At 40.8% G+C, this 144179-nt stretch overlaps 2 protein-coding genes across 2 annotated transcripts; both read left to right on the top strand.

Moving 5' to 3' along the window:
• Positions 1–9873: 9873 nt before the first annotated feature.
• Positions 9874–59607, top strand: LOC129832783 (nuclear GTPase SLIP-GC-like). Its single transcript, XM_055896781.1, has 25 exons — positions 9874–9939; positions 10102–10117; positions 10494–10580; positions 11937–12030; positions 12126–12342; positions 15208–15435; positions 15641–15841; positions 17123–17383; positions 17783–17876; positions 19592–19713; positions 19813–19986; positions 26036–26205; positions 26705–26822; positions 27974–28082; positions 29850–29977; positions 31568–31652; positions 36231–36382; positions 36487–36563; positions 36744–36949; positions 37167–37417; positions 39256–39375; positions 39585–39735; positions 57017–57058; positions 58179–58457; positions 59073–59607. The coding sequence occupies exons 1-25, from the start codon at positions 9874–9876 to the stop codon at positions 59087–59089; spliced, it is 3465 nt and encodes a 1154-aa protein (XP_055752756.1). The 3' UTR covers positions 59090–59607.
• A 19999-nt stretch (positions 59608–79606) lies between these two features.
• Positions 79607–118712, top strand: LOC129832784 (nuclear GTPase SLIP-GC-like). The gene is made up of 21 exons (XM_055896782.1): positions 79607–79630; positions 80339–80354; positions 82692–82785; positions 82881–83103; positions 84540–84767; positions 84934–85134; positions 85430–85690; positions 86290–86383; positions 87464–87585; positions 88673–88846; positions 91801–91967; positions 92072–92189; positions 94871–94979; positions 95225–95352; positions 96259–96343; positions 101944–102092; positions 102197–102273; positions 102448–102653; positions 103982–104232; positions 118182–118301; positions 118557–118712. The coding sequence occupies exons 1-21, from the start codon at positions 79607–79609 to the stop codon at positions 118710–118712; spliced, it is 3003 nt and encodes a 1000-aa protein (XP_055752757.1).
• The last annotated feature ends 25467 nt before the right edge of the window (positions 118713–144179 follow it).

The following is a 144179-nucleotide window of genomic DNA, read 5'->3' on the forward strand; positions in this document are numbered from 1 at the left end:
AAGGAGAGAGATGGAAGGAACAGTGAAATTGGTATAGTGATTTGATATATTTGGTATAGTGATTTGATATTTATTTGACTTTAGTCTTGAATTTTTCTTTCACACAAGGTTCTATTGCTATGAAGTAGATAGACCAATACGATTTGATTTATGAAGTAGGCCTACTTTCTTGCCAGCAGATCTTCTCATTATAATCTGTCTAGACTTGTTCAGCAACGTACGTTTCTTCTGTTCTGTTCTTTTCATAGGAAGTACATCCACCCATTTCATAACAAGTAGTCCTACCTTCACGCATCCATAAGATACAGTATCTATCCATCACAAATTGATACTAAAATGCGCTGTAGCCTAGAACAATTTGAAACAAATAAACCCAACCAAATAATGTTGAATTCAGTTGTGACAGAGAACTAGCCTAAACTGGTGCTTCCTACACAGTAGGTGCTCCATTATTCCAACATGATTGTAAAAAGAGTGTTTTGGCCAACTGTATTTTGCTTTGACACAGTTTAAAGGTGAGGTGTGACTGATTAGTACGTACATTAGGAGTGACTCTTTACTTGCACCCTTCACCATGTTTCTTTGTTACTATATTTCTTACAGTAGATACTGTATGTTTGCAACTGTTGTTTCCATTTCACAAGAATGGACAAAAATTTTGATCCAAAGATGCTCTTTAATATATCATGAAAAGTTTGTTATTACATTGTGTGTGTAAAAACTACTTTCACTTCTACATCCTCCTAACTTCAAATCAAATCAAATCACATTTTATTGGTAACATACACATGGTTAGTAGATGTTAATGCGAGTGTAGCGAAATGCTTGTGCTTCTAGTTTTGACCATGCAGTAATATCTAACAAGTAATCTAACAATTTCACAACAACTACCTTATACTCACAAGTGTAAAGGAATGAATAAGAATATATACATATAAATATATGGATGAGTGATGGCCGAACTGCATAGGCAAGATGCAGTAGATGGTATAGAGTACAGTATATACATATGAGATGAGTAATGTAGGGTATGTAAACATTATAAAAAGTGTCATTGTTTAAAGTGACTAGTGATACATTTTTTACATTTAATTTTTAACTATTAAAGTGGCTAGAGATTTGAGTCAGTATGTTGCCCGCAGCCACTCAATGCTAGTGATGGCTGTTTAACAGTCTGATGGCCTTGAGATAGAAGCTGTTTTTCAGAATCTCAGTCCCAGCTTTGATGCACCTGTACTGACCTCGCCTTCTGGATGATAACGGGGTGAACAGGCAGTGGCTCGGGTGGTTGTTGTCCTTGATGATCTTTTTTGGCCTTCCTGTGACATCGGGTGGTGTAGGTGTCCTGGAGGGCAGGTAGTTTGCCCCTGGTGATGTGTTGTGCAGACCTCACTACCCTCTGGAGAGCCTTACGGTTGTGGGCGATGCAGTTGCCGTACCATGTGGTGATACAGCCCGACAGGATGCTCTTGATTGTGCATCTGTAAAATTTTGTGAGTGTTTTTGGTGACAAGCCAAATTTCTTCAGCCTCCTGAGGTTGAAGAGGCGCTGTTGTGCCTTCTTCACCACGCTGTCTGTGTGGGTGGACCGTTTCAGTTTGTCCGTGATGTGTACGCCGAGGAACTTAAAACTTTCCACCTTCTCCACTACTGTCCCGTCGATGTGGATAGGGGGCTGCTCCCTCTGCTGTTTCCTGAAGTCTTTGTTTTGTTGACGTTGAGTGTGTGTCACGTTCGTTGTATGGATGAGACCAAGGCGCAGCGGGAGATGAATACATCTTCTCATTTAATGAAACGAAGAACACTTAAACAAACTTACAAAACAACAAAACGAACGTGAAGCTATATATGAAAAGTGCAGACACAGGCAACTAACACATAGACAATCACCCACAACCCACAATGACAAAACAGGCTGCGTAAATATGGTTCCAAATCAGAGACAACGACTAACACCTGCCTCTGATTGAGAACCATATCAGGCCAAACACAGAAACAGACAAACTAGACATACAACATAGAATGCCCACTCAGATCACACCCTGACCAAACAAAACATAGAAACATACAAAGCAAACTATGGTCAGGGCGGGACAGTCTGAGGTTATTTTCCTGACACCACACTCCGGGGGCCCTCACCTCCTCCCTGTAGGCCGTCTCGTCGTTGTTGGTAATCAAGCCTAGCACTGTAGTGTCATCTGCAAACTTGATGATTGAGTTGGAGGCGTGCGTGGCCACGCAGTCATGGGTGAGCAGGGAGTACAGGAGAGGGCTGAGAACACAGCCTTGTGGGGCCCCAGCGTTGAGGATCAGCGGGGTGGAGATGTTGTTTCCTACCCTGACCACCTGGGGGCGGCCCGTCAGAAAGTCCAGGACCCAGTTGCACAGGGCAGTGTCGAGACCCGGGGTCTCGAGCTTAATGACGAGTTTGGAGGGTACTATGGTGTTAAATGCTGAGCTGTAGTCGATGAACAGCATTCTCACATAGGTATTCCTCTTGTCCAGATCGGTTAGGGCAGTGTGCAGTGTGATCGCAAATGCGTCGTCTGTGGACCTATTGGGGCGGTAAGCAAATTGGAGTGGGTCTAGGGTGTCAGGTAGGGTGAAGGATCCTTGACTAGTCTCTCAAAGCACTTCATGATGACGGAAGTGAGTGCTACGGGGCGATAGTTGTTTAGCTCAGTTACCTTAGCTTTCTTGGGAACAGGAACAATGGTGGCCCTCTTGAAGCATGTGGGAACAGCAGACTGGGATAAGGATGATTGAATATGTCCGTAAACACACCAGCCAGCTGGTCTGCGCATGCTCTGAGGACGCGGCTAGGGATGCCGTCTGGACCAGTAGCCTTGTGAGGGTAAACACGTTTAAATGTTTTACGCACATTGGCTGCGGTGAAGGAGAGTCCGCAGGTTTTGGTAGTGGGCCGTGTCAGTGGCACTGTATTGTCCTCAAAGCGAGCAAAGAAGTTGTTTAGTTTGTCTGGGAGCAAGACATCGGGGTCCGCGACGGTTTTCTTTTTGTAGTCTGTGATTGACTGTAGACCCTGCCACATACCTCTCGTGTCTGAGCCGTTGAATTGCGACTCTACTTTGTCTCTATACTGACGCTTAGCTTATTTGATTGCCTTGCGGAGTGAATAGATATACTGTTTGTATTCGGTCATGTTTCCGGTCATCTTGCCCTGATTAAAAGCAGTGGTTCGTGCGTTCAATTTTGCGCGAATGCTGCCATCAATCCACGGTTTCTGGTTCGGGAAGATTTTAATAGTTGCTGTGGGTACAACATCACCGATGCACTTGCTAATAAACTCGCTCACCGAATCAGCGTATACATCAATGTTATTGTCTGACACTATCCGGAACATATCCCAGTCCACGTGATCAAAGCAGTCTTGAAGAGTGGAATCAGATTGGTTGGACCAGCGTTGAACAGACCTGAGCACGGGTGTTTCCTGTTTTAGTTTCTGTCTATTAGCTGGGAGCAACAAAATGGAGTCGTGGTCAGATTTTCTGAAAGGAGAGTGAGGGAGGGCTTTGTATGCATCGCGGAAGTTAGAGTAACTGTCACGATCATCTTCGGGTGAATGAGTGGACCAAGGCGCAGCGTGATACAAATACATCTTCTTTTTATTAAAATGAAGATGAACACGAAACGAACACTTTTACAAAACTAACAAAACAATAAACGACCGTGAAGCTACAAACGAAAGTGCACACACAAGCTACTAACGTTAAACATAGACAATTACCCACGAAAACTCAATGAATATGGCTGCCTAAATATAGCTCTCAATCAGAGACAAATGAATAACAGCTGCCTCTAATTGAGAACCAATCTAGGCAGCCATAGACATACAAACACCTAAACAAGACACTGCCCCATTAAACATACAAAACCCCTAGACAATCCAAAAACACATACATTCCCCATGTCACACCCTGACCTAACTAAAATAAGAAAGAAAACAAAGACAACTAAGGCCAGGGCGTGACAGTAACAATGATCCAAAATTTTGCCAGCCCGGGTCGCACATTCAATATGCTGTTAAAATTTAGGGAGCCTTGTTTTCAGATTAGCCTTGTTAAAATCCCCAGCTACAATAAATGCAGCCTCGGGATATGTCGTTTCCAGTTTGCATAGAGTCCAATTAAGTTCTTTCAGGGCCGTCGTGGTGACTGCTTGGGGGGGGATATCCACGACTGTGATTATAATCGAAGAGAATTCTCTTGGTGGATAATGCGGTCAGCATTTGATTGTAAGGAATTCTAGGTCAGGTGAACAAAAGGACTTGAGTTCCTTTATGTTGTTATGATCACACCATGACTCGTTAATCATAAGGCATACACCCCCGCACTTCTTACCAGAGAGATGTTTGTTTCTGTTGGTGCGATGCGTTAAGAAATCAGGTGGCTGTACCGATGCTGATAACGTATCCCGAGTGAGCCATGTTTCCGTGAAACAAGAATGTTACAATCTCTTATGTCTCTCTGGAAGGCAACCCTTGCTCGGATTTCGTCTACCTTGTTGTCAAGAGACTGGACATTGGCGAGTAGTATACTCGGGAGCGGTGTGTAATGTGCACGTCTACGTAGCCTGACCAGAAGACCGCTCCGTCTGCCCCTTCTACGGCGCCGTTGTTTTGGGTCGCCTGCTGGGATCCAATCTGTTTGGTGGACCAAACAGAAGATCCTCTTCGGGAAAGTCGTATTCCTGGTCGTAAGTTGACGTTGCTCTTATATCCAATAGTTCCTCCCGACTGTATGTAATAAAACGTAAGATTTCCTGGGGTAAGAGTGTAAGAAATAATACATAAAAAACAAAATAGTGCATCGTTTCCTAAGAACGCGAAGCGAGGCGTCCATCTCTGTCGGCGCCGGGTGTATTCTCACGTCCACTTGTTTCTGGTCTATCTTCTCTTGTATTTCAACATTTGACACTTTCCATTTCTCTGTGGACTTTAAACTTACATTTGAGAACGTGGCTTATAAAATTTCTTCACAAATGTCCACATTTGCCTGTCAGAACTTCTTAGTAACCATGTATTTAGAATAAATACACTAATTACATATGATCATGGATGTAGAATAGCAAATATATACTTGTACTTTTTGTCTACTGTCATTTTTTTTGCTATGCAAGTAGAAACCTGCAAAATAACTTGCAATTTTGACAACACTTGTTATTCTTAGATTTAACAACACTCAACACTCGGGGGGGATCCCGGATCCGGGAGAGAGAAGCGGTAGAGGTTTTAAATTAAGACCAAAATGCTCATTTTCGTTTTCATGAATTTTTACAATTATTGCTAATTTTGACTTTGCAGTTGGCCTTTCTAGAGGAAACCGCTCAGTTTTGCCTAATCTTAACCTTAAATTAGACCAAAAAGACCATTTTCGTTTTCATGAATTTTTACAATATCGTCAATTTTGACTTTACAGTTGGCCCTTCAAGCAAAAATCGCTCAGTTATGCCTCCAGGGCAAAACTCATGCCAGTAAACGTTAACCTGCGTCAGAACATGACAAAGAACAGCCACACCTACAGTATACCCATACGGCTGTACTCCTTTCAACACCACATACTCCTGTTGTTCAGTGTGTTTTCTTGCTAGAGGACTGTGTCAGTAGCACAGAATATACATTTGCTGAACCTTGCCTTTATGTGGTAAGTATCAACATATTTTTGTTTAAACGTTTCACACATTTCACGATCAACTCTCAGTTCATCAGTGTGGACTCATTTAAAAAGGACTCATTTTGAAAGAAACTGCTTAGAAATGCCTGAAATACCTTTAGGACTGCTTTCAGAGTAAAAAAACGAATCAGTCATTTTTAAGAGATATGCAACTTTATGTAATGTGAGTATAAAAATATATATTTGTTTTATATACCGGTAAGTAGCAACATTAATTAAATTATCTTTGTTTAGGGTTAAGCTTGGGCTAAATTGATTCAGATTTGGATTAATACCTTACAAGGTGAAAATTAAATGCATAAATTCCTGCAAATTAGATAAGCAAAATTGAGTAATGTAAGAGATTTGCAAACATTGGTTGCATTCGTAAATTAATTCTAGAGTGTCAGAGTGCGCTCTGGGTGTTTGTAAATTTAGAGCGTTGTCAGATTGTCTGTTTGTAAATTCAGAGCATTTTGCTCTCTGAGTGTTGGAATAGGGTTGATCCGAGTGTTTTGACCTCATAACGGCAGTCAAGCACACAAGCTAACTGGCTAAAGTTGGCTAGCTTGTTAGCTACTTATAGACACAAATAAGAACATTTTACTGGCCCTTGTAGAGCTGCTAGGGTGTTTTCATGTTATAAAGAGGGTTCGTGACTGCAACTGTGTTACTGGCAACAATTTAATTCAGTTTTATAGCAGATGTTTACTTATACCTGTCATAACAACGAAGTTTAGGTCATTCGTAAATTCTTCAATTATTCTGCGCTCTGGCACTCAAACCAGTAGATTGCCAGTGTGAATTTACAAACGGCCACTTTATGTAACGTGACTATAAACATAATTTTGTGTTTCAAAGTGGCTGTATGAATTAGGGTTTAACTTGGATAAAATTTAATGCAGATTTTGATTAATATCTTGTTAAGTGATAATTCAATGCTAAAGTTATTGCAAATGAGATATGGAAAAGTGATGAATGTTTTACAGATATTACAAAGCTGTTCTACTATAGAAATACATATCCTCTGTACTGGTGCGTTGGTGAAACATACAATATATATATAAATTGTTTATGGCCAAATTACCTTTAAGTAACGTCGAACCAAACATCGAGTTGATATCATTTGATATCAGTGGATTTCAGGTGATTCGGGGATCTTTATTTTTTTCACATTTGCTAAATTACTGTTTTTTCCAGGCCCATACTTTCAGGGTGAGGAATCAACAAAAAAATAAATACTGAAGTTCCCCTTAAAACAATTTCATATGTTAGCTTAGTAGCTTTTGTAGTACTCAATGGTACCGATATTTGCATTTTCACTTTTCATGTCGAAATACTCCTAAAGTATCAAATCATTTATTTATATATTATGCTAATATAGGTACCATTGGCTTGTATTGGATTTGTGACACAAATACTACAAACATAGCATTTGAAACAGGGGGCAGGTAAGCAAAACCAAAGCATGGGTTGCTGTCATACCTTTTCCATAAACTGCTTACAGGGTAAGGAAACCAATATGTCAATTTGTCATTTGGGTGAAGTATCCTTTAGCATTAAGGGGGATTCTAAAACAAATAAAAGCACATCTATGTAGAAACAGCACCATCTAGTGGTCAGAACCTGGTAATATCAGCATGTAGGATAGGACACCAACTTACCAACTTCAATGACTCATTTCTCTGAACAGTGGGAAAAAAACATCACAACATTTCTGAGAACACATAGTGGTTTCCAGGAAATGGGTCTCCCTAGTGAGGGAGGTGATTCTTGTGTGTCTCTAGCTGAGACATGTGCAGAGATATGTGATGTAGTGTGTCCTCTGCAGGTTGGCCCAATACCCCTAGTATTAGCGAGTGCAACAATATTAGCCGGCTAGTTATTCGGTTTCAAAACAACACTATAAGTCAGTTTGCCCAAATACTTATGACTTCTTGAAATGGATGGACTAGATACATAATTTGCTTTCATTTCCTAACTGTATAACGTATTATGTGAAGGCTTGCAAATTTGACCAATCAAAGCAGTATTACAATATGACCGCACAAAACTGTCCAATCATCGCACTACAAAAAGAGGCCTCATAATTGTAAGCACACGCTGACTACTTCCTGCTGACCCCTTGCCTGGTCCCCCTCGCAAAAAAAAGGACAACTAAATGTAATTTTTCTGAGACCTATGACACATAGACTACTGTTGAATGTCTGAAAGTCTAAGGAGTTTGATAAAACATTGTGCAAACACATCCATAAATCGATTACTGATTTAGAGGATTAACCAATCTTCTTTTATTGTTTTCTTCAGTATTTTACAAAATAATGGGCCAGGATTTTTAGATTTTTTTGGCGAAGAAAAGAAAATACCCTTGAAAGAAGGGGTTTGGAAGAGATGGAGGATGCAGAGTAAATCTGTTTTTTCCTAGAAGGGCTAGAGCTTTTGTCAAAAATATGCTTTTCTTAGCAGGTTAGGAGGAGTAGGTTAAGGTTAGGAAAAGGGTTAGGGCAGGGGTGAAACTAATTTCATGGAGGGCCTCCGTGGAGGGAGTTTTATACGTGGGGTATTAGGAAAATTATCTGCAACAAGACTGATCACGTTAAGATCTGACATCTCTCTCTCTCTCTCTCTCTCTCTCTCTCTCTCTCTCTCTCTCTCTCTCTCTCTCTCTCATTTTAACAGTATAAGACAAATGATCCTTCATGTGTTGTCATGTCAAATAATCCTGCATGTTCAATAATATGAGAAGATAAGCAGTAGAATCATGATTTGTTTTTAAAGAAAATCTAAGTAGAATGCAGGTCTAGAATGCAAATCTATTGGTGTAAAATCTCTGATAGACTTGCATTCAGATGAACAGTTTACTCATGTGAGAATAAATATGTCTCTGTGCGTCTAACTACTATTTGAAATTTGATGTGAGAAATTTGATGTGAAAATAACATCCTACAATAACAAAATGGTTGGGATTCACAAGAACATGAGCATTTGATTTTCTCTTGAAAATGAAGATTAAATACTGAATGCCATGTGCTTTTGTTGTTTTAATAAATCATCATGTTAATCTTTATAGTTCCACTTGCACCTTTTGGAATAAAATGTATGTGATATCGCCTACCACAAATATGTGAACTGTACTATGCTTCTCTCCCTTCATAGTAAAGTCTCATGGCATCATTTGATTTCGTCAGAGACAAATTAACTGAGTGGAACCACAGGGACTTGATTCAGAGGTTTGAAGGTGAAGACATTTGTGATGTATTATTATACATTGTATAATACATTGTGTAATAATACAATTATTTATTGACTGATTTGATTAAAATAATGTATGTATTGTGCATTGTATTATTATAAATGAAAGTAAAGATATCACCTCAATTGTAAACATGTATGTTTATTTGTTAATTTGATACAGTCATTCTTATTGTCTGATATTAATATGCCTAAAATGCATGTTTCCTGATTTTCAGATGAAGAAATTGATGAAGAAGGTTTCCTCTCCCTTGAGGAGACTGACCTCATGAAGTTGATCCCAAAAGCAGGACCAAGGTGTAGATTTAGAAAAAAACACAACAAATATCTGAAGGTACTTTACAATTTATCAGTACTGCATCAGTAGTGCAGAATAAACAGTTTGCATTTAGTTCTCAGCTGTGACATTGTACTCTGACATGTCCACTGTACTGGCATATATTTTCAGTTTACAAATGTCTTAGAATAACAGGAGATTTTGTGTTCCATTTTGTGTTACACATGTAGGATCTTAATTTGAGTCAGTTTGCAACAGCAGGAAAGTAATCCTGTCGCAACAAGAAATGTGAATTATTGTGTGATTTATAAATAATGGGCATTTTTGTAGGGGTTGACACATTTTCTAAAGGGAAAATCAAATGTGAAATTTCAAAGTGGAAATTACAAACTTCAGAAGCTTTTTTAAACCTCAAATGCACTACACGTTTTAAATGCCCTGCATTGCAGAATGGAATGCCTGACTGAAATACGGAACAAATCGACCTTTGTTGTAAATTAGTGGTGTTGGAATTTTTTAAATAAAATGCGGGCCATGATTGTTTGGTTGCGGGACGTGGGACAAAAGGCCAACATGCGGGACTGTCCGGCATAATCCGGGACATGTGGTCACCCTAACTGAGAGTCATCTAATGTTTTTTAACTGTAGAAACGGCAGCAACACAATGATGATATGAACATTCAAGAGGCCACGTCGTTGTCAGCCACCATTAAGGTCTCCAAGAGTTCCTCAGGAAATGTACCATCTTTACCGTCCTATATACCCATTTACTGTACATGAAACTGTACTGTACTGTACACTAGCCCTAAAGTACAATAATTACCTAAACCAAATGCAATTATGATAAGTTTTGTGGAATGATTCCTTTAATAACCTGTTGATTATCTATATGTTTTTCAGAGTGAACCCTCAACCAGTAAGAAACCCTCTCTTCAAGTGAATTTTTCAGGTGAAAAGCACAGATGTTTTAGATTTACACATACAGAAAAACAACACAAAAATACCAGTTTTAGAAGATGACAATGCGAAACATCTTAAGTGATATATATATATATATATATATATATTTAAATCACTTAGTAAATCATAAGTCGTACTATTGAATTATATATACTACCCCTTTGTACCGTTTATCATAAGCATGCAGTAAGTAGACAATTTTAAATGCTTTTTCACCGACTGATGCAACTCATTTGCATAACATCATTGGCTATAACGAGATTGGAAGATCTGTTACTGCTGCTGGATAGTTTGTGTATTCATTAATAAAATATGTTTCCAATTGTTTCCAGGCAAAAGAAAATCTGATGAGACCGATGCAAACAAACAAACAAAGAAACATCAACGTGGTGCCGCAGTCAGATTAACTGAAACACTTGGTAGGTGGATGATGGTGTTGATATGAACCACAATCATTTGAACCCTTTACAGTTGTGGGAATTGACCTCCATGCATAGGGCTAAATTGAAATGTTCTTACAGAAGAAATATGGTAGCAATTAAAAGGGAACAGTTTGGAGATGATGGGAAAGGTATAGACTAAAGGTGATAACATCACAGTTCACCTGACACATGACTGAATCCAAACATTACACTGATAGATTTTTGGTCCATTTTATATGTACTGTACTTTTTGCTGCATTTATTGATAATGAAATATAAAATATAATCTGGATACATTTAGTAACATGACAAGAATAATTTGGGGTAGGGACAACATAAGACAAAAAACATTACAAGGGTTTGAGTGAGAGGACTAACTGGTGTCTCCATTAAACTTCTCCGGGATCGGTGTCCCTTCCACGGGACGGTTGAGCTAATGTAGGCTAATGCGATTAGCATGAGGTTTTAAGTAACAAGAACATTTCCCAGGACATAGACATATCTGATATTGGCAAGCTTAAATTCTTGTTAATCTAACTGCACTGTCCAATTTACAGTTGCTATTGCAGTGAACGAATACCATGCTATTGTTTGAGGAGAGAGCACAATTTTGAACATGAAAAGTTATTCATAGACAAATTAGGCACATTTGGGCAGTCTTGATTCAGAATTTTGAACAGAAATGCAATGGTTCATTGCAAAGTCTTAAACTTTGCACATACACTGATGCCATCTAGTGGCCAAAATATCAAGTGCACCTGGGCTGGAATAATACATTATGGCCTTTCTCTTGCATTTCAAAGATGTTGTAACAAAAAAGTACAAAAGAATAGTTGTTTTTTTCTTTGTATTATCTTTTACCAGATCTATTGTGTTACATTCTCCTACATTCCTTTCACATTTCCATAAACGTCAAAGTGTTTCCTTTCAAATGGTACCAAGAATATGTATATCCTTGCTTCAGGGCCAGAGCGACAGGCAGTTAGATTTGGGTATGTCATTTTAGGCGAAAATTGAAAATAAGGGGTAATCCTTAATCCTACAGTTGACTGTAATTTTTCAGATGTTGTCAGACCTCAAAAGTGGTGTTATAGAGTCCAGTGCTCTACTCTTGTAGCCATCTCTCTAACAGTAATAAATGTATGGTTATTTCAGTGGAGTACTCCTTTAACTCAACACATAATGTAAAAACATCAGCACACAGTAACATTTTATCTCAGTTTTTGATATAGTAGATCTGAATGCCACTGTGCATTCCTCTCATTATTTCCCTGTAATATCCTTTCCACCTTTATAAACATGTTGACACAACAAGATTATAGCTGGTTGGTGACCTGTGTTTAACTCTGACAGAAACGGAAACCAAGACAGAGGTGAAGAAGATCATGCAACGTATCAAAAGCAAACTTGATGATCTGCCTTCTACCAAACTCATTGACTTCCTCAGGTAAGCATTTTTAAATGTGGAGAGAAAACACATGGAGAAAGACTCATACAGGCCACTAAATTGCTTTAATTGTTTTCGTCTTTCATTTCTAACAGAGGTAAAATCCAAACTTTGGAGAAAGACAAAAAAGAGATAGTGGGTGTTTTTGGGAAGACTGGAGCTGGTAAGAGCTTCTTGATTAACACCATCTTGGGTGAGAAGAAACTGCTGCCCTCTGGAAACCAAGGGGCGTGCACCTCGGTCATGATTCAGGTGGAGACCAATATGACAGACTCTAAATACATCGCGGAGATTGAGTTTATCACAGAGAAGGTAATAGCACCTGTTTTATCACAATGTTTTGAAAGTGGTGTCATGATAAATAGTACAATTAATGGAAGGCTTCTTTGAAACATATCAAGGTAACTAAAACTTAGATCTGAATCAAAGTCCGTCATTGACCCAATATACACCTTGTATTAAAAGAAACAACAATATAAGAAACACCAATACAATGTACCTTAACATCACTGCACATCACGGCACATATTTGGGGGGAGGGGGTTCCTGGTAGAAGCGCTGGTCCCTTACAGTTTTATTCCAGGTTGCACATCAAAATATTTCAGGGCATATCCGATGGTTTGCTGTGCCATTCAGTCATGAAAATGTCTTAAATTCAAGGGAAAAGTGAGATCCGAACACAGTGCAGACACAATCCGTCCAAATTGCAAGCGTTTTAGTACCAGGTGTAATTGCAAGTAATACCAGGTGTAATTGCAAGCGTTTTAATACCAGGTGTAATTGCAAGTAATACCAGGTGTAATTGCAAGCGTTTTAATACCAGGTGTAAATGTAAATAAATGCAAGGCCAGAGTTCAGAATGTAATCCTATCCCAGCTGTTTGGATAGGGATAATGCAAGGTGTAAATTGGGTCAGAGTGTACAGTTTCTTATATGTGTTTTGGATGCTCAATTGAGTGTGTTCCAGGTGTTATACAATATATACTGTAGATAGATTAGTAGTAGGTCACAAATAGACACTACACTTTCACTTCCACACCTCATCCCTAGGGGCAGTAGCAACCGTGTCCAGGTGATGTGCCAGGCTTTTCGATTGACTCATGGGCATGCCAATCTAATTAGCATAATAAAAAACACATCAACATCTGTCTGTTTAAGCTAAAGATATCTGGTTTTGTGCATGGGCTGCGTCTCAATCCACCACATCCGCCGATGTCGACCTTCCGCATCTTCGGTGGAAGGAGGCAGAGCTACATCAGTGTTTTTCAGACCAGAAGACATTCTGAAAATAAGACATCTAGCATTTATGCTAAAAACTCGGGGGTGTTCTCTGGTTTGCTCTACGACCACCACAAGATTCACGGGACTCATCTGAAGTCAGGAGAGCGAAGGTGCCAACTTCGGTCTGTAGAGTCGAAAGGGTTTAGGCTACAAATTAATATGACCCCACCATCGAAAGCTGAGACTATCATGAACACATACAACATATACAACGACACCCACAAGCTTTACAAGACTTGTCTGAAGGTAACCCGGTACTGGTTTAAAAAATTTATGGAAGTAAGTTTTGTTGCAAATATATTTCATATATATATACCAGTCAAAAGTTTCAGAACACCAACTCAGTCATTGATTTTTCTAAAATGTTAATATTTTCTACATTGTAGAATAATAGTGAACACATCAAAACTATGAAATAACACATATGGAATCATGTAGTAACCAAAAGAGTGTTAAACAAATCAAAATATATTTCAGATTTGAGATTCTTCAAATAGCCACACTTTGCCTTGATGACAGCTTTGCACACTCTTGACATTCTCTCAACCAGCTTCATGAGGTAGTTGAAATGCATTTTAATTAACAGGTGTGCCTTCTTAGAAGTTAATAATGTGGAACTTCTTTCCTTCTTAATGCATTTGAGCCAATCAGTTGTGTTGTGACAAGGTATGGGGAGGTATACAGAAGATAGCCCTATTTAGTTAAGAGACTAAGTCCATATTATGGCAAGAACAGCTCAAATAAGCAAGAGAAACGACAGTCCATCAGTACTTTAAGACATGAAGGTCAGTCAATACGGAAAAAGTGCAGTTGCAAAAACCATCAAGCGCTATAATGAAACTGTCTCTCATGAGGAACGCCATAGGAAAGGAAGACCCAGAGTTACCTCTGCTGCAGAGGATAGGTTCATTGGAGTTACCAGCCTCAGGAATTGCAGCCCAAATAAATGCTTCACAGAGTTCAAGTAACAGACACATCTCAACATCTGTTCAGAGGAGACTGTGTAAATCTGGCCGTCACGGTCGAATTGCTGCAAAGAAACCAGTACAAAAGGACACCAATAATAAGAAGAGACTTGCTTGGGCCAAGAAACACGAGCAATGGACATTAGACAGGTGGAATTTTGTCCTTTGGTCTGGAGTCCAGATTAGATTTTTTGGGTCTTTGTGAGACTCGATGTGGGTGAACGAATGATCTCCGAATGTGTATTTCCCACCGTAAAGCATGGAGGAGATGTTATGGTGTGCGGGTGCATTGCTGGGGACACTGTCTGTGATTTATTTAAAATTCAAGGCACTCTTAAGCAGCATGGCTACCACAGCATTCTGCAATGATATGCCATCCCATCTGGTGTGGGCTTTGTGGGACTATCATTTGTTTTTCAACAGGGCAAAGACCCATCTCCAGGCTGTGTAAGGGCTATTTTACCAACAAGGAGAGTGAAGGAGTACTGCATCAGATGATCTGGCCTCCACAACCCCCTGACGTCAACCAAATTGAGATGGTTTGGGATGAGTCAGACCGCAGAGTGAAGGAAAACAGCCAACAGCATATGTGGGAACTCTTCAAGACTGTTTGAAACTCATTCCAGATGAAGCTGGTTGAGAGAATGCCAAGAGTGTGCAAAGCTGTCATCAAGGCAAAGGATGGCTATTTGAAGAATCTCAAATATATATATATATATATATATATATATATATATATGTGTCCTAAAATTCAACATCAAATAGCTAATTGACCTATGGTATGACCATCTAACAACAATTCCATATGGCCTTGGACCCCTAGACATTGCAGTGCTAGTGTAGCGTTAGAAGTAGGCTGGCTAGGTTGTTTCGTAACACAAAGAGATACAGTATGTATTACACATTTGTTGTGGTTTGACATTTTTATTAGGAATGGAAAGAGGAGCTATGGTCCATCTTCAGAGACAGATCTTATGAGGATGGAAATGATGAAGACCAGGAAAGGGATGATGATGATGATGACGATGATGAAAAGATATCAGCTTTGTATGGAAAAGATGGACGTGGGGCAACCTTAGAAGAATTAATGGACAGGAAGCACTTCAGAGAAATTCCAGAGTTTCGTTTATCAGTGAAGAAAATATTTCTATGTGATACAGTAAGTGACATTGTCATGCTAGTTCACTTCCGTGAAGATTTTGTGCTTTTGTAAAAAAAAATATTTTGGTTAAAAAAACATTTTAGGTCGGCAACCAGACTGATTACAAATCTGTTAGGTTCTTTGATCTTTGTCAATGCGTTATTTTAAGAAAAATCCTTATTTTTTCATCATTGCATGTAATGATTCTTTATTACAATTGCAGGCTGAAGAACTCTCTGAACAGATAACTTGTTACACACGGAGTGACACACAGAGTGATACATTTAAAAGACAGTATTGGCCGCTTGTGAAGTGTATAACCATCAAGGTGCCAAACTCCAAAGACCTGCTGGAGCATGTTGTGCTGGTTGATCTTCCAGGCAATGGAGACAGCAACAAGAGCAGAGATGAGATGTGGAAATCGGTAATTATTGATAATTCTTATTGATGATGATCCCATGATCTGTTTAGAATTGTATTCATGCAGCTTCTAATTTGGTTGATGTTAGATCAACGTCATAGGTTAGTATCAATATCATAGGTACAGGTCCAAATGGCTGGCTATATCTATGTACTTTAGTTTATTTATACTTATGTACAATTGATTAATAAATACATATTATATAATCATAGCTGCGGGAAGTAATCGCCCGCGATGAAGACGTCTATGTCGGTCCCTAATACAGGCCTAGTAAAGGCCCAGTGCACTACTTTGGTGAATTATTTTTCTTTAAATACTTTGCAAATGCAACTTGTTTCAAAGTGAAAGCTGAAATGGTCTTTTCATTTCTTACCCATTTTAGTAGACACTTATACAGAGCAACTTTCAGTAGTGAGTGCATACATTTTCATACTGGTCCCCTGTGGGAATCAAATCCACAACCCTAGCATTGTAAGCACCATGCTCTTCCAAATCAAATTTTATTTGTCACATACACATGGTTAGCAGATGTTAATGCGAGTGTAGCAATGCTTCTAGTTCCGACAATTCAGTAATAACCAATGAGTAAATCTAACCTAACAATTCCACAACTACTACCTTATACACACATGTATGTAGGCCTATAAAAGCTATGTATGTAGGCCTATAAAAGCTATGTATGTAGGCCTATAAAAGCTATGTATGTAGGCCTATAAAAGCTATGTATGTAGGCCTATAAAAGCTATGTATGTAGGCCTATTAAAGCTACGTATGTAGGCCTATTAAAGCTATGTATGTAGGCCTATAAAAGCTATGTATGTAGGCCTATTAAAGCTATGTATGTAGGCCTATTAAAGCTATGTATGTAGGCCTATTAAAGCTATGTATGTAGGCCTATTAAAGCTACGTATGTAGGCCTATTAAAGCTATGTATGTAGGCCTATAAAAGCTATGTATGTAGGCCTATTAAAGCTATGTATGTAGGCCTATTAAAGCTATGTATGTAGGCCTATTAAAGCTATGTATGTAGGCCTATAAGAGCTATGTATGTAGGCCTATAAGAGCTATGTATGTAGGCCTATAAGAGCTATGTATGTAGGCCTATTAGAGCTATGTATGTAGGCCTATTAGAGCTATGTATGTAGGCCTATAAAAGCTATGTATGTAGGCCTATTTAAAGCTATGTATGTAGGCCTATAAAAGCTATGTATGCTATGAATAATATATTGTGTATATTATACCATTAATGTTGGGATGTTTTAAGTTAATGTTACACTTCTTCAGTTTGTTGGAAACTGCTCTGCTGTATGGATTGTAAGCGACATTGCAAGAGCAACTTCAGAAAAGGAATCATGGGAGATTTTAGACAGCACCGTTAGCCTCATCGGGCCTGGTGGAGAATGTCGAAGCATCAGTTTCATCTGCACCAAGACAGACGACATTGAGGAGAATCAAAAGGCAAATGCACGTACCTGGATTTTGCGCAGAAATGAAACAACCAAGAGGCAAGTGAGGGACAAATTCAACAAACAAAAAGAAGTCAAGGTAAGTCCCAACTGACATAAAGTAATCTTTTGTGACTTGTCAACATGCTCATACTGTATGTTGTAGTGGTGAAGATGAAGAATTTCATGGAATTAAATGAAAGCAAGATTACATTGTACACTAAAGCTTTTCATTAGACATTTGTGTTGTCTAATATACAAAACAAACAATTGAGTAATAGGTGCTTATTTGTATTTATGATAAGGTAAGAAAGTTGTTCTTATCTGGTATTTATCAGTCATATCAAAATCTTCAAAATGTATTGAATTATTTTTTTTAAATGGTTGAAGCACAACTGTTTGCATGAGCATAATGAATTTCGATTTTTTTACACCTTACAAAATGTCAGTGTGTGGACATGATTTAATTGGCTGTCATTGTCTCATAAACACCTTTCAGAAACACTTCAGTGGGGGAAAGGATTTCCTTCAGGTGTTTACTGTGAGTTCCAAGGAATACCAAAAGGAAAAGCATTTGCAACAAGAAGAGACAGGTACGATAACTGAACCTGGTTTTTTTTATTCTCCGACATTCACTATTAGAAAAAAGGTGCTTAGTAGAACCGTACAGGGTTCTCCGGTTTATCCCCACAGGGCAATTATTTTTGGTGCTTGGGAACCGTTTGCAGAGGGTTCTGTCTAGAACCCTCTATGTATGGTTCTTCAAAGAACCCCTGTATATGGTTCTACCTAGAACCCTCTATGAAGGGTTTTGCCTAGAACTGTCTATGGAAGGTTCTACTGAGAACCCTTATCTTTGGAGGGTTCTTGCTAGAACCGTCTATGAATAGTTCCACCTGCCTTATTAGCCTTTAAATGTTATTATTTATGACAATACATTCCACATATCACAAAGCCTTTCTTTGAGGGCCTAGTTATACCCTAACACAGTGGTGTTTGGAATATCCTGGTTTACAGGCCACATCAGGCCTTCAAGTCACATTATGCTGGCTTGCAAAGTAATGTGTAATTCCTATTAGAATCCAGCCAGAGAAAAGGATATCCAACAAGTGGAATTGTCACCTGCAACCTGCATTCAGAATGACTGCCAGGGTAGAGAAGATTGAATACTGAGACTCCATCTATCATCTAAACTGGAGCAACCATCTCAGTAATGGGCGCAATACATCCAACAGATTGGATAAGTTTAGAAAACAGTATGTTATTTAACTTTGTGTAGCACACAATTTATCAACCAATCAATGTACATGCAGAAAAAAACACATATTACTGTAAAACAAACATTTCTGAAAATCTCCCTGCAATAGAGCATGCTGGGAAATATTATATATGGTTCTATGTAGAACCCTTCTTGCCTTCCAAATAATCCTTTTTTTTCCCAGAGAATCATCTAAGAACCCTTTCTTCTAAAAACTGCTCTTAGGATGTTAAAGGTTCAAGGTAGAACCACTTGCCTTACAAAGAACCCTTGTCTTCCAAAGAGGGTTATTATGCTCAACCGGTTCCTGGTAGACCCCTATCCCTCTGCAAAGAACCCTTTTGTAAAACTTTTTTCTAAGCCTTCAGAGACAGATTACATCTAATTGTGTCCTGTATTTAGATGCCTATGCTCTCTTTGAGATGATTTGTGTGTTTTGTAATGCAAACTGCTTGACATAGCAACAAACTTCACCCAAGCAGAATACCTATTTCAATATGACCTGTGGAGCCAAGCAGAATACCTATTTCAATATGACCTGTGGAGCCAAGCAGAATACCTATTTCAATATGACCTGTGGAGCCAAGCAGAATACCTATTTCAATATGACCTGTAGTATCTGTCAAATTGAAACATGCAATATGTCCTGGTCAAGAACAACTCTAAGTGTAACCTGGACAATATGTCAATAATAGTAAATAATGCAGGTTCTTGTTTTATATAAAATATCGTGGGTAGTGTGTATGCATACAACATGCTAAGCTATCCTCATGTCCTCTTAAAAATGTCACTCTATTGTAAGAAGACTCATCTAGGCAAAGAATATATTGCACTTTTGACTCATACTAAGTACTGATTCCTAACTTGAGATCTGCAAACATAACTACCGTAGGCTTGTGGCCTTAATCAATCATTTTGTTAATCAAACTGAAACAGAAATAGGAAAACAAAATAATCAAGACTTGAATCCAGGGTCAATAATAGCATGAAAAGAACACTGACACCAACCAAAGGTAGAAATAAATATTTTGTTTTTAACTGATGTTTCAGAAATACCCAAACTTCAGGAATTTCTCAGAAATCTCAATGATCGTAGTACAAAGACTTCAGATTATGTTTCTGGAGCCTATGGGATCCTCTCTCTGATAGAAGGAGCCAAAAGCAGTGACATGGTATTGTACTTCCAGCAGAACAAAGTATTTCTCTCAGAAAACATATTCCTTACATGTGAATCAGTGTTTTATATTGATTATGTTGAGTTTGAATTTCAGACAGACAGCAAAGAAGAGGTGTGCCAGGTTCTGGAACAGAGACTCAAGGATAAGATCAAGTCCATTGGTCAAACTATGGATGAGGCTTATGAGACTTTTGAACGATGCCTCTCAGAAGGAGTTCGACAGTCAGAAGAATCATGCGAAAAATTAATGAACAAAGTGATAGCACCTGTAAGCTATAAAAAAAGTATATACATTTTTAAATAGGAGCTTTTCCATTGACACCCTATATCAACGCTAGCCATTTTGTGGTAGCGCCAGGGAAGCTGAAAATCAAAACACTCAAACAGGGCCCCAAAGCGACTTGATAACTTTTTGTAACTCACATTGGTGTGAGATAGATTCAGAGTGAAGTACAGTGCATTAAGAAAGTAATCAGACCCGTTCCCTTTTTCCACATTTTAGAAAATGTATTAAATAAAAATTTTCCTCATCAATCTACACACAATACCCCATAATGACAAAGCAAAAACAGGTTTTTAACATTGTTGCAAATTTAAAAAAAATCTAATGTAAATACCTAATTTACATAAGTATTCAAACCATTTGCTATGACATTCGAAATTAAGCTCAGGTGTATCCTGTTTCCATTGATCATCCTTGAGATGTTTCTACAACATGATTGGAGTCCACCTGTGGTAAATTCAATTGATTGGACATGATTTGGAAAGGCCCAAACCTGTCTATATAAGGTCCCACAGTTGACAGTGCATGTCAGAGCAAAAACCAAGGTCGAAGGATTTGTCCGAACAGCTCCAAGAACGGATTGTGTCGAGGAACAGATCTGCGGAAGGGTACCAAGAAATGTCTGCAGTATTGAAGGTCCGCAAGAACACAGTGGCCTCCATTATTCTTAAATGGAAGTTTGGAACCACCAAGACGCTTCCTAGAGCTGGCTGCCCAGCCAACCTGAGCAATCGGGGGAGAAGGGCCTTGGTCAGGGAGGTGACCAAGATCCCGATGGTCACTCTGTTCCTCTGGGGAGATGGGAGAACCTTCCAGAAGGACAACCATCGCTGCAGCACTTCACCAATCAGTCCTTTATGGTAGAGTGGCCAAACCGAAGCCATCCTCAGTAAAATGCACATGACAGCCTGCTTGGAGTTTGCCATAAGGAACCTAAAGGACTCTCAGACCATGAGAAACAAGATTCTCTGGTCTGATGAAACCAAGATTGAACTCTTTGGCCTGAATGTCAAGCATCACATATGGAGGAAGCCAGGCACCATCCCTACGGTGAAGCATGGTGGTGCCAGCATCATGCTGGGGGGATGTTTTTCAGCAGCAGGGACTGGGAGACTAGTCAGGATCGAGGGAAAGATGAACGAAGCAAAGTACAGAGAGATCCTTGATGAAAACCTGCTCCAGAGCACTCAGGACGTCATACTGGGGCTTCTGTTCACCTTCCATCAGGACAACGACCCTAAGCACACAGCCAAGACAACGCAGGATTGGCTTCAGAACAAATCTCTGAATGTGCTTGAGTGGCTCAGCCAGAGCCCGGAATTGAACCCAATCGAACTTCTCCGGTGAGACCTGAGAATAGCTGTGCAGCGCCGCTCCCAATTCAACCTGACAGAGCTTGAGAGGGTCTGCAGAGAAACTCCCCAAAACAGTTATGCCAAGCTTGTAGCGTCATAGCTTGAAGACGCAAGGCTGTAATCATTGCCAAAGGTGTTTCAACAAAGTAAAGTAAAGGGTCTGAATACTTACAGTACCAGTCCAAAGTTTGGACACACCTGCTCACTCAAGGGTTTTTCTTTATTTGTACTATTTTCAACACTATAGAATAATAGTTAAGACATCAACACTATGAAATAACAGATATGGAATCATGTAGTAACCAAAAAAGTGTTAAACAATCAAAATATAAGTAGCCACCCTTTGCCTTTGCACACTTTTGCATTCTCTCAATCAGCTTCATGATGTAGTCACCTGGAATGCATTTCAATTAACAGGTGTGTTTTGTTAAAAGTTACATTTCTTTCCTTCTTAATGCGTTTGAGCCAATTAGTTGTGTTGTGACAAGGTAGAGGAAATTACCAAGTCCATATTATGGCAAGAACAGCTCAAATAAGCAAAGAAAAACGACAGTCCGTCATTACTTTAAGAGATGAAGTTCAGTCAATCTGGAAAATTTCAAGGAAGACCCAGAGTTACCTCTGCTGCAGAGGATAAATTCATTACAGTTACCAGCCTCAGATGTTGCAGCCCAAATAAACACTTCACAGAGTTCAAGTAACAGCAACATCTCAACATCAACTGTTCAGAGGAGACTGTGTGAATCAGGCCTTCATGGTCGAATTGCTGCATAGAAACCACTACTAAAGGACACCAATATTAAGAAGAGACGTGCTTGGGCCAAGAAACACGAGGAATGGACATTAGATGGTGGAAATCTGTCCTTTAGTCTGATGAGTCAAAATGTGAGATTTTTTGGTTCCAACCGCCGTGTCGTTGTGAGACACAGAGTAGGTGAATGGATAATCTCTGCATGTGTGGTTCCCACCGAGAAGCATGGAGGAGGAGGTGTGATGGTGTGGGGGTGCTTTGCTGGTGACAATGTCTGTGATTTATTTAGAATTCAAGGCACACTTAACCAGCCTGGCTACCGCAGCATTCTGCAGTGATATGCCATCCCATCTGGTTTGCGCTTAGTGGGACTATCAACAGGACGATGATGCAACACACCTCCGGGCTGTGCAAGGGCTATTTGACCAAGAATGAGAGTGATGGAGTGCTGCTTCAGATGACCTGGCCTCCATAATCACCCAACCTCAACCCAATTGAGATGGTTTGGGTTGGGTTGGACCGTAGAGTGAAGGAAAAGCAGCCAAAAAGTGCTCAGCATACAGTTGGTTGGAGGTTTACATACACCTTAACCAAATACAATAAAACTTAGTTTTTCACAATTCCTGACATTTAATCCAAGTAAAAATTCTCTGTCTTAGGTCAGTTACGATCACCATGTTATATTAAGAATGTGAAATGTCAGAATAATACCGGAGAGAATGATTTATTTCAGCTTTTATTTTTTTCATCACATTCCCAGTGGGTCAGAAGTTTACATACACTCAATTGGTATTTGGTAGGATTGCCTTTAAATTGTTTAACTTGGGTCAAACTTTTCGGGTAGCCTTCCACAAGCTTCCCAAAATAAGTTGGGTGAATTTTGGCCCATTCCTCCTGACAGAGCTGGTGTAACTGAGTCAGGTTTGTAGGCCTCCTTGCTCGCACACGCTTTTTAAGTTCTGTCCACATATTTTCTATAGAATTGAGGTCAGGGCTTTGTGATGGCCACTCCAATACCTGGACTTTGTTGTCCTTATTAAGCTATTTTGCCACAACTTTGGAATTATGCTTGGGGTCATTGTCCATTTGGAAGACCCATTTGCAACCAAGCTTTAACTTCCTGATTGATGTCTTGAGATGTTGCTTCAATATATCCACATAATTGTCCTTCCTCAGGATGTCATCTATTTTGTGAAGTGCACCAGTCCCTCTTGCAGCAAAGCACCCCCACAACATGATGCTGCCACCCCTGTGCTTCACGGTTTTTCCTCCAAACATAACAATGGTCATTATGGCCAAACAGTTGTATTTTTGTTTCATCAGACCAGAGGAAATTTCTCCAAAAAGTATGATATTTGTTCCCATGTGCAGTCTGGCTTTTTTATGGCAGTTTTGGAGCAGTGGCTTCTTACTTTCTGGGCGGCCTTTCAGGTTATGTCGATATAGGACTCGTTTTGCTGAGGATATAGATACTTTTGTACCTGTTTCCTCCAGCATTTTCACAAGGTACTTTGCTGTTGTTCTGGGATTGATTTGCACTTTTCGCACCAAAGTACATTCATTTCTAGGAGACAGAACACGTCTCCTTCCTGAGCGCTATGACGGCTGCGTGGTCCCATGGTGGTTATACTTGCGTACTATTGTTTGTACAGATGAACGTGGTACCGTCAGGCTTTTGGAAATTGCTCCCAAGGATGAACCAGACTTGTGGAGGTCTTCAATTGTTTTTCTGCGGTCTAGGCTGATTTCTTTTGATTTCCCATGATGTCAAGCAAAGAGGCCTTGCGTTTGCAGGTAGGCCTTAAAATACATCCACAGGTACACCTCCAATTGACTCAAATTATGTAAATTAGCCTATCAGTAGCTTCTAAAGCCATGACATAATTTTCCGGAATTTTTTAAGCTGTTTAATGGCACAGTCAACTTAGTGTATTTAAACTTCCAATCCACTGGAATTGTGATACAGTGAATTATAAGTGAAATAATCTGTCTGTAAACAATTGTTGGAAAAATTACTTGTGTCATGCTCAAAGTAGATGTCCTAACCGACTTGCCAAAACTATAGTTTGTTTTAACTAGACATTTGTGGAGTGGTTGAAAAACGAGATTTAATGACTCCAACCTAAGTGTATGTAAACTTCCGACTTCAACTGTATGTGGGAACTCCTTCAGGACTGTTATAAAAGCATTCCAGGTGAATCCTGAGAGAATGCCAAGAGTTTTAGAAGCTGTCATCAAGGCAAGGGTTGGCTACTTTGAAGAATCTAAAATATCAAATATATTTTGATTTGTTTAACACTTCTTTGGTTACTACATTATTCTACTGCATGTGTTATTTCATAGTTTTGATGTCTTCACTATTATTCTACAATGTAGAAAATAGTAAAAATAAAGAAAATCATTTGAATGAGTAGGTGTGTCAAAACTTTGACTGGTACTGTATGTAAATGTCATATTTCCGTTTTTTTTTTTTTTAATTGCCACATTTCTAAATAGCTGTTTTTGCTCTGTCAATATAGACCATTGTGTGTAGATTGATGAGGGGGGAAAAACTATTTAATCCATTTTAGAATAAGGCTTTAACGTAACAAAATGTTGAAAAAGTTAAAGGGGTCTGAATACTTTCCGAATGCACTGTAAATGGGAGAGTAATCTCTCGTGGGCAGACGCACGTAACATAGCCGTTATTGGCAGCATCTGTCAACAGAGTGTGGGATGCGACATCTAAAGAGGAACTTTGTTCCAGTAATCAGATTTTTTGTCACTGGTCATTTGGACTAATCATGATTTCCAAGGTGCTCGCATCTTTCACATTTGGGAAGGGGAGGGGACATTTGGCCCATGGACTTGCCCGTAACTTGCAAAGGAAGGGGGTTGGAGCTATCACTCTGCTTCCACTGGTTCAATCTACAAACTGTGCAGGCTCCGAGCAAAGACCAACACACAAGAACATTTTGGCCATGAGGCCCTCTTTGCCGACGATTGTACCTCAACGGATCTACCTCAATGCCTCTGAGCTCCGGAATGTCGACCAAGTCACATACCTGGGGAACAGCATCTCTGAGGATGGCTCACTCAACCAAGAAATAACAAGCAGAATCCTGCTTAAGCCAATCATTGGGAAGACTGAGGAACAGAATACTTAACCATCACACCATCCCTCTTTCCACAAAACTGAAAATCTATACTATGGTAGTGATCACAACCCTGCTGTATGTCTGTGAAACTTGGACCCTGAACAGTCACCACATCAAACAGATGGAAACATTCCATACACAATCTCTGAGATCTATTATGGGTATGCAGTGGTAAGACAAGGTCCCCAACCTGGAGGTAATGCAGAGGGCAAACAGCATAAAGACACAGCTCCGATCGACTGGCCACACCATCAGGATGCCCCAACACCAAAAGATTTTATTTGGCGAGCTGCAGCAGGGGCATTGAAAGATAAGTCAGCCCAAACAGTTTTCCAAAGACAACCAGCAACAGGCAACTTCAAAAGGGAAAGAAACAATCAGCTACCTGAAGCCAGAGAAAAGTGTCATTACTGCACAACAGGGTCAACATCACCAACAGAAGAACTTGTCTGTCCCTCATGTCTCAGAGTCTGCATTTCAAAAGTTGGACTCCTGGGCCACTCAAGAACCCACAATAAACCAAAGTGACGTGCACAAGATGTCATTATCCTAACCGATGGACTCCCAGGGAGAGAGAGAAATGGGAGAGTGGTACGTTCCTATAAACATGAAATGATCGTGTGTTGAGTCTCTCGATTTTCACATTTCTCTGGCGATAGCATGAATTGGCTTCCACAGATATAGGCTTGCACAATAGTGGAAAAGCAGCTATTGATAGATACTTATCCATTATAGATGTTGAATGCTGTGCTCTTAAAAACATTGAACATATTTAAAAAATGTATTCCCAGGGAGGGAAAAAAGGCAGTGGATATCATAAAGTAGTGAAGACTTTGTGCAAGAATGGCGGCGTTTACAAACCAAAAGGGAAAAAGCAAAGGAGAAGGGAAATAAACCTTAATGAGAGTTTAGCCTCATGTATGATCAAGCTCATTGATGAAGAGTTTAAGACATATTTCCCGTAAGTAATTTAATCATTATTAGGAGAAAAATGTAAAATCAATAATTAATACTGGAATTGAATCAACTTGGAATTCAATTAAATCTGGTAACCATATGTCACGCCCTGACCAGAGTTTGCTTTGTATGTTTTATGTTTTGGTTGGTCAGGGTGTGATCTGTGTGGGCATTCTATGTTGTTTGTCTGGTTTGTCTATTTCTATGTTTGGCCTGATATGGTTCTCAATCAGAGACAGGTGTTTTGCATTGTCTCTGATTGGGAACCATATTTAGGTAGCCTGTTTTGTATTGTGGGTTGTGGGTTATTGTCTATGTCTATACGTTGGTTGCTTGTGTCTGCACTTTTGTTATATAGCGTCACGTTCGTTTTTTGTTGTTTTGTAGTTTGTTTAAGTGTTCTTTGTTTATTACATTAAGTATTTATTCTAAGGAGGAGGATTACGAGGAGGATTACGACGTTCGTGACACCATACTTCTGATTTGGACATATTGTGTTTCAGAAATGAGGGCAAACGTGGCCCAATCAGGGAGCAGATTGAGACATTCACCCTTGACACGAACAGCTTGGTTGGGGAGCACCCAGAAGTGTCACTGCATCTGATATTCCTCAAGACAGAGGTAGGTTTTCTTTTTAATATCTGGAAAAGCAACATTGACATACACAACCGATTTTCCCTGTGCTTAGCTGTACTCCATTTCTTTTTGTCCTAAAAACTCCCTAGTTCTTTCCGATGACAAGCATACCCATAACATAATGCAGCCACCACCATGCTTGAAAAGATCAAGTGGTACTCAGTTATGTGCTATGTTGGATTTGCCCCAAACATAACGCCTTGTATTCAGAACAAAATGTTAATTTCTTTTCCACATGTTTTGCAGTATTACTTAAGTGCCTTGTTGCAAACAAGATGCATGTCTTTGAATATTTGTATTCCTTTTTTTCACTCTGTCATGTGGAGTAACTACAATGTTGGTGATCCATCCTCAATTTTCTCATATAACAACTATTCAACTGTAAATGTTTTAAAATCACAATTGGCCTCATGGTGAAATCCTGAGCAGTTTTCTTCCTCTCTAGGAAGGACATCTGTATATTTGTAGTGCCTGGGTGTATTGATACACCATCCAAAGCCTAATTAATAACACCATGCTCAAAGGGATAGTCAGCGTCTGTTTTTTGTTAGACCTCTGGATGCTGTTTGCCATTGTGCCCTTAGATTCATTACTGTGTATTGTATCAAAAGGTGGGTTGGACCTCTCTGTATGTAAGAAGAGATCAGCATTCCCTTTTGTTTATTTACAAAGCATTCATGCAGAATATTCCAGCATATCTGATTTCACTCATTAAGGTTAAAACAATAAAATACAGCACAGGAACACAAGATTGGACAGCACTAGATATACCAAAAGTAGTTTCAGAACTAGGAAAAAACTACTTAGATTTTCATGCTCAGCAGAAGTGGAATATACTACAAAATGAGCTCAGGCTTGAACGCCTTGTGCCTTTAAATGTATTTAAAGCATTGTTTGAGGAAATGCTTAAGGAGGAATATACTTGTTTCTGATGTCTGCTTGTGTGCTTGTTGCTAAATGTATTTTTAAAATCTATTTAAACAGGGCACACTTGCGAAAGAGAAAGTTTTTTAAATGTGTTTTCCCTGAATAAATATAGGTAAAGGAAACCACCTAAATGCAATTTTGTAATTTGGGTGAATTATCCATTCAACTTAAATGAGGGGTCTTCTTGATGATGTTTCTCTATCTGAAAGGAAACTGAATTGAAGGCAAAACTAATCTGTGACCTCCGTGAGAAAAAGAAAAAAATCTACTCCACTCTAACCGAGTCAATCAAGGACTCCATGCTTCAATGCTATATAAGTAAGTCTTGAAATGAACATGTATTATCTGAGATAAAGTGTTGTGACCTAGTCATGAAAATGATAATGATATTTGTGAAGTAACACGTTTTCAAACATACTGTACAGTGCATTCGGAAAGTATTCAGACCCCTTCCCTTTTCCACATTTTGTTACATTACAGCCTTATTCTAAAATGGATGAAATAAAAACATGTCCCTCATCAATCTACACACGATAGCCCATGATGATAAATAAAAAACAGAAAAACCTTATTTACATAATTATTCAGACCCTTTGCTACCAGACACGAAATTGAGCTTAGGTTCATCCTGTTTCCGTTGATCATCATAGGAGATGTTTTTACAACTTGATTGGAGTCCACCTGTGGTAAATTCAATTGATTGGACATGATTTGGAAAGGGACTATATATAAAGTCCCATAGATGACATGGCATGTCAGAGCAAAAACCAAGACATGAGGTCGAGGGAATGGTCCGAAGAGCTCAGACAGGATTGTGTCAAGGCACAGATCTGGGAAAGGGTACCAAAAAATGTCTGCAGCATTGATGGTCCTCAAGAACAGTGTCCTTCATTATTCTTAAATTTAAGAAGTTTGGAACCACCAAGACGCTTCCTAGAGCTGGTTGCCCAGCTAAACTGAGCTATCGTGGTAGAAGGGCCTTGGTCAGGGAGGTGACAAAGAACCCACTCTAGTCACTCTACAACTTCTACAACCCACTCTGGTCACTCTACAAGAGCTCCAGAGTTCCTCTGTGGAGATGGGAGAAACTTCCAGAAGGACAACCATCTCTGCAGCACTCCACCAGTCAGGCCTTTATGGTATAGTTGCCAGACGGAAGCCACTCCTCAGTAAAAGGAACATGACAGCCTGCTTGGAGTTTGCCAAAAGGCACCTAAAGGACTCTCAGACCATGAGAAACAAGATTCTTTGGTCTGATGAAACCAAGATTGAACTCTTTGGCTTGATGCCAAAGCATCACGTCTGGAGGAAACCAGGCACCATCCCTACGGTGAAGCACGGTGGTGGCAGCATCATGCTGTGGGGATGTTTTTCAGCGGCAGGGACTGGGAGACTAGTCAGGATTGAGGGAAAGATGTACAGAGAGATCCTTGATGAAAACCTGCTCCAGAACGCTCAGGACATCAGACTGGGGTGAAGGTTCACCTTCCAACAGGACAACGACCCTAAGCACACAGCCAAGACAATGCAGGAGTGGTTTGGGGATACGTCTCTGAATGTCCTTGAGTGGCCCAGCCAGAGCTCGGACTTTAACCCAATCGAACATCTCTGGAGAGACCTGAAAATAGCTGCGCAGCGACGCTCCCAATCCAACCTGACAGAGCTTGAGAGGATCTGCAGAGAAGAATGGGAGAAACTCCCCAAATAGAGGTGTGCCAAGCTTGTAGCGTGTGCCAAGACGCCTCGTGGCTGTAATCGCTGCCAAAGGTGCTTCAACAAATTACTGAGTAAAGGGTCTGAATACTTATGATAATGTGATATTTAAGTTTCTTCATTTTTAATATATTTGCAAAAATACCTAAAATCCTGTTTTTGCTTTGTCATTATGGGGTATTGTGTGTAGATTGATGAGGGGGGAGGGGAAACAATGTCATCCGTTTTAGAATAAGGCTTTATCGTGACAAAATGTGGAAAAAGTCAAGGGGTCTGAATACTTTCTGAATGCATTGTATGTAGAATGTGCAGTGTGAATAGCAGATGAAGTCGTACAATGGTTATGGAAACAATATGATGACTGTGTTTTAGGGGCATCAGAGCAGACAGGAAAAGATTCTCTGAAAAGGATGAAAGATGAGCTACATCATCACATGAAGAATAACAACCCTTTCCAGAAGGCCAAGGAAGATATGCTGGGTGGTTTAATCAACCTAAAGGTTTGACACATTCAGGGCCGGATAGCATATGATAGCAAAATATGTAGAATGGCTGGAAATTTGCATTGAAACTGTTAAATGTTCTCTCAGCTTCATGGCAAAATGTGTAGAATAGCAGGAAATTATCACAAATATATATAATCCACATGGAAAAATGTGATCAACAGCATGACCTGAGCTATAAAACAACACGTTTTCCTCTGTCCCATGGCAACAAGTGTAGATTTGCAGGAAATTAGCTTTAAAACTGCAACATTTTCTCTTAGCCTCATAACAAAGTGTAAAATAGCATTATAAAACTACACACAGTTGAAATGCAGTATGCAGTAAGTTAGCTAGTTAGTTAGTTGCAAGCCCTGGACACATTATACAGTATAGTTAGAAACACGTATTAAAGTGTCACTCCACAATGATACAAGACTACAAAATACAGATTTGTTTTTATCACATTGTGGACCACTCAAATTTCATTTTGAGACACTAAAAACAATCATAGTCAAACGTGGTACAGGCATAATCTACAATGAATTGAATAATCTATACACGTATGCATGAAAAAAGTAAAGTGGATTAAAGGACAATTAGGCACTGAAAAGTAAACGTATTTGTTGGAGGATAGGGTGGCAGACTATGTCTCAGGCATTTACATTATTGTTACCTGATAAAATGTCACATAATGTATTATTTTCATCAAGACTGTTAAAATTTTCATTTTGGTTGGACAGCTGACAAAAAAGATCATCCATAAGGCATGACGTTCAGTTTCAATGGAATGATTGTTGCAGAAAGTATATACACATTAATCTAGGGGAGTGTTTTGTATCGACCAGTCTCAATAGCGAGATGGGCCACTCCATATCTACATTTTTCAAGAGTTTCGATATTGATTGGATAAAACAGTACATACATAGGGTTCTGTCCCAAAAGTGCATTTAAAAAGACAGTAGGTGCGCAGTTTGTTACTTTCAGGTTTGTTTATCAGTCGGTACCACTTTAGTTCAATGCTCTCTAAAATAATTCAAAAGCATTATGGTCATTTCTAGAATACAGTCTGTCTGTATCAGAGTCGTACAGATGGAGTTAAAAAAGGATTTGACATGGTATATAAATATTTTCTTTGCAATAGCAACATTGCAAGCCCTTAATAATATACTTTACATAGATGTTCATTTGGCATGGTGCAAAAATGCATAGCCACTGGTGATGCCATATAGGTTTTCAGCCCATATCACCTTGAATAGCAGCATTTGGCATGTATGTTACCGTTCAAATTAAATTCATTTGGGTAATGTCTGTACATGTAACAACCCTATTGTCATGTTGCTTTCACACAGCAGGTTAGGGGTGCATTTTCAGATGGGTTAAGTTTAGTAATCTTCTTGGGATCTGCATGTTTCCACAGGCCACCATAGCAATTATGATCACACTTGCTGAATTCAAATATTTGCGGCTTGAAAGCAAACCAAAATACCCTCAAGAAGAACCTAGTTTATGAACACCCAGTGCACAGCATTTAGACTTGGTTGTGGTAAAGCACAATCTTCATGTAGTGTGAGAGTGGACTAAATAATAATGTCTGTACTACATTAGGATCACATCATGATGCAGCTGAAGTGTAAACTACAAGAATCAATGGATCTCTCACTGAAGACCCCCAACAGCTCGTTCCTCCCAGGTAAATGAAACGGAACAAACGCTTTACCTATTCTAATATAGTTGAAATCAAGTCAAGTACTTGTCAGAACAAGTCTGGAAACCATGTCCTCTTTATCTTGAGCTGCATTTAGCTCGTGTCATAAGTAAATGTGTATACCCTACTTACATTTCAGATCAGAACCACAATATTTGAAGGAAGAAGCATCATTTGTTTTTTCAGCAAAACTTATTTTGGTGTACAGCTGAGGGGTGGGGCTCGGGAAATGTAACCCATATGTAGCCCAGAGCACTCTCAATGAAAGGATTGACAATCCATGACATCAATTTAATGGTTTTAAAGTAACAGTCCAGTTTTTCCAGATTTCTATGAAACATGACCTGTAATCAATGACAATAGGAGTGAAATATTTTTTACTTAATTTAAAAAAAATGAATATGTTAAAAGCAGCTTTTCTGTGTTGGAATGGGCATATACTGGTCATTAAACATATTCATGTCACGCCCTGTCCTTAGAGAGCCTTTTATTCTCAAATTGGGTTAGGTCGGGGTGTGACTAGGGTGGGCACTCTAGTTTTGTTATTTCTATGTTGGCCTGGTATGGTTCCCAATCAGAGGCAGCTGTCTATCGTTGTCTCTGATTGGGGATCATATTTAGGCAGCCTTTTCCCACTGGGTTTTTGTGGGATCTTGTTTGTTTGTGTGTAGTTGCCAGTGAGCACTGCATTTGACTTCACGTTTCATTTTGTTCTGTATTGTTTTGGTGAGTTTTATTTAATTAAACATGTGGAACTCTTCGCACGCTGCGCCTTGGTCCGTTAATTTTACAAACGATCGTGACAATTCATGCCAATAGGCACCCTGAATGACCTACTTGTCACGGCCGTCGAATGAAGTAGACCAAAGCGCAGCGGGGTGAGCGTACATACTCCTTTTTATTAGGATGCCGCCGTCAAAACAATAAACAATACAAAAACAACCGTGAGCTTAAGGCTATAGTGCCACAAACAAAGACAACTTCCCATGCTGAAAGGAGGGAAAAGGGCTATCTAAGTATGGTTCCCAATCAGAGACCACGATAGACAGCTGTCCCTGATTGAGAACCATACCCGGCCAAAACATAGAAATACAAAATCATAGAAAACAAAAACATAGAATGTCCACCCCAAATCACACCCTGACCAAACCAAATAGAGACATAAAAAGGTTGTCTAAGGTCAGGGCGTGACAGTACCACCCCCAAAAGGTTTGGACTCCTTCCGCAAAACCTGAACTTATAGGGGAGGGTCTGGGTGGGCATCTATCCGCTGTGGCGGCTCAGGTGCGGGACGCAGACCCCGCTCCACCACTGGCTCACCCCATCTTGGTGGCACCTCTGGTGCGGGGACCCTCGTCGCCGACCCCGGACTGGGGACCCTCGTTGCGGGTCCCGGACTGGGCACCCTCGCTGCGGGTCCCGGACTGGGCACCCTCGCTGCGGGCCCCGGACTGGGCAGCCTCGCTGCGGGCCCCGGACTGGGCAGCCTCGCTGCGGGCCCCGGACTGGGCAGCCTCGTTGCGGGCCCCGGACTGGGCAGCCTCGTTGCGGGCCCCGGACTGGGCAGCCTCGTTGCGGGCCCCGGACTGGGCAGCCTCGTTGCGGGCCCCGGACTGGGCAGCCTCGTTGCGGGCCCCGGACTGGGCAGCCTCGTTGCGGGCCCCGGACTGGGCAGCCTCGTTGCGGGCCCCGGACTGGAGACTGTCGCTGGAGGCTCCGGACTGGAGACTGTCGCTGGAGGCTCCGGACTGGAGGCCGTCGCTGGAAACTCCGGACTAGAGACCATAGTTGGAGGCTTCGTGCCATGACTCCTCAATGGAGGCTTCTTGCCATGATTCATCATTGGAGGCTTCGTGCCATGGATGATCACTGGAGGCTTTGTGCCATGGATCATCACTGGAGTGAGGAGACGTATGGGCAGTCTGGTACGTGGATCTACCACAGGGCTCACCAGGCTGGGGAGACATACAGGAGGCCTGGTTCTGGCAGCAGGCACAGGACTCACCAGGCTGGGGAGACATACAGGAGGTTTTGTCCTTGGCAGAGGCACCGGATACACTGGGCCGTGGAGGCGCACTGGAGGTCTCGAGCTTAGCGCCTGCACAACCCGTCCTGGCTGGGTGGTTATCTTTGCCCTGCAAATCTGTGCCCATTGCCTGAAAAATATGAACTTAGTTTGGCCACTTTTCAGCATATTACAAATCTTCGATGTACTTGTTACTGTGTATACAAGAACCAGAGCGCATGACTTGAAAACCCCCCACAATTTAAATGAAACCCCCCCCACACAAACCCCCCTAAAATGGTTTCCTCTCTGTTTAGCTTTTGCACTACAGTTAGGCTAGGCAGTATGCTTGTATTTGGGGTGATGATCTGCGAGGTGATAACATTTGACCTGCTTTGTGATTTGTCAAAAATTGTAAACGACTTATCAAGTCCATGGGGGGTAGAAATGGGGGAAGGTATCATGGGGGATATGATGCAGGAAATATTACTATGATGGGGGATTTATCAATCAATGAGAGGCAACACAGGAGAAGTTTATAAGATAAATACAAATAAAAGCCCTGGAAAGGGGGGTCTGGCAACCCATAGTTACAATCTGATGCCGCATTCAAAACAACTGGGAACTTGGAAATCTTTGAGTTCCGACTTCAGTGCGTTCAAGACAACTGGGAACTCTGAAAAAAACTAGCTCCGACTCTGAAAAATAGTTTTGAATGGTCATCCAACTCCGATTTCGAACTAGGGCCTCTTTCTAGAGCTCTGACTGTCCTACCTGAAGATCACTGACGTCATGATTTGACCTTGTATTTTTCAGAGTTCCCAGTTGTCTTGAAGCACCATAACTCAGTCAAATGAACTGTCCCTTAACCTTGTTTTGTTATAACATCTTTGGTCTGACGGACATTTACGTGACAACCAGAACGCAATGTATGATGTCAACAAACATGAAGCCACACATAGCTGGCAAATAGCTTAGCCTTAGCATGATCAGTACAACCTTCAAAAAAGTATTAAATTGTCAATTAAAATCTATGCAAGAATCTAAATGCATTATTTGTTAATACATGTTCCATGCATACCGTATGCTACCGTAGAAACGAAAACACAATATGAAGAAAATGAGGCACTTACTTTGATAGGAACGCACACATCTGTAAGGATAACAACAATGTAAGGAAAATAACAATGAAGACAATGCGGGCGCCAGACCAAAAAAATGTGCTGGGGGGAAAAGTTTGTGCAAGGCCTGTTCTGACTAGAGATGCACAAATGTACTTGATCTCCGGAAACACTGGGGAAGTGCTTGGGTTCTCATCGAAGAGAGAAGTTTGTAAGGTTCAGTAAAGCCTCAAACATAAATTGTCCGCCACAGTGAAATGGGCTACTTCTACGTGAATTAATAAGGAGGCGGAACACACAAACTGTTGTTAGAAAAGAAAACTTTATAGAAAATAATTTGAAATGTACAAGTTGAAAGATAGCCAATAGATAATTAGCAGGCAGCGTGCCTTGGTTTGAGGGCAGCACAGGTTAACTGTCCTGTTGCATAACAATCACATGTTGGAACAGTGGGTGCATTCTGACATCACATGCATTTAAAAAAACTCACGCTGGGGCAACCATTAGAGATATTTGGAACTCACACGTGAAAAGGTAAAATAATATGTAAAAGATTTCTTTAAACAGCCACTACAAACATCAGCTAACTTTAGCCACCACAAGCTAACAATCAATAGAAGTGATGGAGCCATTTGAACATATTTTGTTGTCTTAAATGGCCATAACACCTTTAAGTAACATCAAACCATCACAGCACAGTTGAACAATATATGGCACATAGAAATCCAATATGGATGGTGTTAAGAGATAGATGGGAGGGGTTGAGTGGAGCTGAAGGGTGGGACTAATAACAACAGGATAATACATGTGAAATATACTGTGTCTGTAAAATGTATATAGGTTCAGAACTTTTGTGAAATAGCACAGTTAAATGTATATGGCAAATAGAAATCAAACTGGATGGACATCAGAAATAGATGGGAGAGGTGGAGGTTTGATATAACTATTGTAAAATAGATTGTGTCCGTGAAATGTATATAATATGTATAAGCTGGAAGTAGAAGACTTAGTGTTGTTTATTAGTTTACTCCAATTAGGGGAGAGGTGGTAGGGTTAGGGGAAATAATAAAGGAAAATCTATGTTAAAAAGACGTGTGTGTGTGTGTGTATATATATATATATGTATATGTGTATATGTGTATATGTGTATATGTGTATATATATATATATATATATGTATATGTATATGTATATGTATATGTATATGTATGTGTATGTGTATGTGTATGTGTCTGTGTATGTGTATGTGTATATGTGTGTGCAAAAAAAAAATATATATATATATATATATATATATATATATATATATATAACCAAATACAGAGTTGATTTTTAGTTAAATTCAGGTGATTTGGCCACTATCTAACGTCAAGTTCTAAAATCCTGAACTTCCCCCTTAAAAGATGATGCTTGTCCTGAATCCTTTCTCTTATGCAGATGATGTCACTGTGGAGTATAACAAGATAAAGATGTACTATGAGAAACTGATGGGTTGCTCTAGTACAGTACAATTCACTCCAAGACTGGATTTGCACATAAAAACTACTACATTTGAATCACAGTCTGGGAATAGAAGGAAGCGCGTGCAGGTATGTTTGTGGGGAGTTGATTAACCACATCTCATCCACAATTCAGTCTGAGAGTATTTGATCCCATGTGCTAGAGTTGCCTGGTCTTCCTTTTTCTGTTACAGGTGTCAACAGGTGTAACAATGTTAAATCCTGAGATTGTCAAAGATCTTACAACACATAACCACAATCCTACTTATAGGTAACTATTGATCACTGAAACGTCCACTGCTTTATCATGGCCTTTTCCTATGGTCATGTTTACCACTAATCAGTTCCACACAGAATCTACAAAGACATTATTAAGTCAGGAGTGCTTGACTCTTTTGATATATAAAATGAGTTTACATATGTCACCTCTGCCCTTCGTCTGCATTCGCAGGCTCCAATGCCCCAAGGCAGGTCTTTTCCAGTGCAGTTCCACTGGACTGGTGTTTCTGATGGAAGGGAAGGGAGATGTGGTTTACAAGGTGACTCAATGGGACAGCAGACTCCTGGGCTCCAGGATACCAGCAGGACCCCTATTCAGCATTGACTGTCCTGAGCAGTCTGTCCGCCAACTGCATCTCCCACACTGCATGTGTGATGGTAAGTGATGCCTCACTGTATGTGTGATGGTAAGTGATGCATCACTGTATGTGTGATGGTAAGTGATGCATCATTTCTAATAATACAATAATAAAATGGGTATGACATGACACTACCACTGAATAATACATTCAATAATAATACATACTTTGGATGAGACTTACAGTCAATTAAAGCATTATTTACAGTCAATGAAAGCATTGTTCTTATTCTGCAGAGAAGGATGACAATTTGTCCGTGGCCCATGTTACTGATGGCAACATGGAGATTGTTCAGTCACTCAAGACGACTGCTACACACGTGATTGTAAACATCACACACCTCTCCCTCTTTGGCCTCGTCAGGGATGTGTTCTCCTTCCTCCCGGTCCGAAGCCAGGTGCTGCTGTTCCTCCGACCACAAGGGAACAGACACCAGAAGCGCAAACTGAGTGTTATGTTGTTGCCCAATAATGTGCCACTTTGTGAGGTAATATTTACAGTATCAATGAATTCATTCTGCACACTGCAAGAGCTGTTTTGTAGACTGAAAGAGTCAAGCTGCAGGGCCTTCAGAAAGTACTCACACACCTTTTATACTTTCTGTTGTTACAGCCTAAATGGAAAATGTATTAAATGTAGATTTAGTGTCACTGGCCTACACACAATACCCCATAATGTCAAAGTAGAATGATGTATTATTATTAGTTATTGTTTTTACAAATGAATTATCAACGAAAAGCTGAGATGTCTTGAGTCAGTAAGTATTCAAGCCCTTTGTTATGGTAAGCCTAAATAAGTTCAGGAGTAAAGATATGCTAAACAAGTCACATAATAAGTTGCATAAACTCGCTCTGTGTTAAACATGATTTTGAATGACTACATTATCTCTGTACCCCACACGCATATAATTATCTGTAATTAATTGTCATCGGCAAGAACTAGGAAGAAACGGAATAGAGCGAAGCACAGGCAAAATCCTACAGGAAAACCAGGTTCAGTCTGCTTTCCAACAGACACTGGGAGACAAATGGACTTTTCAGCAGGACAATAATCTAAAACACAAAGCCAAATATACACTGGTTGCTTACCAAGACAACATTGAATGTTCCTCAGTTGCCTAGTTACAGATTTGACTTAAATCAGCTTAAATCTATGGCAAGACTTGAAAATGACTGTCTAGCAATAATCAACAACCATGTTGACAGAGATGGAATAATGTATTTAAGAATAAGGCGTCACTGCAGTACCTGGTTGGAATCCAGGCTGCATCACGTTGGGAGTCCCATAGGGCGGCGCACAATTGGCCCAGCGTCGTCCGTGTTTGGTCAGGGTAGTGTGGTGGTGTATTTCTTTAATATCAAATGAGGAGAGACAAACTCATCACACAAGTCAGAGTTATACTTAAACTAAATATTCAATAATAAGAGCTTTGCAATAGCAATGACTTTTAAAATAGCAATGACTTTCAACGATTCACCATTTCTAATGAACCGTTGAGAGTGTCAAGACAAAAGTACAAAGGTCTTTTATAGCCAAGCTACACCCCTTTCAACCTACATGACGAACAACAAATACATAGAATGTGTCACAAGGTTAAGACTCCAAACTGGAACCATCTCTCCCTGGTATGGTATATAGCAGAAACATTAACTCATGTTCTCTGGAATGCTCTTTAGGTTTTAACACCCAAAGACATTGTAAATCTCCTCTGTCAGTGTTATCTCATAGAGGCCCATCCTCAGTAGAACACACACACAATAGTTAACAGAATACTCTATTCTGTAGAATAAAACAACCATTATAATGCAATACAAGCATTATAACACAATCTTGCAATTTCCATGACAGTAGGCCGTCATTGTAAATAAGAATTTGTTCTTAACTGACCTGCTTAGTTAAATATTAAAATAATAATGTGCAAATATTGTACAATCCAGGTGTGCAAAGCTCTTAGAAACTTACCCAGAAAGACTCAGAGCTGTAATCACAGCCAAAGGTGATTCTAACATGTTAATACTTATGTAAATACTTATGTACTTATGTAAATTTGATATTTAATTTAATATTTAAATATTAAATATTAATTTAATTTTCAATACATTTGCAAAGATTTCTAAAAACATGTTTTTACTTTTTCATTGTCGGGTATTGTGTGTAGTTGGGTGAGAAAAGGAAAATAATTTGTAATTCAAGCTTTAACACAATGAAATGTGGAATAAATCAAAGGGTATGAATACTTTTTGAAGGCACTGTAGCCATTACTTGATTTCTGTTAGTGTGAAGGTTTCAGTTTACCGTGAAGTAATGCACCTTTATTCTTTGAAGGTGGAACATCAACAGAAGGGGAGTACTTTCATTAAAACCAGCTCCAACTGCACATTGACTCCTAGAGGAAAATATGGTCTCTGCTGTGAGCGGGTGGCAAATTCTACCATACAGCCAAAAGTAAGCATGGCCATCACATACAACCATACTTTCCTATATAATTATTCCTTTGTAATGTGCTATTGCTGGTTTGATGTGTGGTTTCTATGTGCATGTGCCTGACACCATGAAGTTCCCACAGGAAAAAACATGTGCTATATGGCCCCTCAATTCTAGCTCTCTGTTACTGTCTATATTTGGCTAATAATCTTTTTAATGTTGTGTTTCAGAGTGGGCAGTTTGACTATGACTATAGCCCAAACTTCCACCCCACATTTCAGGTGTTTTTAGACTGCATGTCGGGTGCAGAGAACATCAGACTGAGTCTTTTAGACAGAGGAAGTAACGACCAAAGAGTATGGGAGTATCTAGTTCCAACAGGTTAGATCAAATGCCAGTTTGTTATGAACCTGTACACCCCTCACCCCCTACTTATTTAAACTGTATTCAACACACTGTACACCCCTCACCCCCTACTTATTTAAACTGTATTCAACACACTGTACACCAATCACCCCTACTTATTTAAACTGTATTCAACACACTGTACACACCTCACGCCCTACTTATTTAAACTGTATTCAACACACTGTACACCCCTCACCCCCTACTTATTTAAACTGTATAAAACACACTGTACACCCCTCACCCCCTACTTATTTAAACTGTATTCAACACACTGTACACCCCTCACTTCCTACTTATTGAAACTGTATTCAACACACTGTACACCCCTCACCCCCTACTTATTTAAACTGTACTCAACACACTGTACACCCCTCACCCCTACTTATTTAAACTGTACTCAACACACTGTACACCCCTCACCCCCTACTTATTTAAACGGTATTCAACACTGTACACCCCTCACCTCCTACTTATTTAAACTGTATTCAACACACTGTACACCCCTCACCTCCTACTTATTTAAACTGTATTCAACACACTGTACACCCCTCACCCCCTACTTCTTTAAACTGTATTCAACACACTGTACACCCCTCACCCCCTACTTATTTAAACTGTATTCAACACACTGTACACCCCTCACCCCCTACTTATTTAAACTGTATTCAACACACTGTACACCCCTCACCCCCTACTTATTTAAACTGTATTCAACACACTGTACACCCCTCACCCCCTACTTATTTAAACTGTATTCAACACACTGTACACCCCTCACCCCCTACTTATTTAAACTGTATTCAACACACTGTACACCCCTCACCCCCTACTTATTTAAACTGTATTCAACACACTGTACACCCCTCACTTCCTACTTATTGAAACTGTATTCAACACACTGTACACCCCTCACCCCTACTTATTTAAACTGTATTCAACACACTGTACACCCCTCACCCCTACTTATTTAAACTGTATTCAACACACTGTACACCCCTCACTTCCTACTTATTGAAACTGTATTCAACACACTGTACACCCCTCACCCCCTACTTATTTAAACTGTATTCAACACACTGTACACCCCTCACCCCCTACTTATTTAAACTGTATTCAACACACTGTACACCCCTCACCCCTACTTATTTAAACTGTACTCAACAAACTGTACACCCCTCACCCCCTACTTATTTAAACTGTATTCAACACACTGTACACCCCTCACCCCCTACTTATTTAAACTGTATTCAACACACTGTACACCCCTCACCCCCTACTTATTTAAACTGTATTCAACACACTGTACACCCCTTCACCCCCTACTTATTTAAACTGTATTCAACACACTGTACACCCCTTCACCCCCTACTTATTTAAACTGTACTCAACACACTGTACACCCCTCACCCCCTACTTATTTAAACTGTATTCAACACACTGTACACCCCTCACCCCCTACTTATTTAAACTGTATTCAACACACTGTACACCCCTTCACCCCCTACTTACTTAAACTGTACTCAACACACTGTACACCCCTTCACCCCCTACTTATTTAAACTGTATTCAACACACTGTACACCCCTCACCCCTACTTATTTAAACTGTACTCAACACACTGTACACCCCTCACCCCCTACTTATTTAAACTGTATTCAACACACTGTACACCCCTCACCCCTACTTATTTAAACTGTACTCAACACACTGTACACCCCTCACCCCTACTTATTTAAACTGTACTCAACACACTGTACACCCCTCACCCCCTACTTATTTAAACTGTACTCAACACACTGTACACCCCTCACCACCTACTTATTTAAACTATATTCAACACACTGACCACCCCCTACTTATTTAAACTGTATTCAACACACTGTACACCCCTACCCCCTACTTATTTAAACTATATTCAACACACTTTACACCCCTCACCCCCTACTTCTTTAAACTGTATTCAACACACTGTACACCCCTTGACCCCCTACTTATTTAAACTGTATTCAACACACTGTACACCCCTTTACCCCCTACTTCTTTAAACTGTATTCAACACACTGTACACCCCTCACCCCCTACTTCTTTTGACTGTATTCAACACACTGTACACCCCTCACCCCCTACTTCTTTTGACTGTATTCAACACACTGTACACCCCTCACCCCCTACTTCTTTTGACTGTATTCAACACACTGTACACCCCTCACCCCCTACTTATTTAAACTGTATTCAACACACTGTACACCCCTCACCCCCTACTTATTTAAACTGTATTCAACACACTGTACACCCCTCACTTCCTACTTATTGAAACTGTATTCAACACACTGTACACCCCTCACCCCCTACTTATTTAAACTGTATTCAACACACTGTACACCCCTCACCCCTACTTATTTAAACTGTACTCAACACACTGTACACCCCTCACCCCCTACTTATTTAAACTGTATTCAACACACTGTACACCCCTCACCCCCTACTTATTTAAACTGTATTCAACACACTGTACACCCCTCACCCCCTACTTATTTAAACTGTATTCAACACACTGTACACCCCTTCACCCCCTACTTATTTAAACTGTATTCAACACACTGTACACCCCTTCACCCCCTACTTATTTAAACTGTATTCAACACACTGTACACCCCTTCACCCCCTACGTATTTAAACTGTACTCAACACACTGTACACCCCTCACCCCCTACTTATTTAAACTGTATTCAACACACTGTACACCCCTCACCCCCTACTTATTTAAACTGTATTCAACACACTGTACACCCCTTCACCCCCTACTTATTTAAACTGTACTCAACACACTGTACACCCCTTCACCCCCTACTTATTTAAACTGTATTCAACACACTGTACACCCCTCACCCCTACTTATTTAAACTGTACTCAACAAACTGCACACCCCTCACCCCCTACTTATTTAAACTGTATTCAACACACTGTACACCCCTCACCCCTACTTATTTAAACTGTACTCAACACACTGTACACCCCTCACCCCTACTTATTTCAACTGTACTCAACACACTGTACACCCCTCACCCCCTACTTATTTAAACTGTACTCAACACACTGTACACCCCTTTACCCCCTACTTATTTAAACTGTATTCAACACACTGTACACCCCTTTACCCCCTACTTCTTTAAACTGTATTCAACACACTGTACACCCCTCACCCCCTACTTCTTTTGACTGTATTCAACACACTGTACACCCCTCACCCCCTACTTCTTTAAACTGTATTCAACACACTGTACACCCCTCACCCCCTACTTCTTTTGACTGTATTCAACACACTGTACACCCCTCACCCCCTACTTATTTAAACTGTATTCAACACACTGTACACCCCTCACCCCCTACTTATTTAAACGGTATTCAACACACTGTACACCCCTCACCCCTACTTATTTAAACTATATTCAACACACTGTACACCCCTCACCCCCTACTTATTTAAACTGTATTCAACACACTGTACTCCCCTCACCCCCTACATATTTAAACGATATTCAACACACTGCACACCCCTCACCCCCTACTTATTTAAACTGTATTCAACACACTGTACACCCCTCACCCCCTACTTATTTAAACTGTATTCAACACACTGTACACCCCTCACCCCCTACTTATTTAAACTGTATAGAACATACTACACCCCTCACCCCCTACTTGTTTAAACTGTATACAACATACTACACCCCTCACCCCCTACTTATTTAAACTGTATTCAACACGCTGTACACCCCCTACTTATTTAGACTGTATTCAACACACTGTACACCCCTCACCCCCTACTTATTTAAACTGTATACAACATACTACACCCCTCACCCCTACTTATTTAAACTGTATTCAACACACTGTACACCCCTACCCGCTACTTATTTAAACTGTATACAACATACTACACCCCTCACCCCTACTTATTTAAACTGTATACAACATACTACACCCCTCACCCCCTACTTATTTAAACTGTATTCAACACGCTGTACACCCCCTACTTATTTAGACTGTATTCAACACACTGTACACCCCTCACCCCCTACTTATTTAAACTGTATACAACATACTACACCCCTCACCCCTACTTATTTAAACTGTATTCAACACACTGTACACCCCTCACCCCCTACTTATTTAAACTGTATTCAACACGCTGTACACCCCCTACTTATTTAGACTGTATTCAACACACTGTACACCCCTCACCCCCTACTTATTTAAACTGTATACAACATACTACACCCCTCACCCCTACTTATTTAAACTGTATTCAACACACTGTACACCCCTCACCCCCTAGTTATTTAAACTGTATTCAACACACTGTACACCCCTCACCCCCTACTTATTTAAACTGTATTCAACACCCCTCACCCCTTACTTATTTAAACTGTATTCAACACACTGTACACCCCTCACCCCCTACTTGTTTAAACTGTATTCAACACACTGTACACCCCTCACCCCCTACTTGTTTAAACTGTATTCAACACACTGTACACCCCTCACCCCCTACTTATTTAAACTGTATTCAACACACTGTACACCCCTCACCCCCTACATATTTAAACGATATGCAACACACTGTACACCCCTCATCCCCTACTTATTTAAACTGTATTCAACACACTGTACACCCCTCACCCCCTACTTATTTAAACTGTATTCAACACACTGTACACCCCTCACCCCCTACTTATTTAAACTGTATAGAACATACTACACCCCTCACCCCCTACTTGTTTAAACTGTATACAACATACTACACCCCTCACCCCCTACTTATTTAAACTGTATTCAACACGCTGTACACCCCCTACTTATTTAGACTGTATTCAACACACTGTACACCCCTCACCCCCTACTTATTTAAACTGTATACAACATACTACACCCCTCACCCCTACTTATTTAAACTGTATTCAACACACTGTACACCCCTACCCGCTACTTATTTAAACTGTATACAACATACTACACCCCTCACCCCTACTTATTTAAACTGTATACAACATACTACACCCCTCACCCCCTACTTATTTAAACTGTATTCAACACGCTGTACACCCCCTACTTATTTAGACTGTATTCAACACACTGTACACCCCTCACCCCCTACTTATTTAAACTGTATTCAACACACTGTACACCCCTCACCCCCTACTTATTTAAACTGTATAGAACATACTACACCCCTCACCCCCTACTTGTTTAAACTGTATACAACATACTACACCCCTCACCCCCTACTTATTTAAACTGTATTCAACACGCTGTACACCCCCTACTTATTTAAACTGTATTCAACACACTGTACACCCCCTACTTATTTAAACTGTATTCAACACACTGTACACCCGCTACTTATTTAAACTGTATTCAACACACTGTACACCCCTCACCCCCTACTTATTTAAACTGTATTCAACACACTGTACACCCCTCACCCCCTACTTGTTTAAACTGTATTCAACACACTGTACACCCCTCACCCCCTACTTATTTAAACTGTATTCAACACACTGTACACCCTTCACCCCCTACATATTTAAACTATATGCAACACACTGTACACCCCTCATCCCCTACTTATTTAAACTGTATTCAACACACTGTACACCCCTCACCCCCTACTTCTTTAAACTGTATTCAACAGACTTAACACCTCACCTCTCAACCCCTACTTCTTTAAACTGTATTCAACACACTGTACTCCCCTCACCCCCTACTTATTTAAACTGTATTCAACACACTGTACACCCCTCACCCCCTACTTATTTAAACTGTATTCAACACACTGTACACCCCTCACCCCCTACTTATTTAAACTGTATTCAACACACTGTACACCCCTCACCCCCTACTTATTTAAACTGTATTCAACACACTGTACACCCCTCACCCCCTACTTATTTAAACTGTATTCAACACACTGTACACCCCTCACCCCCTACTTATTTAAACTGTATTCAACACACTGTACACCCCTCACCCCCTACTTATTTAAACTGTATTCAACACACTGTACACCCCTCACCCCCTACTTATTTAAACTGTATTCAACACACTGTACACCCCTCACCCCCTACTAATTTAAACTGTATTCAACACACTGTACACCCCCTACTTATTTAAACTGTATTCAACACACTGTACACCCCTCACCCCCTACTTATTTAAACTGTATTCAACACACTGTACACCCCTCACACCCTACTTATTTAAACTGTATTCAACACACTGCACACCCCTCACCCCCTACTTATTTAAACTGTATTCAACACACTGTACACCCCCTACTTCTTTAGACTGTATTCAACACACTGTACACCCCTCACCCCCTACTTCTTTAAACTGTATTCAACACACTGTACACCCCTCACCCCCTACTTATTTAAACTGTATTCAACACACTGTACACCCCTCACCCCCTACTTATTTAAACTGTATTCAACACACTGTACACCCCTCCCCCCCTACTTATTTAAACTGTATTCAACACACTGTACACCCCTCACCCCCTACTTATTTAAACTGTATTCAACACACTGTACACCCCCTACTTCTTTAGACTGTATTCAACACACTGTACACCCCTCACATCATACTTATTTAGACTGTATTCAACACACTGTACACCCCTCATCCCCCTACTTATTTAAATGGTATTCAACACACTGTACACCCTTCACCCCCTACATATTTAAACTGTATTCAACACACTGTACACCCCTCACCCCCTACTTATTTAAACTGTATTCAACACACTGTACACCCCCTACTTCTTTAGACTGTATTCAACACACTGTACACCCCTCACATCATACTTATTTAGACTGTATTCAACACACTGTACACCCCTCACCCCCTACTTATTTAAACTGTATTCAACACACTGTACACCCCCTACTTCTTTAGACTGTATTCAACACACTGTACACCCCTCACATCATACTTATTTAGACTGTATTCAACACACTGTACACCCCTCACTCCCTACTTATTTAAATGGTATTCAACACACTGTACACCCTTCACCCCCTACATATTTAAACTGTATTTAACACACTGTACACCCCTCACCCCCTACTTATTTAAACTGTATTCAACACACTGTACACCCCTCACCCCCTACTTATTTAAACTGTATTCAACACACTGTACACCCCTCACCCCTACTTATTTAAACTGTATTCAACACACTGTACACCCCTCACCCCCTACTTCTTTAGACTGTATTCAACACACTGTACACCCCTCACATCCTACTTATTTAGACTGTATTCAACACACTGTACACCCCTCACCCCCTACTTGTTTAAACTGTATTCAACACACTGTACACCCCTCACCCCCTACTTATTTAAACTGTATTCAACACACTGTACACCCCTCACCCCCTACATATTTAAACTGTATTAAACACACTGTACACCCCTCACCCCCTACTTATTTAAACTGTATTCAACACACTGTACACCCCCTACTTATTTAAACTGTATTCAACACACTGTACACCCCTCACCCCCTACTTATTTAAACTGTATTCAACACACTGTACACCCCTCACCCCTACTTATTTCAACTGTATTCAACACACTGTACACCCTTCACCCCCTACATATTTAAACTGTATTCAACACACTGTACACCCCCTACTTATTTAAACTGTATTCAACACACTGTACACCCCTCACCCCTACTTATTTAAACTGTACTCAACACACTGTACACCCCTCACCCCCTACTTATTTAAACTGTATTCAACACACTGTACACCCCTCACCCCCTACTTATTTAAACTGTATAGAACATACTACACCCCTCACCCCCTACTTGTTTAGACTGTATACAACATACTACACCCCTCACCCCCTACTTATTTAAACTGTATTCAACACGCTGTACACCCCCTACTTATTTAGACTGTATTCAACACACTGTACACCCCTCACCCCCTACTTATTTAAACTGTATACAACATACTACACCCCTCACCCCTACTTATTTAAACTGTATTCAACACACTGTACACCCCTCACCCCCTACTTATTTAAACTGTATAGAACATACTACACCCCTCACCCCCTACTTGTTTAAACTGTATAGAACATACTACACCCCTCACCCCCTACTTGTTTAAACTGTATACAACATACTACACCCCTCACCCCCTACTTATTTAAACTGTATTCAACACGCTGTACACCCCCTACTTATTTAGACTGTATTCAACACACTGTACACCCCTCACCCCCTACTTATTTAAACTGTATACAACATACTACACCCCTCACCCCTACTTGTTTAAACTGTATTCAACACACTGTACACCCCCTACTTATTTAAACTGTATTCAACACACTGTACACCCCCTACTTATTTAAACTGTATTCAACACACTGTACACCCCTCACCCCCTACTTATTTAAACTGTATCCAACACACTGTACACCCCTCACCCCCTACTTATTTAAACTGTATTCAACACACTGTACACCCCTCACCTCCTACTTATTTAGACTGTATTCAACACACTGTACACCCCTCACCCCCTACTTATTTAAACTGTATTCAACACACTGTACACCCCTCACCCCCTACTTGTTTAAACTGTATTCAACACACTGTACACCCTTCACCCCCTACATATTTAAACTATATGCAACACACTGTACACCCTTCACCCCCTACATATTTAAACTATATGCAACACACTGTACACCCCTCATCCCCTACTTATTTAAACTGTATTCAACACACTGTACACCCCTCACACCCTACTTCTTTAAACTGTATTCAACAGACTGAACACCTCACCTCTCACCCCCTACTTCTTTAAACTGTATTCAACACACTGTACACCCCTCACCCCCTACTTCTTTAAACTGTATTCAACACACTGTACACCCCTCACCCCCTACTTATTTAAACTGTATTCAACACACTGTACACCCCTCACCCCCTACTTATTTAAACTGTATTCAACACACTGTACACCCCTCACCCCCTACTTATTTAAACTGTATTCAACACACTGTACACCCCCTACTTATTTAAACTGTATTCAACACACTGTACACCCCCTACTTATTTAAACTGTATTCAACACACTGTACACCCCTCACCCCCTACTTATTTAAACTGTATTCAACACACTGCACACCCCTCACCCCCTACTTATTTAAACTGTATTCAACACACTGTACACCCCTCACATCATACTTGTTTAGACTGTATTCAACACACTGTACACCCCTCACCCCCTACTTATTTAAACGGTATTCAACACACTGTACACCCTTCACCCCCTACATATTTAAACTGTATTCAACACACTGTACACCCCTCACCCCCTACTTATTTAAACTGTATTCAACACACTGTACACCCCTCACCCCCTACTTATTTAAACTGTATTCAACACACTGTACACCCCTCACCCCTACTTATTTAAACTGTATTCAACACACTGTACACCCCTCACCCCCTACTTCTTTAGACTGTATTCAACACACTGTACACCCCTCACATCCTACTTATTTAGACTGTATTCAACACACTGTACACCCCTCACCCCCTACTTGTTTAAACTGTATTCAACACACTGTACACCCCTCACCCCCTACTTCTTTAAACTGTATTCAACACACTGTACACCCCTCACTCCCTACTTCTTTAAACTTTATTCAACACACTGTACACCCCTACCCCCTACATATTTAAACTGTATTAAACACACTGTACACCCCTCACCCCCTACTTATTTAAACTGTATTCAACACACTGTACACCCCCTACTTATTTAAACTGTATTCAACACACTGTACACCCCTCACCCCCTACTTATTTAAACTGTATTCAACACACTGTACACCCCTCACCCCTACTTATTTCAACTGTATTCAACACACTGTACACCCTTCACCCCCTACATATTTAAACTGTATTCAACACACTGTACACCCCCTACTTATTTAAACTGTATTCAACACACTGTACACCCCTCACCCCCTACTTATTTAAACTGTATTCAACACACTGTACACCCCTCACCCCTACTTATTTAATCTGTACTCAACACACTGTACACCCCTCACCCCCTACTTATTTAAACTGTATTCAACACACTGTACACCCCTCACCCCCTACTTATTTAAACTGTATTCAACACACTGTACACCCCTCACCCCCTACTTATTTAAACTGTATAGAACATACTACACCCCTCACCCCCTACTTGTTTAAACTGTATACAACATACTACACCCCTCACCCCCTACTTATTTAAACTGTATTCAACACACTGTACACCCCTCACCCCCTACTTATTTAAACTGTATTCAACACACTGTACACCCCTCACCCCCTACTTATTTAAACTGTATTCAACACACTGTACACCCCCTACTTATTTAAACTGTATTCAACACACTGTACACCCCCTACTTATTTAAACTGTATTCAACACACTGTACACCCCTCACCCCCTACTTATTTAAACTGTATTCAACACACTGCACACCCCTCACCCCCTACTTATTTAAACTGTATTCAACACACTGTACACCCCCTACTTCTTTAGACTGTATTCAACACACTGTACACCCCTCACATCATACTTATTTAGACTGTATTCAACACACTGTACACCCCTCACCCCCTACTTATTTAAACTGTATTCAACACACTGTACACCCTTCACCCCCTACATATTTAAACTGTATTCAACACACTGTACACCCCTCACCCCCTACTTATTTAAACTGTATTCAACACACTGTACACCCCTCACCCCCTACTTATTTAAACTGTATTCAACACACTGTACACCCCTCACCCCTACTTATTTAAACTGTATTCAACACACTGTACACCCCTCACCCCCTACTTCTTTAGACTGTATTCAACACACTGTACACCCCTCACATCCTACTTATTTAGACTGTATTCAACACACTGTACACCCCTCACCCCCTACTTGTTTAAACTGTATTCAACACACTGTACACCCCTCACCCCCTACTTATTTAAACTGTATTCAACACACTGTACACCCCTCACCCCCTACTTCTTTAAACTGTATTCAACACACTGTACACCCCTCACTCCCTACTTCTTTAAACTTTATTCAACACACTGTACACCCCTACCCCCTACATATTTAAACTGTATTAAACACACTGTACACCCCTCACCCCCTACTTATTTAAACTGTATTCAACACACTGTACACCCCCTACTTATTTAAACTGTATTCAACACACTGTACACCCCTCACCCCCTACTTATTTAAACTGTATTCAACACACTGTACACCCCTCACCCCTACTTATTTCAACTGTATTCAACACACTGTACACCCTTCACCCCCTACATATTTAAACTGTATTCAACACACTGTACACCCCCTACTTATTTAAACTGTATTCAACACACTGTACACCCCTCACCCCCTACTTATTTAAACTGTATTCAACACACTGTACACCCCTCACCCCTACTTATTTAATCTGTACTCAACACACTGTACACCCCTCACCCCCTACTTATTTAAACTGTATTCAACACACTGTACACCCCTCACCCCCTACTTATTTAAACTGTATTCAACACACTGTACACCCCTCACCCCCTACTTATTTAAACTGTATAGAACATACTACACCCCTCACCCCCTACTTGTTTAAACTGTATACAACATACTACACCCCTCACCCCCTACTTGTTTAAACTGTATACAACATACTACACCCCTCACCCCCTACTTATTTAAACTGTATTCAACACGCTGTACACCCCCTACTTATTTAGACTGTATTAAACACACTGTACACCCCTCACCCCCTACTTATTTAAACTGTATTCAACACACTGTACACCCCTCACCCCCTAGTTATTTAAACTGTATTCAACACACTGTACACCCCTCACCCCCTACTTATTTAAACTGTATTCAACACACTGTACACCCCCTACTTATTTAAACTGTATTCAACACACTGTACACCCCCTACTTATTTAAACTGTATTCAACACACTGTACACCCCTCACCCCCTACTTATTTAAACTGTATTCAACACACTGTACACCCCTCACCCCCTACTTATTTAAACTGTATTCAACACACTGTACACCCCTCACCCCCTACTTGTTTAAACTGTATTCAACACACTGTACACCCCTCACCCCCTACTTATTTAAACTGTATTCAACACACTGTACACCCTTCACCCCCTACATATTTTAAACTGTATTCAACACACTGTACACCCCTCACCCCCTACTTATTTAAACTGTATTCAACACACTGTACACCCCTCACCCCCTACTTGTTTAAACTGTATTCAACACACTGTACACCCCTCACCCCCTACTTATTTAAACTGTATTCAACAGACTGAACACCTCACCTCTCACCCCCTACTTCTTTAAACTGTATTCAACACACTGTACACCCCTCACCCCCTACTTATTTAAACTGTATTCAACACACTGTACACCCCTCACCCCCTACTTATTTAAACTGTATTCAAAACACTGTACACCCCTCACCCCCTACTTATTTAAACTGTATTCAACACACTGTACACCCCTCACCCCCTACTTATTTAAACTGTATTCAACACACTGTACACCCCTCACCCCCTACTTATTTAAACTGTATTCAACACACTGTACACCCCTCACCCCCTACTTATTTAAACTGTATTCAACACACTGTACACCCCCTACTTATTTAAACTGTATTCAACACACTGTACACCCCTCACCCCCTACTTATTTAAACTGTATTCAACACACTGCACACCCCTCACCCCCTACTTATTTAAACTGTATTCAACACACTGTACACCCCTCACCCCCTACTTATTTAAACTGTATTCAACAGACTGAACACCTCACCTCTCACCCCCTACTTCTTTAAACTGTATTCAACACACTGTACACCCCTCACCCCCTACTTATTTAAACTGTATTCAACACACTGTACACCCCCTACTTCTTTAGACTGTATTCAACACACTGTACACCCCTCACATCATACTTATTTAGACTGTATTCAACACACTGTACACCCCTCACCCCCTACTTATTTAAACGGTATTCAACACACTGTACACCCTTCACCCCCTACATATTTAAACTGTATTCAACACACTGTACACCCCTCTCCCCCTACTTATTTAAACTGTATTCAACACACTGTACACCCCTCACCCCCTACTTATTTAAACTGTATTCAACACACTGTACACCCCTCACCCCCTACCTATTTAAACTGTATTCAACACACTGTACACCCCTCACCCCTACTTATTTAATCTGTACTCAACACACTGTACACCCCTCACCCCCTACTTATTTAAACTGTATTCAACACACTGTACACCCCTCACCCCCTACTTATTTAAACTGTATTCAACACACTGTACACCCCTCACCCCCTACTTATTTAAACTGTATAGAACATACTACACCCCTCACCCCCTACTTGTTTAAACTGTATACAACATACTACACCCCTCACCCCCTACTTGTTTAAACTGTATACAACATACTACACCCCTCACCCCCTACTTATTTAAACTGTATTCAACACGCTGTACACCCCCTACTTATTTAGACTGTATTCAACACACTGTACACCCCTCACCCCCTACTTATTTAAACTGTATACAACATACTACACCCCTTACCCCTACTTATTTAAACTGTATTCAACACACTGTACACCCCTCACCCCCTACTTATTTAAACTGTATTAAACACACTGTACACCCCTCACCCCCTACTTATTTAAACTGTATTCAACACACTGTACACCCCTCACCCCCTAGTTATTTAAACTGTATTCAACACACTGTACACCCCTCACCCCCTACTTATTTAAACTGTATTCAACACACTGTACACCCCCTACTTATTTAAACTGTATTCAACACACTGTACACCCCTCACCCCCTACTTATTTAAACTGTATTCAACACACTGTACACCCCTCACCCCCTACTTATTTAAACTGTATTCAACACACTGTACACCCCTCACCCCCTACTTGTTTAAACTGTATTCAACACACTGTACACCCCTCACCCCCTACTTATTTAAACTGTATTCAACACACTGTACACCCTTCACCCCCTACATATTTTAAACTGTATTCAACACACTGTACACCCCTCACCCCCTACTTATTTAAACTGTATTCAACACACTGTACACCCCTCACCCCCTACTTGTTTAAACTGTATTCAACACACTGTACACCCCTCACCCCCTACTTATTTAAACTGTATTCAACAGACTGAACACCTCACCTCTCACCCCCTACTTCTTTAAACTGTATTCAACACACTGTACACCCCTCACCCCCTACTTATTTAAACTGTATTCAACACACTGTACACCCCTCACCCCCTACTTATTTAAACTGTATTCAAAACACTGTACACCCCTCACCCCCTACTTATTTAAACTGTATTCAACACACTGTACACCCCTCACCCCCTACTTATTTAAACTGTATTCAACACACTGTACACCCCTCACCCCCTACTTATTTAAACTGTATTCAACACACTGTACACCCCTCACCCCCTACTTATTTAAACTGTATTCAACACACTGTACACCCCCTACTTATTTAAACTGTATTCAACACACTGTACACCCCTCACCCCCTACTTATTTAAACTGTATTCAACACACTGCACACCCCTCACCCCCTACTTATTTAAACTGTATTCAACACACTGTACACCCCTCACCCCCTACTTATTTAAACTGTATTCAACACACTGTACACCCCCTACTTCTTTAGACTGTATTCAACACACTGTACACCCCTCACATCATACTTATTTAGACTGTATTCAACACACTGTACACCCCTCACCCCCTACTTATTTAAACGGTATTCAACACACTGTACACCCTTCACCCCCTACATATTTAAACTGTATTCAACACACTGTACACCCCTCTCCCCCTACTTATTTAAACTGTATTCAACACACTGTACACCCCTCACCCCCTACTTATTTAAACTGTATTCAACACACTGTACACCCCTCACCCCTACTTATTTAAACTGTATTCAACACACTGTACACCCCTCACCCCCTACTTCTTTAGACTGTATTCAACACACTGTACACCCCTCACATCCTACTTATTTAGACTGTATTCAACACACTGTACACCCCTCACCCCCTACTTGTTTAAACTGTATTCAACACACTGTACACCCCTCATCCCCTACTTATTTAAACTGTATTCAACACACTGTACACCCCTCACCCCCTACTTCTTTAAACTGTATTCAACAGACTGAACACCTCACCTCTCACCCCCTACTTCTTTAAACTGTATTCAACACACTGTACACCCCTCACCCCCTACTTATTTAAACTGTATTCAACACACTGTACACCCCTCACCCCCTACTTATTTAAACTGTATTCAACACACTGTACACCCCTCACCCCCTACTTATTTAAACTGTATTCAACACACTGTACACCCCTCACCCCCTACTTATTTAAACTGTATTCAACACACTGTACACCCCCTACTTATTTAAACTGTATTCAACACACTGTACACCCCTCACCCCCTACTTATTTAAACTGTATTCAACACACTGCACACCCCTCACCCCCTACTTATTTAAACTGTATTCAACACACTGTACACCCCTCACCCCCTACTTATTTAAACTGTATTCAACACACTGTACACCCCCTACTTCTTTAGACTGTATTCAACACACTGTACACCCCTCACATCATACTTATTTAGACTGTATTCAACACACTGTACACCCCTCACCCCCTACTTATTTAAACGGTATTCAACACACTGTACACCCTTCACCCCCTACATATTTAAACTGTATTCAACACACTGTACACCCCTCTCCCCCTACTTATTTAAACTGTATTCAACACACTGTACACCCCTCACCCCCTACTTATTTAAACTGTATTCAACACACTGTACACCCCTCACCCCTACTTATTTAAACTGTATTCAACACACTGTACACCCCTCACCCCCTACTTCTTTAGACTGTATTCAACACACTGTACACCCCTCACATCCTACTTATTTAGACTGTATTCAACACACTGTACACCCCTCACCCCCTACTTGTTTAAACTGTATTCAACACACTGTACACCCCTCACCCCCTACTTGTTTAAACTGTATTCAACACACTGTACACCCCTCACCCCCTACTTGTTTAAACTGTATTCAACACACTGTACACCCCTCACCCCCTACTTATTTAAACTGTATTCAACACACTGTACACCCCTCACCCCCTACTTCTTTAAACTGTATTCAACACACTGTACACCCCTCACCCCCTACTTCTTTAAACTTTATTCAACACACTGTACACCCCTACCCCCTACATATTTAAACTGTATTCAACACACTGTACACCCCTCACCCCCTACTTATTTAAACTGTATTCAACACACTGTACACCCCCTACTTATTTAAACTGTATTCAACACACTGTACACCCCTCACCCCTACTTATTTAAACTGTATTCAACACACTGTACACCCTTCACCCCCTACTTATTTAAACTGTATTCAACACACTGTACACCCCTCACCCCCTACTTATTTAAACTTTATTCAACACACTGTACACCCCTACCCCCTACATATTTAAACTGTATTAAACACACTGTACACCCCTCACCCCCTACTTATTTAAACTGTATTCAACACACTGTACACCCCTCACCCCCTACTTATTTAAACTGTATTCAACACACTGTACACCCCTCACCCCTACTTATTTCAACTGTATTCAACACACTGTACACCCTTCACCCCCTACATATTTAAACTGTATTCAACACACTGTACACCCCCTACTTATTTAAACTGTATTCAACACACTGTACACCCATTACTTATTTAAACTGTATTCAACACACTGTACACCCCTCACCCCCTACTTATTTAAACTGTATACAACACACTGTACACCCCTCACCCCCTACTTATTTAAACTGTATTCAACACACTGTACACCCCTCACCCCAACACATTTAAACTGCATTCAACACACTGTACACCCCATACTTATTTAAACTGTATTCAACACACTGTACACCCCTCACCCCCTACTTATTTAAACTGTATTCAACACACAGGATAAAATAAATGTGATTCGATTTTCTTCAGATTTCGAACCACCTCAAGTCAACCCGATCAACCCAAATCCAGGTAGGGTTTTGTTTTCTCTTTCATTTTCTATGGCTATACCTCTGATATGAAATGACAATTATTGTTCTGTTAACTTTTATTTTAGATCTTGTATGTAAAGCATCAAGTGATCAGTCTTGTGCATATAGTGCCTTTGGAAAGTATTCAGACCCCTTTACTTTTTCCACATTTTGTTACGTCACAGCCTTATTGTAAAATGGATTAAATGAATAAAAATTCTCATCAACCCACAAACATTACCCTATAAAGACAGTGAAAACAGGTTTTTAGACTAATTTATAAAAAATCTATAATGTTTTAAAAATGAAATACTTTATTTACATAAGTATTCAGACATTTTGCTTTGAGAATTGAGCTCAGGTGCATCCTGTTTCCATTGATCATCCTTGAGATGTTTCTGCATTTTCATTGGAGTCCACATGTGGTAAATTCAATTGATTAGACAATTGATTGGACAACCTAACAGAGCTTGAGAGGATCTGCAGAGAAGAATGGGAGAAACTCTCCAAATACAGATGTGCCAAGCTTGAAGCGTCATAACCAAGAAGACTCAATGCTGTAATCGCTGCCAAAGGTGCTTCAACAAAGTCCTGAGTAAAGGGTCTGAATACTTATGTAAAAAATTCAAAAAAAATTGGTCATTATGGGGTATTGTGTGTAGATTGATGAGGGGAAAAAATGATTCAATTAATTTTCGAATAAGACTGTAGCATAACAAAATGGGGATAAAGTCAAGGGGTCTGAAGGGGTCTGAATACTTTCCTAAGGCACTGTATATATTTATACTCCGGACTCCAATGTTAATCTTCCTAATATTTATATATTACTTAATTTCCTTATTTAACTTTTTTAATTTGTGTATTATTGTGTAGAGATTTTACTGCAAAGTTGGAGCTAGGAACCCAAGCATTTCTCTACACCTACAATAGGATCTGCTAAATATGTGTATGTGACCAATAACATATGATTTGATTTGTTAAAAGAAACACATTCAGATAAATATGTGTTGTTGTATTTAGTGGCTTGTTATGTAGAACACAGTTGTTCTTGAGGGTTTTAGTTAATTATGACTCTAATAATATGACCTAGTTGTGTATGCATTTTCTGACATGAATCTCAGGTGCTGAGGCTGAACTGAAGCAGCTCTCGGGTGAGGAGTTTGTGGATAAGCATATGGCTGCTCTCATTCAGAGGGTCAAGATGCCGATGTGTATAGCAGATCGCCTGTTAGCGGAGAAAATGATCCAACAGGAAATGTACACAACAATCCACTGTGCTAAAACCAGTCAGGACCAAATGAGACTGATGTTGGATGCTGTACGATCAGGAGGAACAAGAGTGAAATCTGCCTTCTACAAAGCTCTCCTTAACCATGATCCTCATCTTGTCCAGGACCTGGGTAATATCAAACTCCTCCTGTCCCCTGTAGCTCAGTTGGTAGAACATGGTGCTTGCAATGACAGGATACAGGATAGTGGATTTGATTCCCAGGAGTAGCCATGTGTAAAAATATATGCATAAATATATATAGTCCCTTTGGATAAAAGTGTCTGATAAATGTTATATATTTCATTATTATTGCTCTCCCTCTATGTGTACCTGAAACTTGGAGGGACTTTTGAACAGCCTCTGTAACTTGCAGTTCCCCAAAAAACAACATATTTCAAATAGACGGCCCGCACAATACATTAAATTAAGTATTTGTCTGTCCATTTAAAGTTAACAATATGGCAGCATTGTGTGCATTGAATTTCCCCCTCTTTTTACTTTAAATGTCTTAATTATTTTGCTGCATAAACAATCACTGCCTTATAGACATCATAAAATACATTCAAAGATCAGTTACAAGATAATTCCTGCTTCAATATTGTAAGGTACTGCTGCAGAATTCAGCTCTGTTTTGCGGAGTGTTTTCTCATGTGTGTATTCTCATAGTGTGTATTCTTATGTATTTTGATGGGAAGAATGTACATTTACAGTAACATTTTTAATCCCATTCTTCTACCAATGGCAGCAGAAGCTTCCCTCTGATGAATGTGATGGCCTGGGTTGGTCCTCGACCGCTGGACAAAGGGCAGCAAGTGGTCCCTCTTCCAGAGCAGGATGTCACAATACTACAGTCACTATGCTCCTAATCTGCATTGGAGTGTTGGGAGATATGACTGACAGCAGGAAGTCTATGATGATTTAAAGTTAAAGATGTTATAGTTCTGTGTTTGTGCTAACATTCCACTACTTGACACTTCTTGTCATGCCAAACAGTCTGGCCGCAAGGCATGACAAGAATCAATCAAAAATCAAAGTTTATTCATCACGTGCACAGAATACACTGTGTATGAATGTGGGCGTGCGTGAGTGTGGGTGGGTGGGATTGTGTGGAGTGGTGTGTGTAGACAGCCAGTGTTTGCAGGTAGACAGTCATTGATAAGCTGTTCAGCAGTTTTAATGCTTCAGAGTTCGCCCCCAGTGATGAACTGTGCAGCCTTCACCACCCTCTGTAGAGCCTTGTGGTGGAGAGGGGTGCAGCCTTCACCACCCTCCGTAGAGCCTTGTGGTGGAGAGGGGTGCAGCCTTCACCACCCTCCGTAGAGCCTTGTGGTGGAGAGGGGTGCAGCCTTCACCACCCTCCGTAGAGCCTTGTGGTGGAGAGGGGTGCAGCCTTCACCACCCTCTGTAGAGCCTTGTGGTGGAGAGGGGTGCAGCCTTCACCACCCTCTGTAGAGCCTTGTGGTGGAGAGGGGTGCAGCCTTCACCACCCTCCGTAGAGCCTTGTGGTGGAGAGGGGTGCAGCCTTCACCACCCTCCGTAGAGCCTTGTGGTGGAGAGGGGTGCAGCCTTCACCACCCTCTGTAGAGCCTTGTGGTGGAGAGGGGTGCAGCCTTCACCACCCTCCGTAGAGCCTTGTGGTGGAGAGGGGTGCAGCCTTCACCACCCTCTGTAGAGCCTTGTGGTGGAGAGGGGTGCAGCCTTCACCACCCTCCGTAGAGCCTTGTGGTGGAGAGGGGTGCAGCCTTCACCACCCTCCGTAGAGCCTTGTGGTGGAGAGGGGTGCAGCTGCCGTACCAGGCGGTGATACAGCCAGTCAGTATGCAGCTCAATGGTACATCTGTAGAAACCGGTGATGATCTGAAGGGCCATACCAAGTCTTTTTCAGCCACCTGAGGAAGAACAGGCGCTGGCGTGCCTTCTTGATAAATGCACCAAGGAGTGGCAAGGAGTGGAATGTTACCACAAACACACCAGATTTCTTCATGCTAGTAGTGTGTCCTAGTGTTTACAATAATATGTAACCATGTTCATTTTTAAATGTCTTTTGTCTTCGTGATTAGATTTTTTTCTCTGTAATAGGGTGGTACATTTCCTCATTACTCTCATTTACTTATGTTAATGTACTGAATATAAATTACTATTTTAATGTTGAAATGTTGACATTTAACACCATTCAGTTTCTACAAATGTGTTGAACTATAAGGGTGCAGAGTCATGTTATTAATAGTCACATTGTATGTTTCTGACTGGCTACTCTGTTCTCTGGTGGTACTGTAGCCTACACAGGTCCATATAGAGATAGAAGGAAAATACATATCCTTGAGGAAAAACTTTAACCTTGTGATGGTCCAATTGTTGCTGTTTACCAACGTTTCCATTCTATTTCTCTGGAATGTTGCCTTACTCTACATTTGGAATAGCAAGCCTCTATGGAAACGGTGTAGTAAAACATTATATGCAGTTTTGAGTTTTGTCATATTTTTGGGGGTTTAGTGAATTAGTCTGAATTTTCACATCTTATCAAAAAGTCCTTTATTACACAGATGTTTACTAAGTTTGTCTGCTTTTGAATGGATGCATATTCTTTGAGCTACTACAGTTTATTAATCATGTGTTGGTTTATTTTTCATTAATTCAAAGGATTGATGTGGTATTGTTTATGCTTGAATTATTGATTCATCCTTTTAAACATGCTTTTATTTTCAGAAATAATAGCTGGATGTGTTTCTTTCCAGTTGACCATTTAACCAAAATATGTCAATGTGATGTTGTTATAACCTAATAGTTATGTTTAGTCATTTTGTAATTTGTTGATTATTGTTATGTCCATTGTGGGGGAAAGAGGAAGTTTGAAAATCATGTCCTGTTATGGGTTTATTTCTCAATAAATTTCTCAATAAATAATGACTATAAATCTGTCATAGAGCACGTCTCTGTCATAGAGCACGTCTCTGTCATAGAGCACGTCCCTGTCATAGAGCACGTCCCTGTCATAGAGCACGTCCCTGTCATGGAACACGTCTCTGTCATGGAGCACGTCTCTGTCATGGAGCACGTCTCTGTCATAGAACACGTCTCTGTCATAGAACACGTCTCTGTCATGGAGCACGTCTCTGTCATGGAGCACGTCTCTGTCATGGAGCACGTCTCTGTCATAGAACACGTCTCTGTCATAGAACACGTCTCTGTCATAGAACACGTCTCTGTCATAGAGCACGTCCCTGTCATAGAGCACGTCTCTGTCATAGAGCACATCTTTGTCATAGAGCAAGTCTCTGTCATAGACCACGTCTCTGTCATAGACCACGTCTCTGTCATAGAGCAGGTCTCTGTCATAGAGCACGTCTCTGTCATAGAGCACGTCTCTGTCATAGAGCACGTCTCTGTCATAGAGCTCGTCTCTGTCATAGAGCTCGTCTCTGTCATAGAGCACGTCTCTGTCATAAATAAATTAGAAGACAAGTGTAGATGGGTATTTGACATTGTAACAGCTACTACAGCAAAGGCAAAATATAGGCATCACAGTATGCTTGTGTGTGTGTGTGCCTGTCTGTTGTGACTGTGTGCTCATGTAACAGAGAAACTGAAGGAGGGGGGCAGTTACAAAGTCATGTCTATTTCTCAGGACCAAAAGAAGAGTGTTAACTCCATTGGGAAACAGTAATCTACACTAAAGTTATGAGTGGAGGAGTGTCACCACCTGTCAGAAGACAATCCACAGCCCTGACTAATGAAACTTAATGGAAATTACTTCCTTTAATTTGGTAATGTTTTTCAGTTTTCATGTAAAACCTTGAAGTCCATCTCCCTATTACATATTGGTCAGTGTTTTCCGGGATCCTTGGGATGTCCCTACCCTAAACACTAATCTTGCCTTAACCCTAACCTTAACCATTTTTTATTTCAACTTCAATGGGGGTCCCAATGAACCCGAATAGCTCACTCCAATACATATTCCACTAATCAAGGCCTCTAGCTACAAAGTATTTGCAAGTTAAGCAGCCTAAATACCTAGCTAGCGGCAATTAAAACCTAATTATCTTAGCAAAAGAGTGCACAGCAGTGTTCAAACCTGAGGAATACAGCAACTTGTCATGAGTTTGTAATAGTAGAAAAATCTATGGAATTATAGTAACAATTCATTGGGTAGGGTGTGTCCTAGTTGGAGAGCACTGGACAGCACCATTAGAGTGGTTTCAGAGGGAGGTTTGAGGAACTAGCAGCGTTGGTGGTTGTTGTTGTGCTGGTGGAACCATATTGGAACATGGGGCTGATAGAAGGGTCAGGGGTCATGAAAGAACCTGTTATCCCAGGGAGTTCTGCTTCTTCAGTCTGTCTGAGCACCTCACTCTGTCCTCAGGGGTCTTTCTGTATCAGCTCCTGACAGCAAGCAGAGACTTCAAACAGAGAGAGAGAGAATGATAGTGAGAGAGAGAGACCTGTACTGACATCAACTACACTCATATGCAGATGTCTATGCTTATATGTAGATGTCTACAGTTATCACTGAATCAACAGTATTTTAGGACCTATATTGGAGGCAGTAAGGGACAAGTAAGGAACACTGTTGTGTGCATAGCCTGTTGGTGAGTTAAAGAGTCAGTAGAGGGCAGCACTGTTAGTGTACCTGTTAGTGGGAATGCTCTTTGGGTTGTGCTGTACTTTCCTGGCTTGTCCTGGAGACTCACCCACCCTGAGAGAACAGAACGATACACATCAGAATAATTATGATTTTATCTCAGTAATGTCAGCCAAACATGAGTACATGAATTCTCCTGACAGAAATATACTATATGTTTAATATTTTATCATCTCCTGGTACAAATTCAACTTAGGCATCTGGTTTGATTACAGATCCACCATCTAACCAGTCCCACAGGACTCCACCCCCTCACCTCTTCTTCCTGTCCAGTTACCTCTGTGTGACAGCAGACAGCACTCTGTCATTAGAGCTCCTGGCTGTCTCCTATGGACCACACATTACAGATCCACCATCTAACCAGTCCCACAGGACTCCACCCCCTCACCTCTTCTTCCTGTCCAGTTACCTCTGTGTGGCAGCAGACAGCACTCTGTCATTAGAGCTCCTGGCTGTCTCCTATGGACCACACACACACAAAGCCAGCAGATTCTCAGATACAGTTACACATCAGAATCCTCAACTGTATGTTTTAGGCCAGGGTCAGAATGTTTTAAGCCAGGGTCAGTATGTTTTAGGCCAGGGTCAGTATGTTTTAGGCCAGGGTGAGTATGTTTTAGGCCAGGGTGAGTATGTTTTAGGCCAGGGTCAGTATGTTTTAGGCCAGGGTCAGACCTAGGTTGTGTGACATATAAACCAATATTTTTCCATGGGGCTCATACGTTGAAGAACAATAGAGAGAAAGCAGAGTTTTTACATATGTTTTGGTACATCAAAAGTTTGTACATCTCTGCTTTGAAAAGTCCCGCCCAGAGTTGAAATGCCTCACATTTTGGCACACAGCAATCAAATCAATTCAAATCAAATTGTATTTGTCACATTTATATATAAAAACATATTTTACCTTTATTTAACTAGGCAAGTCAGTTTAAGAACAAATTCTTATTTACAATGACGGGCCAGGAACAGTGGGTTAACTGCCTTGTTCTGGGGCTGTCACGTCCTGACCTTAGTTCCTTTTTTGTGTCTCTATTTTAGTTTGGTCAGGGCGTGAGTTAGGGTGGGTTGTTTTTCTATGTGTTTGGCCTGGTGTGGTTCCCAATCAGAGGCAGCTGTTTATCGTTGTCTCTGATTGGGAGCCATATTTAGGTAGCCTGTTTTCCATTGTGTGTTGTGGGTGATTGTTTCCTATGTTAGTTTCTGTTTCACATTTCAGGACTGTTTCGGGTTTTCGTTATCATTCACTTTGATATTTTTGTATTTTGTCGTGTTCAGTTTTATTAAACTATAATGGACACTTACCACGCTGCGTATTGGTCCGATCCTTCATACTCCTCGTCTGAAGAGGAGGGAAATCGTTACAGGGGCAGAACGACAGATTTTTACCTTGTCAGCTCAGGGATTCGATCTAGCATGTGCCAAATACAACAGGTGTAGACCTTACCGTGAAATGCTTACTTACAAGTCCTTAACCAACAATGCAGTTTTAAGACTTAAGACAAAATATATTTTTAAAAACACAATAGAATAACAATAACAAGGCTATATGCAATGTGCAGGGGTATAGATTAGTCGAGGTAATTGAGGTAATATTTACCTAGTTAAGGGGTAAAGTGACTATGCATTGGGGGGGGGGGGGGTCAAAGCAAATAGCCCAAGTAGCCATTTGATTAATTGTTCAGCAGTTTTATGGGGGTAGAAGATGTTAAGGAGCCTTTTGGACCTAGACTTGGCTCTCCGGTAGTCTCCAGTCTCTGACTTGGTTGGCCGCATGGCAGGAAGCTTGGCCCCAGTGTTGTACTGGGCCGTACGCATTACCCTCTGTAGCGCCTTACGGTCGGATGCCGAGCAGTTGCCATACCAGGTGGTGATTCAACCGCCCAGGATGCTCTCGATGGCGCAGTTGGTGCAACTTTTTGAGGATCTGAGGACCAATGCCAAATCTTTTCAGTCTCCTGAGGGGGAAAGGGGGTTGTCGTGCCCTCTTTACGACTGTCTTGACGTGTGTGGACCATGATAGTTTGTTGGTGATGTGGACACCAGGGAATTTGAAACTCTCGACCCACTCCACTACAGCCCCATCGATGTTGATGGGGGCGTATTCGGCCCTCTTTTTCCTGTAGTCCACGATCAGCTCCTTTGTCTTGCTCACGTTGAGGGAGAGGTTGTTGTCCTGGCATCACAATGCCAGTTCTCTGACCTCCCTATAGGCTGTCTCATCATTGTCGGTGATCAGGCCTACCACCGTTGTGACATCAGCAAACTTAATGTGTTGGAGTCGTCCTTGGCCACGCAGTCATGGGTGAACAGGGAGTACAGGAGGGGACTAAAGATGCACAAAGGGAGTTGTCAGGGGTCAAATAACTGTTACAACACAGAGACACCACTATCCACACTAAGGGAACAACTGGAGCCCACCACAATCTTCAGTACCACACCATCACATCCCCTCATCAGCAGTACCAGTGCTTCTCATAGTGAACCTCTGGAACTCACACAGACTCAGCACAAGATAATCAGACCCAGTACAACTTCTCCTCCCACACCAGCACATTTTCCTCATCAGATAGGTCTGACCAGACCTCCCCGAGATCCTCACATGCCAGCCTTAGAGCACCAGTGCCAGCTGCGCCATCCTGGGACCCTCAGGAGAGAGGAAGACAACAAAAGACCACATGTGGTCTTCCCCCCAGTCCATCCAAATACCATCGCTCCAAACATCACAACCCACAACAGCAGCACACAGGCAGAGCACCCTACGGCCTTCATTTTATGTGACTTGTTGTGAATGGTCTTTGCTCTGATGACCTGAGACCTGTCCCCAAGCCTCCTAATAGGAAAGAGAGGAGAGCTCAAGACGATGAAAGGAGAAGACTGGAAGGTGGGAAAGGGGAACTCTCGGAGTGGAAGGACCTAATATGGTGCTACCGGTGGGAGTCAGAAACAACCCACATAGGGAAGTACCCCCGGTGAGCACACTCACGCCTGCCCATGAAGAAACCACGAAGCATGAACAGAAATGTGTGTGGGACGATCTGGAGGAACTGTATACAGAGCATACTGCTGCTTGGTATTCTGCCACATGTAGGCGCTTTGACCATGTCAGAAAGAGAGGAATCACTAATGGTCGACAGACCTTGGTATTTGATAAACAGGAGCCTGATAATGGACTCTTAACCATTAACACCTACAACAATGACACTGTAATGATTCAAGACCCAGAAGCAGCACTTATCCTCTATGTACATGAGTTTACATCACTGAAGAGCTTGCAGACACCTTGAAAGAGAATGGCACTCTAACTGCTACACTTCAATCAGAAGACCTAATGAGAAATCAGTTCATTCCAAAAGTCCCCCCACCTTCATATTTAACCAAGCCATCCTAGCAGACATGAAGAGTGACAACCTGTCCCACTCACGCCTGCCCATGAAGAAACCACAGAGCTAGAAGAGAGACGTGTGGGAGGATCTGAAGGAACTGTGTGATGATGTCATAGTTGATTAGGGGTCAGATAAGTGAAAAGTATATAAGCAGCAGTAATGTGAAGTCAGACAACTGGCCCCCAGCTCTTGACGACAGGATCGACTCGACTCTGTTAGCAGTGAACCCATTGACAGACACTAGGAAAGCTGCGTAAGTGTTCTAACTTTTACCTTTCATTCGCTATAAGTGCTGAAGTAATACATTGTTAAAACCTGTTTTTAACCACTCTGTAATTTATTATAGTTGTCGTACCAATTGAAATAACCTCAAGGGGTAAGACCCCAGGTGTAGTGGTGTGAGATCATATCCCGGGCAGGAACTGGTCAAAGCCTGGTTCCTGGGTAACTATTTGAAAAGGCTACGAGAGTCTAGTCCTCTATAATAAACCCTGCCTGAAGGGACCTTAGTCTCCACATCTCTTCGATTTGATATGGGGAGAGTATAACTGTCATAAGGTCTGATAGAAGGATAACCTTAAACACCTAGATAGCCTCCCCAGTACTAGAAACTGATTATGAACTGGGTGGGTCGAGCCCTGAATGCTCATTTTTTATTTTTCTACTCTAATTACATTGGTGACCAGTTTATAATAGCAATAAGGCACATTGGGTGTGAATATACTATACCACGACTAAGGGCTGTATCCAGACACTCCGCGTTGTGTCGTGCTTAAGAACAGCCCTTAGTCATGGTATATTGACCATATACCACACCCCTTCGGGCCTTATTAAGTATATCAGGATCCCACCAATAATCCCTCTATTAAACTATTGTCAAAGTGTGATAAGGCAAGTGATTGTCTGATAAGCTCTAAGAGTAACCGCGTGATTATACTGCCGAACATAAAAACAGCCCCCGTCCTGGGAGTAATAACCTGCCAGGCAGTGGTGTAAAAAGTACCCAACTGTCATACTTGAGAATAAGTAAAGATATCTTCATTGAAAATGACTTAAATAAAAGTGAAAGTTACCCAGTAAAATGTGTTTAGTGAGTCTGCCAGATCAGAGGCAGTAGGGATGACCAGGGATGTTCTCTTGATTGTGTGTGTGTGTGTGAATTAGTCCATTTTCCTGTCCTGCTAAGCCTTCAAAATGTAACGAGTACTTTTGGCTGTCAGGGAAAATGTATGGAGTAACCAGTACATAACTGTCTTTAGGAATGTATTTTAGTAAAAGTTGTCAAAAATATAATTAGTAAAGTAAAGTACAGATAACCCAAAAAACAACTTTTTATTTAAGTACTTTACACCACTGCTGCCAGGTAAACATACCTGTGAAGTGTAATTAGAGAGGCTTGGTAGCCTAACCTGGGCACGTCAGAAGGTGAGACTCCTAAGTGTCACTGATTCCCAGATAGACCACTGGGGTGTCCTGTGTATCTCAGCATGAATCCTGGCCTGTTAGTCGCTCCTCTAGAAGAGAGGTAGCTACAAACCCAAAGGCAGACAAGTTAGGCACTGGGGACCATGGTTCTCCTCAGTGTCAATTTGGCTCTGTGACATGACTATTGGTATACACTCTAGTTCACATGTGTCAAACTCATTCCACAGAGGGCCGAGTGTCTGCAGGTTTTTGCAAATCCCTTGTACTTCATTGATGAAATAAGGTCACTAATTAGTAAAGAACACCCCTCACCTGGTTGTCTGTATTAATTGAAAGGAAAAACCAAAAACCTACAGACACTAGGGCCTCCATGGAATGAGTTTGACACCCCTGCTCTAGTTGGTTGAGGGATAACCTGGGTCATGTTACAGGCAGAAGTCAAAGTAAGAAGCTTCCACTTGAGAGGACAACTAGATGATAACCAGCCAATATTCAGGTCACCAAGAAAATACATTTCTCTGTTAGCATCAGAAACCTTCTCTAACATCACATTGTTCAGATACACTTGGTGGCCTATAGCAACACCCTAAAGAAGAGGCGTCAGCAACACCTCCACTGTAGACATTCCTGTCTTTTCTATAGATGTTATATCCTTGTATTCCTACTGCTGTATCATCAAAGGTGCATCTCAGCCATGTTTCTGTCGAAATCTGATTGTTTTTTGCAAATGATTTTGATTCGACAACATTGGCTGTAGGGCAAACTGTTTTTCAAGGGAAGCGGGTGACAGCTATCAGCCCTCAACAAACTTTTATGATCAGTGGGTTTCCTGTAACGATCTGTGTATAGAACATTATCCTCACACAAAATCAAAAGATCAAGGAAACTGATTTTACCTGTGTCAGATTGCATAGTGAATCTCAAGTGCTCAGAACAAGAGTTAAGAAAAGCATGGAACGCCTGGAGCTGTTTGCATCACACCTCCTTAAAACAAAAATATCATCAGTGTACCATTTCCAAATAATAATGTTGGGCAAAAAATGTTTTTTAAAGAATTGAGAATGGACTGTTTCTCCATGTAAACCACATACAAATTAACATAGTTAGGAGCCATAGGGGATCCCATAGCAGTACCCTTCCTCTGGATGAAGAAATTGTTTTGAAACTTGAAATAGTTATGTGTGAGTACTATTTCAGCCAATGTTACAACGCATGCACTGGAGGGTTGTTCATTTGGGTCAGATTGCAACAGAAAATGTTCCATTGCTTCAATACCGCCCTCATGTGGAATATTAGTGTATAACGACTCAACATCAAAAGTAATTTACAAAGTATTCTCAGGGAGAGGATCCAGAGATTCAATGATAGAGATCATACTGTTGGTGTCCCTTACAAAGGGAGCTGTTCTGCCAGTGGTCTAATAAAATAGTTTTAAAAAATCGATAAAGGGGCCGTTACTGCATCAATGCCTCGGAGGTTTTGTAACATTGTTATGTAATTTCGTCAAAGTATAGAAAGTAGCAATTTTAGGGTGTTGAATAGGCAAAAGTTGTGTTATTTTGGGGTGATTTGACCAGAACTTAAATACCAATCTAGGAATGTGAAGATAGTGTACTGAAATTGGGAAGTGGAGTCACTTCTGAGTTTCTTGTAAAAGGTTTTGTCAAGCAGTTGTCTATGACACATTTACATAGACTGTCCTATCCAAGAGTACACAACCGATCCACCCTTATCAGCAGGGCGGGTCAGGACTGACGTATAGGATTGTAGATCTAACAAATATATTGCTTGATACATTTGAAACTCAGTCCCGTGGCTTCTGTGACCGTGTGAACGGTCTCCTCTGTCTATGGTAGTTGTTTTGTCTTACCCTTTCCGGTATGGCATCTCGTCGTATGCCTGACCGCTGCCATCTCTGTGCTTGTGTCGGCCCAGTCTCTCGTCAGATAAAAAACTGCCACTGGAAGCGGATGAGGCACTGGTTGTAGAGCGTTAGTCAGACGGGAGTGGATAGAGGGAAGCGGCCTCCCTCCTGCGTCGGTCATGGAGAGGAGGAGCAGGACCTCTTGTGTCAGGGTTTCTCCAGAAGGCCATGTCTTTTTTGTCTTGGCTGAATATCTTGATTTTATGCTCCTTTATTTCTGTAGACAGCTTTTCTTTGAGCTCTTGGTTAGTTTTAATCAATTAATTGAATAGGCTATTGTCATTGACAGATCTTTGCAGAGCCGTGTGTTTCTCTTCAATCAATTAATTTCTCAGAAATTGCTAATACATTAATATGATCTAAGATTAGCTAATCTCATGAATTTTGTTTCTGAGGCTACATATATTTATCCTATTTAATATCGACAGGTGGCATTTAATGCTATTTAATGCTCTCGAGCGGCTAGATGTTCTCTACCATTTGGCAATCAGATCTGCCACCAATGCTCCTTATAGGACACATCACTGCACTCTATACTCCTCTGTAAACTGGTGATCTCTGTATACCCGTCGCAAGACCCACTGGTTGATACTTATTTATAAAACCCTCTTAGGCCTCACTCCCCCCTATCTGAGATATCTACTGCAGCCCTCATCCTCCACATACAACACCCGTTCTGCCAGTCACATTCTGTTAAAGGGCCCCAAAGCACACACATCCCTGAGTTGCTCCTCTTTTGAGTTTGCTGCAGCTAGTGACTGAAACAAGCTTCATAAAACACTCAAACTGGACAGTTTAATCTCCATCTGTACATTCAAAGACTCAATCATGGACACTCTTACTGACAGTTTTGGCTGCTTCGCGTGATGTATTGTTGTCTCTACCTTCTTGCCTTTGTGCTGTTGTCGGTGACCAATAATGTTTGTACCATGTTTTGGGCTGCTACCATGTTTTAATTCTGCAATGTTGTGTTGCTACCATGTTGTTGTCATGTTGTGTTGCTACCATGCTGTGTTGTCATGTGTTGCTGCCATGCTATGTTGTTGTCTTAGATCTCTCTTTACGTAGTGTTGTGGTGTCTTTCTTGTCGTGATTTGTGTTTTGTCCTATATTTTTATTTTTAATCCCGGCCCCCGTCCTCACAGGAGGCCTTTTGCCTTTTGTCTTTTGGTAGGCATCATTGTAAATAAGAATTTGTTCTTAACTGACGTGCCTAGTTAAATAAAGGTACACAAATATATATACATTTGAAGTTGGAAGTTTACATACACCTTTGCCAAATACATTTTAACTCAGTTTTTCACAATTCCTGACATTTAATCCCAGTAAAGGTTTCCTGTCTGTCACGCCCTGGCCTTAGTTATCTTTTTTTTCTGTAAAGTTTTGGTTAGGTCAGGGTGTGACAGGGGGGATGTTTGTGTGTATTTGTCTCGTCTTGGGTGGTTGTATGGTATAGGGGGTTTTGGTAGAGTGTATGGGTTTGTGTTGAGTGTAGGTGTCTAGGTAAGTCTATGGTTGCCTGAATGGTTCTCAATCAGAGACAGCTGTCATTCATTGTCTCTGATTGGGAGCCATATTTAAGGCAGCCATGGGCAGTAGGCTATTGTGGGCAATTGTCTATGTGTAGTGTTAGCACTATTTTGTTTGAATAGCTTCACGGTTGTTGTTATGTTTGATTATATAAGTATTTGTCTTCGTCTTCTTAATAATAAAGAAGGATGTATTGTTATCACGCTGCGCCTTGGTCCACTCTTCCTCAAAGTTACGACGATCGTGACACTGTCTTAGGTCAGTTAGGATTACCACTTTATTTTAAGAATGTGAAATGTCAGAATAACAGCAGAGAGAAGGATTTATTTCAGCTTTTATTTCTTTCATCACATTCCCAGTGGATCAGAAGTTTACATACACTCAATTAGCATTTGGTAGCATTGCCTTTAAATTGTTTAACTTGGGTCAAACGTTTTGGGTAGCCTTCCAGAAGCTTCCCAAAATAAGTTGGGTGAATTTTGGCCCATTCCTCCTGACAGAGCTGGTGTAACTGAGTCAGGTTTGTAGGCCTCCTTGCTCACACATGCTTTTTAAGTTCTGCCCACACATTTTATATAGGATTGAGGTCAGGGATTTGTGATGGCCACTCCAATACCTTGACTTTGTTGTCCTTAAGCCATTATGCCACAACTTTGGAAGTATGCTTGGGGTCAGTGATCATTTTGAAGACCCATTTGCAACCAAGCTTTAACTTCCTGACTGATGTCTTGAGATGTTGCTTCAATATATCCACAATTGTCCTGCCTCATGATGCCATCTATTTTGTGAAGTGCACCAGTCTCTCCTGCAGCAAAGCACTCCCACAACATGATGTTGCCACCCCCGTGCTTCACGGTTGGGATGGTGTTCTTCGCCTTGCAAGCCTCCGCCTTTTTCCTCCAAACATAACGATGGTCATTATGGCCAAACAGTTCTATTTTTGTTTCATCAGACCAGAGGACATTTCTCCAAAAAGTACGATCTTTGTCCCCATGTGCAGTTGCAAACCGTCGTCTGGCTTTTTTATGGCGGTTTTGGAGCAGTGGCTTCTTCCTTGCTGAGTTGCCATTCAGCATATGTCGATATAGGACTCGTTTTACTGTGGATATAGATACTTTTGTACATGTTTCCTCCAGCATCTTCACAAGGTCCTTTGCTGTTGTTCTGGGATTGATTTGGACTTTCGCACAAAAGTACGTTCATCTCTAGGAGACAGAACTCCTTCCTGAGCGGTATGACCGCTGCGTGGTCCCATGGTGTTTATACTTGCGTACTATTGTTTGTACAGATGAACGTGGTACCTTCAGCCATTTGGAAATTGCACCCATAGATGAACCAGCCTTGTGGAGGTCTACAACTTTTTTCTGAGGTCTTGGCTGATTTCTTTAGATTTTCCCATAATGTCAAGCAAAGCGGCACTGAGTTTGAAGGTAGGCCTTGAAATACATCCACAGGAAGACCTCAAATTGACTCAAATTATGTCAATTAGCCTATCAGAAGCTTCTAAAGCAATGACATAATTTTACGGACTTTTCCAAGCTGTTTAAAGGCACAGTCAACTTAGTGTATGTAAACTTCTGACCCACTGAAATTGTGATACAGTGAATTATAAGTGAAATAATCTGTCTGTAAACAATTGTTGGAAAAAATTATTGTGTCATGCACAAAGTAGATGTGCTATCCGACTTCCCAAAACTATAGTTTGTTTAACAAGACATTTGTGGAGTGGTTGAAAAACGAGTTTTAATGACTCCAACGTAAGTGTATGTTAACTTCTGACTTCAACTATATATATATAAATAGTGGGGAGAACAAGTATTTGATACACTGCCGAAGAAGCATCTCAAGGTCCTGGAGTGGCCTAGCCAGTCTCCAGACCTGAACCCAATAGAAAATCTTTGGAGGGAGCTAAAAGTCCGTATTGCCCAGCGACAGCCCCGAAACCTAAAGGATCTGGAGAAGGTCTGTATGGAGGAGTGGGCCAAAATCCCTGCTGTAGTGTGTGCAAACCTGGTCAAGAACTACAGGAAACGTATGATCTCTGTGATTGCAAACAAAGGTTTCTGTACCAAATATTAAGTTCTGCTTTTCTGATGTATCAAATACTTATGTCATGCAATAAAATGCAAATTAATTACTTAAAAATCATACAATCTGATTTTCTGGATTTTTGTTTTAGATTCCGTCTCTCAAAGTTGAAGTGTACCTATGATCAAAATTACACACCTCTACATGCTTTGTAAGTAGGAAAACCTGCAAAATCGGCAGTGTATCAAATACTTGTTCTCCCCACTGTATATATATATACAGTTGAAGTCAGAAGTTAACATACACTTATATATATGTAACACAGTCTCTCACTTAATTTGTGCAAATATATACAAAATGTTTTATCGCATATATTGTGCATTTTAGAGCATTTTTGTGTGGCTTAATTTGTGTGAAAATACACACATTTTGTGCAACCTATTTTGTGCGTCCTAATTCGTAAAAAAATTCACATTCATAGGAAAATACATTTTTGGGGGGCATACTCCGGAACGATCTGTTGAAATGTATTGGAGCAATGCATTTTGGGCACTGGTGTTCTACGTTTCACTGGTGTTCCCACATTTATTTATATAAATTAACAAACGTGTTATAACAACACAATATTGCTAATCATCCAGGTTGTCACCGAAATACTTATAATATAACAGTAGCCTTGCGTTTTTATTTATTTGTATTAATGCCAATGCTGTTTTCTGTGCTTGTTGTCGCTTAATACTTTGGGGTACTGGTGCTTTGCTGGATTTTCTGTGGGTTGCCAATTTGGAGTAAAAAGCTAAATTTGTATTTTTTTTGTTAAATAGATGAAGGAATTTGATTGGGGAATGGGGATAACCCACATACAAATTACATAGTTAGGAGCCATAGGGGATCCCATAGCAGTACCCTTCCTCTGTATAATGGGAAATTAATTAATCAATAAATGTGGGGAAACAGAAGACCTGCAAAATAAATATGTTTGGTTTAAATTTCCCACGTGCAACTGCATGGTATTTGCAACCATAACGAGTCTGGACTTTGATCAAAAATGCTCTGAATTTCTATCAGCATGTTAAATGTGCAACCAGAGGGGAAAAAACATCTAGACCACCTTTATTCCACACACAGAGACACGTACAAAGCTCTCCCTCGCCCACCATTTGGCAAATCTGACCATAACTCTATCCTCCTTATTCCTGCTTACAAGCGACAATGAAAGCAGGAAGCACCAGTGACTCGGTCTATAAAAAAGTGTTCAGATGAAGGACTGTTTTACTAGCACAGACTGGAATATGTTCCGGATTTCTTCTGATGGCATTGAGGAGTACACCACATCAGTCACTGGCTTTATCAATAAGTGCATCGAGGACGTCATCCCCAGTGACCATACGTGCATACCCCAACCAGAAGCCATGGAATACAGGCAACATTCACACCGAGCAAAAGGGCAGAGCTACCGCTTTCAAGGTGCGGGACTCGAACCCGAAAGCTTATAAGAAATCCCGCTTTGCCCTCCGACGAACCATCAAACAGGCAAAGCATCAATACAGGACTAAGATCAAATCGTACTACACTGGCTCCGATGCTCGTCAGATGTGGCAGGGCTTGCAAACTATTACAGACTACAAAGGGATGCACAACCGAGTGACACGAGCCTACCAGACGAGCAAAATAATGCCTATGCTCGCTTTGAGGCAAGTAACACTGAAACATGCATGAGAGCATTAGCTGGTCCAGATGACTGTGTGATCACGCTCTCCGCAGCCGATGTGAGTAAGACCTCTGAACAGGTCAACATTCACAAAGCCGCAGGGCCAGACGGATTACTAGGACGTGTACTCCGAGCATGCGCTGACCAACTGGCAAGTGTCTTCACTGACATTTTCAACCTCTACCTGTCTGAGTCTGTAATACCAACATGTTTCAAGCGTATCACCATAGTCCCTGTGCCCAAGAACACTAAGGTAACCTGCCTGAATGACTACCAACCCGTAGCACTCACGTCTGTAACCATGAAATGCTTTGAAAGGCTGGTCATGGCTCACATCAATACCATTATTCCAGAAACCCTATACCCACTCCAATTTGCATACCTCACCAACAGATCCACAGATTATGCATTCTCTATTGCACTCCACACTGCCCTTTCCCACCTGGACAAAAGGAACACCTATGTGAGAATGCTATTCATTGACTACAGCTCAGCGTTCAACACCATAGTGCCCTCAAAGCGTATCACTAAGCTAAGGACTCTGGGACTAAACACTTCCCTCTGCAACTGGATCCCAGACTTCCTGACGGGCCGCCCCCAGGTGGTAAGGGTATGGAACAACATATCCGCCAAGCTGATCCTCAACACGGGGGCCCCTCAGGGGTGTGTGCTCAGTCCCCTCCTGTACTCCCTGTTCACTGTTTACTGCACGGCCGGGCACAACTCCAAAACCATCATTAAGTTTGCTGATGACACAACAGTGGTAGGCCTGATCACCGACAACGATGAGACAGCCTATAGGTAGGAGGTCAGAGACCTGACCGTGTGGTGCAAGGACAACAACCTCTCCCTCAATGTGATCAAGACAAAGGACATGATTGTGGACTACAGGAAGAGGAGGACCGAGCATGTCCCCATTCTCATCGACTGGGCTGGAGTGGAGCAGGTTGAGAGCTTCAAGTTCCTTGGTGTCCACATCACCAACAAAATAGCATGGTCCAAGCACATCAAGGCAGTCGTGAAGAGGGCACGACAAATGCTGTAATTGGGCAACTCTGGCATACACTACGGTGAATATTAAATATTTTAGATTTGTTACGATTAATGATAATATAACTCTTAATATCTTTATAAAACATATTGATAACAGAGAAAAAGCTAGTCCTTAAACCAAAAGTGTACACCGAATGTATTAGGAATTTGTGTTCAATTGTATCAAATGCTTTACAAAAGTCGAGGAATAAAATAATAACCCTCGGAGTCAACTGAATCAGCATAATCAATCAAGTCTAAAACTAACTTAACGTTACAGCTGATGTGGTTGACCTTTCATGAAACCAGTTTGAGTCTTTCTTTGTAAGTCTCTAAGAGCTTTCCACACCTGGATTGTGCAACATTTTCCATTTTTTTTTTTTTTTAATTCTTCAAGCTATGTCAAATTGGTTGTTGATCATTGTTAGACAACCATTTTCAGGTCTTGCCATGGATTTTCAAGTAGATTTAAGTCAAAACTGTAACTCGGCCACCCAGGAACATTCACTGTCTTCTTGTTAAGCAACTCCAGTGTAGATTTGGCCTTGTGTTTTAGGTTATTGTCCTGCTGAAAGGTGAAATAATATCCCAGTGTCTGTTGGAAAGCAGACTGGACCAAATTTTGCCATTACATATTTTTTTTCCCTGAAACACTCCCCAGTCCATAGCGATTACAAGCATACCCATAACAAGATGCAGCTACCACTATGCTTGAAAATATTGAGAGTGGTACTCAGTAATTTAACAAAAAAATATATATAGAGAGAGATTTTTTTGCTTGCGCTAATTTCCCAGGACATAGACATGTCTTATACGGGCAGAACACTACATGTATTGTTAATCTAACTGCACTGTCTAATTTACAGTAGCAATTACAGTGAAAACATTCCATGCTATTGGTTGAGGAGAGTGCACAGTTATGTACTTAAAAATGTATATATTGACTAATTAGGCACATTTGGGCAGACATGATACAACATTTTGAACAGAAATGCAATGGTTCATTGGATCAGTCTAAATCTTTGCACATACACTGTTCCTAGGCCGTCATTGAAAATAAGAATTTGTTCTTAACTGACCTGCCTAGTTAAATAAAGGTAAAATTAAAATTAAAAATACACTGATGCCTTCTAGTGTTGTATCATGCCAAAACCTAAATTGTGCTTAGATTCCTAAGTCATATAATGGCCTTTCTCTTGCATTTCAAAGATGCAATGCAAAAACGCATGTTTTTTCTTTGTATTATCTTTTACCAGATCAAATGTTTTATATTCTACTACATTAATTTCACATTTCCACAAACTTAAATGTGTTTCCTTTCAAATGGTATCAACAATATGCACATCTTTGCTTCAGGTCCTGAGCTACAGGCAATTTGATTTGGGTATGTCATTTTAAGCGAACACTTAAAAAAAGGGTCTGATCCTTGAGGTTTTTAATGGAATCCCACAAAAACATAAACAGAGACTTATATATTTCATGTTTTGTGTTATTTGCACAAGAAAAATACATAACATTATGATTAGAATTAAAAGACAAAACAATATAATGAAACTTTAAAAGACAAACGAAAGTGCATGTGCAGGAGAGGAAAAACAAAAAGTAGAATCATGATTTGTTTAAGAAAATACAAAACTAATAGTTGCAAGTAACACCATGGAAAATAACACATTCAACAAAAGTAGACTAGGGGTAAAAATACATTAAAGTAAAGTTTTTCCCTATTAAACCAAAGTATGATAGTTGCATTCAGAGAAACAGTATACTCATGTGAGAGTCAATAAGTCTCTGCTCTTCTTACTATTCTTTGAAATGTGATGTGAAAAAATCTTATGGACATCCTACAATTACAAAATGATTGGGATTTACAAGAACATGAGCACTTGATTTGCTCTTGAAGATGAAGCTTAAATACTGAATGGCATGTGCTTTTGTTGTTTTAATAAATCATCTTTTTTTTTTTATAGTACAGTTTTTAAAATTTCCAATTTGGAAAAAAGTTAGTGTGATATCGCCTACCACAAATATGTGAACTGTACTATGTTTCTCTCCCTTCATAGTGAAGTCTCATGGCATCATTTGATTTCGTCAGAGACATATTAACTGAGTGGAACCTCAGTGACTTGATTCAGAGGTTTGAAGGTGAAGATATTTGTGATGTATTATTATACATTGTATAATACATTGTGTATTAATACAATTATTGATTGATTTTGTTAAAATAATGTATGTATTATTGTACATGGTATTATTATACATTAATAAAGATATTATCTCCTCAATTATAAACACATTTGTGTCTTATTTGATTATATTAATATGCCTGAAATGTATATTTCCTGAATTTCAGATGAAGAAATTGATGAAGAAGGTTTCCTCTACCTTGAAGAGAAAGACCTCATCAACTTGATCCCAAAAGCAGGACCAAGGTCTAAATTTAGAAAAAAACACAAGGAATATCTGAAGGTACCTTAACGCATGCTCCGGAACATTGGCAACTGAGCAATCATTTTTAAACCTCCCGCTTTGGGCTGGATGTGTCAATGTGTAGTTCATACATGCATAATCTATGAGAGAGAGAGAGAGAGAGAGAGAGAGAGAGAGAGAAAGAGACATATCTGCACATATGTTATGTTTTTGGCAATTCTCGGCGACCACTTTTGGCTCCCAAAAGACTTATAGAAATACTGACTAGAAAGTATACAAAAGCACCGGAGAATCCCTTTAACATACTAGGTGCACAATAACTACAATGTACATGTACACAGAGTGACTGGGCATGGCCTATATTTATTTGTGTTCCTGTCATTTGTGTTGCTGTTCCTGTCCATTAGTGTTCTGTATTTTGTCATGTTCTATGTTTTGTCTGGAAGACAGGAAGAATAGCTGCTGCTTCTTTGACATAAATCATATTTTGAATACATACTGCATCAGTAGTGCAGAGTAAACTGTTTGCATTTAGTTCTCAGCTGTGACATTGTACTCTAACATGTCCACTGCACTTGCATATTTGCTTCACCTTTCAAATGCCTTAGCATATCACCGGACATTTTGTATTATACATGCAGGATCTTAATTTGAGCCAGTTTGCTACAGCAGCAAATATTATCCTGCAGCAACAGATATGTGAACTGTTATATATTTTTTCAGTAAGTGACAATCAAGCCTAACATTTTACAGTGGAAATTACAAACTTCAGAAGCTTTTTTAATCCTCAAATACACAACAAGTTTTAAATTTCCTCTTGCAACAGGGTGATCAAATTAAGATCCTACACCTGTACAACACGAGGTTAGGGTGTGTTCTAACTACAGTTTGAAATGTTATTGTCCCTCTCTTATTGTTGGGCCAACAACTTGGCAACATTTTATGTTTTTTAACTGTAGAAACGGCAGCAACCCAATGATGATAAGAACATTCAAGCGTCCACGTCGCCGTTAGCCTCTGTTAAGGCCTCCAAGAGTTCCTCAGGAAATGTACCATCTTTACCCTCCTCTACAACCATTTACATAAAACCTCAGCCCTAAAGTACAATTAACCAAACCAAATGCATAGATTATTTTGATAAGCATACAGACCTTTATGTTTGTGACCCCTATAACCCAACATGGCTTCTGTCCCCAGGTTACTGGTGAGATGATCAGTCAAGAGCCTCGTCAAAAGGCCATCATAAAACCCCTCAGAAATCAACCTCCTAAATGCTCAGAGACTGAAAGGTAAGCAACACATCATTCCTTTATTCATCACTGACTACATATAATGTCCCGTTGGCGTGGACAAAATGACAATTGTTGTGACTCTGTCGCCAGGTCATTGGATAAACAATTTGGTACACTTGGAGGATGTGTGCCCACAACCAACACCTCTGGAGTGGAAGAAACACTACATGACCAGGTGGATAAAATCTAGATTTCGTTTGTCTGTGGTCAGAACTAAGGCAGTGCTCAGTGATGTTCCCAAGGCATAACTTCTTGGAATTGTTTGGCATTTTACAGATGGACTATCATACATTAGGATTAGGATAGCAGTACACTCTCTCTCATCACGCCAGAAGATAATAACAATCAAATCCATTTTTCAAGCTCTTTACATTTTTAGCAGATACTCTTATACAGAGCAATTTACAAAGGATTTTCTCATAGTTGCAACAGTATACAACATAGCAAACATCTAATCTAATCTCATCTATACACAACATCAGTCAAAAGTAATCAGTGAAAACAACATATAGGAAGAGAACCTTATTATTTAAGAAAATACATCTCAAACTAAAGCACTTATGATACGTTTTGTGGAATGATTCCTTTAATAACCTGTTGATTATCTATATGTTTTTCAGAGTGAACCCTCAACCAGTAAGAAACCCTCTCTTCAAGTGAATATTTCAGGTGAAAAGCACAGATGTTTTAGATTTACACATACAGAAAAACAACACAAAAATACAAGTGTTAGAAGATGACAACGCAAAACATGTAGTGATACTATATTTATTAATTTATTTAATTAAATCACTTAGTTAATCATACTTCATACTATTGAATTGTGAGATACTTTACACTTGAGTTGCAAGTACCCTTTGTACCGTGTACAATATGCATACAGTAAGTAGACAATCTGAAATGCTTTTTCACCGACTGATGCAACTCATTTGCATCACATCATTGGCTGTAAGGAGATTGGAAGATCTGTGACGGCTGCTGGATGATTTGTGTATTAATTAATAAAATACGTTTCCAATTGTTTCCAGGCAAAAGGAAATCTGATGAGACCGATGCAAATAAACAAACAAAGAAACGACAACGTGTTGCTGCGTCCAGAATAACTGAGACATTTGGTAGGTGGATGAAGCTGTTTATATGGACCACAATCATTTGAACCCTTTACATTCATGGGAATTGACCTCCATGCAAAGGGCTTCATTGAAATGTTCTTACAGATGTATTTCCATGGTAGTAATTAAAAGGGAACAGTTTGGAGTTGATGGGAAAACTATTAGACTAAAGGTGATGACACAACAGTACACCTATGTCACGATCGTCCATGGGAGAGAGATAGGACCAAGGCGCAGCGTGTAAATAATACATCTTCTCTTTATTTAGGAGAGGAACTAACGAAGCAAAACAACAAATCTAAGAACGTGAAACCAAAACCGACAAAATGCAAAACATGCAAACCTGAAACAGACCTAGACACAGACACAGACACAGACACAGACACAGACACAGACACAGACACAGACACAGACACAGACACAGACACAGACACAGACACAGACACAGACAATGTCAAAATCAATGACCCAACAAACACATGATGCCTATGGCCGCCTAAAATATGGCTCCCAATCATAGACAAATGAAAGACACCTGTCTCTGATTGAGAAACCACTCAGGCAACCATAGACATAACTAGAAACCCTCACTAAACCATAGACATACCTAGACATACTCACTCAACACAAAACCACACACACAAAACCCAACAACCCCTTAACCATATAACCACCCAAACACAAACCATCCCCATGTCACACCCTGACATAACAAACATAATAAAGGAAACAAAGATAACTAAGGCCAGGGTGTGACAACCTAACACAAATTAATCCAAACATTACACTGATTGATTTCATGTGCGTTTTAAATGTGCTGTACTTTTTGCCGCATTTGTTGATAACAAAATCGTAAAATACTCTGGATACATTTAGTATCATGATAAGAATAATATTGAACATTTGGGGTAGGTGCAACATACATACAACAAACATAGGCTCATTCTGTTCATGACAACCCAGATTATAATGTCATGTACTCTTGTAACTGTACATCAAACATAGTGATCATAAACGTTGACACTGTATATTACATTAGTTTCATGATATGGAAATGTGAAGTGCACATTTGGACTCACGGGTGTTTGACTTGCTTGTATGACATTAAAGCGGTATTTATTATCATCTCATCTTTCTAAAAACATTGAGTCCTCTTACTTACAGCATTGTCCTCACTCAGACCAATGTTTTTATTGCAAAAGTTGCCCAATTAGATGGAGGGATGGGGGCAACTTCTTGTCGCGCACAGTGCTCAAGTTCAGAACTTCTGTCAGTCAAAACCCCTACAGATCTGTGAAGTGGAGACCCTGAGGTCAGACGTCATGTATAGCATATTACTGTACAGCCACTGAGTTACATTCTAGGGACTTATGAGTGTCCAAATCCGCGGGTTTACGAGTGTAAATGACTACGAACGCTCTTTTAATTTGCAACCATTTAACATAATTTATTGTAGACATTCTTAATTGAGAATCCTACAAATGTACATGACTGACAGTTCACTGCTGTTTACAGGTTGCACAGTTAGAGAAGCTACAATTACAGTTGACTTCAAAATAAAAGTTCATCATATGTTTTCAGACCTCAAAAGTGCTGTTATTAAGTCCAGTGTTCTGCTCTTGTAGCCATCTCTCTAACAGTAATAAATGTATGGTTATTTCAGTGGAGTACTCCTTTAACTCAACACATAATGTAAAAACATCCACACACAGTAACATTTTATCTCAGTTTTTGATATAGTAGATCTGAATGCCACTGTGCATTCCTCTCATTATTTCCCTGTAATATCCTTTCCACCTTTATAAACATGTTGACACAACAAGATTATAGCTGGTTGGTGACCTGTGTTTAACTCTGACAGAAACTGAAACCAAGACAGAGGTGAAGAAGATCATGCAACGTGTCAAAAGCAAACTTGATGATCTGCCTTCTACCAAACTCATTGACTTCCTCAGGTATGTATTTTTAAATGTGAAGAGAAAACACATGGAGAAAGACTCATACAGGCCACTAAATTGCTTTAATTGTTTTCGTCTATCATTTCTAACAGAGGTAAAATCCAAACTTTGGAGAAAGACAAAAAAGAGATAGTGGGTGTTTTTGGGAAGACTGGAGCTGGTAAGAGCTTCTTGATTAACACCATCTTGGGTGAGAAGAAACTGCTGCCCTCTGGAAACCAAGGGGCGTGCACCTCGGTCATGATTCAGGTGGAGACCAATATGACAGACTCGGACTCTAAATACATCGCAGAGATTGAGTTCATGACAGAGGAGGTAATAGCATGTGTTTCATCTGTTTATATCCTAATCTCACAATGTTTTGTGGTGTCATGTTGAACAGTACATTTAATGAAAGGCTTAATTGAAACATATCAAGGTAACTAAAACGAATATCTGAATCGAGGTCTGTCATTGACCCAATGTACACCTTCTATTAAAAGAAGCAACAATATAAGAAACAACAATACAATGTATCTCACTATAAAAACTGGTCCTGTTAATTTTTTATTCCAGGTTGCACATCAAAATATTTAAGGGAATATCCAATGGTTTGCTCTGTCCATACAGTCACAGCAAGCATACGGATGTCTTAAATGGGAGGGGAAAGTGAGATCCGAACACAGGTGTAATTGCAAGTAATACCAGGTGTAATTACAAGTAATACCAGGTGTAATTGCGAGTAATACCAGGTGTAATTGCGAGTAATACCAGGTGTAATTGTAAGTAATACCAGGTGTAATTGTAAGTAATACCAGGTGTAATTGTAAGTAATACCAGGTGTAATTGCAAGTAAAAGCGAGGCCAATGTTGAGAATGTAATCCTATCACAGCTGTTCAGATAGGGATAATGCAAGGTGTAAATGGGGTCAGAGTGTGCAGTTTCTTATACAGCATGTGTTTTGGATACTCAATTGAGAGTGTGTTCCATGTGTATGGTGTAGATAGGTAGATTAGTGGTAGGTCACAGATAGACACTACACTTCCACCCCTCATCCCTAGGGGCCGTAGCAACCGGGTCCAGGTGCTGTGTCAGGCTTGTCGATTGGCATGCCCATGAGTCAATCTAATTAGCATAATAAAAACCCCATCAACATCTGTCTGTTTAAGCTAAAGATATCTGATTTTGTGCATGGGCTGCGTCTCAATCCACCACATCTTCGTTGGAAGGAGGCAGAGCTACAGCATTGTTTATCAGATCAGAAGACATCCCGAAAATCGTTCTTCTCGTGAAAACGTCTGTAGCGTCTGAGCGGTTTGGGCTAAAAACTTGATGGTGTTCTCCGGTTTTCTCTACAACCCCCACAAGCTTCACAGGACTCATCTGAAGTCGATACCGCCGATGTGCCAACTTCTGTTTGTAGAGTCCAAACGGTTTGGGCTACAAATTAATATGACCTCACCATCGAAAGCTGAGACTCTCATGAACACATACAACAGCGCCCACAAGCTTTATAAGACTTGTCTGAAGGTAACCCTGTACCGGTAAAAAAATGGATGGAAGTAGTTTTGTAACAAATAATGTTTTTATACATTTTTTATACCTAGTTTAAAAAATTTTTAAAAAAAAGCTAAATTATCCATGGTAACTTAAAACAACTCCATATGGCCTAGACATTGCATTGCTAGTGTGGCGTAAGTAGTAAGCTGGCTAGGTGGTTTCATAACATATTATGCATTGCACATTTGTTGTGGTTTGACATTTTTATTAGGAATGGAAAGAGGAGCTATGGTCCATCTTCAGAGACAGATCTTATGAGGATGGAAATGATGAAGACCAGGAAAGGGATGATGATGATGATGACGATGATGAAAAGATATCAGTTTTGTATGGAAAAGATGGACGTGGGGCAACCTTAGAAGAATTAATGGACAGAATGCACTTCAGAGAAATTCCAGAGTTTCGTTTATCAGTCAAGAAAATATTTTTATGTGATACAGTAAGTTACTTTCGTGAAAAAATCGTTTGGTTAACAAAAACATTTTAGGTCGGCAACCAGGTCTGATTGCAACTTACTACATCTGTTAGGTTCCATGATCTTTGTCATCTTTTAAGATATTTTGTTTTTCATCATTGCATATAATGATGCTTTATTACAATTTTAGGCTGAAGAACTCTCTGAAAAGATAACTTGTTACACACGGAGTGACACACAGAGTGATACATTTAAAAGACAGTATTGGCCGCTTGTGAAGTGTATAACCATCAAGGTGCCAAACTCCAAAGACCTGCTGGAGCATGTTGTGCTGGTTGATCTTCCAGGCAATGGAGACAGCAACAAGAGCAGAGATGAGATGTGGAAATCGGTAATTATTGATAATTCTTATTGATGATGATCCCATGTTCTGTTTAGAATTGTATTCATGCAGCTTCTAATTTGGTTGATGTTAGATCAACATCATAGGTTAGTATCAATATCATAGGTACAGGTCCAAATGGCTGGCTATATCTATTTATTTTAGTTTATTTATATTTAAATACAATTGATTAATATATACATATTATGTAGGCTTATGAAAGCTATATATGTTATGAATAGTATATTGTGTATATTATACCTTTACTGTTGGAACGTTCTTAGTTAACGTTACACTTCTACAGTTTGTTGGAAACTGCTCTGCTGTGTGGATTGTGAGCGACATTGCAAGAGCAACTTCAGAAAAGGAATCATGGGAGATTTTAGACAGCACCGTTAGCCTCATCGGGCCTGGTGGAGAATGTCGAAACATCAGTTTCATCTGCACCAAGACAGACGACATTGAGGAGGATCAAAAGCCTGATGCACGTACCTGTATTTTGCTCAGAAATGAAACAACAAAGAAGCAAGTGAGGGTCAAATTCAACAAACAAAAAGAAATGAAGGTAAGTTATGTCTGACATAAAGGAGCGTTCTGTGACTTGTCAACAGAATTATTATATATTTATTATTATTTATTATTTATTTACAAATGTGTTGTCTAATAAGACAACAAACCAATAGACTGAGGAATTAGAAAAAAGGGTTCCAAAAGGTTTCTTAGGCTGTCCCCGTATGTCCCCGTACCCTATTTGGTCTGAAGTCTAACCCGTTTTGGTTCAAAGTAGAACCATTTTGGGTTCCATGTAGAACCCTCTGTGGAAATGGTTACATATGGAACCCAAAACAGTTCTACCTGGAATCAACAAGGGTTCTCAAAGGATTCTCCTATGGGGTCAGCCAAATAACCATTTTAGGTTCTAGATAACACATTTTTCTCTTCGAGTGTAGAGTCATTTTTATTTATGATAAGGTAAGAACCATTTTCTAATAGGGTATTTATTAGTCAAATTCTTCTAAATCCAGCTTTTTATTTTATTAATTTAATTTAGTTGAAGCACAACTGCTTGCATGAGCACAATGAATATACATTTTTACACCTTGCAAAATGTCAGTGTGTGGACATGATTTAATTGGCTGTCATTGTCTCATAAACACCTTTCAGAAACACTTCAGTGGGGGAAAGGATTTCCTTCAGGTGTTTACTGTGAGTTCCAAGGAATACCAAAAGGAAAAGCATTTGCAACAAGAAGAGACAGGTACAATAACTGAATGTGTTTTCGATTCTAAGACATAGAGACTGATTATATATCTAATTGTTTCCTGTTAACATATGCTTATGCTTTCTTATTTGTGTGTATTGTATTGTAAATTGCTTTACGCAGCAACACACTTCACCTAAGCAGAATACCTATTTCAATATGTAATATCTGTCAAATTGAAACATGCAATATGTCCTAGTCAAGAACAACTCCAAGTGTAACATGTACAATATGATAGTCAATAATGCAGGTGGTTGATTTCTATCAAATATTTCCTGTAAGACGCAAATGCAGACAATCTCAAATTAAAAACAGTTTATTAGTCCAACAGGGGCAGGCAAAAGACAGGTCAAGGGCAGGCAGGGGTCAGTAATCCAGATAGATGGGGCAAAGGTACAGGACAGCAGGCATGCTCAGGGTAGGCAGGGGTCAGTAATCCAGATAGATGGGGCAAAGGTACAGGACAGCAGGCATACTCAAGGTAGGCAGAGGTCAGTAATCCAGATAGGTGGGGCAAAGGTACAGGACGGCAGGCAGGCTCAGGGTCAGGGCAGGCAGAATGGTCAATACCGGGAAAACTAGAAAGGAACAATCAAGAGCCAGGAGCAGAGGGAAAACCGTTGGTAGGATTGACGAAACAAAATGAACTGGCAACAGACAAACAGAGAACACAGGTATAAATACACAGGGGATAATGGGGAAGATGGGCGACACCTGGAGGGGGGTGGAGACAATCACAAAGACAGGTGAAACAGGGTGTGACAGGTAATGTGTATACATACAGCATGCCAAGCTATCCTCATATCCTCTTAAACATTTCACTATATTGTAAGCAGATTCATCTTCTAGGCGAAGAATATCTTGCACTTTTGACTACTACTAAGTGCTGAATCCTGACTTGAGATATGTATGCATAACTAGGATTATGCTCATAATCAATACATTTCTTAATCAAACTGAAACAGAAATAGGAAAATGAAACGATCAAGACTTGAATCCAGGATCAATACTAGAATCAAAATAACAATGACACCAACCAAAGGAAGAAATAAATCACATTTTTAACTGATGTTGCAGAAATACCCAAACTTCAGGAATTTATCAGAAATCTCAATGATCGTAGCACAAAGACTTCAGGTTATGTTTCTGGAGCCTATGGGATCCTCTCTCTGATACAAGGAGCCAAAAGCAGCGACAAGGTATTGTACTTCCAGCAGAACAATTGTTTTTCTCATAATTAACACTAACCCTTTCTGATATTCTCGATTTCTGCATGTTTTTTTATACTGAATGTTATCAGATCTTCAACCAAAACCTAATATTAGATAAAGGGAACCTGAGTTTGCAAATAACAAAAAAATCTATACTTATTTTATTTAACTAAGTTATGCAACACCCAATTCCTGTGTATAAAGTAATTATCCTCTTGCACTCAATAGCTGGTTGTGCCACCTTTAACTGCAATGACTGCAAACAAATGCTTCATGTAGTTGTTGATCAGTCTCTCACATTGCTGTGGAGGAATTGTGGCCCACTCTTGCATACAGAACTGCTTTAACTCAGCGACATTTGTGAGTTTTCAAACATGAATTGCTTGCTTCAAGTCCTGCCACAATATCTCAATTGGGATTAGGTCTGGACTTTGTCTATGCCATTCCAAAACGTAAAATGTGTTGCTTTATTTTAATCATTGTCTTGCTGCATGACCCGGCATTTCAGCGGCATTTCAGCTCACAGACAAATGGCCTGACATTATCCTGTAGAATGCTCTGATTCAGAGCAGAATTCGTGGCTCCTTCAATTAAGGAAAGTCTTCCAGATCCCGAGGCAGCAAAGCATCCCAAAACCATCACACTACCACCACCATGCTTGACTGTTGGTATGAGGTTCTTACTGGGACCAATCCCATCCCAAAATGTTACTACATTTTGCCAAACAGCACCTGGAAGCACCTGAATGATCATCAAGAGTCTTTGAAGAATGTTCTGTGGACAGATGAGACAAAGTATTACTTTTTGGATGACATGAGTACCATTATGCCTGGTGAAAACAGAACACTGCATTCCAATGTAAGAATCTTATTCCAATGGTCAAGCATGGTGGTGGTGGTGTGATGGTTTGGGGATGCTTTCCTGCCTTAGGATCTGGACAACTTGCCTTAATAGAAGGAACCATGAATTCTGCTCTGCATCAGAGAATGTCAGGCCATCTGTCTGTGAGTAAAGAAAATTAGAAAGGGTACAGCCACTTTTGACATCACTTGATTATGTTGAGTTTGGATTTCAGACAGACAGCAAAGAAGAGGTGTGCCAGGTTCTGGAACAGAGACTCAAGGATAAGATCAAGTCCATTGGTCAAACTTTGGATAAGACTTATACGGCTTTTGAACGATGCCTCTCAAAAGGAGTTAAACAGTCTGAAGAATCATGTGAGAAATTAATGAATAAAGTGATAGCACCAGTAAGCTACTTTAACTTTAATAGACACTTTTCCCCTCATACGTGTTAGTCAGTTTTTGCTAGCACCAGAGAAGCTGAAAATCAAGAGACTCAAGCAGGATTCCAAAATCGAATTGATTACTTCTTGTAGCTCATGTTAGCATGAGATAGATTCAGACTGAAGTAAATGGTTGAGTAATCTCTCGTGGACAGATGCACGTGACAACTGGTATTGGCTGCCTCTGTCAACAGACTGTGGTATACGATGACTAACGAGGAACGTTGTTCTGGTGTGCAGATATTTAATCACTGATCATTTGGAGAAATCACAATTTTGCGGGTGTTCGCATCTTTCGAATGTCAGTAGGGGGAGAGTGATATTTACAACCAGGCTAGTAAAAAAAAAACGATCTAGCAAAACATGGACCTCTATTGCATGTTTATCGACCTCACCAAGGCTTTTGACACTGTAAACACGTAGGGGTTTTGGAAGAACTTGTGTGGTGGTGACATCTCTGAAGTCTTCACCATCTCCAATGTCATCAAGCAAGAATTTATGCTTGGGTTGGTGCTGTTCAACCTCTTTTTTCCCCCCATTGCCATCCTCAACAATGCCACTAAGTACCTCAACAAAGGCATCTACAACAGCCACAGGGATGATGATTCGATCTACAACCTGTGTAGGCTACAAGCAAAGACCAAAACACAAGAGCATCTAGGCCTTCTTTGCCGATGATTGTGCGCAAGGGATCTACCTCAACGCATCAGAGCTCCGAAATGTTGACCACTTCACATACCTGGGGTGCCCCAAAACCATCTCCCAATAAGGATTTTCTTTGGCGAGCTGCAGCAAGGGCACTGAAAGACAGGCCAACCCAAAAAGCTATTTAAAAACAACCTTGAACACAACCTCAAGTTCTGCAATATCCAGCCCAGCCATCTCACAGACATGTCCTCTATCCGATCTACCTGGCACTCCAAAACCTGCAGAGCAGTAGGCAACTTAGAGCGGGACAGAAACCATCTAACTGAAAATCGTCAATCCTGCAAAACCAGACCAACACCATCAACAGAAGCACTTGTCTGTCCCTCGTGACTCAGAGTCTGCGCTTCAAAACATGAACTCCTGGGCCACTCAAGAACACACAATAAATCAAAGTGACATGCACAAGTCATCATTATCCAAACCAGACATGAGTGAAAGGTTATTACAGCACCTTGCAAAAGTTTTCACACCCCTTGGCGTTTTTCCTATTTTGTTGCATTACAACCTGTAATTGAAATTGATTTTTATTTGGATTTCATGTAATAGACATACACAAAATAGTCCAAATTGGTGAAGTGAAAAAAATAACTTGTTTCAAAAAATGTAACAAAAACCCCCCCGGAAAAGTGGTGAGTGCATATGTCTTCACCCCCTTTGCTATGAACCCCCTGAATAAGATCTGGTGCAACCAATTACCTTCAGAAGTCACAGAATTAGTTAAAGTCCACCTGTGTGCAATCTAAGTGTCACATGATCTCAGTATATATACACCAGTTCTGAAAGGCCCCAGAGTCTGCAACACCACTAAGCAAGGGGAACCACCACCAAGCAGCACCATGAAGACCAAGGAGCTCTCCAAACAGGTCAGGGACAAAGTTGTAGAGAAGTACAGATCAGGGTTGGGTTATAAAAAAATATAAAAAACTTTGACCATCCCACGGAGCACCATTAAATCCATTATTAAAAAAATGTAAAGAATATGGCACCACAACAGACCTGCCAAGAGAGGGCAGTCCACCAAAACTTACAGACCAGGCAAGGAGGGCATTAATCAGAGAGGCAACAAAGAGACCAAAGATAACCCTGAAGGAGCTGCAAAGTTCCACAGCAGAGATTGGAGTATCTGTCCATATGATCACTTTAAGCCATACACTCCACAGAGCTGGGCTTTATGGGAGAGTGGCTAGAAAAAAAGGCATTGCTTAAAGAAAAAAATAAGCAAACATATTTGGTGTTTGCCAAAAGGCATGTGGGAAACTCTCCAAACATATGGAAGAAGGTACTCTGGTCAGGTGAGACTAAAATTTAGCTTTTTGGCTATCAAGGAAAATGTCTGGCGCAAACCCAACACCTCTCATCACCCCGAGAACACCATCCCCACAGTGAAGCATGCTGGAGGCAGCATCATGCTGTGGGGATGTTTTTTATCGGCAGGGACTTTGAAACTGGTCAGAATTGAAAGAATGATGGATTGCACTAAATACAGGGAAATTCTTGAGGGTAACCTGTTTCAGTTTTCCAGAGATTTGAGACTGGGACAGAGGTTCCCCTTCCAGCAGGACAATGACCCTAAGCATACTGCTAAAGCAACACTCGAGTGGTTTAAGGGGAAACATTTAAATGTATTAGAATGGCCTAGTCAAACCCGATACCTCAATCCAATTGAGAATCTGTGGTATGACTTAAAGATTGTTGTATACCAGCGGAACCCATTAAACTTGAGGGAGCTGGAGCAGTTTTGCCTTGAAGAATGGACAAAAATCCCAGTGGCTAGATGTGCCAAGCTTATAGAGACATACCCCAAGGGACTTGCAGCTGTAATTGGTGGCTCCACAAAGTTATGACTTTGGGGGGGGGGGTGAATAGTTATGCATGCTCAAGTTTTTAGTTTTTTTGTTTTATTTCTTGTTTGTTTCACAGTAAAAAAATATTTTGCGTCTTCAAAGTGGTAGGCATGTTGTGTAAATCAAATGATACAACCCCCCCCCCAAAAAACATTTTAATTCCAGGTTGTAAGGCAATAAAATAGGAAAAATGCCAAGGGGGTGAATACTTTCGAAAGCCACTTGATATACATTTAATTACCGTGTGTTGAGTCTCTGGATTTTCACATTTCTCTGGCGATAGCATGCATTGGCTCCCACAGATATAGACTTGAATAATTCTATGCTGTTAAAAATATATATTTTTTATCATTTCTTTATTCCCAGAAAGGGAAAAAAGGCGGTGGGTATCAAATAATGAAGTCTTTATGCAATAATGGCGGTGTTCACAAACCAAAAGGGAAAAAGGAAAGGAGAAGAGGAATAAACCTTAATGAGAGTTTAGCCTCATGTATGATCAAGCTCATTGATGAAGAGTTTAAGATACATTTCCCGTAAGTCATTTAATCATTGTCAGTAAAAAACTAGATTTCTTTAAAGACAGGAATTCAATCAAATCTGGTAACTGTGCTTCTGATTTGGAAATATTGTTTTTCAGAAATGAGGGCAAACGTGGCCCAATCAGGGAGCAGATTGATCATTTCACCCTTGACACAAACAGCTTGGTTGGGGAGCACCTGGAAGTGTCACTGCATCTGACATTCCTCAAGACAGAGGTAAGACATTTTTTTTTTTTGAAAATGCAACACTGACATATCCCCCCTCCCCACACTCATACTGTCCTTTGCCTTCAGAGTATTCACACCCCTTGAATGTTTCACATTTTGTTGTGTAACTTTGTGGGATTAAAATATATTTTGTAATTTTTGGTCAATGATCTACACAAAATATTGAAAAGAACAATTCTAACGTTTTATAATGAAATCGGTGAAAAAAAAACACTTTTGATTAGATAAGTATTCAACCCCCTGAGTCAATACATGTTGGAATCACCTTTGTTAGCGATTACAGCTGTCAGTCTTTTGGGGTAAATCTCAAAGAGATTTGCACACCTGGATTGTTCAATTATTTGCTATACATTTTTGAACGGGGGTGCTGATACATTTTTTTTGCCAGCCTACAGTGCTAAATAAAGCACTGTGTTAAATAAATAATTATAAATTGCAGCACCTTCAGCACCCCTACTTCACACGGCTGCGGTTGATAATCATTGCTAGAAATCAATTTTCAATTCATGGCATCGATTTTTCAAGCAGATTTTAAGTTAAAACTAACTAGGCCACAGGAACATTCAACGTCGTCTTGGTAAACTACTCCAGTTTCCTGTTGAAAGGTGAATTTGTCACCCAGTGTCTTTTGGAAAGAAGACAACCAGGTTTTCCTCTAGGATTTTGCCTGTGTTTAGCTGTATTCACTTTATTTTCATCCCCAAAAAACTCCCTAGTCCTTTCCGATGATGTGATAAGGTGCGTCTCGGTGAGAGGTGTAGGAGTCAGGCGCAGGAGAGCAGGGATTTCTGAGAAGCGTGTTGAATATATAATTATATATACATAGTCGACCAATACAAAATTGGCACAGACGAAAATCCAAATCTACGCTCTCGAAGGAGCAGAAACTAGTGCCAACACACGGAGGAACAACCACAGTTCCGACACTACATACAAGTGCCTAAATAGTGAAAACAATACAGAAACTCGTGCCAACACACGGAGGAACAACCACAGTTCCGAAACTTAACTACACGTACGTAATAACGAAAACAAGAAACATCAAAAATAATTGCGCGCAAATACACACAAACTTAATCCCGCACGAATTAAGGCAGGCAACAGGTGCCCTATATACACACAGAAATAAATGCAATTGAAACCAGGTGTGAAACGGAACACAGACAAAACAACCAGAAAATGACAAATGGATCGGTGGCGGCTAGTAAACCGGCGACGCCGAGCGAACAGGGAGAGGAGTTACCTTCGATAGAAGTCGTGACAGATGAGCATACTCATAACATGATACAGCCACCACCATGTTTGAAAATATGAAGAGTGGTACTCAGTGATGTGTTGGATTTGCCTCAAACAAAACGCTTTGTATTCAAGACAAAATGTTAATTTCTTTGCCACAGTTTTTGTAGTATTACTTAAGTGCCTTGTTGCAAACAGGATGCATGTTTTGGATAATTTTTATTCTGTCCAGGCTTCCTCCTTTTTTCTTTGTCATTTAGGTTAGTATTGTAGAGTAACTATAACGTGGTTGATCTATCCTCAGTTCTCATATCAGAACTATTAAACAACCACTACATTTTTTTAAATCACCATTAGCCTCATAGTGAAATCCCCAAGCAGTTGTATTCCTCTCCGGCAATTGCGTTAGGAAGGACACCTTTATCCTTGTAGTGACTGGTTGTATTGATCACCCAAATTGTAATTCATAACTTCACAATGCTCATATACTTTTTTTTCTTCACACATCTACCAATAGGGGACCTTTGTGAAGCATTGAAAACACTCCCTGGTCTTTGTGGTTGAATCTGTGGTTGAAATTCACTATTTGATTGAGGGACCTTACAGATAATTGTGTGGGGTACAGAGATGAGTTAGTCATTCAAAATCATGTCAACCACTATTATTTAACGCATAGTAAGTCCATGCAACTTATGTGATTTTTACTCTAGAACTTACGTAGGCTTGCCATAACAAAGGGTTTGAATACTTATTGATATTTCAGCTTTCATTTTTTATTAAAGATGCAATATGCAGAAATGCCTCCACTATTTCCTGGTTGCTAAAATTCCAATAGTTTGCCTAACTTCAGTTTGTGACAAAACAAGCAGTAATTGTGTATAGAATCATTGTACCATCTAAAACCCTGTGAAATGTATTTTGAGCTGTTTGAAGCTAGTGGACAAAACCCAAAGTAAAAGACACAAAAAAACGTAAGCACAGGAAGCATAGAAATAGTACATGTAGAACCGATCTACCGCTTCTTGGACTTGCTTTCAATGAGAATGACAGATCTAACTCAAATTTCTATGTGAATTTGTTAGGTTCGTCCCGAAAAGTTAAATATTGCATCTTTAATTTAGAAAATGTTTTACAAACAAAATTCCACTGACTTTATTGGGTATTGTGTTTAGATCCGTGACACAAAATCTCATCTTAATATTTTTTTTTAGCAGTCTAACACAAAATGTGGAAAAGGTGAAGGGGTGTGAATACTTTCTGAAGGCACTGTACCTAACCCCCCCCAAAAAATGTTGTTGGGGGTTTGGGCAAAAAGTAAGCTTTTGGAGACAGTAGCCATTTAAACCAAACCAGACTGTAAACCACTTGTAATTTGGGTAAACTATGCCTTCAACTTAAAGGACTCTTCTTTAATATGTTTTTCTATCTGAAAGGAAACTGTGTTGAAGGCAAAACTAATCTGTGACCTCTGTGAGAAGAAAAAAAAAATCTACTCCACTTTAACCGAGTCAGTCAAGGACTCCATGCGTCGATGCTATATAAGTAAGTCTTAAAATAACAGATGTTTATGTTTAAAAAAAACATTATGTTACTTAGATTGATGCACCGGCACATCAATAGACTCTTTAGGATTAAAATGTATTATCTGAGATAAAGTATTGTGGCCTAGTCAAAAAATGGATAATGATATTTGGGAAGTAACACATTTTCAAAATTATTTAGAATGTATTAATAAAAGAATAACGTTTTACAATGGTTATGGAAACAATATGTTGACTGTTTGTTAGGGGCATCAGAGCATAAAGGAAAAGATTCTCTGAAAAGGATGAAAGATGAGCTACATCATCACATGAAGAATAACAACATTTTCCAGAAGGCCAAGGAAGATATGCTGGGTTGTTTAACCAACCTGAAGGTTTGACACATTCAGGGTCAGATTACCAAATGGGCATGCAGGGCCCAGATAGCAAAATGTGTAGAATTTCAGGAAATGAGCTTTAAAACTGCAATATTTTCACTTAGCTTCATGGACATTGGACAGTAGTTGTAGTAGTAGTAGTACAACAGTTTAATATATACATTTTGGCTGGACAGCTGACAAAATAGATCATCCCTAATTTTGTTATATAACCCACATTAGGTGCACAGATGTAATACTTTCAGTATTGTTTATCAGTTGGTACCACTTTAGTTCAAAGCTTTATAAAAGTGCTGATTCAAAAGCATTACCGTCATTTCTGAATCAGCCATGTATCAGAGTCATATGGATGGAGTTAAAAAAGGATTTGACGTGGTATATATAACATCTTTCTTTGCAGTAGCAACATCACAATACCATAAAAATACACTTTTACATAGATGTTCAAATGGAATGCTGCAAAATCTCTGCAAATCTCAAATAAATACATCCCCTGAAATAGCAGCATTTGACATGTATGTTAGTATTCAAATGAAGTACAGTTGTGTAATGTCTGTATATGTAACAACCCTTCAGTTTACACAGCAGACTGATTGATGTTTGCTAAAGGTAAATGTACTCAAGTGCTGTTGCTATTGTCATTTCTGCTTTCACACAGCAGGTTAGGGGTGCATTTTCAGATGGGTTTAGGTTAGTACTTCTCTTGGGATCTGCATGTTTCCACAGGTCACCATAGCAAATATGTTTGCACATGCTGAATTTAGATATTTGCGCCTTGAAAACAAACCAAAATACACGTAAGAAGCACCTAATTTATGAACTCCTGGTGCACAGCATTTAGACCAGGTTGTGGTAAAGTAGAATGTGAGAGTGGACTAAATAATAATGTCTGTCCTGTATTAGGAACACATCGTGATGCAGCTGAAGTGTAAACTACAAGAATCAATGGATCTCTCACTCAAGACCCCCAACAGTTCGTTCCTCCCAGGTACATGAAACAGACCAAATGCTGTCCAAAATAGGGGAGGGTTGTCAAACTTTGTGTTTTTTAGGGAAGATTGTGTGTTTAATTTATTGGGCACAGTGGAGGGTGGTGTATTTTTTCCCTGGTTTACGGTCTCTTTTTTGCACGTTTAACTATAGAATTTCTTCCTTTCTACCCAGATTTCCTCATCTGCTTGCATGCGCCTCTCCTATATCAATGTGTTTTGGTACTTCCCTTATGCACTGCACTTTATCGTGTGCTAACTTTTACTATACAACAGGTCAATATACCAGTCTATCTTGCACTCTATACACCATTCATACTGACATTAGTGGTAGATGGATTGTTTGTCCAGATTGGCGATATGTTAACTAGCAATCATACCACACATAAAAAACATTCAAAGCAGCAAACATTTTTTATATGAATCGACAATAACAAATAGGAATAGCTGATAAGCAGAGGAGAGACAAGGTGCATCATTGCGCATGAAATAACAGTGAAGACACACATGCAAAAAAAAAAAATTGCCCTTATTGATTTTGTTTAGGGACAGTACAATTGTCCTACTTAGACTAGCCTACAATAACACAATGCAATGAATAATTACATTCTTGTTTGCAAGCGAGTACAACATTCTAGCCTACTCTAGGCCGCAGTGAAAATGTCATTTGAATAATGGCACAAAATGATTTGGATCCGTTGTGGGTCTACTACTCAGTTTATAAGGTCTAGAAAGGCACAGTAGCAGGCCAGTCTGGCTGGATTTTTACTTCTGATACTGAATGCACTGTCTGTTGCAGTTCATCATTCCCCCAAATCTTCCTATAATAATGTGGTCACATGTGCTCCAAGCAGGCCCAGTTATTAAGGAAAGCTTAACACACACTGTCTCCTCTCCAATCTGAACGACTATTCCTCGCGCACCTAGAACCTAACGCTTCAATATAGCCTAAATATTGATAATTTAACTTTTTAAATGTATTACCTTTTATATATGTGGTAAATACAACCAGTCACAATGTTTATCTGATTAGGCTACTTCATAAGTCTCATGTAGGCATACGTACGTTCATCCCAAAATATAATTCCAGCATCCTCAACATGGCTAGACATTAACCAGGTTTCCATGTGTTAGGTTCTTATTTTTCAGAGTAAATAACTCATGGACACTAGAGAAGCTTTAACCAAGTTTAATTCTTAATTCTTCCCAAAATGTTCTGTACAGCTGTATTCAGACAGCAAAACATTTCTCACCATCACAGTTATATACATCCCACTTAAGACACTTCTCATTCTCTCCAATCCTTACGTCAAATGGTTCAACAGTAAAAGAGTAACAGGATACCAAACTCTCTTAAGGGAATATGTCCTCACCTCCTCCTTCACCTAATCCACAAATGTCCATCTGTTTTCCCTATATCAACACGTTGCTCTCCTCTCGTCCACCCAACACATTCCAAAGCCATTTGGCTTTCTACAGAGAACCCTTAACTTCTTTCACTCCTTAATATACTATGCGTCTGATATATCATGTCTTTAATATCTCAATGTTCAAAATGTCAAATCCAACACATGCAACCATTTCATGTGAGTAAAGTAGCCTACATGTCTGATAAAAAATGTCTACATGTCTGATAATTAAATCAATTATGACGAACTTCACAGGGTGGTGAAAGTGCACAGTGATGAGTTTGATGCTCCTTTCCAATAAATATCAAGGGTCTTATTCTGTTGACATGATGATCGATGCTTGGCTGCAATTTTACAAATAAAAATGATCTTGCACTTTTGTCCATAATAATCTCATCATGTTGTAGGCTATATCTGCACTGTATCTGCAAGCTGTTGGCTAGAGTACACGTGCCAAAACAAGAGTGGGCACATTCTCTATATCTACGCAATTTTTTTTGTGTCAAAACCATCAGTAAACCTGGAGTTGAATGCTTTGGAAACCCATTTAACTTGTCTTTTTTATTTGGTACATGGGAATTTAACAGCAAAAGTTTTTATTTTAAGTGCACTATGTATTTACACAGCCTTTTATCCACCACAAGTAAGTTTGATGGAAACACAACTCTGATGGGAAAATGCGCCAAGGATTCCCTTAGCTGTTAATTGCCAGCATTTGGCAACTAAAAATGTTAAAAGCCGATAAATAACAGTCCAAAATGACCAGGAGAGGCTGTCTATCAAAGCCTACACCCCGAATTTGTACATCAGCACTATTCTCTCATGCCTTGAGTGCACCTGCACCTGCTGCTGAGGTGAGAGAGAGCAACAGAGGAGCCTTAGCCTAGGCTACTGTTGATTGAGAAGATGGAAGCCTTTTTAATTGAAGCAAAACAGAAGTTTGAGGAAAATTTAAAAAGATGAGGTCATCTTTGAGAAGCATTTGATAGTCTTCCATATTGGCATTACCAGAGAATTTAAAACCTTTTTTGTAATAACATTGTATATGGGATTGATTTTAAGAAATTTGGCTTAATTAATTTGATTAATATTATGGTGTTCCTATTCCGAGAAAAACAAAAAACAAAACCCTCAGAGTTTCTGTTGGAATGAAATGGAAAATATAGTGCTGTACAACGTTACGGTCGGCAGTACAGTACTGGGATATTTAGCTAAAGAATCCCTGTGTCGTGCGGGCCGGGCACACAGGAGACCAGTTTACAATTGGCTCATTCATCCCTCTCCTCTCCCCTGTAACTATTCCCCAGGTCGTTGCTGCAAATGAGAACGTGTTCTCAGTCAACTGACCTGGTAAAATAACGGTAAAATAAATAAAATAAAAAGACCGGGGTCCTTGAAAATAAGATTTTGTTCTTAACTGATTTGCCTAGTTAAATTCAATCTGGAGTGCCTGCGCTCATAAATTCAGCGTATTGTCAGTTTGTAAATCCAGACCGTTTCGCTCTCGGAGCGCACACTGGACGTTCCGGCCATGGAGTAGGGTTGATTTGAGCATTCTGGCCTTACAACGGAAGTGAAGCACCCAAGATAATGTTGGTTAGCTTGCTAGCTACATCCAGACACAAATGAGACCACTCTGACCATTTTACTCACCCTAGCAGAGCTGGGTAGGCAGTTTGTGTTAACCAGAGCGTTGGTGACTGTAACTGTGCTGCTGGAAACAATTTCATTACGCTTTTTTGCCGAAGTTTACTGACACCGAACATACCGCACATTACACACAACAGCAAAACATAAAAGCCCATAGATGTAGCTATGTTAAAACATAAGGTGACCCCAGAAAGCTAGATGGAGATGTATAAATTAGATGTTGCATTCAGTCCTGCAGCAAATGTAAGGACCACAATGGAAATAAGTCCCCAACTTTATTGTGCAACCTGGTCACTTTTACAATTATATATATACACACACACACACACACAGTATATGTATTTTTTTAAATCTATTAATCCAAACTGAGCTGTAATGTGATGCTACTGGCGGCAGAGAAGTCAGGCGCAGGAGAGCGGAAACTGATTTACAACGGTCGTGTTTAATAACCATATACCGCTGTTGTCACGTTCTGACCTTAGATCCTTTTTTATGTCTTTTATTTTAGTTTGGTCAGGGCGTGAGTTGGGGTGGGCATTCTATGTTGTTTATCTATGTTTTGTTCTATGGTTATACTTGTGTTTGGCCTAGTATGGTTCCCAATCAGAGGCAGGTGTCAGTCGTTGTCTCTGATTGGGAGCCATATTTAGGTAGCCTGTTTTTCATTGGTTTTTGGTGGGTGGTTGTTTCCTGTGTCTGTACCATACGGGACTGTTTCGATTTTCGTTTTGTTCAGTCACTTTGTTATTTTGTATTTTTGTAGTGTTCAGTTTTATATATTAAAATGGACACTTACCACGCTGCACATTGGTCCGATATCTCTTACTCCTCGTCAGAAGAAGAGGAAAGTCGTTACAGCCGTCAACAGAATAATACAATAAATGGGTCAAACAAAACCCGTAAAATACCAGCATGTTGTGCACAAGCACTACAACAAACAATTACCGACAAGGACATGGGGGGAAACAGAGGGTTAAATACACATGTAATTGGAACCAGTGTGATGGAAGACAAGACAAAACCAATGGAAAATGAAAGTGGATCGGCGATGGCTAGAAGGTCGGTGACGTCGACCGCCGAACGCCGCCCGACCAAGGAGAGGGAACAACTTCGGCGGAAGTCGTGACATGAGCAGAGGCAATTTGATGAATGAATAGAGACATCTGGATTGTTTGGCTGCCTGCATAGGAGAACCGTTTTTGATTCCAAGAGGAACCGTTTTTGGTTCCACGTAGAACCCCTGGTTCCACGTAGAACCCTCTGTAGAATGGGTCCTACATGAAACCCAAAAGGGTTCTAGCTGGAACCAAAAAGGGTTCTTCAAAGGGTTATTTTACGGGGACAGCAGAAGAACCACTTTAGGTTTTAGAAAAAAAGGTGATAAGTGTGTGGGTAAGGCTACAAGGTAGGGAGGGATGTGTTCTGTTTGTCGAGACTGACAGTCTATTTATTGTGGTGTTGAAAACGTAAACCATGTCGGTATATTTTGTTTATTGGTTGTGTGGCGTAAAGACACAGAAACGTGTTGGTGGAAATATTTGTTGCATATACAGAATATTATAGAATTATAAATGGCGTAAAATGTTGAAAATCTGATTTCCCCCTAACTGATCATTGTCTACACCCGGCTGTGATCGTGAAGTAATGAAACAGACAGGGAGAGTGCGTTCCTCAGTGGTGGTCGGCGAACCGTCAACTGTCTGACCCATGGCATCGACTGTGCCACAAAAGCAAAGCAGATATCACGTTTATAAAAACAGGGTCTCTACCGTTATTTATTGGTTATAAACATGTTTTTGCATTAATTCTATAAAGGGCAAGCGTGTTGAATTTATTTTACAGTACAAGGGGAGGCTGATGTGAATTTTTTTGGACACCTTGAGTTGGACTGACAATCCATGACATCCACATAATAGTTTTAAACTAACAATTACAATGTGAGTGGAATATTTTAATTACTTAAATATTTATGTTAAAAACAGTTTTTCTCTGTTGGAATGGTATGGGCGTACCCGAACAACAGAATGGTGAAGGAGTATACCGTCATTAAAAATATTTACACTAGTAGAACCCTGATTGGCCATCTCATCCTCCTCCTGAGGAAATAGCAAGCATTTTTTAAGTTTGAGGTGTAAGTTTTGAAGTATTTTTTTCTCCAATTTATGCTTTAGCCACAAACACGAGTCTTGGTTGAATCAATAAAATGATTTGGGAATTTGTTAACAGGATATGCACTTTTAAAAGTGATATTTTCACTGGACAGTTACAAATATTTTAAAGATATATTTTAAAACAGCCACTACAAACTTCAGCTAACTTTAGCCAACACAAGCTAACAATCAATAGAAGTAATGGGGACATATGGGCATGTTTTGTTTTCTTAAATAGCAAAATCACCTTTAAGTAACATCAAACAAAATACAGAAATGACTGAGTTGATTTCAGGTGATTTGGCCACCATCTAACATTAATTAAGTTGTAAAATCCTGAACTTCTCCTTTAAAAGCTGATGCTTGTCCTAAATCCTTTCTCTTATGCAGATGTCACTGTAGAGTATAACAAGATGAAGATGTACTATGAGAAACTGATGGGTTGCTCTAGTACAGTACAAATCACTCCAAGACTGGATTTGCACACAAAAACTACCACATTTGAATCACAGTCTGGGAATAGAAGGAAGCGCGTGCAGGTATGTTTGTGGGGAGTTGATTAACCACATCTCAACCACAATTCAGTCTGAGAGTATTTGATCCCATGTGCTAGAGTTGACTGGTCTTCCTTTTTCTGTTACAGGTGTCAAAAAGTGTAACAATGTTAAATCCTGAGATTGTCAAAGACCTTCCAACACATAACCACAAGCCTACGTATAGGTAACTATTGATCACTGAAACGTCCACTGCTTTATCATGGCCTTTTCCTATGGTCATGTTTACCACTAATCAGTTCCACACATAATCTACAAAGACATTAAGTCAAGAGTGCTTGACTCTTGATTACATTTATTTATTTACAACTGTCACCTTTTCCCTTCATCTGCCTCGAAGGCTCCAATGCCCCAAGGCAGGTCTTTTCCAGTGCAGTTCCACTGGACTGGTGTTTCTGATGAAAGGGAAAGGAGATGTGGTTTACAAGGTGACTCAATGGGACAACAGCCTCCTGGGCTCCATAACACCAGCAGGACCCCTATTCAGCATTGACTGTCCTGAGCAGTCTGTCCGCCAACTGCATCTCCCACACTGTATGTGTGATGGTAAGTGATGCCTCACTGTATGTGTGATGGTATGTGATGCCTCACTGTATGTGTGATGGTAAGTGATGCATCACTGTATGGGTGATGGTAAGTGATGCATCACTGTATGTGTGATGGTAGGTGATGCATCACTGTATGTGTGATGGTATGTGATGCCTCACTGTATGTGTGATGGTAAGTGATGCATCACTGTATGGGTGATGGTAAGTGATGCATCACTGTATGGGTGATGGTAAGTGATGCCTCACTGTATGTGTGATGGTAAGTGATGCCTCACTGTATGTGTGATGGTAAGTGATGCCTCACTGTATGTGTGATGGTAAGTGATGCCTCACTGTATGTGTGATGGTAAGTGATGCCTAACTGTATGTGTGATGGTAAGTGATGCATCACTGTATGGGTGATGGTAAGTGATGCCTCACTGTATGTGTGATGGTAAGTGATGCGTCACTGTATGTGTGATGGTAAGTGATGCCTCACTGTATGGGTGATGGTAAGTGATGGATCACTGTATGTGTGATGGTAAGTGATGCATCACTGTATGTGTGATGGTAAGTGATGCCTCACTGTATGTGTGATGGTAAGTGATGCATCACTGTATGGGTGATGGTAAGTGATGCATCACTGTATGGGTGATGGTAAGTGATGCCTCACTGTATGTGTGATGGTAGTGATGCCTCACTGTATGTGTGATGGTAAGTGATGCCTCACTGTATGTGTGATGGTAAGTGATGCATCGCTGCATGTGTGATGGTAAGTGATGCCTCACTGTATGTGTGATGGTAGTGATGGATCACTGTATGTGTGATGGTAAGTGATGCCTCACTGTATGTGTGATGGTAAGTGATGCGTCACTGTATGTGTGATGGTAAGTGATGCCTCACTATATGTGTGATGGTAAGTGATGCCTCACTGTATGTGTGATGGTAAGTGATGCGGCACTGTATGTGTGATGGTAAGTAATGCCTGACTGTATGTGTGATGGTAAGTGATGCGTCACTGTATGTGTGATGGTAAGTGATGCGTCACTGTATGTGTGATGGTAGTGATGGATCACTGTATGTGTGATGGTAAGTGATGCGTCACTGTATGTGTGATGGTAAGTAATGCCTCACTGTATGTGTGATGGTAAGTGATTCCTCACTGTATGTGTGATGGTAAGTGATGCCTCACTGTATGTGTGATGGTAAGTGATGCATCATTTCTAATAATAAAATATTAAAATGGGTATGACATGACATGACACTACCACTGAATAATACATTCAATAATAATACATACTTTGGATTAGATTTACAGTCAATGAAAGCATTGTTCTTATTCTGCAGAGAAGGATGACAATTTGTCCATGGCCCATGTTACTGATGGCAACATGGAGATTGTTCAGCCACTCAAGACGACTGCTACACACGTGATTGTAAACGTCACACACCTCTCCCTCTTTGGCCTCATCAGGGATGTGTTCTCCTTCCTCCCGGTCCGAAGCCAGGTGCTGCTGTTCCTCAGACCACAAGGGAACAGACCCCAGAAGCACATACTGAATGTTATTTTGTTGCCCAGAAATGTGCCACTTTGTGAGGTAATATTAGCAGTCTCAATTAATTAATTCTGCACACTGTTTGAGGGACTGAAAATATCAGCCTACAGGGCTTTCAGAAATGATTCACACCCCTTGCCTTTTTCCCAGTTTTGTTGTCTTACAGACTTTATTTAAAATGGATTACATTGAGATTGTGTGTAGGCCAGTGACACTATACCCCATAATGTCAAAGTGGAAATATGTTTTAAGAAATTAACACTAATGAATGAAAATGTTTGTTTACCAGACTCTTACCCAGAGTGATGTACAGGAGCAATTAGGGTTAAATACCTAAATAAAAGTCACATTAGCAGATTTCTCACCCAGTCAGAGATTAGAACCAGTGACCTTTCGGTTAGAGACCCAACACTCTTATCCACTAGGCTACCTGCCACCCTGAGTTAGTAAGTGTTCAACCCCTTTGTTATGGCAAGCCACGAGTAAAACTGTGCATAACATGTCACATATTGCATGGATTTGTTTAATTACTACTTCTCTGCACCCCCAACACACTGTACACTTATTTGTAAGATTCCTCAGTCGAGTAGTGAATTTCAAACACAGATTCAACCACAAAGACCAGGGAGGTTTTCCAATACCTGGCAAAGAAGGGTACCTTTTCAAATCAATTTGTCACATGCACCCAATACAATGCTTGTAAGTAAGCATTTCACTGTAAGGTCTACACCTGTTGTATTGGGTGCACACGCTTTTTCAGTTCTGTCCACAAATGTTCGGCTTGCAAGCATCCTCCTTTTTCCTCCAAACATAACGATGGTCATCATGGCCAAACAGTTCTATCTGTTTCATCAGACCAGAGGACATTTCTCCAAAAAGTACGATCTTTGTCCCCATGTGCAGTTGCAAACCTTAGTCTGGCTTTTTTAATGGCGGTTTTTGAGCGGTGGCTTCTGCCTTGCTGAGCGGCCTTTCAGGTTATGTCGATATAGGACTCGTTTTACTGTGGATATAGATACTTTGTACCCGTTTCCTCCAGCATCTTCACAAGGTCCTTTGCTGTTGTTCTGGGATTGATTTGCACTTCTCGCACCAAAGTACGTTCATCTCTAGGAGACAGAACGCGTCTCCTTCCTGAATGATATGATGGCTGCGTGGTCCCATGGTGTTTATTCTTGTGTACTATTGTTTGTACAGATTAACGTGGTACCTTCAGGCATTTGGAAAATGCTCCCAAGGATGAACCAGACTTGTGGAGGTCTACAATTTGTTTTCTGAGGTCTTGGCTGATTTCTTTTGATTTTCCAACGTTGTCAAGCAAAGAGGCACTGAGTTTGAAGGTAGGCCATGAAATACATCCACAGGTACACCTCCAATTGACTCAAATGATGTCTAGCAGAAGCCTTTAAAACCATGACATCATTTTCTGGCATTTTCCAAGCTGACCCACTGTAATCGTGATACAATGACATAATATTGGAGATAATAAGTGACATAATCTGTCTGTTAACAATTGTTGGAAAAATGACTTGTGTCATGCACAAAGTAGATGTCCTAACCGACTTGACAAAACTATAGTTTGTTAACAAGAAATTTGTGGAGTGGTTGAAAAACGAGTTTTAATGACTCCAACCTGTAAACTTCTGACTTCAACTGTAAATATATATACATAAAAATGAAAGTAAGAGATAAGCATAACAAATCAGTGCAGCAGTAAATAACAACAGCGGGGCTATATACAAGGGTCACCGGTGTCGAGGTAATTGAGGTAATATGTACATGTAGGTAGAATTATTAAAGTGACTATGCATAGATAATAACATAATAGCAGCAGCATATGGGGGGGGGGGGGGGGCAATGCAATGATGTACTGGGCCGTACGCACCACCCTCTGTGGTGCCTTGCGGTCGGCGGCCGAGCAGTTGTTATACCAGGCAGTGATGCAACCAGTCAGGATGCTCTCGATGGTGCAGCTGTAGAACTTTGAGGATCTGAAGACCCATGCCAAATCTTTTCAGTCTCCTGAGGGGGAACAGGTTTTGTCGAGCGACTGTCTTGGTGTGCTTGGACCATGTTAGTTTGTTGGTGATGTGGACACCAAGGAACATGAAGCTCTCAACCTGCTTCACTACAGCCCCGTTGATGAGAATGGGGGCGTGCTCTGTCCTCCTTTTCCTGTAGTCCACAACCATCTCCGTTGTCTTGATCATGTTGAGGGAGAGATTGTTGTCCTTGCACCACACGGTCAGGTCTCTGACCTCCCTATAGGCTGTCTAATCATTGTCGGTGATCCGCCACGCTGAGCCTCAACATGGGGGCCCCTCAGGGGTGCGTGCTCAGTCCACTCCTGTACTCCCTGTTCACTCATGACTGAGGTAAAACTGATTTAACCTGTTTGGGCTGCAAGCCCGACACCGGTACAATTATGACAACATCCAGCTCAAAGTGCAGGGCGCGAAATTCAAAAGCTATTTTTTTTTAAATATTTAACTTTCACACATTAACAAGTCCAAGACACCAGATGAAAGATACACTTCTTGTGAATCAAGCCAACATGTCCGATTTTTAATTTTTTTTACAGGGAAGACAAAATATGTAAATCTATTAGCTAACCACGTTAGCAAATGACACCACTTTTCTAACTCCATCAGTTTCTTACTCCATCAGGTGCTATCACAAATTTGACCAAATAAAGATATAAATAGCCACTAACCAAGAAACAAATTCATCAGATGACAGTCTGATAACATATTTATTGTATAGCATATTTTTTTTCAAAAAATTTGCATATTTCAGGTATAAACCATATTTTACATTTCAGCTACAATCAGAAATTGTACCGAAAGCAGCCATAATATTTACAGACACCAACGTCAAATAGCTAATTACTCATCATAAAACATTTCTGAAAAATTCATAGTGTGCAGCAATTGAAAGACAGGCATCTTGTGATTCCAAACAATATTTCCGATTTATAAAATGTTTTACAGCAAAAACAAAATGTATCGCTATATTAGCGTAGCCACAATAGAGATAAACATTTGGGCGCCCACGACCCGTTCACATGCACGACAGATATATGAAATAACATCATAAAATTGGGTCTTACTTTTTATTTATTTTTTATTTTTTTTCACCTTTATTTAACCAGGTAGGCTAGTTGAGAACAAGTTCTCATTTGCAACTGCGACCTGGCCAAGATAAAGCATAGCAGTGTGAACAGACAACAACACAGAGTTACACATGGAGTAAACAATAGACAAGTCAATAACATGGTAGAAAAAAGAGAATCTATATACAATGTGTGCAAAAGGCATGAGGTAGGCAATAAATCGAATAATTACAATTTAGCAGATTAACACTGGAGTGATAAATCATCAGATGATCATGTGCAAGAAGAGATACTGGTGTGCAAAAGAGCAGAAAAGTAAATAAATAAAAGCAGTATGGGGGTGAGGTAGGTAAATTGGGTGGGTAGTTTACAGATGGACTATGTACAGCTGCAGCGATCGGTTAGCTGCTCGGATAGCAGATTTTTAAAGTTGTTGAGGGAGATAAAAGTCTCCAACTTCAGAGATTTTTGCAATTCGTTCCAGTCGCAGGCAGCAGAGAACTGGAAGGAAAGGCGTCCAAATGAGGTTTTGGCTTTAGGGATGATCAGTGAGATACACCTGCTGGAGCGCGTGCTACGGGTGGGTGTAGCCATCGTGACCAGTGAACTGAGATAAGGCGGCACTTTACCTAGCATAGCCTTGTAGATGACCTGGAGCCAGTGGGTCTGACGACGAACATGTAGCGAGGGCCAGCCGACTAGGGCATACAGGTCGCAGTGGTGGGTCGTATAAGGTGCTTTAGTAACAAAACGGATGGCACTGTGATAAACTGCATCCAGTTTGCTGAGTAGAGTATTGGAAGCTATTTTGTAGATGACATCGCCGAAGTCGAGGATCGGTAGGATAGTCAGTTTTACTAGGGTAAGTTTGGCGGCGTAAGTGAAGGAGGCTTTGTTCCGGAATAGAAAGCCGACTCTAGATTTGATTTTGGATTGGAGATGTTTGATATGAGTCTGGAAGGAGAGTTTGCAGTCTAGCCAGACACCTAGGTACTTATAGATGTCCACATATTCTAGGTCGGAACCGTCCAGGGTGGTGATGCTAGTCGGGCGTGCGGGTGCAGGCAGCGAACGGTTGAAAAGCATGCATTTGGTTTTACTAGCGTTTAAGAGCAGTTGGAGGCCACGGAAGGAGTGTTGTATGGCATTGAAGCTCGTTTGGAGGTTAGATAGCACAGTGTCCAGGGAAGGGCCGGAAGTATACAGAATGGTGTCGTCTGCGTAGAGGTGGATCAGGGAATCGCCCGCAGCAAGAGCAACATCATTGATGTATACAGAGAAAAGAGTCGGCCCGAGAATTGAACCCTGTGGTACCCCCATAGAGACTGCCAGAGGACCGGACAACATGCCCTCCGATTTGACACACTGAACTCTGTCTGCAAAGTAGTTGGTGAACCAGGCAAGGCAGTCATTAGAAAAACCGAGGCTATTGAGTCTGCCGATAAGAATATGGTGATTGACAGAGTCGAAAGCCTTGGCCAGGTCGATGAAGACGGCTGCACAGTAATGTCTTTTATCGATGGCGGTTATGACATCGTTTAGTACCTTGAGCGTGGCTGAGGTGCACCCGTGACCGGCTCGGAAACCGGATTGCACAGCGGAGAAGGTACGGTGGGATTCGAGATGGTCAGTGATCTGTTTGTTGACTTGGCTTTCGAAGACCTTAGCTAGGTAAGGCAGGATGGATATAGGTCTGTAACAATTTGGGTCCAGGGTGTCTCCCCCTTTGAAGAGGGGGATGACAGCGGCAGCTTTCCAATCCTTGGGGATCTCAGATGATACGAAGGAGAGGTTGAACAGGCTGGTAATAGGGGGTGCGACAATGGCGGCGGACAGTTTCAGAAATAGGGGGTCCAGATTGTCAAGCCCAGCTGATTTGTATGGGTCCAGGTTTTCCAGCTCTTTCAGAACATCTGCTATCTGGATATGGGTAAAGGAGAAGCTGGGGAGGCTTGGGCGAGTAGCAGCGGGGGGGGCGGGGCTGTTGGCCAAGGTTGGAGTCGCCAGGTGGAAGGCATGGCCAGCCATTGAGAAATGTTTGTTGAAGTTTTCGATTATCACGGACTTATCAGTGGTGACCGTGTTATCTAGCCTCAGTGCAGTGGGCAGCTGGGAGGAGGTGCTCTTGTTTTCCATGGACTTTACAGTATCCCAGAACCTTTTGGAGTTAGAGCTACAGGATGCAAATTTCTGCTTGAAAAAGCTGGCCTTTGCTTTCCTGACTGACTGCGTGTATTGGTTCCTGACTTCCCTGAACAGTTGCATATCACGGGGGCTCTTCGATGCTATTGCAGTTCGCCACAGGATGTTTTTGTGCTGGTCGAGGGCAGTCAGGTCTGGAGTGAACCAAGGGCTATATCTGTTCTTGGTTCTGCATTTTTTGAACGGAGCATGCTTGTCTAATATGGTGAGGAAGTAACTTTTAAAGAATGACCAGGCATCCTCAACTGACGGGATGAGGTCAATATCCTTCCAGGGTACCCGGGCCAGGTCGATTAGAAAGGCCTGCTCGCAGAAGTGTTTCAGGGAGCGTTTGACAGTGATGAGGGGTGGTCGTTTGACCATGGACCCGTGGCGGATACAGGCAATGAGGCAGTGATCGCTGAGATCTTGATTGAAGACAGCAGAGGTGTATTTGGAGGGCAAGTTGGTCAGGATAATGTCTATTAGGGTGCCCATGTTTACGGATTTAGGGTTGTACCTGGTGGGTTCCTTGATGATTTGTTTGAGATTGAGGGCATCAAGCTTAGATTGTAGGACTGCCGGGGTGTTAAGCATATCCCAGTTTAGGTCACCTAACAGAACAAACTCTGAAGCTAGATGGGGAGCGATCAATTCACAGATGGTGTCCAGGGCACAGCTGGGAGCTGAGGGGGGTCGGTAGCAGGCGGCAACAGTGAGAGACTTATTTCTGGAGAGATTAATTTTTAAAATTAGAAGTTCGAACTGTTTGGGCATAGACTTGGAAAGTATGACAGAACTTTGCAGGCTATCTCTGCAGTAGATTGCAACTCCTCCCCCTTTGGCAGTTCTATCTTGACGGAAAGTGTTATAGTTGGGTATGGAAATCTCAGAGTTTTTGGTGGCCTTCCTAAGCCAGGATTCAGACACGGCAAGGACATCAGGGTTGGCAGAGTGTGCTAAAGCGGTGAGTAAGGCAAACTTAGGGAGGAGGCTTCTGATGTTGACATGCATGAGGCCAAGGCTTTTTCGATCACAGAAGTCAACAAATGAGGGTGACTGGGGACATGCAGGGCCTGGGTTTATCTCCACATCACCCGAGGAACAGAGGAGTAGTAGGATGAGGGTGCGGCTAAAGGCTATCAAAACTGGTCGCCTAGAGCGTTGGGGACAAGGAATAAAAGGAGCAGATTTATGGGCGTGGTAGAATAGATTCTGGGCATAATGTGCAGACCAGGGTATGGTGGGGCACGGGTACAGCGGAGGCAAGCCCAGGCACTGGGTGATGATAAGAGAGGTTGTATCTCTGGACATGCTGGTCTCAATGGGTGAGGTCACCGCATGTGTGGGGGGTGGGACAAAGGAGGTATCAGAGGTACGGAGAGTGGAACTACGGGGTCCATTGCAAACCAAAACAATGATAACTAGCCTGAACAACAGTATGCAAGGCATATTGATATTTGAGAGAGACATACAATAAGGCATAAAGTGATTGCAGGTCATGATTGGGAGAGCTAGCTAAAACAGCAGGTGAGATAACAGCAGCTAGTCAGCTAACACAGCAACAGAAGGTAAAAATGGCGACGACTGGGCAGAGAGGGTCGGATTAACTACACACAGATCCTGAGTTAAGGCACAGAGCCGACAGATAAAACACAAATAAACAGAATGGAGTACCGTGAATTAATGGACAGTCAAGCAGGCATCAGCTATGTAGCCAAGTGATCATAGTGTCCAGGGGGCAGACGTAGATGGAGCAGTGAGGCCTCCACTAAGCTAGCACGCGTTTAAAGTTAGTAGCCCGGGGGGCTGGTCTGCTCAGACGGAGGGGGTCTGCTCAGACGGAGGCCGGTTGAGGGCACTGGTTAAGGGCACGTCTGCAAACCAGACGTGGTCGTGTCGACAGAGAATCCAAGCCGGATAGCGATGGCGAAAGAGAGGTTGTGAATTGTAGAATTGTGTTTGCTAACTGGTGCTAGCTTCCTGGCTGCGCTAGCTGCAAGATAAGCTAGCAGTTAGCAGACCGGGGCAGGCAAGTTAGCCTTTGGGGGACGTCGCGATGGGGGGGAAGTCTGTTTTTGCCTCTTCGTGCGGTGACGTCGATAGACCAGTCGTGGAATTAGTAGGGTTCCAGGTAGCTCTAGGTAGCTAACAGGCCTAGTAGGTTAGCAGAATGGGCCTTCAGCGGGCGTCACGCCTGAGGGGCCTGTTGGAGTCCCCGGGCAGATTATGTCGGTATTCCAGTCGTAGAGGATAGGCGGGGTTCGGTGCTCCGTACCGGCAGTAAATGGGTCCGGGTCTTGTAGCCCAGGAGTGGGCTTCAGTGGTAGCACAGGAGCCCTAGCCAATTAGCTTCAGGCTAATTGGTGCCTGCTCCGGTGCCTGCTCCGGGATGGAAACGCTAGCCAGGAGTGGTCACCCGGGATTGTGGTTAGCTAGTTGCGAAGATCCAGATGAAAATGTTCAGAGTTTGCGGTAGGAATCCGGGGATATGGAGAGAAATAGGTCCGTTATGCTCTGGTTTTAGTCACGTTGTTCGAACTAGCGAGAGCTTTCCGAGCTAAAGGTTAGCTGATGACCGCTAGCAATGGTTTGCTAACTGATAGCTGGTAGGCAGTTAGCTGGCTATCTTCAGTAGATGGATTCCAGATCAGAAGTAAATAGAAATACTTTAGAAAAAAGCAGATCCACGCCACATTGGGTGAGGCGGGTTGCAGGAGAGTATTTAGAAGTTGAGGTTTAAGAAAGTATTTTTAAAAGATATGCGAAGAAAAAGATGTAAAAAGATATATACAAGGGACACGGGACACGACAAGACAAAGACGTCTACACTGCTACGCCGTCTTGGAATTATGGCTGATCTTTCATCAGAATGTTGAAAAAGGTGTCCTCTGTCCAGATGAGTCGTTGTTTGGATTCAGAATGGCAAATATCCCTCTTCATTTAGCATTGCCAGTAGCCGAGTGTCACAAATCTCTCAGACGTAAACACAGTCAGACGACGGAACACTGTAAAACTCCCGAAAAAATTTCAATAATCTGATTAAACTATATTGAAAAAACATACATTACGATGATTTGTTCACATGTATCAAAAAAAATCAGAGCCAAGGAGTGTTGTCAGCAAAACAGAAGGCAATGCGAATGCCTTGTCGCGCGTTTCAAGGAACCGGAAGTGGACGGTCCTGTCAAAGAAATAGGTTCCCCTCCAACCCTGACCAAGATGAAGACAAAATTTCTCCTCTCACATCCTGTTGACACCCAGAGGCAGGCGTATGGAGTCTAAGTAGACTAATACGTGTCACTACCATGTATAGGCATCCTGTTGAAGAGAGCATATATTTCTGACATTCTACTTCCTGGTCAGGGAAAGTGCTGCCAAAGGAGATCTGTGTCACTCAGAGAAATAATTCCAACGCTTTTAGAAACTAGAGATTGTTTTCTATCCAATAGTAACAATAATATCCATATTGTACGAGCAAGAATTGAATACGAGGCCGCTTGAAATGGGCGCGATTTCACTGGCTACTCAACACTTTCCCCTGCAGCCATAAGAAGTTAACTTCTCTGCGCTACGAATCCCGTTAGCGGGATCACTTTCCTAAACAACCGCTGAATTGCAGGGCGCCAAATTCAAAAATATTACAAAAAAATATTTATAATCATGCAATCACAAGTGAAATATACCAAAACACAGCTTAGCTTGTTGTTAATCCACCTACCGTGTCAGATTTTGAAAATATGCTTTGCAGCGAAAGCAATCCAAGCTTTTGTGAGTTTATCAATCAATGCTAAAACAGCTAGCCCCAAATTAGCATGGTCACGAAAGTCAGAAAAGCAATAAAATGAATCGCTTACCTTTGATAATCTTCGGATGTTTGCACTCACGAGACTCCCAGTTACACAATAAATGTTCTTTTTGTTCGATAAATATTACTTTTATAACAAAAAACGCCATTTGGGTTGCATGTTATGTTCAGAAAACCAAAGCCTCGTTCCGTTTGACGAAAATACCAAAAAGTATCCGCAATGTTCGTAGAAACATGTCAAATGTTTTTTTATAATCAATCCTCAGGTTGTTTTTAACAAACATAATCGATAATATTTCAACCGGACTGCAACCTATTCAATAAAAGAGAGAAAGAAAATGGAGAGCTACCCCTCTCGCACGCAGGAACTAATCAGAGGACACCTGACTACTTTTAAAAAATCTCGCTCATTTTTCAAAATAAAAGCCTGAAACTATGTCTAAAGCCTGGTCACAGCCTGAGGAAGCCATTGGAAAATGAATCTGGTTGATACCCCTTTAAATGGAAGAAAGACGGTCCAGGAAACACAGATACATTTTTTTATTAAAAATCACTTCCGGGTTAGATTTTCTCAGGTTTTCGCCGGCAGAATCAGTTTAGTAATACTCAGACAATATTTTGACAGTTTTGGAAACTTTGGAATGTTTTCTATCCTAATCTGTAAATTAAATGCATATTCTACGATCTGGGCCTGAGAATATCCGTTTACCTTGGGAACGTTATTTTAAGAAAATAAAAAAATCTGACCCCTAGCGCTAAGAAGTTAAGTTTCCCTGAAATAAAGTCCCCGGCCATTGGGACCGCCGCTGTATGAGTGTTTTTCTGTTTGCTTATGGCCGTATACAGCTCATTGAGCACGGTTTTAGTGCCAGCATCGGTCTGTGGTGGTATGTAGATAGCTACGAAAAATACAGATGAAAACTCTCTAGGTAGATAGTGTGGTCTACAGCTTATCATGAGATACTCTACCTCAGGCGAGCAAAACCTCGAGACTTCCTTCGATATTGTCCACCAACTGTTTACATATATGCATAGGGCCCCGTGTCTTACCAGAGGCTGCTGTTCTGTCTTGCCAATAAAATGTATAACCCGCCAGCTGTATGTTCTTAACGTCATCGTTCAGCCACAACTCAGTGAAACATAAGATATTACAGTTTTTAATATCCCGTTTGTAGGATATATACGTGCTTTCAGTTCCTCCCATTTATTTTCCAGCGATTGAACGTTAGCTAGCAGGATGGAGGGTAAGGGCAGATTAGCCACTCATCGCCTGATCCTCACAAGGCACCCTTATCTTTTGCCTCAATCTCATTTTCAATCTCCAGCGAATCATGGGGATCTATGGCTTCTCAAACTAACTGACATTTTGATAATTACAGAGACTCTAAATGGATATAATGTTTATAGATATGACAGAGCTGGCAGAAGTGGAGGTGTCGCCATATTCATAAAGAAGAACTTGAATGTTAGTATGTGTATTTCCACCTCTGTCCTAAATTTGAATGCCTTGGAGTTTATCGCCCTCCCAATTGCTCTTAGCAAATTATCTGACTTGCTGTCTAACTATACTATTTATACTAATTATTAATATTGGGTGATTTTAACCTGGTTTGGTTGATGCCAGTATCAGACTGAAATATATTTGTCCTGGGCTAAATTTAACTCAAATGGCAACTAATTCAACCCGCATCGTCTCTTTTGGATATCATTCTGACAAACTCCCCTCATAAGTATACAGCCAATGGAATCTTTGCAACGAACTCAGTGAACATTGTCCCATTGCCTGCATTATAGAAGTGCATCATTCTTTGCTATTTGTTTAGAGGTGTATAAAGGCCTCCCTGTAGTGGAGCTTGAGATATTTTCTGAAACCAATAGATGAGGCAAAACGGTTATTAAAAGCAACACATATCTTTTTTTCTGTTTAATTGTCCACTTTCCAGAATTTTGCTGGATTTCCACCACTCTCTGATAGACAATTCAAGAAGTATTGTGGCTTTGCTTTTCTAACCAGAGTAAGACATCTATTTCTCAAATGTCTGAAGGACTGCCAGTCACGAGTAATGAGTTAAACAGAGGTAAAAGGTTGAAGGATCTGAGTCAGTTACTCAGCTAACTGGATTGTGTCCAATCATTATTACAAAGATACATTTGTTTACTTTCAATGAACAGCATTTCCTGTATGACCTGGGGTTGTATGATTGGGAGGGTGTGTCCTCTATCCTGACTCAGATCCTTCAACCTTTTACCTCTGTTTAACTCTGTTGTAGATAACAATGTCCCATATTACAGATTAAGGGTAAAGGACAGATCTAATCCATGGTTCACACATTAATTGTCTGAAATATTTAATGAAAGAAATTCAGCTTGGGCTAAGGCTAGATTGACTGATTATTCGTGACTGGCAGTCCTTCAGACATTTGAGAAATAGATGTCTTACTCTTGTTAGAAAAGCAAAGCCACAATACTTCTTGAATTGTCTATAAGAGAGTGGTGGAAAAATTCTGGAAAGTGGACAAATAAACAGAAAAAAAGATATGTGTTGCTTTTAATAACCATTTTGCCTCATCTATTTGAAGAAATGGTTTCAGAAAATATCTCAAGCTCCACTACAGGGAGGCCTTTATACACCTCTAAACAAATAGCAAAGAATTATGCACTTCTAGGCACTCACTCTTTTTTAATTTGAAACATTTTATGCCAATAAGTGCCGTGCAAAATAATTTATGTAACAAAATCGATCGGAGCTGATTCACTTGATCCCTTTCTGCTGCAGTTCTGCCCCCCCCCCCCATTGTAGAACCTTTTTTTATTCAACAAAAGCTTCTGGTGCTATCCGTAAGATCTGGAAGGTGGCGCATGTCCTCCCTCTTTACAAAGGTGTAACTTCTGCCCAATCTCTAAACTATCTTGCAAAAATATTAGAATCACTGGCAAACTCTCAGCTAAGACCTTCAAATTGTATCAGTCTGGTTTAAGACTTGGACAAAGCACTCTTTCAGCAGCTAAGCTGGTCTTAAATTAAATATTAAATTGCTTAGATCATAGGAATCACTCTGCTGACATTTATAGTTCTATCCAAGACTTTTGATACTGTCAACCGCCCGCTACTCATTCAAAGGTTGTTAAAAATATGCCTTTACCAGGTGTTTTCTGATGGTGTTAAGTCAAGTTACTTCAACATTACTAAAGGTGTCGATTTTGGGACCTGTCCTCTTTACTACTTTTATAAGTAATATTGGTCTATCAGCATAAACCTATACGCAAATGACACTTATGTACGATATTGCCCCTATGGCTTAACAGGCTGTTGCAGCTGCAATCTGATTGTTGACTTGCAGAAAGTCCTTGTCAATTTGAAATTGTTACTTAATGCTGGAAAATTTAAATATATGCTGTTTTCTAATTCTCATAGAAATATTTCAGATTACTTACATATTTATGCATCAAGCAGGTTCCCAGCCTACAAATATCAGGGGTTTTGGAATGACAATAAATTGACTGTGTCAAGTTGTGTGACGGATCGGGAGACAAGCGCAGGAATGCATAATAGTGGTTTTTATTGACCCAAATTACAGTGTGCCATGTAAAGGCACGGGGACGAAGAACAAACAAACATGTATACAAAACACTTGGTTGAGACGTAAACAAAAGAGCGAGGAGTACTTCGAATAAATACACGGGACGAGTCCCAAAAACACAAGCGCACAATGATACATCACGGGACGAGACCCCTAATCATCTGCACAATACAAGCGGCACGAAAGCCAAAACAACAAGACACAGGTACTCACACAACCAACGGACATTGGAACAATGATCGACAACCCAATGGAGAAACAAAGGGCACATTTATACAAATACAATAGGTGAGGAATTGGAACCAGGTGTGCCTAATGACACAGTTCAGTGCCTAGAGGCCGGTGCAACTGGTGCACGGAATGAGCAACAGTACTGGAAGGATCCGTGACATGTTTAAAATTAAAATACACATGGACGGGCTGGTTAAGAAGCTAAGATTTAAAGTAGGGTCTTTTAAAGTAATAGATCATGCCTCTCTCTAGACAGCAGGAGGCAGACAGTGCAGTCAACTTTCCTGACAGTTCTTGACTGCATCCTAAGCACCATTTATCTGAAAGCAGCAGCCACTACTCCAAAATCTTTGGATGCCGAGTACCAAAGCACCCTTCGCTTTATCACAGGTGACAGTTTTAATATGCATCACTGTGTCCTGTATCAAAAGGTTGACTGGTCCTCATTAATGTCCCGTAGGTCACTTCATTACACCCTCTTTGTTTACAAAACTTTACTGGAGAAACTTCTGACTTAAACCGAATTAGGTAAATCTGCTTTTAGTTTTAATGCGCCCCACTGCTGGAACAATCTGCAAATCTCATTAAAATGTGATGCTCTGGTGTCGCTCAGGCAATTTCGTGTTGATTAAGGACCTAGTAGATGAAAAATGCAACTGTTGTTTTTGATTGTGTTTTTGCTTTTTTGTGTATTTTAACATGTATTTTAAGGATGTATAGTTTAAATGTGTATATTGTATCACACTGTGTATTGTGTACACAGGGCTCACCTGGAAATGAGGCCCTCGGTGAATACATTTGCAAACATTTCTAAAAAAGTTTTCACTCTGCCATTATGGGGTATTGTGTGTAGATGGGTGAGAAAACAATTGTTTTAATCCATTTTGAATTCAGGCTTTAACACAACTAAATGTGGAATAAGTCAAGGGGTGTGAATACTTTCTGAAGGCACTGTAGATATTGCTCTAGCTGGATACGTGGTGGTAAAATGTCTCATTACCATTACTTGATTTCTCTCTGTTAGTGTGAATGTATTTGATCAGTTTACCCTGAAGTAATGCACCTTTATTCTTCGAAGGTGGAACATCAACAGAAGGGGAGTACTTTCATTCAAACCAGCTCCAACTGCACATTGACTCCTAAAGGAAAATATGGTCTCTGCTGTGAGCTGGTGGCAAATTCTACCATACAGCCAAAAGTAATCATGGCTATCACATACTACCATACATTCCTATTTTTGTAGTGATGTAATTCCTTCAGAGTATTCCTTTGTAATGTGCTACTACTGGTTTGTGGTGTTGGGTTTGATGTGTGGTTTTTATGTGCTTGTACCTGACACCATGAAGTTCAAACAGGAAAAAACATTCTATGTGCTATATGACCAGCTACAGTAAATCTAGCTCTCTGTTACTGTCTACATTTGGCTAATATTCTTTATCATTTTGTGTTTCAGAATGGGCAGTTTGACTATGACTATAGCCCAAACTTCCACCCCACATTTCAGGTGTTTTTGGACTGCATGTCGGGTGCAGAGAACATCAGACTGAGTCTTTTAGACAGAGGAAGTAACGACCAAAGAGTGTGGGAGTGTCTAGTTCCAACAGGTTAGATCAAATACCAGTTTGTTATGAACCTGTACACCCCTCACTTCCTACTTATTTAAACTGTATTCAACACACTGTACACCCTTCACCCCCTACTTATTTAAACTGTATTCAACACACGGTACAACCCTCACCCCTACTTATTTAAACTGTATTCAACACACTGTACACCCCTCATCCCCTACGTATTTAAACTGTATTCAACACACTGTACACCCTTCACCCCCTACTTATTTAAACTGTATTCAACACACTGTACACCCCTCACCCCCTACTTATTTAAACTGTATTCAACACACTGTACACCCTTCACCCCCTACTTATTTAAACTGTATTCAACACACTGTACACCCCTCACCCCAACAAATTTAAACTGTATTCAACACACTGTACACCCCTCACCCCAACACATTTAAACTGTATTCAACACACTGTACACCCCTCACCACCTACTTATTTAAACTGTATTCAACACACTGTACACCCCTCACCCCCTACTTATTTAAACTGTAAACAACACACTGTACACCCCTCACCCCCTACTTATTTTAACTGTATTCAACACACTGTACACCCCTCACCCCCTACTTATTTAAACTGTATACAACACACTGTACACCCCTCACCCGCTACTTATTTAAACTGTATTCAACATACTGTACACCCCTCACCCCCTACTTATTTAAACTGTATTCAACACACTGTACACCCCTCACCCCCTACTTATTTAAACTGTATACAACACACTGTACACCCCTCACCCCCTACTTATTTTAACTGTATTCAACACACTGCACACCCCTCACCCCCTACTTATTTAAACTGTATACAACACACTGTACACCCCTCACCCCCTACTTATTTAAACTGTATTCAACACACTGTACACCCCTCACCCCCTACTTATTTAAACTGTATTCAACACACTGTACACCTCTCACCCCCTACTTATTTAAACTGTATTCAACACACTGTACACCCCCTACTTATTTAAACTGTATTCAACACACTGTACACCCCTCACCCCCTACTTATTTAAACTGTATTCAACACACTGTACACCCTTCACCCCCTACTTATTTAAACTGTATTCAACACACTGTACACCTCTCACCCCCTACTTATTTAAACTGTATTCAACACACTGTACACCCCTCACCCCAACACATTTAAACTGTATTCAACACACTGTACACCCTTCACCCCCTACTTATTTAAACTGTATTCAACACACTGTACACCTCTCACCCCATACTTATTTAAACTGTATTCAACACACTGTACACCCCTCACCCCCTACTTATTTAAACTGTATTCAACACACTGTACACCCCTCACCCCCTACTTATTTAAACTGTATTCAACACACTGTACACCCCTCACCCCCTACTTATTTAAACTGTATTCAACACACTGTACACCCCTCACCCCCTACTTATTTAAACTGTATTCAACACACTGTACACCACTCACCCCCTACTTATTTAAACTGTATTCAACACACTGTACACCACTCACCCCCTACTTATTTAAACTGTATTCAACACACTGTACACCCTTCACCCCCTACTTATTTAAACTGTATTCAACACACTGTACACCTCTCACCCCCTACTTATTTAAACTGTATTCAACACACTGTACACCCCTCACCCCAACACATTTAAACTGTATTCAACACACTGTACACCCTTCACCCCCTACTTATTTAAACTGTATTCAACACACTGTACACCCCTCACCCCCTACTTATTTAAACTGTATTCAACACACTGTACACCCCTCACCCCCTACTTATTTAAACTATATTCAACACACTGTACACCCCTCACCCCTACTTATTTAAACTGTATTCAGCACACTGTACACCCCTCACCCCCTACTTATTTAAACTGTATTCAACACACTGTACACCCCTCACCCCTACTTATTTAAACTGTATTCAACACACTGTACACCCCTCACCCCCTACTTATTTAAACTGTATTCAACACACTGTACACCACTCACCCCCTACTTATTTAAACTGTATTCAACACACTGTACACCCCTCACCCCCTACTTATTTAAACTGTATACAACACACTGTACACCCCTCACCCCCTACTTATTTTAACTGTATTCAACACACTGCACACCCCTCACCCCCTACTTATTTAAACTGTATACAACACACTGTACACCCCTCACCCCCTACTTATTTAAACTGTATTCAACACACTGTACACCCCTCACCCCCTACTTATTTAAACTGTATTCAACACACTGTACACCTCTCACCCCCTACTTATTTAAACTGTATTCAACACACTGTACACCCCCTACTTATTTAAACTGTATTCAACACACTGTACACCCCTCACCCCCTACTTATTTAAACTGTATTCAACACACTGTACACCCTTCACCCCCTACTTATTTAAACTGTATTCAACACACTGTACACCTCTCACCCCCTACTTATTTAAACTGTATTCAACACACTGTACACCCCTCACCCCAACACATTTAAACTGTATTCAACACACTGTACACCCTTCACCCCCTACTTATTTAAACTGTATTCAACACACTGTACACCTCTCACCCCATACTTATTTAAACTGTATTCAACACACTGTACACCCCTCACCCCCTACTTATTTAAACTGTATTCAACACACTGTACACCCCTCACCCCCTACTTATTTAAACTGTATTCAACACACTGTACACCCCTCACCCCCTACTTATTTAAACTGTATTCAACACACTGTACACCCCTCACCCCCTACTTATTTAAACTGTATTCAACACACTGTACACCACTCACCCCCTACTTATTTAAACTGTATTCAACACACTGTACACCCCTCACCCCCTACTTATTTAAACTGTATTCAACACACTGTACACCCTTCACCCCCTACTTATTTAAACTGTATTCAACACACTGTACACCTCTCACCCCCTACTTATTTAAACTGTATTCAACACACTGTACACCCCTCACCCCAACACATTTAAACTGTATTCAACACACTGTACACCCTTCACCCCCTACTTATTTAAACTGTATTCAACACACTGTACACCCCTCACCCCCTACTTATTTAAACTGTATTCAACACACTGTACACCCCTCACCCCCTACTTATTTAAACTATATTCAACACACTGTACACCCCTCACCCCTACTTATTTAAACTGTATTCAGCACACTGTACACCCCTCACCCCCTACTTATTTAAACTGTATTCAACACACTGTACACCCCTCACCCCTACTTATTTAAACTGTATTCAACACACTGTACACCCCTCACCCCCTACTTATTTAAACTGTATTCAACACACTGTACACCCCTCACCCCCTACTTATTTAAACTGTATTCAACACACTGTACACCCCTCACCCCCTACTTATTTAAACTGTATTCAACACACTGTACACCACTCACCCCCTACTTATTTAAACTGTATTCAACACACTGTACACCCCTCACCCCCTACTTATTTAAACTGTATTCAACACACTGTACACCCTTCACCCCCTACTTATTTAAACTGTATTCAACACACTGTACACCTCTCACCCCCTACTTATTTAAACTGTATTCAACACACTGTACACCCCTCACCCCAACACATTTAAACTGTATTCAACACACTGTACACCCTTCACCCCCTACTTATTTAAACTGTATTCAACACACTGTACACCCCTCACCCCCTACTTATTTAAACTGTATTCAACACACTGTACACCCCTCACCCCCTACTTATTTAAACTATATTCAACACACTGTACACCCCTCACCCCTACTTATTTAAACTGTATTCAGCACACTGTACACCCCTCACCCCCTACTTATTTAAACTGTATTCAACACACTGTACACCCCTCACCCCTACTTATTTAAACTGTATTCAGCACACTGTACACCCCTCACCCCCTACTTATTTAAACTGTATTCAACACACTGTACACCCCTCACCCCCTACTTATTTAAACTGTATTCAACACACTGTACACCCCTCACCCCTACTTATTTAAACTGTATTCAGCACACTGTACACCCCTCACCCCCTACTTATTTAAACTGTATTCAGCACACTGTACACCCCTCACCCCCTACTTATTTAAACTGTATTCAACACACTGTACACCCCTCACCCCCTACTTATTTAAACTGTATTCAACACACTGTACACCCCTCACCCCCTACTTATTTAAACTGTATTCAACACACTGTACACCCCTCACCCCCTACTTATTTAAACTGTATTCAACACACTGTACACCTCTCACCCCCTACTTATTTAAACTGTATTCAACACACTGTACACCCCTCACCCCAACACATTTAAACTGTATTCAACACACTGTACACCCTTCACCCCCTACTTATTTAAACTGTATTCAACACACTGTACACCCCTCACCCCCTACTTATTTAAACTGTATTCAACACACTGTACACCCCTCACCCCCTACTTATTTAAACTGTATTCAACACACTGTACACCCCTCACCCCTACTTATTTAAACTGTATTCAGCACACTGTACACCCCTCACCCCCTACTTATTTAAACTGTATTCAACACACTGTACACCCCTCACCCCCTACTTATTTAAACTGTATTCAACACACTGTACACCCCTCACCCCTACTTATTTAAACTGTATTCAGCACACTGTACACCCCTCACCCCCTACTTATTTAAACTGTATTCAGCACACTGTACACCCCTCACCCCCTACTTATTTAAACTGTATTCAACACACTGTACACCCCTCACCCCCTACTTATTTAAACTGTATTCAACACACTGTACACCCCTCACCCCCTACTTATTTAAACTGTATTCAACACACTGTACACCCCTCACCCCTACTTATTTAAACTGTATTCAGCACACTGTACACCCCTCACCCCCTACTTATTTAAACTGTATTCAACACACTGTACACCCTTCACCCCCTACTTATTTAAACTGTATTCAACACACTGTACACCCCTCAACCCTACTTATTTAAACTGTATTCAGCACACTGTACACCCCTCACCCCCTACTTATTTAAACTGTATTCAACACACTGTACACCCTTCACCCCCTACTCATTTAAACTGTATTCAACACACTGTACACCCCTCACCCCTACTCATTTAAACTGTATTCAACACACTGTACACCCCTCACCCCCTACTTATTTAAACTGTATTCAACACACTGTACACCCCTCACACCCTACTTATTTAAACTCTATTCAACACACTGTTCACCACTCACCCCCTACTTATTTAAACTGTATTCAACACACTGTACACCCCTCACCCCCTACTTATTTAAACTGTATTCAACACACTGTACACCCCTCACCCCCTACTTATTTAAACTGTATTCAACACACTGTTCACCCCTCACCCCCTACTTATTTAAACTGTATTCAACACACTGTACACCCCTCACCCCAACACATTTAAACTGTATTCAACACACTGTTCACCCCTCACCCCAACACATTTAAACTGTATTCAACACACTGTACACCTCTCACCCCCTACTTATTTAAACTGTATTCAACACACTGTACACCCCTCACCCCAACACATTTCAACTGTATTCAACACACTGTACACCCTTCACCCCCTACTTATTTAAACTGTATTCAACACACTGTACACCCCTCACCCCCTACTTATTTAAACTGTATTCAACACACTGTACACCCCTCACCCCCTACTTATTTAAACTGTATTCAACACACTGTACACCCCTCACCCCTACTTATTTAAACTGTATTCAGCACACTGTACACCCCTCACCCCCTACTTATTTAAACTGTATTCAACACTGTACACCCCTCACCCCTACTTATTTAAACTGTATTCAGCACACTGTACACCCCTCACCCCCTACTTATTTAAACTGTATTCAACACACTGTACACCCCTCACCCCTACTTATTTAAACTGTATTCAACACACTGTACACCCCTCACCCCCTACTTATTTAAACTGTATTCAACACACTGTACACCCCTCACCCCCTACTTATTTAAACTGTATTCAACACACTGTACACCCCTCACCCCCTACTTATTTAAACTGTATTCAACACACTGTACACCCCTCACCCCCTACTTATTTAAACTGTATTCAACACACTGTACACCCTTCACCCCCTACTTATTTAAACTGTATTCAACACACTGTACACCTCTCACCCCCTACTTATTTAAACTGTATTCAACACACTGTACACCCCTCACCCCAACACATTTAAACTGTATTCAACACACTGTACACCCTTCACCCCCTACTTATTTAAACTGTATTCAACACACTGTACACCCCTCACCCCCTACTTATTTAAACTGTATTCAACACACTGTACACCCCTCACCCCCTACTTATTTAAACTATATTCAACACACTGTACACCCCTCACCCCTACTTATTTAAACTGTATTCAGCACACTGTACACCCCTCACCCCCTACTTATTTAAACTGTATTCAACACACTGTACACCCCTCACCCCTACTTATTTAAACTGTATTCAGCACACTGTACACCCCTCACCCCCTACTTATTTAAACTGTATTCAACACACTGTACACCCCTCACCCCCTACTTATTTAAACTGTATTCAACACACTGTACACCCCTCACCCCTACTTATTTAAACTGTATTCAGCACACTGTACACCCCTCACCCCCTACTTATTTAAACTGTATTCAGCACACTGTACACCCCTCACCCCCTACTTATTTAAACTGTATTCAACACACTGTACACCCCTCACCCCCTACTTATTTAAACTGTATTCAACACACTGTACACCCCTCACCCCCTACTTATTTAAACTGTATTCAACACACTGTACACCCCTCACCCCCTACTTATTTAAACTGTATTCAACACACTGTACACCTCTCACCCCCTACTTATTTAAACTGTATTCAACACACTGTACACCCCTCACCCCAACACATTTAAACTGTATTCAACACACTGTACACCCTTCACCCCCTACTTATTTAAACTGTATTCAACACACTGTACACCCCTCACCCCCTACTTATTTAAACTGTATTCAACACACTGTACACCCCTCACCCCCTACTTATTTAAACTGTATTCAACACACTGTACACCCCTCACCCCTACTTATTTAAACTGTATTCAGCACACTGTACACCCCTCACCCCCTACTTATTTAAACTGTATTCAACACACTGTACACCCCTCACCCCCTACTTATTTAAACTGTATTCAACACACTGTACACCCCTCACCCCTACTTATTTAAACTGTATTCAGCACACTGTACACCCCTCACCCCCTACTTATTTAAACTGTATTCAGCACACTGTACACCCCTCACCCCCTACTTATTTAAACTGTATTCAACACACTGTACACCCCTCACCCCCTACTTATTTAAACTGTATTCAACACACTGTACACCCCTCACCCCCTACTTATTTAAACTGTATTCAACACACTGTACACCCCTCACCCCTACTTATTTAAACTGTATTCAGCACACTGTACACCCCTCACCCCCTACTTATTTAAACTGTATTCAACACACTGTACACCCTTCACCCCCTACTTATTTAAACTGTATTCAACACACTGTACACCCCTCAACCCTACTTATTTAAACTGTATTCAGCACACTGTACACCCCTCACCCCCTACTTATTTAAACTGTATTCAACACACTGTACACCCTTCACCCCCTACTCATTTAAACTGTATTCAACACACTGTACACCCCTCACCCCTACTCATTTAAACTGTATTCAACACACTGTACACCCCTCACCCCCTACTTATTTAAACTGTATTCAACACACTGTACACCCCTCACACCCTACTTATTTAAACTCTATTCAACACACTGTTCACCACTCACCCCCTACTTATTTAAACTGTATTCAACACACTGTACACCCCTCACCCCCTACTTATTTAAACTGTATTCAACACACTGTACACCCCTCACCCCCTACTTATTTAAACTGTATTCAACACACTGTTCACCCCTCACCCCCTACTTATTTAAACTGTATTCAACACACTGTACACCCCTCACCCCAACACATTTAAACTGTATTCAACACACTGTTCACCCCTCACCCCAACACATTTAAACTGTATTCAACACACTGTACACCTCTCACCCCCTACTTATTTAAACTGTATTCAACACACTGTACACCCCTCACCCCAACACATTTCAACTGTATTCAACACACTGTACACCCTTCACCCCCTACTTATTTAAACTGTATTCAACACACTGTACACCCCTCACCCCCTACTTATTTAAACTGTATTCAACACACTGTACACCCCTCACCCCCTACTTATTTAAACTGTATTCAACACACTGTACACCCCTCACCCCTACTTATTTAAACTGTATTCAGCACACTGTACACCCCTCACCCCCTACTTATTTAAACTGTATTCAACACTGTACACCCCTCACCCCTACTTATTTAAACTGTATTCAGCACACTGTACACCCCTCACCCCCTACTTATTTAAACTGTATTCAACACACTGTTCACCACTCACCCCCTACTTATTTAAACTGTATTCAACACACTGTACACCCTTCACCCCCTACTTATTTAAACTGTATTCAACACACTGTACACCCCTCACCCCTACTTATTTAAACTGTATTCAGCACACTGTACACCCCTCACCCCCTACTTATTTAAACTGTATACAACACACTGTACACCCCTCACCCCCTACTTATTTAAACTGTATTCAACACACTGTTCACCACTCACCCCCTACTTATTTAAACTGTATTCAACACACTGTACACCCCTCACCCCCTACTTATTTAAACTGTATTCAACACACTGTACACCCCTCACCCCAACAAATTTAAACTGTATTCAACACACTGTACACCCCTCACCCCAACACATTTAAACTGTATTCAACACACTGTACACCCCTCACCACCTACTTATTTAAACTGTATTCAACACACTGTACACCCCTCACCCCCTACTTATTTAAACTGTAAACAACACACTGTACACCCCTCACCCCCTACTTATTTTAACTGTATTCAACACACTGTACACCCCTCACCCCCTACTTATTTAAACTGTATACAACACACTGTACACCCCTCACCCGCTACTTATTTAAACTGTATTCAACATACTGTACACCCCTCACCCCCTACTTATTTAAACTGTATTCAACACACTGTACACCCCTCACCCCCTACTTATTTAAACTGTATACAACACACTGTACACCCCTCACCCCCTACTTATTTTAACTGTATTCAACACACTGCACACCCCTCACCCCCTACTTATTTAAACTGTATACAACACACTGTACACCCCTCACCCCCTACTTATTTAAACTGTATTCAACACACTGTACACCCCTCACCCCCTACTTATTTAAACTGTATTCAACACACTGTACACCCCTCACCCCCTACTTATTTAAACTGTATTCAACACACTGTACACCCCCTACTTATTTAAACTGTATTCAACACACTGTACACCCCTCACCCCCTACTTATTTAAACTGTATTCAACACACTGTACACCCTTCACCCCCTACTTATTTAAACTGTATTCAACACACTGTACACCTCTCACCCCCTACTTATTTAAACTGTATTCAACACACTGTACACCCCTCACCCCAACACATTTAAACTGTATTCAACACACTGTACACCCTTCACCCCCTACTTATTTAAACTGTATTCAACACACTGTACACCTCTCACCCCATACTTATTTAAACTGTATTCAACACACTGTACACCCCTCACCCCCTACTTATTTAAACTGTATTCAACACACTGTACACCCCTCACCCCCTACTTATTTAAACTGTATTCAACACACTGTACACCCCTCACCCCCTACTTATTTAAACTGTATTCAACACACTGTACACCCCTCACCCCCTACTTATTTAAACTGTATTCAACACACTGTACACCACTCACCCCCTACTTATTTAAACTGTATTCAACACACTGTACACCCCTCACCCCCTACTTATTTAAACTGTATTCAACACACTGTACACCCTTCACCCCCTACTTATTTAAACTGTATTCAACACACTGTACACCTCTCACCCCCTACTTATTTAAACTGTATTCAACACACTGTACACCCCTCACCCCTACTTATTTAAACTGTATTCAGCACACTGTACACCCCTCACCCCCTACTTATTTAAACTGTATTCAGCACACTGTACACCCCTCACCCCCTACTTATTTAAACTGTATTCAACACACTGTACACCCCTCACCCCCTACTTATTTAAACTGTATTCAACACACTGTACACCCCTCACCCCCTACTTATTTAAACTGTATTCAACACACTGTACACCCCTCACCCCCTACTTATTTAAACTGTATTCAACACACTGTACACCTCTCACCCCCTACTTATTTAAACTGTATTCAACACACTGTACACCCCTCACCCCAACACATTTAAACTGTATTCAACACACTGTACACCCTTCACCCCCTACTTATTTAAACTGTATTCAACACACTGTACACCCCTCACCCCCTACTTATTTAAACTGTATTCAACACACTGTACACCCCTCACCCCCTACTTATTTAAACTGTATTCAACACACTGTACACCCCTCACCCCTACTTATTTAAACTGTATTCAGCACACTGTACACCCCTCACCCCCTACTTATTTAAACTGTATTCAACACACTGTACACCCTTCACCCCCTACTTATTTAAACTGTATTCAGCACACTGTACACCCCTCACCCCCTACTTATTTAAACTGTATTCAACACACTGTACACCCTTCACCCCCTACTTATTTAAACTGTATTCAGCACACTGTACACCCCTCACCCCCTACTTATTTAAACTGTATTCAACACACTGTACACCCTTCACCCCCTACTTATTTAAACTGTATTCAACACACTGTACACCTCTCACCCCCTACTTATTTAAACTGTATTCAACACACTGTACACCCCCTACTTATTTAAACTGTATTCAACACACTGTACACCCCTCACCCCCTACTTATTTAAACTGTATTCAACACACTGTACACCCTTCACCCCCTACTTATTTAAACTGTATTCAACACACTGTACACCTTTCACCCCCTACTTATTTAAACTGTATTCAACACACTGTACACCCCTCACCCCAACACATTTAAACTGTATTCAACACACTGTACACCCTTCACCCCCTACTTATTTAAACTGTATTCAACACACTGTACACCTCTCACCCCATACTTATTTAAACTGTATTCAACACACTGTACACCCCTCACCCCCTACTTATTTAAACTGTATTCAACACACTGTACACCCCTCACCCCCTACTTATTTAAACTGTATTCAACACACTGTACACCCCTCACCCCCTACTTATTTAAACTGTATTCAACACACTGTACACCCCTCACCCCCTACTTATTTAAACTGTATTCAACACACTGTACACCCCTCACCCCCTACTTATTTAAACTGTATTCAACACACTGTACACCACTCACCCCCTACTTATTTAAACTGTATTCAACACACTGTACACCCCTCACCCCCTACTTATTTAAACTGTATTCAACACACTGTACACCCTTCACCCCCTACTTATTTAAACTGTATTCAACACACTGTACACCTCTCACCCCCTACTTATTTAAACTGTATTCAACACACTGTACACCCCTCACCCCAACACATTTAAACTGTATTCAACACACTGTACACCCTTCACCCCCTACTTATTTAAACTGTATTCAACACACTGTACACCCCTGAGCCCCTAATAATTTAAACTGTATTCAACACACTGTACACCCCTCACCCCCTACTTATTTAAACTATATTCAACACACTGTACACCCCTCACCCCTACTTATTTAAACTGTATTCAGCACACTGTACACCCCTCACCCCCTACTTATTTAAACTGTATTCAACACACTGTACACCCCTCACCCCTACTTATTTAAACTGTATTCAGCACACTGTACACCCCTCACCCCCTACTTATTTAAACTGTATTCAACACACTGTACACCCCTCACCCCCTACTTATTTAAACTGTATTCAACACACTGTACACCCCTCACCCCTACTTATTTAAACTGTATTCAGCACACTGTACACCCCTCACCCCCTACTTATTTAAACTGTATTCAGCACACTGTACACCCCTCACCCCCTACTTATTTAAACTGTATTCAACACACTGTACACCCCTCACCCCCTACTTATTTAAACTGTATTCAACACACTGTACACCCCTCACCCCCTACTTATTTAAACTGTATTCAACACACTGTACACCCCTCACCCCCTACTTATTTAAACTGTATTCAACACACTGTACACCTCTCACCCCCTACTTATTTAAACTGTATTCAACACACTGTACACCCCTCACCCCAACACATTTAAACTGTATTCAACACACTGTACACCCTTCACCCCCTACTTATTTAAACTGTATTCAACACACTGTACACCCCTCACCCCCTACTTATTTAAACTGTATTCAACACACTGTACACCCCTCACCCCCTACTTATTTAAACTGTATTCAACACACTGTACACCCCTCACCCCTACTTATTTAAACTGTATTCAGCACACTGTACACCCCTCACCCCCTACTTATTTAAACTGTATTCAACACACTGTACACCCTTCACCCCCTACTTATTTAAACTGTATTCAACACACTGTACACCCCTCACCCCTACTTATTTAAACTGTATTCAGCACACTGTACACCCCTCACCCCCTACTTATTTAAACTGTATTCAACACACTGTACACCCTTCACCCCCTACTTATTTAAACTGTATTCAACACACTGTACACCCCTCACCCCCTACTTATTTAAACTCTATTCAACACACTGTTCACCACTCACCCCCTACTTATTTAAACTGTATTCAACACACTGTACACCCCTCACCCCCTACTTATTTAAACTGTATTCAACACACTGTACACCCCTCACCCCCTACTTATTTAAACTGTATTCAACACACTGTTCACCCCTCACCCCCTACTTATTTAAACTGTATTCAACACACTGTACACCCCTCACCCCAACACATTTAAACTGTATTCAACACACTGTTCACCCCTCACCCCAACACATTTAAACTGTATTCAACACACTGTACACCTCTCACCCCCTACTTATTTAAACTGTATTCAACACACTGTACACCCCTCACCCCAACACATTTAAACTGTATTCAACACACTGTACACCCCTCACCCCCTACTTATTTAAACTGTATTCAACACACTGTACACCCCTCACCCCCTACTTATTTAAACTGTATTCAACACACTGTACACCCCTCACCCCTACTTATTTAAACTGTATTCAGCACACTGTACACCCCTCACCCCCTACTTATTTAAACTGTATTCAACACACTGTACACCCCTCACCCCTACTTATTTAAACTGTATTCAGCACACTGTACACCCCTCACCCCCTACTTATTTAAACTGTATTCAACACACTGTTCACCACTCACCCCCTACTTATTTAAACTGTATTCAACACACTGTACACCCTTCACCCCCTACTTATTTAAACTGTATTCAACACACTGTACACCCCTCACCCCTACTTATTTAAACTGTATTCAGCACACTGTACACCCCTCACCCCCTACTTATTTAAACTGTATACAACACACTGTACACCCCTCACCCCCTACTTATTTAAACTGTATTCAACACACTGTTCACCACTCACCCCCTACTTATTTAAACTGTATTCAACACACTGTACACCCCTCACCCCCTACTTATTTAAACTGTATTCAACACACTGTACACCCCTCACCCCAACAAATTTAAACTGTATTCAACACACTGTACACCCCTCACCCCAACACATTTAAACTGTATTCAACACACTGTACACCCCTCACCACCTACTTATTTAAACTGTATTCAACACACTGTACACCCCTCACCCCCTACTTATTTAAACTGTAAACAACACACTGTACACCCCTCACCCCCTACTTATTTTAACTGTATTCAACACACTGTACACCCCTCACCCCCTACTTATTTAAACTGTATACAACACACTGTACACCCCTCACCCGCTACTTATTTAAACTGTATTCAACATACTGTACACCCCTCACCCCCTACTTATTTAAACTGTATTCAACACACTGTACACCCCTCACCCCCTACTTATTTAAACTGTATACAACACACTGTACACCCCTCACCCCCTACTTATTTTAACTGTATTCAACACACTGCACACCCCTCACCCCCTACTTATTTAAACTGTATACAACACACTGTACACCCCTCACCCCCTACTTATTTAAACTGTATTCAACACACTGTACACCCCTCACCCCTACTTATTTAAACTGTATTCAGCACACTGTACACCCCTCACCCCCTACTTATTTAAACTGTATTCAACACACTGTACACCCTTCACCCCCTACTTATTTAAACTGTATTCAACACACTGTACACCTCTCACCCCCTACTTATTTAAACTGTATTCAACACACTGTACACCCCTCACCCCCTACTTATTTAAACTGTATTCAACACACTGCACACCCTTCACCCCCTACTTATTTAAACTGTATTCAACACACTGTACACCCCTCACCCCCTACTTATTTAAACTGTATTCAACACACTGTTCACCCCTCACCCCCTACTTATTTAAACTATATTCAACACACTGTACACCCCTCACCCCTACTTATTTAAACTGTATTCAACACACTGTTCACCCCTCACCCCCTACTTATTTAAACTGTATTCAACACACTGTACACCCTTCACCCCCTACTTATTTAAACTGTATTCAACACACTGTACACCTCTCACCCCCTACTTATTTAAACTGTATTCAACACACTGTACACCCCTCACCCCAACACATTTAAACTGTATTCAACACACTGTACACCCTTCACCCCCTACTTATTTAAACTGTATTCAACACACTGTACACCTCTCACCCCATACTTATTTAAACTGTATTCAACACACTGTACACCCCTCACCCCCTACTTATTTAAACTGTATTCAACACACTGTACACCCCTCACCCCCTACTTATTTAAACTGTATTCAACACACTGTACACCCCTCACCCCCTACTTATTTAAACTGTATTCAACACACTGTACACCCCTCACCCCCTACTTATTTAAACTGTATTCAACACACTGTACACCCCTCACCCCCTACTTATTTAAACTGTATTCAACACACTGTACACCACTCACCCCCTACTTATTTAAACTGTATTCAACACACTGTACACCCCTCACCCCCTACTTATTTAAACTGTATTCAACACACTGTACACCCTTCACCCCCTACTTATTTAAACTGTATTCAACACACTGTACACCTCTCACCCCCTACTTATTTAAACTGTATTCAACACACTGTTCACCACTCACCCCCTACTTATTTAAACTGTATTCAACACACTGTACACCCCTCACCCCCTACTTATTTAAACTGTATTCAACACACTGTACACCCCTCACCCCAACAAATTTAAACTGTATTCAACACACTGTACACCCCTCACCCCAACACATTTAAACTGTATTCAACACACTGTACACCCCTCACCACCTACTTATTTAAACTGTATTCAACACACTGTACACCCCTCACCCCCTACTTATTTAAACTGTAAACAACACACTGTACACCCCTCACCCCCTACTTATTTTAACTGTATTCAACACACTGTACACCCCTCACCCCCTACTTATTTAAACTGTATTCAACACACTGTACACCCCTCACCCCCTACTTATTTAAACTGTATTCAACACACTGTACACCCCTCACCCCCTACTTATTTAAACTGTATTCAACACACTGTACACCCCTCACCCCCTACTTATTTAAACTGTATTCAACACACTGTACACCTCTCACCCCCTACTTATTTAAACTGTATTCAACACACTGTACACCCCTCACCCCAACACATTTAAACTGTATACAACACACTGTACACCCCTCACCCCCTACTTATTTAAACTGTATTCAACACACTGTACACCCCTCACCCCCTACTTATTTAAACTGTATTCAACACACTGTACACCCCTCACCCCCTACTTATTTAAACTGTATTCAACACACTGTACACCCCCTACTTATTTAAACTGTATTCAACACACTGTACACCCCTCACCCCCTACTTATTTAAACTGTATTCAACACACTGTACACCCTTCACCCCCTACTTATTTAAACTGTATTCAACACACTGTACACCTCTCACCCCCTACTTATTTAAACTGTATTCAACACACTGTACACCCCTCACCCCAACACATTTAAACTGTATTCAACACACTGTACACCCCTCACCCCCTACTTATTTAAACTGTATTCAACACACTGTACACCCCTCACCCCCTACTTATTTAAACTGTATACAACACACTGTACACCCCTCACCCCCTACTTATTTTAACTGTATTCAACACACTGCACACCCCTCACCCCCTACTTATTTAAACTGTATACAACACACTGTACACCCCTCACCCCCTACTTATTTAAACTGTATTCAACACACTGTACACCTCTCACCCCATACTTATTTAAACTGTATTCAACACACTGTACACCCCTCACCCCCTACTTATTTAAACTGTATTCAACACACTGTACACCCCGCACCCCCTACTTATTTAAACTGTATTCAACACACTGTACACCCCTCACCCCCTACTTATTTAAACTGTATTCAACACACTGTACACCCCTCACCCCCTACTTATTTAAACTGTATTCAACACACTGTACACCCTTCACCCCCTACTTATTTAAACTGTATTCAACACACTGTACACCTCTCACCCCCTACTTATTTAAACTGTATTCAACACACTGTACACCCCTCACCCCAACACATTTAAACTGTATTCAACACACTGTACACCCTTCACCCCCTACTTATTTAAACTGTATTCAACACACTGTACACCCCTCACCCCCTACTTATTTAAACTGTATTCAACACACTGTACACCCCTCACCCCCTACTTATTTAAACTATATTCAACACACTGTACACCCCTCACCCCTACTTATTTAAACTGTATTCAGCACACTGTACACCCCTCACCCCCTACTTATTTAAACTGTATTCAACACACTGTACACCCTTCACCCCCTACTTATTTAAACTGTATTCAACACACTGTACACCTCTCACCCCCTACTTATTTAAACTGTATTCAACACACTGTACACCCCTCACCCCAACACATTTAAACTGTATTCAACACACTGTACACCCTTCACCCCCTACTTATTTAAACTGTATTCAACACACTGTACACCTCTCACCCCATACTTATTTAAACTGTATTCAACACACTGTACACCCCTCACCCCCTACTTATTTAAACTGTATTCAACACACTGTACACCCCTCACCCCCTACTTATTTAAACTGTATTCAACACACTGTACACCCCTCACCCCCTACTTATTTAAACTGTATTCAACACACTGTACACCCCTCACCCCCTACTTATTTAAACTGTATTCAACACACTGTACACCCCTCACCCCCTACTTATTTAAACTGTATTCAACACACTGTACACCACTCACCCCCTACTTATTTAAACTGTATTCAACACACTGTACACCCCTCACCCCCTACTTATTTAAACTGTATTCAACACACTGTACACCCTTCACCCCCTACTTATTTAAACTGTATTCAACACACTGTACACCTCTCACCCCCTACTTATTTAAACTGTATTCAACACACTGTACACCCCTCACCCCAACACATTTAAACTGTATTCAACACACTGTACACCCTTCACCCCCTACTTATTTAAACTGTATTCAACACACTGTACACCCCTCACCCCCTACTTATTTAAACTGTATTCAACACACTGTACACCCCTCACCCCCTACTTATTTAAACTATATTCAACACACTGTACACCCCTCACCCCTACTTATTTAAACTGTATTCAGCACACTGTACACCCCTCACCCCCTAATTATTTAAACTGTATTCAACACACTGTACACCCCTCACCCCTACTTATTTAAACTGTATTCAGCACACTGTACACCCCTCACCCCCTACTTATTTAAACTGTATTCAACACACTGTACACCCCTCACCCCCTACTTATTTAAACTGTATTCAACACACTGTACACCCCTCACCCCCTACTTATTTAAACTGTATTCAACACACTGTACACCCCTCACCCCCTACTTATTTAAACTGTATTCAACACACTGTACACCTCTCACCCCCTACTTATTTAAACTGTATTCAACACACTGTACACCCCTCACCCCAACACATTTAAACTGTATTCAACACACTGTACACCCTTCACCCCCTACTTATTTAAACTGTATTCAACACACTGTACACCCCTCACCCCCTACTTATTTAAACTGAATTCAACACACTGTACACCCCTCACCCCCTACTTATTTAAACTGTATTCAACACACTGTACACCCCTCACCCCTACTTATTTAAACTGTATTCAGCACACTGTACACCCCTCACCCCCTACTTATTTAAACTGTATTCAACACACTGTACACCCTTCACCCCCTACTTATTTAAACTGTATTCAACACACTGTACACCCCTCACCCCTACTTATTTAAACTGTATTCAGCACACTGTACACCCCTCACCCCCTACTTATTTAAACTGTATTCAACACACTGTACACCCTTCACCCCCTACTTATTTAAACTGTATTCAACACACTGTACACCCCTCACCCCCTACTTATTTAAACCCTATTCAACACACTGTTCACCACTCACCCCCTACTTATTTAAAATGTATTCAACACACTGTACACCCCTCACCCCCTACTTATTTAAACTGTATTCAACACACTGTACACCCCTCACCCCCTACTTATTTAAACTGTATTCAACACACTGTTCACCCCTCACCCCCTACTTATTTAAACTGTATTCAACACACTGTACACCCCTCACCCCAACACATTTAAACTGTATTCAACACACTGTTCACCCCTCACCCCAACACATTTAAACTGTATTCAACACACTGTACACCTCTCACCCCCTACTTATTTAAACTGTATTCAACACACTGTACACCCCTCACCCCAACACATTTAAACTGTATTCAACACACTGTACACCCTTCACCCCCTACTTATTTAAACTGTATTCAACACACTGTACACCCCTCACCCCCTACTTATTTAAACTGTATTCAACACACTGTACACCCCTCACCCCCTACTTATTTAAACTGTATTCAACACACTGTACACCCCTCACCCCTACTTATTTAAACTGTATTCAGCACACTGTACACCCCTCACCCCCTACTTATTTAAACTGTATTCAACACACTGTACACCCCTCACCCCTACTTATTTAAACTGTATTCAGCACACTGTACACCCCTCACCCCCTACTTATTTAAACTGTATTCAACACACTGTTCACCACTCACCCCCTACTTATTTAAACTGTATTCAACACACTGTACACCCTTCACCCCCTACTTATTTAAACTGTATTCAACACACTGTACACCCCTCACCCCTACTTATTTAAACTGTATTCAGCACACTGTACACCCCTCACCCCCTACTTATTTAAACTGTATACAACACACTGTACACCCCTCACCCCCTACTTATTTAAACTGTATTCAACACACTGTTCACCACTCACCCCCTACTTATTTAAACTGTATTCAACACACTGTACACCCCTCACCCCCTACTTATTTAAACTGTATTCAACACACTGTACACCCCTCACCCCAACAAATTTAAACTGTATTCAACACACTGTACACCCCTCACCCCAACACATTTAAACTGTATTCAACACACTGTACACCCCTCACCACCTACTTATTTAAACTGTATTCAACACACTGTACACCCCTCACCCCCTACTTATTTAAACTGTAAACAACACACTGTACACCCCTCACCCCCTACTTATTTTAACTGTATTCAACACACTGTACACCCCTCACCCCCTACTTATTTAAACTGTATACAACACACTGTACACCCCTCACCCGCTACTTATTTAAACTGTATTCAACATACTGTACACCCCTCACCCCCTACTTATTTAAACTGTATTCAACACACTGTACACCCCTCACCCCCTACTTATTTAAACTGTATACAACACACTGTACACCCCTCACCCCCTACTTATTTTAACTGTATTCAACACACTGCACACCCCTCACCCCCTACTTATTTAAACTGTATACAACACACTGTACACCCCTCACCCCCTACTTATTTAAACTGTATTCAACACACTGTACACCCCTCACCCCCTACTTATTTAAACTGTATTCAACACACTGTACACCCCTCACCCCCTACTTATTTAAACTGTATTCAACACACTGTACACCCCCTACTTATTTAAACTGTATTCAACACACTGTACACCCCTCACCCCCTACTTATTTAAACTGTATTCAACACACTGTACACCCTTCACCCCCTACTTATTTAAACTGTATTCAACACACTGTACACCTCTCACCCCCTACTTATTTAAACTGTATTCAACACACTGTACACCCCTCACCCCAACACATTTAAACTGTATTCAACACACTGTACACCCTTCACCCCCTACTTATTTAAACTGTATTCAACACACTGTACACCTCTCACCCCATACTTATTTAAACTGTATTCAACACACTGTACACCCCTCACCCCCTACTTATTTAAACTGTATTCAACACACTGTACACCCCGCACCCCCTACTTATTTAAACTGTATTCAACACACTGTACACCCCTCACCCCCTACTTATTTAAACTGTATTCAACACACTGTACACCCCTCACCCCCTACTTATTTAAACTGTATTCAACACACTGTACACCCCACACCCCCTACTTATTTAAACTGTATTCAACACACTGTACACCACTCACCCCCTACTTATTTAAACTGTATTCAACACACTGTACACCCCTCACCCCCTACTTATTTAAACTGTATTCAACACACTGTACACCCTTCACCCCCTACTTATTTAAACTGTATTCAACACACTGTACACCTCTCACCCCCTACTTATTTAAACTGTATTCAACACACTGTACACCCCTCACCCCAACACATTTAAACTGTATTCAACACACTGTACACCCTTCACCCCCTACTTATTTAAACTGTATTCAACACACTGTACACCCCTCACCCCCTACTTATTTAAACTGTATTCAACACACTGTACACCCCTCACCCCCTACTTATTTAAACTATATTCAACACACTGTACACCCCTCACCCCTACTTATTTAAACTGTATTCAGCACACTGTACACCCCTCACCCCCTACTTATTTAAACTGTATTCAACACACTGTACACCCCTCACCCCTACTTATTAAAACTGTATTCAGCACACTGTACACCCCTCACCCCCTACTTATTTAAACTGTATTCAACACACTGTACACCCCTCACCCCCTACTTATTTAAACTGTATTCAACACACTGTACACCCCTCACCCCTACTTATTTAAACTGTATTCAGCACACTGTACACCCCTCACCCCCTACTTATTTAAACTGTATTCAACACACTGTACACCCTTCACCCCCTACTTATTTAAACTGTATTCAGCACACTGTACACCCCTCACCCCCTACTTATTTAAACTGTATTCAACACACTGTACACCCCTCACCCCCTACTTATTTAAACTGTATTCAACACACTGTACACCCCTCACCCCCTACTTATTTAAACTGTATTCAACACACTGTACACCTCTCACCCCCTACTTATTTAAACTGTATTCAACACACTGTACACCCCTCACCTCAACACATTTAAACTGTATTCAACACACTGTACACCCTTCACCCCCTACTTATTTAAACTGTATTCAACACACTGTACACCCCTCACCCCCTACTTATTTAAACTGTATTCAACACACTGTACACCCCTCACCCCCTACTTATTTAAACTGTATTCAACACACTGTACACCCCTCACCCCTACTTATTTAAACTGTATTCAGCACACTGTACACCCCTCACCCCCTACTTATTTAAACTGTATTCAACACACTGTACACCCTTCACCCCCTACTTATTTAAACTGTATTCAGCACACTGTACACCCCTCACCCCCTACTTATTTAAACTGTATTCAACACACTGTACACCCTTCACCCCCTACTTATTTAAACTGTATTCAACACACTGTACACCCCTCACCCCTACTCATTTAAACTGTATTCAACACACTGTACACCCCTCACCCCCTACTTATTTAAACTGTATTCAACACACTGTACACCCCTCACCCCCTACTTATTTAAACTGTATTCAACACACTGTTCACCACTCACCCCCTACTTATTTAAACTGTATTCAACACACTGTACACCCCTCACCCCCTACTTATTTAAACTGTATTCAACACACTGTACACCCCTCACCCCCTACTTATTTAAACTGTATTCAACACACTGTTCACCCCTCACCCCCTACTTATTTAAACTGTATTCAACACACTGTACACCCCTCACCCCTACTTATTTAAACTGTATTCAACACACTGTTCACGCCTCACCCCAACACATTTAAACTGTATTCAACACACTGTACACCCTTCACCCCCTACTTATTTAAACTGTATTCAACACACTGTACACCCCTCACCCCTACTCATTTAAACTGTATTCAACACACTGTACACCCCTCACCCCCTACTTATTTAAACTGTATTCAACACACTGTACACCCCTCACCCCCTACTTATTTAAACTGTATTCAACACACTGTTCACCACTCACCCCCTACTTATTTAAACTGTATTCAACACACTGTACACCCCTCACCCCCTACTTATTTAAACTGTATTCAACACACTGTACACCCCTCACCCCCTACTTATTTAAACTGTATTCAACACACTGTTCACCCCTCACCCCCTACTTATTTAAACTGTATTCAACACACTGTACACCCCTCACCCCTACTTATTTAAACTGTATTCAACACACTGTTCACCCCTCACCCCAACACATTTAAACTGTATTCAACACACTGTACACCTCTCACCCCCTACTTATTTAAACTGTATTCAACACACTGTACACCCCTCACCCCAACACATTTAAACTGTATTCAACACACTGGACACCCTTCACCCCCTACTTATTTAAACTGTATTCAACACACTGTACACCCCTCACCCCCTACTTATTTAAACTGTATTCAACACACTGTACACCCCTCACCCCCTACTTATTTAAACTGTATTCAACACACTGTACACCCCTCACCCCTACTTATTTAAACTGTATTCAGCACACTGTACACCCCTCACCCCCTACTTATTTAAACTGTATTCAACACACTGTACACCCCTCACCCCTACTTATTTAAACTGTATTCAGCACACTGTACACCCCTCACCCCCTACTTATTTAAACTGTATTCAACACACTGTTCACCACTCACCCCCTACTTATTTAAACTGTATTCAACACACTGTACACCCCTCACCCCCTACTTATTTAAACTGTATTCAACACACTGTTCACCACTCACCCCCTACTTATTTAAACTGTATTCAACACACTGTACACCCCTCACCCCCTACTTATTTAAACTGTATTCAACACACTGTACACCCTTCACCCCCTACTTATTTAAACTGTATTCAACACACTGTACACCCCTCACCCCTACTCATTTAAACTGTATTCAACACACTGTACACCCCTCACCCCCTACTTATTTAAACTGTATTCAACACACTGTACACCCCTCACCCCCTACTTATTTAAACTGTATTCAACACACTGTTCACCACTCACCCCCTACTTATTTAAACTGTATTCAACACACTGTACACCCCTCACCCCCTACTTATTTAAACTGTATTCAACACACTGTACACCCCTCACCCCCTACTTATTTAAACTGTATTCAACACACTGTTCACCCCTCACCCCCTACTTATTTAAACTGTATTCAACACACTGTACACCCCTCACCCCTACTTATTTAAACTGTATTCAACACACTGTTCACCCCTCACCCCAAAACATTTAAACTGTATTCAACACACTGTACACCTCTCACCCCCTACTTATTTAAACTGTATTCAACACACTGTACACCCCTCACCCCCTACTTATTTAAACTGTATTCAACACACTGTACACCCTTCACCCCCTACTTATCTAAACTGTATTCAACACACTGTACACCCCTCACCCCCTACTTATTTAAACTGTATTCAACACACTGTACACCCCTCACCCCCTACTTATTTAAACTGTATTCAACACACTGTACACCCCTCACCCCTACTTATTTAAACTGTATTCAGCACACTGTACACCCCTCACCCCCTACTTATTTAAACTGTATTCAACACACTGTACACCCCTCACCCCTACTTATTTAAACTGTATTCAGCACACTGTACACCCCTCACCCCCTACTTATTTAAACTGTATTCAACACACTGTTCACCACTCACCCCCTACTTATTTAAACTGTATTCAACACACTGTACACCCTTCACCCCCTACTTATTTAAACTGTATTCAACACACTGTACACCCCTCACCCCTACTTATTTAAACTGTATTCAGCACACTGTACACCCCTCACCCCCTACTTATTTAAACTGTATACAACACACTGTACACCCCTCACCCCCTACTTATTTAAACTGTATTCAACACACTGTTCACCACTCACCCCCTACTTATTTAAACTGTATTCAACACACTGTACACCCCTCACCCCCTACTTATTTAAACTGTATTCAACACACTGTACACCCCTCACCCCCTACTTATTTAAACTGTATTCAACACACTGTTCACCCCTCACCCCCTACTTATTTAAACTGTATTCAACACACTGTACACCCCTCACCCCCTACTTGTTTAAACTGTATTCAACACACTGTACACCCCTCACCCCCTACTTATTTAAACTGTATTCAACACACTGTTCACCCCTCACCCCCTACTTATTTAAACTGTATTCAACACACTGTTCACCACTCACCCCCTACTTATTTAAACTGTATTCAACACACTGTACACCCCTCACCCCTACTTATTTAAACTGTATTCAGCACACTGTACACCCCTCACCCCCTACTTATTTAAACTGTATTCAACACACTGTACACCCCTCACCCCTACTTATTTAAACTGTATTCAACACACTGTACACCCCTCACCCCCTACTTATTTAAACTGTATACAACACACAGGATAAAATAATTCGATTTTTGATCGTTTCTCCAGATTTCGAACCACCTCAAGTCAACCCTATCAACCCTAATCCAGGTATGGTT

This window comes from Salvelinus fontinalis, chromosome 34 (genome assembly GCF_029448725.1).
Source record: "Salvelinus fontinalis isolate EN_2023a chromosome 34, ASM2944872v1, whole genome shotgun sequence".
In the NCBI taxonomy this organism is placed as follows: domain Eukaryota; kingdom Metazoa; phylum Chordata; class Actinopteri; order Salmoniformes; family Salmonidae; genus Salvelinus; species Salvelinus fontinalis.

What these genes read in the sequence shown, in the direction of transcription:
- LOC129832784 (XM_055896782.1), top strand. Translation starts at nt 79,607, where the DNA reads ATGGCTTCTGTCCCCAGGTTACTG. An exon ending in TTTGCAACAAGAAGAGACAG is followed by an intron (nt 86,384 to 87,463) that starts GTACAATAACTG and finishes CTGATGTTGCAG; the next exon opens with AAATACCCAAACTTCAGGAA. An exon ending in ATTCTACCATACAGCCAAAA is followed by an intron (nt 118,302 to 118,556) that starts GTAATCATGGCT and finishes TTTGTGTTTCAG; the next exon opens with AATGGGCAGTTTGACTATGA.
- LOC129832783 (XM_055896781.1), top strand. Translation starts at nt 9,874, where the DNA reads ATGAACATTCAAGAGGCCACGTCGTTGTCAGCCACCATTAAGGTCTCC. An exon ending in CAGATTAACTGAAACACTTG is followed by an intron (nt 10,581 to 11,936) that starts GTAGGTGGATGA and finishes TAACTCTGACAG; the next exon opens with AAACGGAAACCAAGACAGAG. An exon ending in GAGTTTAAGACATATTTCCC is followed by an intron (nt 26,206 to 26,704) that starts GTAAGTAATTTA and finishes ATTGTGTTTCAG; the next exon opens with AAATGAGGGCAAACGTGGCC.